The sequence below is a fragment of the Xenopus laevis genome, chromosome 1S (assembly GCF_017654675.1).
Source record: "Xenopus laevis strain J_2021 chromosome 1S, Xenopus_laevis_v10.1, whole genome shotgun sequence".
In the NCBI taxonomy this organism is placed as follows: domain Eukaryota; kingdom Metazoa; phylum Chordata; class Amphibia; order Anura; family Pipidae; genus Xenopus; species Xenopus laevis.
In genome coordinates, this window is record NC_054372.1 from 61075853 (window position 1) to 61213344 (window position 137492).

General features: G+C 38.7%; 2 protein-coding genes and 1 pseudogene across 5 annotated transcripts; 1 reads left to right on the plus strand and 2 right to left on the minus strand.

Annotated features, from left to right (window-relative positions):
- Nucleotides 1-38366: 38366 nt before the first annotated feature.
- LOC108704445 lies at nt 38367-49436 on the minus strand (annotated as a pseudogene).
- Nucleotides 49437-54396: 4960 nt separating this feature from the next.
- Nucleotides 54397-67924, plus strand: ints12.S (integrator complex subunit 12 S homeolog). Of its 4 annotated transcripts, none has more exons than XM_018237205.2 (8): nt 54397-54708; nt 54946-55121; nt 58491-58655; nt 59157-59300; nt 64141-64328; nt 64870-65029; nt 65834-65989; nt 67179-67924. In XM_018237205.2, exons 3-8 carry the CDS (start codon nt 58500-58502, stop codon nt 67767-67769), a joined length of 1395 nt encoding a protein of 464 aa, XP_018092694.1. In that variant the 5' UTR covers nt 54397-54708; nt 54946-55121; nt 58491-58499; the 3' UTR covers nt 67770-67924. The 4 variants fall into 4 exon arrangements, with proteins under 4 accessions (XP_018092694.1, XP_018092689.1, NP_001086353.1 ...); XM_018237200.2 differs by having other exon boundaries at nt 54409-54708; nt 54943-55047; NM_001092884.1 differs by having other exon boundaries at nt 54553-54708; nt 54946-55047.
- A 6449-nt stretch (nt 67925-74373) lies between these two features.
- arhgef38.S (Rho guanine nucleotide exchange factor 38 S homeolog) lies at nt 74374-118235 on the minus strand. The gene is made up of 14 exons (XM_018243384.2): nt 117554-118235; nt 102335-102522; nt 98837-98960; nt 97851-97998; nt 95269-95286; nt 91286-91485; nt 89606-89736; nt 87650-87754; nt 87081-87203; nt 83322-83642; nt 79915-80052; nt 77660-77858; nt 75835-76091; nt 74374-75423 (listed from the first exon to the last, which is right to left on the minus strand). Exons 1-14 carry the CDS (start codon nt 117759-117761, stop codon nt 75238-75240), a joined length of 2346 nt encoding a protein of 781 aa, XP_018098873.1. The 5' UTR covers nt 117762-118235; the 3' UTR covers nt 74374-75237.
- Nucleotides 118236-137492: the final 19257 nt, after the last annotated feature.

A 137492-nucleotide genomic window follows, 5' to 3' on the forward strand; every position in this document is an offset into this window, starting at 1 on the left:
TATGCAGTCTGCATTATAGAATGCTTATTAAAATGTCATAACCCTTTATGTTAAAGGGGTTATTCACCTTAAATTAACTTTTAGTATGATATAGTGAGTACTATTCTGAGACACTTTGCAGTTGGTCTTAATTTTTTATTACTTGTGGTCTATGAACCATTTAGTTGTTGTTCTACAGCTCTCCAGTTTGTAATTTTAGCAGCCATAATAATGACTAACAATAACAATAAAATTGTAGCCTCACAAAGCAATTGTTTTGGCTGCTGGGGTCAGTGACCTGACCCCCATTTAAAAACTGGAAAGAATCAGAAAAGGAGGCAAGTAATTAAAAAAACTATAAAAAATGAAGACTAAACTGAAAAGTTGAGATGACCTGGCCCTTTAAGTTAAAAAAATATAACAAAGACAGGGTTGCAAAGACCTTTCTTAAAGGTGTTGGTAATCCTAACATGAGTTTGTAAATTTAGCCCTTAACTAGAAGTTTTTACAGGGGACCCAAAAATTTGTTTAGAACCAGTTATGCACATTATTATAAATAGAAGTTTCTACAGTATATAAAAATGTCTGCCATGACCTTGTAGTTGTTACTTAAAAACACCCCAGGTACCAGTGTGTCCCAGGCCTCTGTGCTCAGCACCTTGCATCAGATAAAATATCCAACACTGGTGGGTGCAGGCGGAAATTACTTGGCTCCTCGGCACCCTGTGCCACCTGGAACTGACATATACAGTATGTGCAGCAATTATGGGGCAGCATGGGGGGATCCCTACATGCCTCAATAACCCTCATGAATACAGTGCTGCCAAACATCAATAATACTGTCAGGGTTAGACTGGGCTAGCTGGACACCGGGAGAAAACCCGGTGGGCCCCAGCCCTCATGGGCCCTGCCGACCCAGACCCGATCCCGACAGCCAGCAGCTCCTGTGCTTCCTGATCTCCCTCGCAGGTGATCCCATGAAAAAAAACGATTTGTAGGTTCGCGTTGGACTTGATAAATGCATGGCAGGGTACAGACATTGAAAAAAAAACAAAAAACCCATATCTTTCGCCCTGCTAACTCTATAACCATCTGAACTACCCTGTAGTGTTCTACTTCCCTTGCACTTAGCACAGCAATACCAAGGAATTGTTTTTGCAATAAATTTATGTCCCCTAAGCTCAGTTCTCCTTTATGCACCACCATGGTAGCCTTATTCTAATTTGCAAGATCCAGTAAGGTCAATCCTTCCCTTGTCTTGTTTTATATCTCTGAGAAATTCCCTGGAACATCTGATTCCTGCTAACCTAGCTTTTCACCTATACACGTCGATTTAATTGTGGGTTTGCCAGATTATCCTTGCTTTTAATTGTGGCCCTGACTTCACCAGATGAACATAACTGACACTGTGATGAACAAAAATACATCCAGAGACTTATATAGCCCTACACTGTGTTCTTGACAGGGGGCCTTAAAATAAACCAGCATAAAAATAAATTCATGCATCCAAATATCTTCCTTCAATCCACTAGAAACAGATCATAGCACTGGTTATGTTCATGTGTGCAGCATGTCGCTTTTTAACCTATGACAGTTCATTATTTCTTCTTATTGCTTATCTTTATTTTTAGGCCCTCTCCTATTGAACTACCATTCTGATTTCCAAACGGCTGCCTAATACCAAAAGTTGATTTCAAGGTAAAAGTATTTTTTCTCTGCGACCTGAATTTGTCCCATTGGGTTATGAGGCCTAGAGCAGTGTAAAATAATGACATACTTTTTAGTTAAAAAAAATAAATAAAATAGATTAGCCTATTGTAAGAAACTATATGCATGAGCAATGTTTCTACAACTTGCTGTTCATACCAACTTTTACAAATATGTATTCGTGACTGTCGGGACACTGAAGAATGCAGGGGAATTTGGTGTTATCTGAATGGCTTATAGTCGCCCACATGCCTTGTTTTTTATCCTTTCATAACATTCCCTCACATGTTTGGCCATACATGTTTAAATAGTTCTGTGCAATTTTCTGTTAATCTTTATAGACTTTATGTTTTCGAGGATGTGGAGGGGAGGGCATAGCTTTCCATTTCTGGTGGCAATGTGCTAGAATGCAGAGATTCTGGACTAGAGTCTATGAAATAGTATTCTCAGCAACTGGGATAAAGGCGCTAGAGCATACAATTCAAAATAAAATATATATGTAAGAATACTTATCACCCAAATCTTTATCGTGGCTAAATTAACCATAACTAGGGTTGCCAAAGGGTCAGTATTTTACCAGCCCAACTGGTAAAACACCAGCCAAGGCCGGGGCTGGTATCACAAACTTACCAGCAATATAGGTAACTGGTAAATTTATAACATCTTTTCCTTTCTTCTATGGTCTGCCCCAATTTCTGTCTACCTTGCCTTTTTTTGCCCTTCCGATTGGCCCTTCACTGATCACCTGATCCTCCACACTGTGTGGTTAATTTGCCACCATACATCATTGCTCTGCCTTCTTACATCAAGGGCACACCCCCTCCATGTCATCATCCCCACCCCCTTTGAATCATTGAAATGTCCTGGCCGGTATTTTACTTTAGAAAAGGTGCCAACCCTAACCATAGCTCGGTCTTGGAAATCCCCATAGCTGACTATACACCAAGTCAAAAACAAAATGAGCTCAATCTTGGTCAGCAAGAAACTAACTAGTCCAGAAGAATTAAGAACCTGGCCAACTTCTCCATCCCTTTCCAACTCATCTCTTCAATAATGAGACACAGGACAGCATTTTTTTTTTTTAAAAAAAACACATCTGTTTATTTAATGATGATATAATATATAATCCCCTCAAATTCTATAGTTTTGGTTATATGCACAATGTTGGGCAGGGTATGCTGAATGAGCAGATGAGGAAGTAAAGAGGAGCTGAATCATATTATGAACAGTGTATGGAAAAAAATGGGCCTGAACACATAATTATTGTAGCCCCAGTTTACTTGTTGGCCCACTATCCAGGTTTCCTAGCCAACCTGAGGGCTTACAATTAGAGCCCCCTGAGGGAAGAGCCCTGCTAACTTAGTAGTATGGGACTCCATGATTACTGATGGTGGTCCCAAGTGGCCAAGGGCAAATGCCTTCTCTGCCTTACCCTGTAACCAGTCCTGTAGATATCCACAAATGACCTCAGTCAATAGTGACCAGCTGTGTCTCACACAAAAAACCTCATCTCATCAGCTCTGATAAAACACAAACAGAATAGACTGAGCGTTTATGTTACTAACAGGGGTGAGTGTAGCCAAAGTCTTAGCTTTGAATGGGAAACTTTCTGGACAATGTTGGAGGTGAGAATACATTTTTAACAAGGAAATAAATGCAGTTATAAACATGAACCTGACCCTTTATATTAATAATGTAAACCTTTTAGTATAAGGAATGCAGAAACTTACATGATGGGTATAACTCCCTAAAAACGCAAGACAGGCTGAGGGGATTGTGACCATACCCCATACTAGATCTGGAATTCGATGCATCCATAAATATACAGTGTCAGACTGGTATGCCAGGGGCCCACCAGAAAACCTTAGGCTGTGGGCCCACTTTCCAAACTGTTATTCCTCCTCTCCTCACTCATCCTCTTTAATCTCCTAGTCTTTATATTGACTTAGTCTATTCTTCCATTATTACATTTTTCCCATAAAGAAATAAGGAATGACCATGAAATTGGCCACATAATTAGAAGCAAAAGGGCCCACTGACACCTGGGCCCACCGGGAGTTTTCCTGGTATCCCGGTGGGCCAGTCCAACACTGGAAATATAATTCCCATTTATTTAGACTCTGGTGATGTAACTTCTAACCTTGTAGAACAGTGATCCCCAACCAGTGGCTCATGAGCAACGTTACTCACCAATCCCTTTGGATATTGCTCCCAGTGGCCTGTACAGTACTTCGATTTTCGAAAGTCGAGGTTTTTCACTTTGAATCAAAGTCGAATTTGGCCTATTCGATGGTCGAAGTATCCAAAAATTACTTTGAAATTCAAAGTTTTTGAAATTTGAAAATTCACTTCGACCCTTAGTAAATGTGCCCCATACTGTATGTTAGTTTTGTGATGCAAGTTACTTTATAAAGTCATTTATCCAAGAAGCTAACAGTGACAAAGTAGGGGGTTGTGAAACGCCACTTTTATTCTCCATGGAAAGGTAACACAACTACAATAGAGATAACACAACTTGTACATGTTGTGGCAAAGTCAATTCATAACAGGAAGCCAGCATTTGCAGTTAAACACCCAATAGATTCATCAGGGGATATATATAGCTTGAGCTCGGTCACCTACAAGGCTTCTCAATGGGTACAACCTATTTATCATACTTATGATGTAGTCAGAGAATGTAATTGGATTTATATAATGTGCCTTAGTATGTATATGTTTAAATAAAAATGCTTCAGAGTATATAAGTGACATTCAGCTGATGCATATATCAGTAAATGGTTAGGATCATTGGAATAAAGCAATTTCCAAGGCAAAAAACCTTGTCATGTGCCTTTAGGGTCTGGCCACACGAGCAGATTCGGGGAGATTAGTCACCCAGCGACAAATCTCCTCTTCTTCGGGGCGACAATCTCCCTGAACTGCCTTCCTCCTGCCCTCCGCTGACTTAAATGAAAATCGTCTGGGGGAATGCACATGCGGCACTTAGTTTTCTGAAGTCGCACGAAGTTGGCTTCGGGCAACTTCGGAAAACGAAGTGCCGCGTGTGCATTCCCCCAGGCGACTAATCGCTGGTGCAACTAATCTCCCCGAATCTGCTTGTGTGGCCAGACCCTTAACTGTTACACCTGCAGAATGAGTGACAAATTGATTGTGGTTGCTTGTAGTCCAGGGTATTGTATTTGTTCTTTAACTGGTGAACTTCCTTGGTAGAATCTGAGTTGAAAATAGACTTTTATAGACAATAAAGGCAAATATGAAGTCAAACTTAAACTAGTAATAGTACAGTATGGTAATTTGTTCAAAACAAACAATGGTCTCATTTACTAATATACTGTAGGTTAACTTGCATTAGTGCAGTAGCAATTACAAGTTAGAAAACAAAAGCAGAGATCTGATTCGTTGCTGAGGGTAATTGTACTGGTGCAATTTAAAATTAGACAATTTACAAATTTTAACAAATGTCCCTACTATATTTGTACCAATTTAAAGAGAACTAAAGTTTAAATCACACTAACATTGTGCCCCCCCAGTGATTAAAATCACTTACCTGATACCCTGGGCTGGTGGCCCTGATTGCTATAAACTGCACTAACCCAGGCTATTTCTGCAGGAGACCTAGTAGTCATCTTCTTCAAATTCTTGTTTTTATTCTGAGTTAGGCAGGTGCATGAGCATTAGAGTGAAAACCAAACTTAGAAACGAAAATCCAGCATTTTCATGCTAGTGTACATACATATGCCTGGAGAGAAGGGGAAAACTTACAAAATACCCCTAGAGAAATAACCAGAGCCAGTGCAGTTTCTTCTAACCTGACCAGAGTATCAGGTAAGCTATTACATCACTGAGGGGGAGAGTTGCCTAATATTTGGCTCCTACCAGTGATCGAGACATTAATTCACCTTAATGGTTGGTTTTATATTAGAACTTGCTTTAATAGAGCAGTCTTGAATAGCTAAAGGCACCTGTGTTTAACAACAAAGATTTTATTTCACAAATATCTGTACAGGTAAGGTATGGGTATCCAGAAACCCAGTATCAAGAAAGCCCTAACTTACAGAAAGGCCATCTCCCATAGACTCCATTTTATCCAAATAATCCAAATTTTTAGAAATGATTTCCCTTTTCTCTGTAATAATTAAACAGTACCTTGTACTTGATCCAAACCGAGATATAATTAATCCCTATAGGAAGTATACCCAGCCTGTTGGGATTATTTAATGTTGGCATGATTTTCTTGGTGACTTATTGTATGAAAATCTAAATTATGGAAAGGTCCATTATTGCGAAAAATCCCAAGTCCTGAGCATTCTGGACAACAGTAATTTTCACTTCAGTATCAGCACAGGCCCCATTATAAAAACACGGCTTTAAGGGTTCTCAAAGAAAGACATTGTTGAAATAAACAGATCCAAACTCATAAAAACAAGTTAAATTATCAGTGGTCACATTTGCCAAGCTGTACAAGTTCACATTAGACCTGGTGAACAAAGCTGCATAACTCATACAGAAAATCTTGTGCTTTCCAGAATGTATGTTCTGAATAAGAAAACACTGCATACACTTCTATACATATATGGAAATTATAAAAAATAAACAAACTTACTGGCAAGGACTTGGCAAGCACCTCACTTCTTACATGATTTCTATATACAAACCACCCTGCTAGCAAGCTGGAATATTTACATTCACTTGAGGAAAGTTTTGAAGTCAGGAGGAATATTTCATGTCCTTTCAGTTTACATCAGGTTCAGTTTACATATTTCACAATAGATTTAGATAACGGGGGTTTATATTGGAGATCCCACAATCATGGTATTGTTTGGTGAGAAGCTTTCAGGTTCCATAGTGATAACTTGCACTTTGTATCCACTCTGCTCGGCTGCCCATGTATGATCTACAGTAGATCGTACATGGGCATTGTATCACATGCCTGTGATACAAGGCAAGACTGCTGAGTGAATTCCAAAGACATTTGGCTATCATAGGATTCCAGTGGAGAGTCAACCCCCATAAAGAAAGAACTCACTGCTGGAGAACTATAGGTTTCCCTAGGCCAGGGGCCCCCAACCCCTTTTATCTGTGAGCCACATTCAAAAATAAAAAGAGCTGGGGAGCAACACAGGCATACAAAAACATCCTGGGGTGCTATCTGGTGGCCCCTATATGGACTAGCAGAATACAGGAGGCTCTATTTGACAGTACACCTGTTTTTTATGAAACTAAAACTTGCCTCGAAGTCTTTAGTTAAAAAATAAGCACCTGCTTTAAGGCCACTGGGAGCAACATACAAGGGGTTGGTGAGCAACATATTGCTTGCGAGCTGCTGGTTGGGGATCGCTGCCCTAGGCCATCCATCAGTTTGGTTGGGGATCACTGCCCTAGGCCATCCATAAGTTTTTGTTGAATGTAACACCTTTCTATCCAAACTTCACTGCTGATCTGCAGTTCTGGTATGATAGAATTGCTTACAACTTGGTGTTTTGGCTCTAAAATTAAATTTACTGCTATTTATCATTCTCTTAATATTTGTTTTGCAAAACATGAATTTGGCTGGTCATGCATCCTTTATATAGTTACACTCCCACAGTTCAGGCCAGTAACAGTTTTGGTGAGAAAAATGTCCAGGGCCCAGTCAGCAGTCTGTTACTGAGACAAGTAGTATGTTGCAATAGAATTATGTACTACAGCCAATTCACTTGACAAATTTCAAATTAATATTGCAAAATCAAATTCAGGGTGGGATTGTGCTTGAGAAGGCAAATGATTTGTGCACCATGAAGCTGAACTAATGAATGCAAGAAACACATACCTATTTGTCTCCGCTTGGTGGCAGCTGCACAGCGGTCTGATCAGCAAATCTGCACAGAACCACATGCTCCTGAAACAGCAAAATTAAAACATGAATGGGCAACTATGATATAATATCAGCACTCAATTATAGCACAGAACAAAAACCAATTAAACATTTTTCATATATCCAGGCTGTCTCCAATTTAAAAATAACAACTGTCCTCCTTTCTGATCCTGTAAGATGATCGTGATGGCATTAGTGACTCTCCATATGCTGAGCCATTAAACGTTTAACACTGGAACCAAAGTGCTAGCCTATTTTGTCACTGGCTAGCGATTTACTGTATAAATGCCTGCCAAACAGCTTCATACATTTCTCTGAATGAAAAGATGAGGTCTTGCATTTAATAACTGATAAAATAAATTGGTAATATGTAAAGGGATGATAATTATTATAGCACCGTTTTGTCCATAAACCTTTTACCTATATCAGTTATCAGAACAGGTGTTTTCGCTTGCAGGCGACTGTAGAAATATCACTACATTTAAATGGTCTATGGATCTGACAGGTAGAAAATGCTACTTGACTTGTCACATATCACACATACATTGAGGGGCTGATTTATTAAGGGTCGATTTGAAAATTTGAATTCAAATTTTTTTATGGTCAAAACTGGCAAATTTGACTCTGGCCCTTTAAGAATTTGAATTTGACTATTCACCACCTAAAACTTTTCAAATTACTATTTAAGTCAATGAGAGAGGTCCAGGGATCAATTTGGAAATGTTTGCAGCTTTCCTGAAATTCAAGATTTTTCTCCAAGTTTTTGGGTCACTATAAATTCGTCCGAGTTTGGAAAATTCTATTTTATTAATAAATTTCCCCAAGTTGAATTTCAAATTCATTTAAATTTTAGTGAGTTTAAAAAAACATGAATTCATAATTCGACCCTTGATAAATGTGCCTCCCCATGTTCTTTCTATAACTTCTTGCTCCTGTGTGACCCGCCTCTCCATCCACTCCTGATTAAGCCAAGTGAATCCAGCGATACAAGTGGAGTGAGTGGCCATCTTTCTCTTCCATCCCCCCCTCTAGATTCAGAGAAAGGCACATGCATACAATAAGCCCTTATGTACATAGCCAGCAACGGCTAATAATAGTAATAATAATGTTAATAATAGCACAAAAAAATTGAGTTAGATCCATGTGGTGCTAGTGTGCTGGTAATGATTGGTCGGAGGGTCAGGAGAATTGAAAATACTGTGCAAGGCTGAAGAAGTGTGATGCTACCCGTTTGCCAGCTCTTTTATACAGGTGTGGAGTACACTAGGAGTAAATCCATCTGCTCCCCAAGTTTTATAATTACTATTTTTAATTTAATATTTTCTGAACACCATCAAATGTATCATGAAATGCAATTCTATAAGAAATAACTAGAATTGTATTAAGGAAAGTACACTATGCCTTTAGTTCTACAGTGTTTAGTCCATTCACCAAATGCCAAGAAAAACATCTATATAATAAAACCCCACCCCACCTCCAATAGCAAGTTGTTTTATTTATATGCTTTTCTTCTAGGATTAATTAAAGAAAATATCCCAGCTTTTTTGCTATTATTTTTGAACATTCTTTCCAGTTCAGCTTTGATGGAAAAAGGGAATAATGAAACACTTCAAACTGTGTACAGTAAGTGAATTAAAGAAGGATTTACCTTAAATAATGAATGGGCAAGAAGACTAAATCTACTTGACCAGCAACAAAGACAATGCCTGGCTAAACCACTGGAAGCTGGGCCTTCTGCCAATTATCCAGACTAAGTCCATAAATAGACCTATTAAAAGTGGATCTCTCTACCTGCTCAACAGTCAGTTACTTTCAGCATTCTTTCCACCCAGCTTATGTAAACCTAAAATGCCCTCCTGACATTTCTACATGGCTCCAACAGACACAATATTCTGCTCTTACAGTGAAAGAGGAATGTGACTAGTTTAAACTATTCCCAAAAAACTAGCCAAGCGCAAGAGCTGCCGAGTAGAGCTGAAGTTTGGCACAAGTTAACAATCTTGCTTATGCTCTAATCGTTTTAAAACAAATATTTGAAATTTGTCCTTATGGTGTGCTTTGAAGTTCATGCTGTTTTTATCTCTGTATTGCTAAGACTCAATCACATTTACATTTTAAGACATGAAGATATACTGCACTCTCTCTTCTGGTGACTTAGGACAGAGACACATGCTCAGATTCAGGGAGATTAGTCACCCAGCGCCAAATCTCCTCTTCTTTGGGGCGACTAATCTCCCAGAACTGCCTCCCGCTGGCTGTCGGTGTGATTTGTTTTCCAAAGTCGCCCGAAGTTGCCTCACGGGGACATCCCGGCGGCGACTTAGATTCTAGCCAGCGGGAGGTGGTTTGGGGAGATTAGTCGCCCCCGAAGAGACGATTTATTGTTAATCATGACCAACCTTATCAGTAGCACAACACAAAGTAGAAAGTTGTAGATTTTGTACTGAAGGGGAAAGTTGTTCCAAAACATAATAGGTCTTATTTAGTGAGTGAGGTTTTTTTGCACATTGCACCCTACCACTCACTTAGTGCCCTAGGGTGCAGGTCTTTATGCCCCAGAATGGAACAGAAAGACCTGCACATCTCCAATGAATACAGTGCTGCCTTGGGTCAGGAGCACTATATTCATGGAGGAACCTGTGCTTTTCCTGTAGGATGGCCCTACCTAGCATATTTAGACATGCAAGCTAAGGAGTGGCAATGGGTAAGACGTTTAAAATAGAGTAATTAAAGCAATATTGACGCGTTCCTATAAAAATCATAGATCCATATCAGAGAGGTTTTAGAGGAAAATATTCGGCGTGCAGCACCTCCTTGATATGGATCTATGATTTTTATAGGAACGTGTAGGTATCACTTTAACACCCTGATACAGGTCCTCATCAAAAGTGATATAAAAAATATTGAGGTATATAGTGGGGTACATACTAAATATATTGGCATATGTTATTCTGCATAGACTGACCTATTGATATCATATTTGTTGAAGTTATCAAATTTTATGCTGTGATAAATACATGATAAATACACAATACATCTTTTGCTGTCTAATATGTAATGGTCCCTCTGTACTATGTATCCTACATATCTATGCATTCTTTAATATATATAGGCTTATAAGAATGGAATAGACTTTATGCTTCATGGGGCTGGGATAGTCTAAGGATGTCAAAACACTATTAACTATGAGAATGTGACCTAGTGACTTCCTGGAACAACAAGTGAAATGCTTAAGCTGGCCAAAGAAGTTCTTTGAATTACTGTTAATTAGCCAGAAGTTTACTGACCCAGTGGAGGATATATTTAATTACACACATCAGGTCCCTGCCATATTGGAGTTGGAAGGTTTTGTCGGATGGTGCCAGATCAACAAAGCGCATCCTACAAGTCAGATGTAGTTGTGTGAGTTAAAATATATTGGGACTGATAATAAATCTGATGTGTAAACTACATGGAAATTTTTCCACCCAAAGCAACACGACCGTTGGATGGGAAAGCGGCATGCTGCATCTTCATTCGAAGAGATAAAATCTGATGGTGTCTGACTGATTTTTTTTCCCATTGAAATACAGTACAATGTCAGATGTAGATGCATGGACATACTTCACCATCCAACGTTATCTGATCTGACTTTACATTCTAGCTACAGTATAGGGGGGTCCAATTTTGTAGCATCCTACAAATCTCGTGCTGTTGTGCGGTGTTGGCAAGATGAGATAAAATCGGACACACAATCTGATCAAGATCTCCCGTGTAGTTTTATCCTAAAAGTCTAATTTATAGCTTACGTATCAGTATGTATTGGACAGTAGGAGACAAAAACTAGAACAACTAGGGTAGAACTCCACAGGTGATTTTAACGCGATCCAATGCGCTGCACAAAAACGCAGGCGTCAAGTCGTTTGCGACGGAAATAAGGTAAGAGATGGAAATGGTGGATGAAGTTGCAGCGTTTATCCGACACAACACGACTGTCAGATGCAGACGCAGTGTGCAGCGTCTGCATCCGACAGTCGTGTCGCGTTGGACGAACGCTGTTACACCATCCAACGTTCCTGTTGCTTACCTTATTTCCGTTGCATCCAACTTGAGGCCTGCGTTTTTGCGCAGCACGTCGGATAGCGCCGAAATCGCCCGTGGAGTTCTACCCTTAAATAAACCAGAGCAAACCCATAAAAGGGTTCTACATAAGTAATGCAGTTAGTGTCCAAATCTGATTTGCACCCAAGATCACAACCATGAAAAGGCAGTAATACCACAAGTGTGATTTCCCACTGCCATATAAATACTGCAATTCTGATTTGAAATACAGATTTGAATACAGCTTGGTGTTTTGGCACTAAAATTCTCTGTGATCGTATAGCCTGGACAAATCAGTTGGAGGGGCCACACATAGAGGATGATAACATTCCTCAAGGAATTGATCTAACTGCATAAAAATATGTATATCCATGTGGACACACATATTTTTGTTTAAATGTATCTATAGAATATTGGGGGAAAATATATTTTCTTTTAATGGTTAAAAATCAATGAAACAAGAAAAATGTCATAGTTAATCAGTGCTGGTATGTTGATATGGTTAAGTAATTAAGCTGTTTCTGGCCCAAAATGAAAAAAAGAAAGAAAGAAATATATGACAACTTCAAAAGAGAGGTCAAAGCCTCCTGGAACCGACAGCTGAAATAAAAGGAAAAATACAAAATATTTTTTTGGAATTCAATGAAAATAAAATCTCTAAATTTGCTAATAACAGGGTTAAAGGTTTATAAAAAGTAATTGGCTGTACAGCAAATATGCATTTTACAAATATCTCATCATAGGCACTCCTGGTTACTGCTCTAGGTCCCCCTGGGAAGAGGGGCAATCCCTCAGTTTAAGAACCACTAGGTTAGAGGGAAAATGACACAAGCTCATTCAGAAAAGGTGCATAAACTATGAAATAAATAAAAATGTATATTTTTACCCAGACATTCCACAGTTCTCAGAAAATCATGATAGTCCATGTGCTCCGTGGGACTAACTCCCTGCCCCCTTAGGCTCACCTTGTTCTTTTGTGAAGTGATGGATTCTGGGATTTGAAGCCCCTCTGCTTTTCATAGTGGGTGGTGGATTTAGGTGTGAGGCACCATGAAGCACTATGATAATTTGTTGTTTGGTATGGTTTTTTTATGCATGTAATAAATGTTTAAATATGTGATACTGCCAAGTTTGTAATTGTTGTCACATTCACTGATCACCTGAGAAGAAATAACCACTGACAATTATAAGTAGAAACTTTTGGGCAGATTTATCACAGGTCAAATTTATGTGAATTTCTTTTACTCTAATAAATTTGAATATACCCAACTCGAATGGAAGGCAATTTAAGAAAAAATTTAATATTCGATCAAATAGTCCTGACCAGAAAATTTGAATCGAATTCGAATCGAGTTTTCCATCTACTGTGCTAACATTTTTTTGTGCTCCTACAGGGGAATTTCTATTTATTCCCATGTATATGTTTTTCATGTGATTCCACTGCTTGCAATTATATTTATTTATTTAATTTTCTCAGTGGGTGGCTCAGTGGGTAGCACTGCTGGGACGATGACTGATTCCAGCCATGACACTGCCACACCGCCAGGGCATCTGTAAGACGTCTGTATGTATAAAGATGTATAAATGTGGAAATGCATCAGTGCTATATAAATACCAGGAAATTATTAAATCCACCATAATAATGCATAGTCAGTAAGTGTTTAAAATTGCTATGCTTTTCTCCCACACTCCAAAAACAAACAGGCGAGTTAATAGGCTCCTGATTAAACTTACCATAGTGTGTGTGTGTATGTGTGACTCAAAAGGCAAAATCTAGTGCTGAAAATAGGAAAGAAAGGGCAATCATGTTTAGTTTTACCTTTGGGAAAAGCTAGTTTTAACAGTATTTTGTATGAATCCTTAACAGCACGGGCTGATGGCAAAAGCTGCTCTAGCCCCACATACTAAAGTCGCCAGAAAAACTGAGCTAGTAATAGCTGGCTAGCATCTACAGAATTCAATGGCTCCAACAATGTTATTTAAAGGAATTGTTCAGTATAAAAATAAAAACTGGGTAAACAGATAGGCTGTGCAAAATAACAAATGTTTCTAATATAGTTAGCCAAAAATATAATGTATAAAAGCTGGAGTGATTGGATGTCTAACATAATAGCCAGAATACTACTTCCTACTTTTCAGCTCTCTTGGTTTACACTGACTGGTTTAAACCCCAAATGTGCTGGCCCCGGGAGTAAGTGGGGTGCCGAGACGGGCACATACCCTTGGTGACTTGCTGTCCCGAGTCTATATAGAGAAAAACAAAAGAAAAATAGTGAGTTTTTGAAATATAATGGATGTTACAGATGTGGGCACAATCGATGCATTACATGCAACTATGTAAAGGTCACTCAAGAATTTAGCTCCACAGTGACCAACAAAATATATAAAATTAAACAATACATTAATGCTATTTGTTGTAGCAAATGGATAATCGATCTGATAACGTGTACCAAATGCAATAAACAATATGTGGGTTTCACTACTAGATCTTTAAAAGAACGTGCTAGGGAGCACATTAACCAGGTTAGTAATATCCAATACAGCAGCAAAACCAATGTCACTAGACATTTCATGGAGTGCAATAACAGTAACCTAAAATACTTTTCCATACAAGGAATAGAACAGATTAAGACAAGTGTTAGGGGAGGTGATTTTCTGACTAAATTGCAAAAAAGAGAAGTGTATTGGATTTTTTATTTGCAAACTAGGCTGCCACTTGGATTACATTTTACTTTTGATGTGACTTGCTTTATATAATATTTTTTAACTATTTGTACTTTGATACTTATATTGTAAACATTTTTACCCCTCAATATGGAATATAAAATAGAGTGTTTCTAAATTATTGAGTTGACAGCTCTTGATCTAAATGACAATATATACAACATATGTGGGAACGTGTGACTGGTTTTAATCTTGGGTGGGTCTATAGGAATTAGTATTTAAGTACGGCTAACATTGGAGCACATCAGAGATTGCCAATGACTAAGTGCTAGGTAAGCATGAAACGCGTTAGGCTCCATGAGGGGTTTTGTTGACATTTTATAATATGTAATAAATGTTGTACTTTTTAACTTTAAAGCATGTTTTTGGAGGTTTTTTTGTATTGTACACTGACTGGTTACCCTGGTTACCAGACAGTAACCAATTAGAGACTTGAGGGGGGGGGGCACATGGGTCTTATCTGTTGCTTTCGAATCTGAGCTGAATGCTGAGGAAACTCACTGAACAGTTATGTCCCATGTGGCCCCCCTTTAAGTCGCTCACTAACTCAGAGTTAGAGAGCTGAAAAACAGGAAGTAGTGTTCTGGCTATTATATTAGACATCCAGTCACTCCAGCCTTTATACATTACATTTTTGGCTAACTAACTGTATTAGAAACATTTTTTATTTTGCACAGCCTGTCTATTTACCCAGTTTTTATTTTCACACTGAACTGTCCCTTTAAAGTGGTTGTTTGCCTTTGAGTTAACTTTTAGTATATTATAGTATGTCATATTCTTAGCAACTTTTCAATTGGACTTAAATTTTTGACTTTTCCACCTGTCAGATGCGGGTCACTGACTCCAGCAGCCAAAAGATTACTGCTCTGTGAGGCTACAATGTAGTTGTTTTTATTACGTATCTATCTATTAAGACTTTCCTATTTATCTTCTACTCTCTCATATTAAACCCCTGCCTGGTTGCTAGGGTAAACTAGACCATACAAACAGATACCTGCTGAAATTTGATACAGGAAAACTGCTGAACTAAAACCTAAATAATTAAAGGAATTAATTATTGAAAGTATGTATGTATGTATGTATGTATATTTTTATTTGTATAGCGCTCCTTGAGGGCTAAGCACTGTACAGCAAAACAATAAATTAGAAGTAACAAACAAGGAGTCATTGAAATAAAAAGTAACAATAAGTGCGTCATTAAAAATACGATTCATGTAATTTTAAAATATAACTACAATACAGATTGTGCTCAGTGTCAGAGCTTACAGTCTAAATAAGTAAGTAGTCTTAGAATATGAATGTACACATCATACTAATAGTTAAGTAAAAATTGAACCACCAAATTTTTTTTTTTGGCAGTTTAAGACGTTAAAACATTCAAGTTTTTCAGCTACATTGAACAATGTGATTCTCTCAGGCATGTTGGATTTTCCATTAAAAAAATGTGACCTGAAATATTCTGTTGCATTTTTTAAATTAAATACGGTAGTGCTCAAGGGAAAAAATGCAAGTTTTGTGCGTTCACATTTCCCACCCCGCCCCCAAACCTCAAAAATTAGGAAATTAGGCCTTTAGGTTTTTTGACAGATATTGGAAATTGCTGAATATAACCAGGAAACAACTGACAGCATTTTGAAATCTGTTTCTAAGTAGCGGAGACTTGGTCATACTGCATAGCAGCACAACAGGAAAGAAGTTTGCTTAATGGGAATCTATCACGAAAACGAAAATTCAATATAAGCTTCATCTTGCTGAAATAAGAAACTTTATAAATATAATCAATTAAAAATTCTGTACCATTTATGAAATAATAAAGTTAATCTTCACTCTGCCCCTCTGAGCATTCTGTCTCACTTCATTCTGTCTTCATGCAGTAGGTGGAGCCAATTTTTGATTGACAGTTAGATCTAATTCATCCTTTGGGGGGTGGGGGGTTGCACCCTTAACCTAGGTGATCACTCTTTAAAAATAACCAGTTCTGATGGAAATGATGCAGGGTGTTTGCCAAAGTCTGTTGTTTTGTTACCTTTTGTTTGTGCTGGAGTTGGTTATTTGAATTATTCTGCAAAGAAAGGGAGCCTCCCTTAGGGCAGAGACAGACGCTCAGATTTGGGGAGATTAGTCGCCCAGCGACAAATCTCCTCTTCTTCGGGCGCCTAAAAGATTAGACTAAATCTCCCCGAATCTGAGCATGTGTCTCTGCCCTAAAAGACGTATTAGACATACCCAGTGGAGTAACTAGATGCTACTGGGCCCCACAGCAATTAATTTTAGGGCCCCCAACATTTCCAGAGGTTGTCCTGTTTTACCAATATATATGGACATTTCTCATTAATTAGGGCCTCATAGGCCCCCTATACCTCCTGGGCCCCCCTGCAGCCGCAGGGTCTGCTTCCTCTGTAGTTACGCCCCTGGACCTACCTGTCAATCAAAATCTGACCCAGACCTCAGCATGAAGAATGACAGGTTGTGGAGAGTGAAATACTGAAAAGTAACGTGTTTATTATTTCTTACATTTAATTGATTGTATTTATAAAGTGTCTTATGATGGAGCTTATATTAAATGTTTATTTTCGCGATAGATTCCCTTTAAGGTCTATTAACCCATAGCACCCAATGAGACGTTTAATTACAAATAACAGATCAGTATATGTTACCTGCTGATTATGGCAATTACAACTAGAACAAACTGTGCATATGTTAGCAAAATGTAAGGAGTGAATGAGACTGGATGCTACCAGGATTGCAGCTAATCAGGCAATTTCTTGAACCTTCTGATGGATGGATTATGTCAGCATCTTGTATGATAATGGTGAGTGATGGTGCAGGGTTCAGTGATTATTTGCTATGTCATAGCATTCTTCTAAAGAGAACTATAAATATTGAGAACTCATAAACCCCCAGCCAGAACTCTCACACTCTCGCTTATGTGGGAGAGCACAATATGACATGGTGTTTTCATTGCTAGTCTAAAAATATTACAGGTCAACATTCCTTCAACATCTCTATTAGACTTGCTCATCTGGTGCCATATTTACCCAAGTTGTGCCTGGAAAAATGAGAATTCCACAGTGGCAGGACCTAACAAGATTCTTCATTTGCAAAACCATTTGTTGCTTAGTTATTTAACATGAAGCAGTTCCTTTAATATGAGCACTTCCTAAATAGGTTTGTTTAGCACTGACACCATTGGTAGGTTGGCTATAGACTACAGGCTATAGACATATGCTTTAAGCATATTAACAATGGAATTCCTAGGCAATCTGACATCTTTCTATTTTTAAATGTCTGTAGAATTTAAAATTTCATATGGTTGGAGGATCGTTAGATGAGGCTCGAAGTATCAGATAAATAATGATATCGATAATATCTCAGAATGGATTTGCTTTCTTGTTGTCGAATATCACTGACCCCAGCTACCACACTGCCATTTAAATTTCTTAATCTCAGGTCTCAAGATGTTGCTGAACTAAAACTCCCAGCATTCTTAAATATATAATGCAAGGTCAATTAATTCTATCATTGTAGTTCTACAACATCTGGAGACTTACTAATTAAGAGACGAGGCAAACAGAAAGGCAATTCAATAAAAAAAAAAAAATAGAAAAATTAGACCAACTACAACTTTTGTCATAATACGGTAGCAATATTTGTATCCAAAGGCTTTTCCAAAAAGGTTCACCATATAGGTAAGTAATATATTGGAGGTGATGAACCCATAACTGGTATATACAAAATAAATCTTTGCAATTTGACGCTTAAAACATGATTTTAAAAATTCTGTTTTCGCCTTGAAGGCGAGTAAATCTGTCCTGGATACACAATTGGACAATCAAGTGGGGGACAACAAATAGTTGATCCTTTGGAACAATGAATGGTGCATACACAGGTCCTCTATCAAGCAATCACCACATTAATGGCCACATGCAGTCCACCATATTTATAAAATTATTGCACCTATACACCTTACACTTGAGGCTATAAAACCTGTGTTTCTCTGTAGTATGTGTGTTTTCATAAAACCCCCACAATCCCAATGGAAGTACATTAAACTAATAACTCACAGAAGTTCACCTTGAAAATGTTTAGTATGGGTTTTGTTTTGCAGCAATTTAAGACAATTTGTAACCTGCCTTTATTGTTAATGTAATTTAAATGACTGAAAAGACTACCTAGAAATAAATTGGCTAGAGTCACCTACCCCTCAATACCCAATTATTGCTTGTTTTTACTAAATTTATACTGGGCGTTTATATTTCAATTAAAAAACAGTGTTTGACCTGAAGCAATAAATAGCTACATTAAGGAAAGAGCACTGTTTAAGCAGCAGAAATAAATCTGCTACTTATCATCATATTGGCTCCTAAATCAGGATATTTGGGGTGGTGGAAAGAGGAGATCAGGAGAAAGGGTGGAAGCAGATATGTAGTTAGAATCAGTGGCGTAACTACATATTACTGGGCCCCACAGCAAATTATTTTTCAGGCCCCCAAAATGTTTAGAGGTTGACTTGTTTCTCCAATATTTATTGAAATTGTATATGAATTAGGGCCTCGTGGGGCCCCTATACCTCCTGGGCCCCCCTGCAGCCGCAGGGTCTGCTTCCTCTATAGTTACGCCCCTGGTTAGAATGACAAATACTTGCACAAATTGTACTTCAAACATTCAAAAATGTTTTTTTGGGAAAGGGTCTAAACACTGTAGAGACTATATTTGTACTGTGTCGTATAACGACATGCAGGTTTTTCTGCAACAGATATTTACCCCAATAGTAAAACTCCCAGTAAAGTAATCAAGGTTCGCTTGAATGAACCAGATGTTAGTCAGTCCGAGTTCATCGCATCTCTCTTTTGCACGTAACAGAGATTCTTCTTTATTCAGAATAAATAGCTACATTAAGGAAAGAGCACTGTTTAAGCAGCAGAAATAAATCTGCTACTTATCATCACATTGGCTCCTAAATCAGGATATTTGGGGTGGTGGAAAGAGGAGATCAGGAGAAAGGGTGGAAGCAGATATGTAGTTAGAATGACAAATACTTGCACAAATTGTACTTCAAACATTCAAAAATGTTTTTTGGCAAAGGGTCTAAACACTGTAGAGACTATATTTGTACTGTGTCGTATAACGACAGATATTTACCCCAATAGTAAAACTCCCAGTAAAGTAATCAAGGTTCGCTTGAATGAACCAGATGTTAGTCAGTTCGAATTCATCGCATCTCTCTTTTGCACATAACAGAGATTCTTCTTTATTCTCTATAAGAATCATCTGTGTTTAAGACATTCAGGGGCCCATTTACTTAGCTCGAGTGAAGGAATAGAAGAGAAAATACTTAGAATTTCGAATGGTCGAATATGGCTGCTTCGTCCTTCGACTACTACTATGACTTTGAATCAAACAATTCGAACTAAAAATCGTTTGACTATTCGACCATTCAATAGTCGAAGTACTGTCTCTTTAAAAAATTCTACGACCCCCTAGTTCTCCACCTAAAACTTACCGAGGCCAATGTTAGCCTATGGGGAAGGTCGATTCAAAGGATTAAATCGTTCGATTATTCCTTCGATCTTTTGATCGTTGGAATAGCGCTAAATCCTTCGACTTTGATATTCAAAGTCGAAGGATTTCAATTCGGCAGTCGAATATCGAGGGTTAATTAACCCTCGATATTCGACCCTAGGTAAATCTGCCCCTAAGAGACAAGTTTTATGAAAACAACTAACAATTATATTTATATAGTTGTTAGATAATCTTGTGTTGTCAGCTGCATTTATTTATTCTTTCAAGCTTAATATGATCTGCTACATTGTAAATCTTTTATGCTTTGTAAAACCCAATAAAAATGTTAAAGAACAAAAAACAACTAACAAAATAAACCAACTGACTACATAATGTCCATAGGGGTGCAAATATGTTTATAATCACAGTAAAGGGATATTTTCTGCATGTGTTATGTGCACGGAAAGAAAATTACAACTTGAAAAAAATTATGCAATTTGGTATGGTTTTTTTTTTCAATAATTCAGCATTTACCCCAGAATTCCAGCATCACTGTGCCACCTGCAAGTTGCTGCAAAATGCTGTCCCTGCCACTATGCACAAGTGATGGGCAAATACATTTACACACGCACAATTTAATTTATGCACAAGGTGCATCTGTGTAATTATGGGTATTGATGCTAGATTTTATAGCAGTGATTGTCGAACTTTAGGTCCAAATGTATTCATTGGCCCCCCTTAGCTCATAATAATATTACAGATATAGAAAAACTTCAGGGATATCAATCATTCAGCCACAGTTCCAGGAATGTCTATGGCAGCAAAAGGGGTTTTTACCCCAAGTCTTACCTTCATTATCTTTCATATTTTTCTAGGAAAGCAAATAGGTGTTTCTCCCAAATCATACCTAATTGCCATTCAGACTTAGTCCCCTTGCAACTGATCCAAGCCCCACCAGGGAGGTCAGCCCACAGTTTGGGAACCACTGCTCTGCAGTGACAAGGACTTTGTTATCCATGGAGTTGAGTGTTCTCATTATGCTATTTACAAAACACTGTAGACAGAACCTTCCAGGCTGTTTAATTAAAAAGGAAATCTTTGTGTTCCGTTGCCACTAGCCATATTTATCTTCCCCATGACTTCCCCCTGTCTTTTCTTAGTAAAATGTATAAATAAATCCCTTTAAATGAACAATTAAATGATGTGTCCCACAGTCCCAATCAGTAGAGTGTAGAATAAAATGGAAAAATAATATGGCTTTACAACTTATTTTAATTAGAATTAAAAATTGCTAGAATTTTTTTTAATGCTTGTATACCAAAACATACTACAGGGATAGTAGAGAAATTCCTTAAGAATCTGGTGAGGACAGTATTTTCTGTCTTGTAAAACTTGACAAGAGATATGATGCAGAATGCTGGAAGGGGAAAATATTCCCTCTGGTAGGACACAGGCATTACTTGCTACAGTAGTCATCTTTTTCCAGTCTTAGATGAGAAAAGAAGTACTGTGAAGGTTAGTGCAGAGAATAGATCAGGCAGCACTCTCAGCGTAAAATGAAATCCCTAAAGAATTCAGCCAAGTTTTATATCCCATATTCCCTTGTGATGATGTCTCAGAATATCTCTAGTGAGACACCAACAAAACAAAACTGTAATCACACAAAAAAACTGCAGAAATGTGTTCATACTTTCATAACCTGACAAATTTTGAAAAATTAACATGGTAATTAGAGAGTGTGGCCACAAAATTGGTGTGGCCGAAAAAAAACGCCATGCAGAGCACAGCAAAGCTTTTTGTCCCTCTTTCTATTTCCAAAATGTTGGGAGATCTGTATTAACCAGAGCAAAATGTAGGGGTGATATCTTTATTGGCAACCAATAATGATAGCCATAGCTAGCATTATGAATATTCCAATTCCTTTCTCAAGCTAATATAACTACTACATCATTTGTATTTGCATATTATTGGAAGGCAGTTAAAACTACAATGACAAGGAAAAGTGTAACATGATATACCTCCTTATGAAAGGAATGACAAAAACCTACTGCACCACTCTCCTTTTGCTTCAAGGCTAATCTTTACCAGAAGCATTTTCTTCACAGAAGGTGATGTACGCACTCTTTCACTCTGTAAACCTACCCACTTGTCCCAGGCTGGAGTATAGCCAAAAGCTCAAGCCCCAGTGCTTGACATGCACTCTCTTTAGTATATTTGCTTGGGTTCTTAGATGATACACAGGTCATGTGAAATATCAGTGTCATGGCTGACCTTCCAAGTCCACCCCAAACCTGAAAATTGCTGCAATTCCAATAGGAATCGAACCCTAGCATTTTTCGGTGAAGCAAAATTCCTAAACCTTTTATTGCCCTTTAACCTTACCTTAGTGGGCTGGGAAGTCCGTGGAAGGAGCAATACTGCATATATTTTTAGATTTATCTTCTAGGCCAGTGATCCCCCACAGTGGCTTATGAGTAAAATATTGCTCACGAATACCTTGGATGTGGCTCCCAGTGTCCGCAAAAGCAGGTGCTTATTTTTGAATGCCTGCTTGGGAGGCAAGTTTTGGTTGCATAAAACCAAGGAGTACTGCCAAACAGAGCCTCCCGTAGGCTTCCAGTTCAAATGGCCAATCATGCACTTATTTTATTAAATCTAAATGTGGCTTATGGCTAAAATGGCTGTTCTAGACATCAATGGTGTAACTACTGGGGGAGCAATGGGTGCAATTGCACCAGGGCTAACTGCCCCTCAGGGCCGTCTGAGATTGCGCCGCATAGTGGTGATAAGTAAACCACGCGTCTAAAAGGGTGGGGGGGGCCCAGGCGTACAGCCTGCACCGGGACCCTGAAGACTTTAGTTACGTTACTGGCAGACATAATGGACCAGAAGCAATCCAAGATGGCTGCCACAAGGGAAAAAGAAAAGCACATAAATATATAGGTTGGTATTGATTTAATTTAATGATTTAAAAAAATATATGGAGTGCGTTAGTAGGCCAATCAACGCCCATTTTACTTGTGAATTAAATGGCATTCTCCTTTAATTGCAGATGCAAATGAAAGTCCTGACTACCAGGGACAGCTCATCCTTTCTGCTATCTATTATCCTGTGCAATTTTAGCTCACTGTATACAAGCATCAGCAGACATATTGTCACTAAGGATTTTGCTATTAAAAAAAATGTGGTTAATAATTTCTGCTCCGGATCCATGAACAGGGAACATGCGTAACAAAACTTTTTTGGAAAGCAAGTTCCCCTCTTACTTGTGATAGTTTTTGAATCATTATATAGCCACCATATAGAGTGACTGGCACTTGAAGCACAGCATAATCATTAATAAGTAGATATGCTAACAGGTGCCAGGAAAGATGCTTACATTTCACATTTATGACAAAAATAAGAGAAATCATCATAATTAATATACATAATGCATATAGTAATCTGTCACTTGTAGGGTGACTTCATCCGGATTTCCTATACACTTTCCAACTTGCTTCTTACTTCTTACTTCTTTTCTCCACACAAAAATGACTGGAGTGATTAAAGATTTGTTTTCACTATCGAGAACAGATATTCCTTTCTGCCTCATACTGGAAATGAAAACAAATAAATCTGGCACTTCTTACAATATCTCCTTAATGGCTTTTTTTTAAAGGGAAAGTAAGTGAGTCCATAAAAAATACTGTAAATAATGCCTAAGGTATAAAAATATAATTAAAATAAAGCTTAAATAATGATTCAGAGTTATAATGAGACATAATGTCACTGTACATTGGAATCCCGATAATGGCATCAGATGACACCAGCACAGTTCAAGTCTTGCAGATACAAAAATATAGCAACACAACTGCATATGTCATAAAAAACAGTAGTGCTGCTATGTGTGTATCCACAAAACGTTACCACTGATTTTACCTGAGAGCAATGGGAGGAACCAATAAAATGGATTCCATGCTGTGTTATGCAATATATATTTGTGGGACTACAAAAATGGTGGACTTGCAGCCTACAGGAGACTGTATTTGACATAATGAATGTTTTTATGCAACCAAAACATACCTCCAAGCCCAGAATTCAAATATAAGCAACTGCTTTATGCTCATCAGAAAGTTTTCAGAGTTCTAGCTTCCAAGATGATAAACAGAGGTTTTTACTATAAAATTATAGGTTATTTATTAATAAGGCTAGACTATTGTAAAGGGTATTTAAAAAGTCAAAAACGAGTAACCCCATCTCCTGTCAGCAGCTTTGGTGAGTGATATAGGGCAATCTCTGCTTAACATATGCTGATTCCACAGAAACAATTTAAATCAGTCAGCTCTGGTTAAAAAATACAACTATAAAAATATATATAAAACCTGTTACAGTCTAGAGCCCATTCTTAGACACTTAGCTTATCTGGCAGAGTTATAAATTAAGGCAAAGTTGTTTTGCTATATGGTGCTTAGTACAGGGAGAAACATATGCTAGAAACTGTTATAGCATTTCTCTCTACAGGATTGGAATGAATAAACCTTGCACAAAATATTGCTCATATAGTTAAGTTGGGTTAAAATAAAGTTCATCCCCTCCAAATGAACCCCAAAGCACATATATACACACACTCATACCAAACTATCTATACACTCACATATATAAACTACATATACAAATATCTATACTTATTGTAGATTTAAAAATGATAATGAATATTATGCTTGTTCAACAAATTATCCAAGCCCCTCTCAATGGTGGTAATAGAATCAGCCATCACCACATTAACCGGCAGTGAATTCCACAACCTCACTGTCTTCACTGTCCTCACTGTGAAGAACCACCTACGTTGCTTCAAATTAGGAGTGGCTTCTGTTGTGTTAATTGCTTTTATGGGAAAAAAAGATCCCCCGATATCTGCCTATAATGTCCTCTAATGTACTTGTAAAGAAGAATCATGTCCCCTCATAAGCATTTTTTTTCCAGAGAAAACAGCCTCAACCTTGATAGTATACCCTCATTGTTTAAATCTTCCATCTCTTTTACCAGTTTAGTCGCACATCTCTATACTAGCTACAGGTCTGGATTCCGGGCTGAGTCGCCCCCTAGGCCGCTGGATCCTAGAGCCCCCTCTTTCCGTTCACGTGCACATGCATTGTTGGAGCACTGGGGATTGCAGAAGTGCACATCCCTGGCACTCTGCAGGTTGTGGCTGGGTGGCATGCTGCCCCTAAAATCTTGCAGTCCTTGGCCTTTGTGGCATAGCCACAAATCGGGGCCTGACTATCTTTATCACCACAAATCCGGGCCTGACTATATATATCCTTTCTTAAGGACTGGTGCCCCAAAATTATGCTTTCATCCCAGGAGTTATTATGTTTATTTGCTGTAGTAGCCACTGAATAATTTTGTTGTCAGGAGGAGAAGGTTATAGATCTTGTTCCAAACTAAAGAAGTCACAATTTCTCCTTCATTTTTCTAAATCTTGGTACATTGTCCTTATAGGAATATAACAATAAGGAAAGCCCATGTAGGGAAATTTCAAAATGTCTTGCTTCCTTCTGTAAGAAAGGGCTTAGCTAGGAAAACAAAATGCAATTCCAAATCAGCTAGTAAAAGTGTGCTAGTGGGGGGAAAAAACAAGTCTTCCTCAAAATCCCTGTTGATTGATAAATATTAGTGTAAAAAATGCATGAAATCACAAAGCAGTCAGAGAATTTACTCTACCATGCCGTCCCTCCCTACCTAGAAATTCCTAAGGCGATGGAATGACAGATTTACAGTTACGGCCTTTGTTTTTACCTGTCAAGTAATGGACCATGATAATCTACTCCGTCTGATAATAACGTCAGTGGCTCCTGCCATACAAGTCATCTTCCTCTACACCTTTGCATACATCTGACTGCAGGTGTATCTTGAGTTAAATAAACACAGACATAAACCCAAATATATATGCACAGATAGCCTACGGCTGCTAATATCTTTTCGTAAGCACAGAACAATGAAAATTACTAGAGACAGTCTACAATCCAATCATGACAGACTTAAGCTTCTATTCTCTTTTTGCCACTTAAGGGATCTACAGTTTATGGCTGATAAGGCTGATAAGCTTGAACCAATCTACTAAGGCATATAGGCGGCAGAGAAAAATCATGTTATTAAACAGCACTAATGTACTTAAGCCTTGTAAGTGCAGTTAGACAATAAACACAATATCCTGGCCATGACTGAAGGATGTTTGGGTGTAAAGTAAATAAATCATAGATATATGCCCATTTTCCGCTATATATATATATATATATATATATATATATATATATATATATATATATATATATATATATATATATACAGTATACACACACACACACATACACCACACATATACACACACATACATACATATTATTATAGATACATATATACATATTATCATTACCAAACCTTTCTACAACAACATGTATAATTTAACTACAGGGTTTCTAACTGTATTCTATTGTGTGAATGTATAATACTGTATGTTTTGCAGTCACGGATTTAATAAAAGATATTTACATTTTTGTTAAATTTGAAAATTTTTGGGGATATGTAATAAAAAGACACTAAGGGGCACATTTACTATGGGTCGAATATCGAGAGTTAATTACGTTTTTTTTATTCTAATCCTTCACTCGAATTTAGTAAATGTGCCCCCAAGTTTTGCCAGGAGCAGTAACCCATAGCAACCAATCAGCAGGTAGCATTTACTGGTCACCTGTTTAAAAGCAAACATCTTATTGGTTGTTATTGGTTACTTCTCCTGGCCAACTTAGTGCCTTTCATTACATATGGGGATTAGTGTTATTAAATAATAGATAAACAGGTATGGGACCTGTTATCCAGAATGCTCGGGACCTGGGGTTTTCCGGATAACGGATCTTTCCCTAATTTGGGTCTTCATGCCTTAAGTCTACTAGAAATTCATTTAAACATTAAATAAACCCAATAGGCTGGTTTTGCTTCCAATAAGGATTAATCATATCTTAGTTGGGACAAGCTACTGTTTTATTACAGAGAAAAGGGAAATCATTTTTAAAAATTTGGATTATTTGGATAAAATGGAGTCTATGGGAGCCATTCCGTAATTCGGAACTTTCTGGATATCGGGTTTCCGGATAAGGGATCCTATACCTGTATATAGCATTGTGGCGAACATTTGTGAGCTGGGACAACTTTACAAATATGCTGCAAGAAATGCACATGTAAACCTGAGCCGTAGGTAATGAGTTATGTGATGGAGTGAAGGTGGATCTGCATTTTAGACAAATGCCTCAGTTACCCTTCACTTGTCACAACAGTTACTATATCAATCACAACAGACAGAGAATATCTATTCCCTTATCTTTGAGCACCTCATTTGTTTTGTCTTTATAACATCTCTGTTTTCAGCTTAATCCACTTAATTTGATGTCGAGAAATTTAGGGACTCTTCTTTTTCCTAGTTAACCACAGTCTAGGAATCTTTATAAAATAACTCACTTGCAAATTCCAAGTCATGCCATGCCTAGAATAAACGATCTGTGTCATTGTATGATTACAACATATTCCAGTGGGAAAGCACCAGACAGGAGGAGAGAGAAAAAATATGTTACCTAGATGTGAGGCAAAATGGAGAGATACATTAAATACTATTGAACCATTCAGTGTGATTTATTATTAGAATACATTTATTGTGGAACAAGCACATTTATGTTTTACTTTATAGATGGCTAAAATATAGAATTTTAAAACAAAATCAACTAGAGGTATAGGATCTATTATCCAAAATGCTTGGGAGCTGGGGTTTTCTGGATAAGGTTTTTTTTTTTGGTAATTTGGATCACCATACCTTAAGTCTGCTGAAAATCATATAAACATCAAATAAAGCCAATAGGGTTGTTTTGCCACCAATATGGGTCCAAGCAGCTTAGTTACTCTCAGGTACTCTTTAAGTATTATAGAGAAAAATGAAATAATTTTATAAAACAGAATTACTTGCTTAAAACTGACTTTATAGTAGATGGCCTTCCCATAATTTGGAGATCTCTGGATAATGGGATTCCAGATAAGGGAGCCATACCCAATTGATAGTAGATGGATACCTGCAATTGTGTTAAGTTAAAACATTCAATTGGAGGAAATATGTGCTATACTTTTAGATGAAAAAAACAAGGCTTAATTAAACCAATTAATCTATTTATATATGGTCATTAATTAATTTTACTAATCACAACTACAATCAATTGGGAGATTTAATCTTACTCATAATTTATTAGCACTGCGCTTTATTAACTTATAATTATTTAGAAGTCGTTGGATCAGTTGTAATCCAAATGCTCAAGCACTTTTATAAAATTACTACCCTTGGGAGAATCTATCAATTTATTTATTGGCACTGCACTTTAAAATATACCACTGATCAATTAACTATTCATATCAGCACTTTATATAGCTATCAATTAATTTGTATATAAAGTTACTCAAAGGCACTAACTAATTGAAATCTAAGAAGAAATGTAATGAATTGACTCAATAGCACAGGCACTTTAATTGAATTAATTGATTGTAGGTTGATTATAGATTAGTGGTATTTTATGGTTGATAATTCATTCGTTTTAACTCCGGTGGCTGTTGTTTTTTGAAGTATAAAGAGAATTGACTCTGGAAGACCATTTGTTGTACTTGATAGAAGAGGGGTTTAAGTTCTACTGATCAAATCAGACCTCGGTTCTAAATTAAGGATGGAAAAGTGAATAAATTAAGGGTATCATCCATTAACTATATATATGTGGCACTGTCCTAATATAGAAAATATAGTTAAGGAGCTAGAGCGTGTGCGTATCCAAAAATAAAATTGGTATAAGATTGTTCACTAAAAGTTGCAGGTCTGTTCTGTTTTTTGGGAAAACAAACCTGTCATAATTATGAGTAAAAAAAATTCCAAGTCCTGTCAAACATACAAAAGACACTAACTGACATGTAAAGATTGTCTAGGAATGTTCCTATTTAACATATCATTAATCAAACAAGGATGTCATAGGAAAGTTCATCAACCCTCTCAGCACAAATAATTTTCCCCCTGCAGTAACAAACATTGTAGAGGCAGCTCAAGAAATATCAACCTCTGATGGACAGAATGTAAACATTTTCCTTTAACTGTAAATGCCATGCTGTAAATATTCTCAAACTTAAAAGACAAGCTTTCATATTTCCACTATATAATGGCCGTACAACTTGAGGTCAGCAGCTCAGTGGAACCATATATGAGCTTGTATATGAGGCCATGTACTACTCCATGCATGCCATGCCACTAACTGCAAACATCCCACTTAGACTTTCTGTTATTCAAAATTGTAGCTTGTGGGTACAAGTGGAAAATAGCAACTGTATGGATTGGCTTGAGAATGATATTCTGGCATGCATGCCCAAGTCAAGGACAAAGCTAATTTATCCCCATTTATAGAAGTAATGTTTTATGGAGGGATTAACACAAAATGCCAAGAGAAAATTATGTCATGGAGTGCACTAAAATTGAAACATAGAAAAAATGACTATAAATATCAATATAGGGTTGCCGCCTTTGTGCGGCTCACAATCCAGGCAGGAGCCATGACATCATGTGGACAAGGCTATGATGTGGCGATCAGCGACTGGCTGATCATCATGTCAATCACGGGAGATCCTGCACGGTTTTCCTTATTTGGAAAACCAGCCAGACTTTCTTGACCCGGGCAGCCCTTCTGAAAACCAGGCTGTCCTGGTCAAATCCGGACAGGTGGCAACCCTATTTAATGTAAGGTCGTCTTTTCAGCTTTTTTTGGAGAAATGCATATTAATGCAGTCACAGGGGAAAACATATCACTAGTGTAACATGTTTTAGACATCAAAAGGTAGCCTTTTTTTGTCAAGCAAAGGGGCATGCCGCGAGGCGTTGCACTTCCACATTAAAAATATTTGCATGGGTTAACCTGCAACAACGGCCTTGTGTGCCAGTGTGCTTTATTTCTACAAATCTGGCCAGAAACAGATAGCAAACAATCTGTAATTCCATTGCATTGCTAACCAGCTAAAATTATTTCAATAGAGATGAACATCTTGCAAACAGTTAATGGAGAGGCTTATGGTTTCTTTTCAGCTAATTGCAAAACTATGTGCAAAGCTACCATGGTCCAAACATATGCTACTGCCACCTAGTGCTTTGCAACTAGTAACAAAAAATTCAAGAATTCCTACAGACAATTATCTCATAGAAATCCCAAAATACTGATAATTTATCTCCTTTGTAATAATAATTATTCATTTTGATAGAACAAAAATCCAAACTGATGGAAAGAGTCAATTAACTCTTAACAACCAAACTATTCTACAAAGTTAAAAAGGATTTAGCAGATTTAAAAGTCATATTGGTCTTGGCATGGCAGTGTCAAATCCATCAATAAATGTGAAAGTGGGAGGAAATGAGTGGTCCCAGATCATGTAACCCATAGCAACCATAGCTAAAGTTATTACTGATTTTGTTACCATATATTATTGGACAAAGGTGAACATCTGACTATTTAACCTAAGTATATATAGAATTTAGCACAAATATAATGTTCGACTTATGAGAAAATGCTAGGTAGAGCACAAAAAACCTAAGGGTTGGCCGTTATGTGTTATGTACAATAAACCTTCATTTATATGACAAGCCTGGTCTGGGGAGGTTCTACTTCTTAGGGTATAATCTGGTTCATCTGCTCCTCTTACTGAAGGCTCTGGTTACTTTACCTGAGCCACCAAATATATTGGTCTTTTTATTTATAACAATATTCCCTTAAAATCCCTTGATGTTTACAGATAGCACCATATTATAGATACAGAATGCTTCAGGTTAGAACATTTTGGGCATGCCCTCTAGTATGACACTTTGCACGAACAATCGTAAAAACAAAAAAGTGGTCATACAGTGCGTGGCCTTAGTACTCTATATGTCTGTTCAAGATTTGGACTAATTATTCAGGGAATGTAGAAGACCAGCCAGGCCACCTTTAAGCTGGCCATATATTTCAGAATTTTGTCTAGCAGTTTGGCTGGTTTTGACCTTCCTGTCTGACCATGTGGGCACGTTTGGTAAGTCAAGGGACCTTTTTGAGATATAATACAGTGATCCTGGTGGATTGATGATTATAAGACTCAAATCAGAAACACAGCCGCAATTTTGGTTGCAAGTGGTCGTGCTATTTTTACACACAATGCAGCGTTTCCCCCACAACTCCAGCATAATTGAGGGTGCTTGCATATTTGCTCCCACCATAGCTGCAAACAGCTTCCTAAATTGTGTGCAGCTGTGCCTAAAAATGAGGGAATTGCATAATTTCTATCTCTCAAATATAACCATGCAGTCATAACTCTGGAATTACTGCCACGTACGGGATGGCAGTAGTTCCAGTGTCCCCAACACAATAATTGCAAATATCCTTAATAATAATATTTTCAACTTTTTCAGTTCTGTTGGTTTCAGATAGTTCACCAGAAATAAAGACTTTTTCCAATTGCTTTCTATTTTCTGTGTGTGACTGTTTTTCTAATATTGAAGTCTAAAGTTCCATTTTTCACCTTCAAAAGCTACTCGGGGGGGGGGGGAGTCATCGACCCTGTAAACTATTCGAAATTTATACATTTAGTTGATACATTTATCTTTGTCCCTTCTGAGCAGAATCCCTGAGTTTCATTAAAGGGGAACTCCACAAAAACATAACTTAAGCTTTTTTAAAAGTAAACACAATTTCAAGCAACTTTGAAATATCCATCAATTAAAAAATATGTAGACTTTTCATGATTTGTAATGGTTTGGAACAGTTCCCTAAGCCTAGCCCCCTGCTCTCTTTCTGACTACTTTGCTGAGCTGGCTGACTACTGTTACTTTGTATCTGTCCTTAGCCTGCATCCTCCAACCCCACAATTCCCTGCACACATGATTTCAATAAGGAACAGACCATCATAGTGCAATGCATTGTGGGTTATGTAGTTCCTGCATGCTGTCTGTAAGCTGTGGAGGAGTTGTTACAATTTTTAACATCAGTGTTTAGTCCCTCCTTCCCTGCCAGGATTTCAAACGATGCAGAAAGAGAAGAAATGTTAAACAGCTGGATTTCAGCATAGAAAGTGGCATTTATTCATACTTTTTGAAGAAACCAATAACGTTGATGGGTATATTAGGTATGTTATGTGGGCCTCTTTATCAAATTTTGGTTTTGAAGCCGGAGTTTCCCTTTAAAAGCAGCTGTTAGAATTCATACAATAGTTGTTAATACTCCACAGATGCCGCTAGAAAATCTGCTAAAATTGTTGCAAAATTGTAACAGTTTAGAATCGGCACCAATTTACTGAGCTGCCAGACTGAAACACCAGAGACAGGGACATTTATTTTTAAACTTTGAAAAAATTGTAAAAAAATGGAAAGTAATTCATATAAGTCTTAATTTCTGAAAACAACTGAACTGGAAAAGTATTTGGAAGGCGAACAACCCCTTTAAGGAAAAGAAAATATTAAAAATAAAGTACATACCAGATAAGATTAGAGAAAATGAAGATTTGCCTTTAGCGACAAGAACAATGATTAATGTTAAATGCAATAAAAAATATAAAATTAGAAGTGGTGTGATTGAGTGATACCATTAGGGAGTCTGTTCACAGTACAAGGGAAAAATACCTGAAATATAAACAGTGGGAAAAACTTGCTATTTGGCATCTGGAAGAATTATTTGCACAAAAAAGAAAAAAATGAAAATACCTTCAAATGTACTTTTGTTCGTTTTCAATAAATCAATAAAAGACTGGAATTCTGTTTTTATACTTGTCTCTGGATCCTCATGCTGGTATAGATTTGCCTGATTGGTAAAACTAATTATATGCCTTTTGCTAACCAACTCACTCAACATTCATTCATTCCTTTTGTCAGTATAAGTGTCACACTGACAAAAGATAATTCAGCTACTTGTGCGGAGTGATGTGCAAGATTATCTTAGCATTTACATTTGGTCCAAAACCTTAAAGAACACAACACTTTAAGTAATCATGCTTTTCCTCATCGCCATGCTATTTTTCTTATATTTTCTTCCCACAGCAATGATTAAATGTCTGAGCTTAAGAAGAAACCTTTGTGCCAACAGAAAGGAAATCCATCTGCCAAGCAGGGTTCATTAGGGTACAGCCTACCCCAATAATCACTCAGTAACCCAGTCAGTAACCTGTGAACATACAGCTTTTAATTAGATTAATACTTTCCTTTTTGCAAAGACCATAAGTATGTCACCACCCCCTCTTTTAAAAGGAAGCTTTTAACTCACTCACTTGTCTTTGTTAGGTAACATATGCAGAAAAAAGTCTGAAACTAGAGATTTGTATTTTTTTTTTGTATTTTTTTTTAGATTTGTGTTTTTGTAAGTGTAAGATTTAAAGGACCAGCAACTTCAAAAATAAAAATGATCAATTTGACGTGATTTTTGTATTATGTACAAAATCTTTAGGTAATAGTATAGGTCCAGTTTTTAATTGAGCATGTTTATGAGCTTTGCCATGTTCAGCCATATTCCATGCCTATAGCTACCATTCATTAAAAAAATGTAATAAAAATCCTATTTTATCACATTAGTTTGGGGGGCTCCTGTTCTGTGTGCTGGCGCCTGTTGCGCTCAACTTGCACTGTGCACACGCCACAGGCACGGCTCACGTGACATCACACGCTCAGTAAGAGTCGCAGCTCCCCCTCCCTACTCCTCCTATCCTATTCCGTCTGAGAGTGGTGCTACGCCTGCGCCGAGAGACGATTGCGCAATCACGTGATGGGGTGACGTCACCATGCACAGCGTGCGTGCATACTGAGCCGGAAGAGATCCCCACTGACACACAGGACAGGCGCACAGGCACAGCAATGTGGGGGCCGGGGGTGGGTGGTTCGGACTGTTTTGGAATTGGGATTGACCAGCGGTCCGTAACTGTTTTACAATTACTGTGGGTTATAGAGAATGTTAGGGGGCCCTGCTTGCCGCCCCTAACATCTTGCCGCCCTAGCTGAGTGGGAAACTAATCAAGCTGGGATTGAGCACCTCTTTGTGCAAGTGGATCTTGGACTTTCTGTCAGAGAGGCCTCAGTCTGTTTGTATCAGCGACAACATTTCCAGCACCATCAGATTGAGCACAGGAGCTACTCAAGCATGTGTTCTTAGCACGTTGTTGTACATATTGCTGACACATGACTGCATAACTAGATACAGTTCAAACCACATGATCAAGTTCGCCAATGACACTACTTTGGTGGGGCTCATCAGCCACAATGATGAGTTGGCGTACAGAGATGAGGTTCAGCAGCTGGCGGTCTGGTGCAGTGAGAACAACATGTCACTGAATGTGGATAAAACAAAACAGATGATCACCAACTTCAGGAGAACTTGCCCTGCTCACACACCACTCAACATTAACGGCTCCACGGTAGAGACAGTAAAGAACACCAAATTCCTGGGAGTCCACATCTCTGATGACCTCACCTGGACCACCAACACCGCCTCCATCACCAAAAAGGCTCAGAAGCGTCTTCACTTCCTAAGATGATTAAAACGGGCCAGCCTTCTGCCACCTTCACAGTGTTCTACAGGGGCACCATACAGAGTCTCCTGATGAGCTGCATCTCCATCTGGTACAGTAGTGCCAATACTGCTGACCAGAAAAAGCCTACAACAAACTACATCATTGGACCGGCTCTTCCATCACTGTAGGACATCTTACACAAGCGCTGTGCAAGAAAGGCCTCCTACATTGCACTGGACTCCACACACCCCTCACATGGACTGATCACGCTACCCCTTTCGTAGCATTAAAGCCGGAACAACCAGGCTGCGCGAAAGCTTTTTTCCACAAGCTATCAGACTCCTCAACTTGCTGCCTACATTCCAGACACACCTGAACTGTGAACTTAACTTTGTGAACTGTTAATTTATTTGCACAATTCTAAAGATTTACACATGTATATATCCAATTTCTACCAATATATTGCACATTTCAAATGTTTACATATTTATTGCGTATTCTAAGTGCCTTTTTGTGATATGTACTAGCTGGAGCCACATCGTCTCGTCTCACTTTGTATTTGTATACTGCTGAGATGACAATAAAGTTTACTTTGACTTTGCAAGTAGGGAGGCAGAGCATGGAGCACACACGCAATATTGGGCAGCAAGAGTAGAGAGGGATGAACAGATGAACAACACAATAAACAATTCAGTATGAGGTGTGAAAAAATTGTGGTTTTACAGGTGGGATTACAGATGTGAACAATACAGCATTTTACAGTGTGAGTCTGGGGTATGAATAATGCAGGGGCTAGTTAAATGCTTACACAAAAATTGAGTGTAGGACTGGCCATACCAAGGATGACTTTGATGTAGTTGGCCATCTTAAATATATTGCAATATGTGGACAAACAATCTCTGTTTTGTTTAAAGGGTAAGGCATTTTTGGTAGCTTAAGGTAGCTCATATGTCTCAATGCCTTAAATATATTGATAATGGGTTGAGTGCAGAGGACTTCTTGTATTTGTCTGTATGAATTTTGTGGTCTCATTGCACCTCCACTTAATGTTTTAAAAATGAGTGGTGAGCACAACTTTCTCTTGTTTGTTATAATTTACACAAGGTAAACAGTAACAGCAGCCAGGCTTTGATGTGGGAGGCCGCACAATGAAGGGCAGCCATTTCTTGGCCATCCAAGTGTGAAGCAGTCCATTTCTTCTCATACAGGAAAAGATAATTGAATGTACTTATGTCATGAAGGTGTGTATTTTGCCTTTAAATTATATAAGGGCACTTTGAAGAAGTCTCTGTTAACCAAACCCACTGAGAACATTCATTTGCAATATGGCAGAGGCTAAATGCCAACAATGATTAATAAACTGGATATATGTAAATCAATCTTGTTATTTCTGTATTGAAGGTAACAATGTAATTGAAGCAGTCCTTACTTTCTAGGTAGGCAAAGTTGGTAGGTAACAAAGGTTGATTATGGTTGAAACAGTGTATACATGCTGCAGCTTAACTCTGCACACAATATATGCTGCCAAAACTATAATTGATATATGACTGTATAGGGAGAAGGATCGAAGTCAAGGAATGGGAGGCTATCTGGGATAACACCAAATGAGGGATCACCTGTGTCAGAAAACAGGATTAATATTTAATGTTTTGGTATCACATGCCAGTTAAGCTCCATAGGTTATTCCCGGAACCTCCCTCTAATTGCTGGAGAGAATGCGGGCATAAAGGGGACTTACCCCACATATTCTGGTTCTGTCCCCAAATACTAACATTCTGGGACAAAATCATAAACCTGCTAAATCAGGTGACCCATCAAACTGTAGATAAATGCATTCTACACATACTCCTGGGGAAACCATACAACTTCACAAGCACATGCAAAAACTGGCCAACCAGATACTTTCAGCTGCCCGCATCTCAATTGCGGCCAAGTGGAAGACCTCCTCTATCCCCTCCCTGCAAGAAGTGAAACAAAGGGTTAATGGTATCAAACAATATGAATACAATTTGGCAAGAATGCAAAATAAAGTCCCCTTATATCTCAAGATCTGGTCTCCATGGGACTACTTTCGAACTCAACCCAGCTCTGAACTTTGATCACAAACAGTTTAGTAATAAAAATTACATTCAGCGAACTAGGACCCCCTCCCCTACTGGTCCCAACATGTTATAACATGTATAACATGGATTATGAGCATAAGCACTGGGCATTAATATGTAACTGAGACCTCATATTGCTCCTTAAGATCCATATGTAATGACTGTATCAAACATGTTAATGCTTTATTTTTTCTTTGATGAAAAATAAAATATAAGTTACAAAAAAAACTATAATTGATATAAGGGGAACCCGTCCCGCTGGGCAAATGCCCCTAACTTGTTACTTACCCTTCTGCGCAGGTCCAGTCCACGGAGTTCACAGACGACATCTTCTTCCACGCGATCTTCTTCCTGCTTTGAACGGCGTTTTGGTGCATGCGCAGTAGGAGCATTTCGCTGGTATGGCTCTACTGCGCATGCGCCAAAAGTCACAAAGTTTTTCGTGAATTTTGGCACATGCGCAGTAGATCGTACCGGCGAAATGCTCCTACTGCACATGCGCCGGTCAAAGCAGGAAGAAGATCGCTTGGAAGATGGCGACGGTGAACTCCGTAGACTGGACCTGCGCAGAAGGGTAAGTAACAAGTTAGGGGCATTTGCCCAGCGGGACGGGTAGGCCAGGGGGGAGGAGGGAGGGTGGGCAACAAACGGGAGGGGGGGAGGGTTTTTGCGCCGACTAGGTTTCCTTCTCCTTTATGCATAAATGACGTCAGAAAAGAGCATGGAATGATCACAGTGCTTTTATTAACAGCTGGTTGATAGCTAGAGAAGTATTCTTTAAAAAAATTGATTGAAATAGAAAATCATGAAAAATGACCTCACTGAGGGTAAAATCATAATAACGTTGCTTAACACATCAATATAAAGTTTGGATGGATAGAGCAGAATTACCTAGTGAGCCAAAACACAGGCACCATTACCTTTTAACCTTTGAGAGGTTGATGTAGACAACAAATGTAGATGTGCACTCAGCTCTTACAGCCAGATTAATTTGTCAGTACACAAGAGATTGTGTTTATTAAAACAAATGCATTTGTGATCGTCCCCCACATTTGCCTTGACTTAAGATTCCATTATGCTGCCAGGTAGTTTATCTCACTCAAGATTCCATACTGGGACGGCAGCTCTGTCTTAAAGGTTGTCATTTCTAGTAAGTAATGTTACTTTCTAAAATACTGTAAAATTTGGTATATAATATTTGCAGTTCCGAGGCTATCTACCCCACTCCTGAGGCAGAAATGTACAAGCAAAGTGATATCTTTGTAACAATATAAACCGTACACTTCTAGAAAAATTCATGATAACTGATGGAGAAATCTAAAAAAACAATGTGTTGATCCATCTACAGTTATGCTGAAATGAGGGTAATTGGCATTGCTGGTGATTTACAAGGACTGGTTAATAACTCAGTCTCTAAAACACAGATATTCAGTGTTCATAGGCCCCTCCCATATGGTCCAATGTTTGGTCAGAGTCTCTTACCAGACACCTAAAATTAGGGTTCTATAAGCTATACCACTAGAATGCCATTAACACCTAGGAAAATAAGAGCTGATCTCAAATCTGTCCTTAAAGGGGCGGTATGGTGTTAAAATGTATGCTGCCTATTCTTCGAGTTTAAAAATGCGTAATAATTAATGTTTTGCTATTACGAATCGACAATGGAAAATGGTTTAGTTTTTTGTGTTTAGTTCAAGAAATAACAAAACAGATAATTCTTAATTAAAACAATAAACACAAAGTAAGTGGTGTATCTAGATGTTTGCAAATTGACATATTCTACCAATATATATTGAATTTGCTCATTAATTAGGGCCTTACTGGGCCCTCTACTCTTTCACCTACCTGCAACTGCAGGGTCTGCTTCCTCTGTAGTTTTGACCCTGCACAAAGTATGTTCAGCATAGCCCTTACTCAGAGCTCATGTTGAGCAAAACAATAGCAAATAGCTTACCTTCAATTTTGTCATTGTTGGCCTTGGTCCACCTACAAAGCTACTGTCCTGTATTGTCTTTTCTTCTGTTTTAGGATCGAATTTTAAAGTCAGTTTTTGTGGTTTTGCATTCTCACACAGAATATCTAGAAATGGTATGTTACGCATGCTTTCAGTGCAACTCACACCAGGTACCTGCTGTACCCTTTTTATAACAACCAGCAATAAGGGGAAGCTCAGTGTATTTCTCTTCTGCAACGTTACTAAGAGCAACCTTTAAAAAACAAAAACAACCACTGGATTAACAGAAAGTATAAAGCATGTATAAACTTTTATGAAATGTTGTCATTATGTCACTGTCCTAACTATGGACATTAAAGTAAAAAAAACATTTTAATACTGTACTAGTTGATTCAATATAAAAGCTTAATTTGTCTTTCTGAAAACACAAAACTATGCATTTTTGGAGCCTTTATTAAAAGCTAAATAGAGTTATTTTATATGGAAAATACAACTATAATGACCCTTTAAAGAATTTACAGTATGTTCATTAGCTTTAAATATCTAGGTTTAACTGAAGAAGTCCCTATAAGGAAATCTTACAAACTTAGCAAAACATAAACATTGGTGTAATACAGAATCTGATTTATTTGAAAAAAAGATTGTGTCCAATGATACTGCTGTCAAGGTAGAAAAAAAGAACTTTTAATTAAAAACAACTTAATACTGGACTACCTGCAGAATATTAACATGGATTAAGGCACAGGCTGTTTAAATGGCAAATGACAATTCCACTAATTAATAAGTAAGTAGTCAGAAAATAATGGGGCAAAAGCCATCTCCCATAGACTCAATTTTGGTCAAACAGTTAAAATTTTTAATAATGACTTTTTTTTCTGTAATAATAAAACAGTAGTACAGGTATGGGACCTGTTATCCAGAATGCTCGGGACCTGGCGTTTTCCGGATAACTGATCTTTCCGTAATTTGGGTCTTCATGCCTTATGTCTATTAGAAAATCATGTAAACATTAAATAAACCCAATGGGTTTTGCTTCCAATACGGATTAATTATATCTTAGTTGGGATCAAGTACAAGCTACTGTTTTATTATTACAGAGAAAAAGGAAATCATTTTAAAAAATTTGGATTATTTGGATAAAATGGAGTCTATGGGAGACAGCCATTCCGTAATTCGGAGCTTTCTGGATATCGGGTTTCCGGATAAGGGATCCTATACCTGTATGTACTTGATGGTAACTAAGCTGCATGAATCCATACTGGTGCCAAATCAATCCTACTGGATTTATTAAATGTTTAAATGTTTTTTAAACACACTTATGGCAAGTAAAGTGTGCATAAGCATACTGCAGTAAATTACCTGAGAAATAGTTTAACTCGTTGTTTTAGGCAATGGCAAAAAGGTAAATGCAGGGTTATTTGGTACATTTTGGTTATTAAAAATGTGGTGGGACAAAATGCCCTTGTGTGGCACTGCCATATGACTAAGCTGGCCATAGATGCAAAGTTAAATTCATATGAATCAAAGTTTCATACGATTTTTGGACCGTGTGGATCATCCAGAATCTTTCCTACCATGCCGTTCGGTCGTTTAGTCTCTGACGATATCAATGGGTGACTGTCACTACTATTTGTTGGACATAACTTTCCTACGATTAATATCACTATCATGTCAGAACATCATCTGATTTGTACTTTTATTTAATCTGAATGGTTAGTGGCAAATGAGCCGATCATTTGTAAAATACAAGGGTAAAATCTGCACGTCTATGGCCAGCTTCAATCCAATCTGTTTTGAATAAATCCCAAAATCACAAGCCTTTCCACTGATAAGCTAATATGTCCTTCCACTTGAACTTTTGATATCAGAAGTCAGTAATTATTAGAAAAGAAAAACCGACAGATTCAGGTGTAAGTTCGGAGTCTCATTGTCCGCACCAGCAGCATAATGCAATTAGAGACATGTCAGTCCATGTCCCGGTGATATAAACTGCAAGGATTGATAAGATATGTCACAAGTATCCTGTAAAATGATACTTGTAGAAACCATATAACCACATGATATGATTAAGTTGGTATGACACCTCAACAGACAGAACACAGCCACGGCTTTCCGTCGCATATATTTACATGAGATTTTATCTCAACAACTGACCTGAATGTAACAAAACTCTCCACTTTATCCAAAACAGAAACGGTCTCTCACATCCTTTCTCTCTCAGCCTTCTAAACTGAGCAAGGACAAACCACAACACATTCATGTTATTTCTCAAAAATATATTTTGTCTTCTTTAAAGACATACTGACATCAGAAATGAAACTTTTTTTTTAAACAGCTATCAAACAACTTTCCTTTGAAAATCATGGGCAACACATCCTCCTGGCTAAAAAGTATTAAGACCATCCAGCCTTGTTATACAGAGAATGCCATTTTCAGAGAAGGCCTAGTTTATTCTAGCAAGACAGTGCCAAACCGCATTATGCATGGCTCTGTAGTAAAAAAAAATCTGGGTGTTAAACTGGCCCCATGCCTGCATTCCAACAGTGACAACGCTATAGGAAACATGCCACTGTCCCAACTTTTATGAAACATGTTGTTGCTGGCATCAAATTCAAAATGATCATACTGTATATTTTTAGAAAACAAGAACATTTTCTCAGTTTTCAACATTTTATATGCTGTCGTTAAACTAGTCACTGTTTTAAAGTGGGCTCGCCCAGAAGCACTTGTAGCTGGAGGGTCACATCCATGCACACTCTGCGCCCTAGCGGTTAAAGAGAATAGGTAAATATAAGTTAAAACCATTAACTTTAGGATAGTGATCAAGAGAATATAGAGGGATATGGTCATGGGAAAAAAATGTTTCAAGTTTATAGTGCTGCTCCAGCAGAATTCTGCACTGAAATCCGTTTCTCAAAAGAGCAAACCAATTTTTTAATATTACATTTTGAATTCTGACATGGGGCTAGACATATTATTAGTTTCCCAACTGCCCCCAGTCATGTGACTTGTGCTCTGATAAACTTCAGTCACTTGGTACTGTTGTACTGCAAGTTGGAGTTATATCACCCCCTCCCTTTCCCCTCCAGCAGCCTAACAACAAAACAATGGGAAGGTAATCAGATAGCAGTTCCCTCACACAAGATAACAGCTGCCTGGTAGATATAAGAACAACACTCAATATAAAATCCAGGTCCTACTGCGACACATTCAGTTAAATTGAGTTGGAGAAACAACAGCCTGCCAGAAAACAGTTCCATCCTAAAGTGCTAGCTCTTTCTGAAAGCAAATGACCAGGCAATATGACCTGATATGGCTGCCTATGCACCAATATTACAGCTAAAAAAAATACACTTGCTGGTTCAGGAATTAAGTTATACATGGTAAAGTGAATTATTTGCAGTGTAAACAGTGTAATTTAGAAATAAAAACAACATCATAAAAATCATGACAGAATCCCTTTAAAGAGATACTGACACCTGAAATTAAACTGCTTTTAAATATATCAGAACATTGTCTCTGCATGAGATTTATAATTTTTCCATAAAAGTAAATCTATATACTACATATTATCTTCTATGAGGTGGTTGCCATATTTGTGCAGCAGTAGTCAATTAGGCTGAGAATGGACAGTCAGGCTGACAAAACAGTCAGTATTAGGAACTTCAGATAATAATTACTTTACAAAATTACAAAAGCAAACTTAAAGTGATACTGACACTAAAAAAATATTTTCAAAATATTAATCTACATTAAAAGTTACCCATAGGTCATACTGATCATTTTTCAATGATCGTTCTGCTTTTGTAAGTAATTATTACTTGAAGTTCCTAAACCTGACTGTTTTGCCAACCTGACTGTCCATTCTCAACCTGTCAGTTAGAGTTTCTAATGCTAACAGACTACTGCTGCACAAATATGGCAGCCCCCTCATAGAGGAACATGGGGGTAAGAACGGTAATTTAAAAGCATCAGGTAAATACTTTTATGGCAAAATTATAAATAGCATTCAAAGGCAATATTATATATAAAAAAAAAAGATTATTTTCTGGTGTCAGTAACTCTTTAACGGTAAAAACATTACAGACATGACCTATAGGGGACTTTTTATGCACATTAATATTGCGAATAGTAGTTTTTTTGTGTCAGTATCACTTTACAAGAGAGGGTTTTCTCTTTATTCACAAAGTTAGGGATGCGCAAGATATTTCATTGTCATTGTCAGTGGGGAGGTGGAAGGCACTGAGGCAAGCTCAGAGTAAAAATGAACTAATTCATAGCACTAGACTAGCTCAACCAAGAATGACACATTGACAGCTGAAGGTGACAGAATGATCTGCAGGGCTGCCATAAAATAAAAGTATACCTTGCATATCTTAGTGTGTATTTTTCACTGGAACAATTGTCTTATAGAACGTACCAACATGAATTGCTTACCAAGAAAGCATGAATGCATGGCAGCAGGACAACATCTGTCAGAGTAAAGTAGGGGCCCTCGGCAAATACATGTTCAAGAGGAGGGAGATCAGAGTTCTTGGCTTTTCTGATGTGAGAGGGGGCTCCCTTGTGGCATGAGACAATGCTTCTTGCACAGTTAGTTTAGACAGGGCAGCTCCCAGTTCCAAACTAGTTTGATTAGTGAGGTTACCAAAACATGGCATGGTCTCTGCTTACTATTACCGTCTACTGCTTCATTTCTATTAGCTGTCATTTGCTGCTGCAATTTTTGCCTTCAGATTTTATCATCATTATGTACTTTGACGGGCTCTCCCAGCTTCTTTTCAAATTGCAGCACTTCTTTTGGGATGGTGGCTGACGGTTTCTTTAGAAAACTCTCAATTGCCCTGGGAATGGTGATTTCACAAAGCCTCGTCCACTGATTTACCTAGCAAACAAAATAATGGCAAGCATTATACTCTCTTACACTGGGCTTTCTTTATGTATGGATTCCAGCCTCAAATGAAAGAAACCGGTTCAAGTCAGGGCATGCATGTAGCCTGTCCAGGAAAGCACAACATTAAAAAAACAGGTACTTATATTTTTATAATACACAAAAGCCATGAATATCCTTTAAATTATATCCTTATAATACACAAAAGCCATGAATATCCTGTAAATTATATCCTTATAAACGGTGAGTTCTGATGTCATCAGTTATAAACGGTGAGTTCTGATGTCATTTCTGTCACATGACTCATTGAAATTTGTGTATTATAATAAATAAAGTATCCCCAGTTGCAAAATATGAGGATATTAGAAGTTACCTCGGAGTTCCATGACCTGTATAAAAACACTCGGCCTTCGGCCTCGTGTTTTTATATGGTCATGAAACTCCTCGGTAACTTATAATATCCTTATATTTTACAAGAGGGGGTACTTTATTCACTATATAAACGGTGAGTTCTGATGTCATCAGTTATAAACAGTGAGTTCTGATGTCATTTCTGTCACATGACTCATTGAAATTTGTGTATTATAATAAATAAAGTACCCCCAGTTGTAAAATATGAGGATATTAGAAGTTACCTCGGAGTTCCATGACCTGTATAAAAACACTTGGCCTTCGGCCTCGTGTTTTTATGTGGTCATGAAACTCCTCTGTAACTTATAATATCCCTATATTTTACAAAAGGGGGTACTTTATTCACTATATTATAAACAAATAATTTTACACAAAATGGAAACCATTCCTGAGAACTGACAAAGTTTCTGAGGCGACTAGAGCCCCACAAGAAAGACATAATATGATAGAAGTGCTGAGATAATTACTTAGAGGTTGATTAAGTTAGTGTACTCACAGCAGTGTACTCACAGCAGTGATTAAACGTGCAGCAACATGCCTGATTTCTACCAAATCTAAAAAATGAGTAATGAGCTCAATATACCAGCAAAGCAAACCACAAATCATCTGACAATGACAAATATATGTAGAAATTACTTTCTTCAAACCATACTTCCTGGCATGACCAATATATAGTTTGGCTAGGAAGATGTGTTATGTCCAATTAAAGTTCCTATGGATTAACGCCTTCTGTTTTACATGGTCCATGCCCTGATCCTAATGGCTTACATGAATGAAATTAAGTGAAGGTAATCAATATGCTATATTGCCAGCAGAATCCACAGAGTGCTTTTAGTTACAGAATTAGTCACATTTCCAAAGCGTGACCCAGCCCAGGGGCAATATACTGCTTTTTCAACATTAGATGAAATGAAGTGGGACACTCAATTGACGGGTTATTTGTTTTGAACATGATTTTACAGACAAGTAGAATGTGACTTTACTTTTAATTTTGTCCTTTTTAGTTGAAGAAATAACAAAAAAACAAGGTAATCATATTTTGTGAAACATACCATGTAAATGAAAATATAATTAAAGGAATTGTTCAGTTTTATCTAATAAAAACTGGGTAAATACTGTAGATGAACTGTGCAAAATAAAAAAAAAATGTTTTCAATATACTGTAGTCAGCCAAAAATGCAACATATAAAGGCTGGAGTGACTGGATGTCTAACATAATAGCCAGAACACTTCTTCCTGCTTTGCAGCTCTCTTGGTTTTCATTGATTGGTTACCAGGCAGTAACCAATCAGTGACTTCGAGGGGGGGGCACATGGGTCATAACTGTTTGCTTTTGAATCTGAGCTGCATGCTGAGGATCAATTGCAAACTTAATAAACGGTTCTGTCCCATGTGGCCCCCCTTAAAGTTGCTGACTAACTCAGAGTTAGAGAGCTGAAAACAGGAAGTAGTGTTCTGTTATATTAGACTTACTCATTCACACTCACTCCAGCCTTTATAGAAGCCATTTTTGACTAACTAATTATATTAGAAACATTTTTTTTATTTTGCACAGCCTATTTACCAAGTTTTTATATTTACACTGAACTGTTGCTTCTGGACTGAAACCCATATTCAAAATTTTTATATTTAATTTTGAAATCTGACATGGTGCTAGACATATTGTAAGTTTGCCAGGTGCCCCCAGTCATGTGTCATGTGCGCTGATAAACTTCAGTCACTACCATACTGCCACATTATAGCGGATATCATATTTGCTTTTGACAGAAAAAAGCAAATTAAAAGTAAACTTCATACCATTTCAGCTTAACTTACTTCTGCACAAGCCTTTAAACAAGTCTTTTTAAAACCGAGCAGCTCAATGATATCATTCCTAGAAGGTTCAGTGATGTGAGCTTTGTGAATGATATGCTGACGTACCACAGCCAACCCAGCTCTAGAGAATGCCTCCACAACTGCAGGCAAATGGCAGCTCCTAACCAGTGGTGGAAGATCACATTTGTAGATGTTCTCAGCTCGGTTCCTTAGTAACAAGGCATTTTTGGACAGATTTTTTGCATTGCTGTGTTAGCACAAGGAAAATTCTCCATGTTTTGCAGTCACAATAAGACATCAAAAAGAGTGCAATGGAAGTATGAAGAGTTGTTCTTCCATAATTAGTCCTTATGTCTTATGCTCCAATCCTGCAAAATATAAGCCGTACAACATGCATTAAAACAAGGGCTTGGAGATACATGTTGGCACATTCCTATGATTCAGTTGAACTGAGGGGCTGGGGTAGGACTATTCAGAAGGTTATTTAGGGACACATTTGGTAGAATGCTTAATAATATGCTTATGTAACGCCCACTTGGCCAACCCCCCTGGTGCCAAGGTCGTACCTGCTTACCAACTCGAGTCCTGAGTCCCCTTTGCAAGGTGAAAGGGTACTGGGAATGCTTCTCTGGCAGTGCCTCCACTTAATGGGATCCGGGAATACACCTGCGGTGGCCCCATTAGGACAACAAATCAATCACACACTTTATTATATAACAGATATAACTTTTATGCAAATTTAAAGGGGAAGTAAAACTTTACAATCACATTAATAAAAATGCCCACTACCCTAGGAACCTGTAGCAGTCCAGTTCAGGTAATTCCCTGCCAGGAATTATCTGCACTACTCCATTTTGGCAGCCCAAGAGTCTCAATCCCTTGTCCCCAAAAGAGTACTAGTCCTAGGTAGAGCTACCTGCCCAAATACCTTTCCCGCTGGAAAGTACTTGCTCCTACGTGGCAGGCACATAAACAGCCTGTTTCTCCAAACAGGAGATCGCTGGATCCTCATCCTTTCCTACCCCTTTCCTCAGGTAAAAAAGAATTATCATTGGTGTAGGCTATAAACCACCTTGTATAAGTGTTGAGTATGAAGCCCAGCTACTCTTGCAGATACATGCGGCTTCACAGCTGGGTCAAGTTGTTGCTATGGGTGACTTCAATTATCCAGAGATTGACTGGGGTAAAGGGGTTGCTATGACAGAAAAAGCTAGTAGGTTTGTAAATATGCTGAATGACAACTTTTTATTCCAGCTCGTTCAAGAACCTACTAGGAATAACTCTCTTTTGGACCTTGTAATAACTAATAATACTGAACTCATTTCTAACATTTGTGTGGGTGAGCATTTAGGGAATAGTGATCATAACATGGTCTCCTTTGAGATTCTGTTGCAGAAGCAATTCTATAAGGGAGTGCAAACTTTGACAGTATAAGGGCATCTCTGCAACATATTAAGTGGGAAATGCTTTTCACAGGGTTAAACACAGAACAAAAATGGGAAGTCTTTAAAATGCTGCTTAATAAATATACTTGTCGGTATATTCCACTTGTAAGCAAGGAACGTCGTTGCAAAGCAAAACCTTTTTGGTTCAATAGAAGCGTTGGTGTTGAGGTGGGTAAGAAAAGATGTGCTTTTAAGGCTTTCAAGTTTGCTGGGACAGCCGAAACATTTATAAGGTACAAGGAGGCCAATAAATCATGCAAAGAAGCTATAAGGCAAGCTAAAATTGCTATAGAAAAAGATATTGCAGCAAGCAGTAAAAAAAATCAAATTTTTTTTTTTAAATATGTTAATAGTAAAAAAATTAAGCAGGAAGGGGTGGGACCCTTACTATCAGAGGGGGGTCAGCTGGTTGATGAAAACAAAATAAAAGCGCAGATTCTGATCTCGTATTTTTCATCTGTCTTCACAAATGAGGAACCAGTAAGTGAAGGTTTCCTTCTTAATAGTCCCAATTCTAGTAATACAACTAATGATGCATGGTTCACACATGAAGAAATTCAAAAGAGACTAGAACATGTTAAGATTAACAAAGGTCCGGGCCAGATGGTATTCATCCCAGGGTAATTAGCGTGCTTAGCTCTGTGATTGCCAAACCTCTTTACTTAATTTTTCAGGATTCATTGAGATCTGGCATAGTGCCGAGAGACTGGGGATTTGCTAATGTGGTGCCTCTATTCAAAAAAGGATCCCGTTCTCAGCCTCAAAACTATAGGCCAGTTAGTCTGACGTCAGTGGTAGGAAAGCTTTTTGAAAGGTTAATAAAGAATAAGATACTGGACTTCATAGCAAATCATAATACTATGAGTTTGTGCCAGCATGGTTTTATGCGTAATAGATCTTGCTAGACTAACTTAATTTCTTTTTATGAGAAGGTAAGTAGAGACCTCGATTCCGGGATGGCAGTGGATGTGATTTACTTAGACTTTGCTAAAGCATTTGCTACAGTGGGCATTGAAAGTACTGTTTCTATTTTTGCAGATGATACTAAATTGTGCAGAACTATAGGTTCCATGCAGGATGCTGCCACTTTGCAGAGTGATTTGTATAAATTGGAAAACTGGGCAGCAAACTGGAAAATGAGGTTCAATGTTGATAAATGCAAGGTTATGCACTTTGGCAAAAATAATATAAATGCAAGTTATACACTTGGGCAGGGTCATTCTGTGGCTACTAAAGCAAATAAAGTTCTGTCTTGCATAAAAAAGGGCATTAACGCAAGGGATGAAAACATAATTATGTTTCTTTATAGGTCCCTGGTAAGGCCTCATCTGGAGTATGCAGTGCAGTGTTGGACTCCAGTCCTTAAGAGGGATATAAATGAGCTGGAGAGAGTGCAGAGATGTGCAACTAAATTGGTTAGAGGGATGGAAGACAAATTATGAGGGTAGACTGTCAAGGTTGGGGTTGTTTTCTCTGGAAAAAAGGCGCTTGCGAGGGGACATGATTTCACTTTACAAGTACATTAGAGGACATTATAGACAAATATCAGGGGACCTTTTTACCCATAAAGTGGATCACCGTACCAGAGGCCACCCCTTTAGACTAGAAGAAAAGAACTTTCATTTGAAGCAACGTAGGGGGTTCTTCAGTCAGGGCAGTAGTCACACAGACGGGTAGTCTCACACAGAGCTGACAGGCAAACACAGCGATTAAGATTCTTTATAGGCTGCAGACTCTCCCAGTCGAGCACATCACTTGCTTGATCCATTTGCTGAACTATAGCTCCAGGTACTATAGCACGAGCCTTTAAAGTCCTGTGTCTGGCATCAATCTTCCGGAACATCAGGGTCTAGTTATCCCTGAGCCCACACAGGGCATAGCAGCCATAGTGTGTGTCTCTATAGCCTGAGGTCTGCCACTGCAGCACCCCGGCCGACGATCACTCCATCCTGCATCCAAACCAAGATCCAATTCAAGATGTGTGAGCACATGACATTCTCCTATTATATTGGTGCACAGCAACACATTGTGGCTTCCTTTGGGATCAGCCATGCTGCACCAATCCAAGAGCTCTGCCCTTGGAAACTCTAGGAAATCCCACTCTCAGCCATGAGGCTCCGACCGAAGGGGAAATTAACACTTCCCTACATTTATATACTCCTGGATGCCAATCTTGAATGTCAGTTAAATCAAGAATTTGTGTGAACACCTATATGGAACTGAGGCTGATACAGAAATATTTCCATATGATTGTGACCTTATTGCCAGCTAAGGGGGTCCTCACTAAATGCTGAACTCCAAAAAAAGTTCTTGAACTAAAAAAAAGAACAAAAACATTTTTATGCTTGATAGGAACCTGTCTGACTAGAAAACAACACTATTTTTTTTTCTTCTTTTCTTAAACTCACCCCATGTCTAGGGGAATATACAGCTCCACAGTGGCGGAACTACCGGGGGAGCAGGGGGTGCGAGCGGGCCAGGGCCCGCACCCCCTCAGGGCCCCCCGGCAGCGCTGCAAACCACTGAAATCCCCAGCAAAATCGGCTGTACGGAGGGGGCGGGGCCCGGCTGCGCGTCACGCACCAGGGCCCGCCCCCCTCTAGGAATGCTACTGCAGCTCCACATAATCTGAAATCTGTAAAGTGAAACAGCAAGGGCGGGGCCAGACAAATCTAGCTCTCAAATTTTAGATATTACTGTTTATGAGTATCACTCAGCTAGGGATCAGCTTATAGAAGGATTTAAAAATTGTTCTTGTGGTTTTCGGATACTGGCCATATTGCAATAACAGCAGTATGTCACTTGTCACTTTAAAATCACAAGAAGAAAATGTTAAATAACAAGGGCAGTTGAGTTGAGTCGCACAGTCATGAATTTCTTAGAACATCAATGCCTTTTTCAAAAGCCATGTTAAAATATGTTCGCTACCTTTCTTACCAAAGAAAAACAGCTTTAACTTTCCCATTGCCGAAATTACAAAACCATACAAAAACAACACTAGATGGCACCCTTTATCAATCTATGCAATGATGCACGATGCTCTGGCTATATTTTACATTGATGGATACTCAGCACATACATTAACTTAACTAACAGATCAGTAATTACTGTGTTTTATGCATTTAACAGCCCTCAACACACACATGAAAATTCATGTGATAAGAAGAAATGTTTTATTTTATGTTATGAAGTAACAAAATGTATAAATAATAGTTAATAATCAGTTCTTTTTAAATTCTCAACTCCCCAGACTTGTATTCAGCAGTACCCAGCTTTTACTTTTCCCAGTATTAAGATATTTTTAGGGTAGAGCATTTGCGATTGTGATTCATTCCTAAGTGATTTGTTTACAAGTGATTTAGAAGAGTTTAACAAGGTGAAAGACAAGGAGAGAGAGACACTACAGGGAGCCCTGGATTCTGTATGTCTGTCTACTACTGGAATGAATGGATTATTTAACATTTTAAAAGATATACTTCTGATAAATTAAGCCATCTGTTCCCGCAATACTTCAATTATATAGTACCACTACAATTTCCCTGCTCTAAAACTGCAGTTATGATTACTTATGTTTGTACTACTGGTATGCACAGGGCTCCCTGAGGTAAAGACTTGTCACTGGTTTTGTTTGAACATACTCCATAAATGGCAGCAACATTTACAGTTTAGCAGAGTACAGTAGGTGTTACAAATGCTTCCTCTAGATTCATATGTGAGTTTATTCTTAGGTATTACTGAATTTACTATATTTATCCAGGAGTCCTGTGTGGGAGGGGTGGGCCCCGTCCAGCGCATTATTTAAATTTTTTTAGCATTAAACCTTAAAGTATGAAACCTCAACCTTGCATGGGCGGTGGGCACTAAGTAGCCCACTACACCCAAGAGACACCCCTTGGGAGAAAGTGCTTGTGGGAAATCTAGAGTAGCCACTAAGGAGGCCATGATTTGAGACCAAAAAGCAGCTATTGCTGGGCATTTAAACTGTTATACATGGTGTCTATAGCCTTGTCCCAGTCATCCTTAATAAGGTCTGGGATATTTGCTTGCCATCGCACCTGTCATGTAAGAAATGGGGGGGGGGCAGTGACAGAAGGTTACGACAGAGCCTGGATACCAGTTTCCCAGGTGTTCAACAGAAAGAGTTTCTCCCACTGCTAGTGTAGTTAAGGCAGGGGAGAGTGTCCTCCTCTAGCATTGCCAGGCACAGAATACTCGTTTTCTCATTAAAAATTTCCTCCTGTCTCTGCCATGTCAAAGGCCAAGCAAGATAACTACAGTACCCTAATAAACAATAACAAACTGAATGTACAACACCTTTTTTCTATGTATCCTATAACTTTTTATAACCCTAACCAACAGATTAACTCACTGTTTTACACTCTCCTTGCTACTTGGCTGATTTATTAAAAAACAAAGTCCATAAACAAGAAGAACAACACCTCCACTAACACAAACTATCTCCTCCTTCCTAAGCCACTTTCTTCCAGCCTTAAAGGGGCTGTTCACCTTCAAAACACATTGTTTTCAGATTGTTCATCAGAAATAAGGGCTTTTTCAGTTGCTTTTCATATATTATTTTTGACCATTTTTACAAAATTTTATTTTAACATTTACTATTCTTGTTTCTCTGGTTTTTCAGTCTGGCAGCTCAGTAATCCAGGTGTAGACTCTGAACTTTTACAATTTTCTCTCAGCAGCATCTGTGAAATATTAGCAACTATTGTATAAATTCTAACAGCTGCCTTTAATGAAATTTAAAGCAGAATAAACCATAAAAATAAATATGGTTAAAAATGCCATATTTTATATAGTTAACTTATTGCACCAGCCTAACGTTTCAGCATCTTAATAGCAGGAATGATTAAGGACTTCAGACTTGTCACAGGAGGCCACCATCTTGGGAAGTGTCTGTGACTGTAACATGCTCAATGTGCTCTGAGCAGCTGTTGAGAAGCTAGTTAGAACAGTTTACATAGCTGAAAGTGGGAAGTTGAACAATCCCTTTAATTCTGTGATCCTGTACCTGACTCTGAAGTCTCCTGAGTTCTCTTGCCATCCCCACTCACCACTTGTGCTCATCACCAAATGCCGCTGAGGTTAAGCCAAAGCCACACTGACTTTTATAACTTTCAACTGAAGATCTAAAGCGCAATTTAATACCCCATCTGCCAACAAAAAACACCCAGTTTACTCTTTTAAGGTTGCCATCACAGACATATAATAGCCCCAAGCACTACTGAGAGCAGAACTATGTAGTTTGTGCCATTACACAGAATAAGTTAACAGTGAATTTTGTATCTTAGACGCATATCACATGTGGATCAGAAAATGGCATACACAAACAAGAACTCCCTCAAAGCAATCAACAATTTGCAAAATATAACACGGGTCAAAACATACTCCATAACAATATAATGGCAATAAGCAGAATCTATCATCCTCATTACTATTTAAAACCAGACAGTAAAAACTAGAAATCATCTGTTCAGATTTTATATAACAGCATATGTGATCAGGACTTTTCAGCATCCCATCACTCCACCTAAATCAGGGAGTGAGGAGACCTGTGTGAAAGGATTTTAAAATGGTTGTTTGCCTTTTGATTAACTTTTAGTATGATGTTGAGAGTGATATTTTGAGGCTATAAGTTTGAGTCCAAATTACCCTAGCAACCATGCAGTTGTTTCAATGAGAGATTCAACAAGAATTTTGACTAGGAAAGAACCTGAATAGAAAGACAAGTAAAAAAATAAACATAATCATTTTGTAGCCTTACAAAGTAATATTTTATGGGCTCCTTGGGTCAGTGACCTCTATTTGAAAGCAGAAAAGTCAGAAGATGGTAAATAATTCAATAACTATAAAAATGAAACCCAGTTGAAATGTTGAAAACAATTGCCTGTTTTATAACATGCTAAATGTTAACCTGAAGGGGAACTACACCTCTAGTCACAAAAGTGACTAGAAGAATAATTGGTGAAAGGCACTAAAAGAATAACCTTGATGGGGATTTTGAGCGTTGCGTAATCTCAAGGGCCGAACTTTGTTTTCAATTTAAGCTATTATGTGTGAGATGGAGAGGTATACAAATATTTTAATGCTCAATAAAGTATTATTGTTATGAATCTTAGCTTTTATGCAATTGATATGTGCTGTAATACTGTAAGACTATACACAGGCCTCCAGCTAAATAGATTATTTTATCAAAAAAAAATAGAATTTTATTGTTTGTATATCACTTCCCATAAAGCTTCTTATGTTTTGGTTCAGTTTACCGATTGATTGGCAGCTCTGACCAAAGATTTGCAAATCTTTCCCTGCCCTGCTTTTAAAAATAAGTCTCTCAATATAAAGCATTTAGTCATCATCAAACTGCATGTAAAGTTGTACCGTGTTAGCCAGTTAAAATGTTACAGGGCGATCCTTTAGAAATAAAAAAAAATAAAAGTAGAAAAAAAAAGGTGATACCTTTATTGGCTATGATAATGATATGAAAATCATATGATAAGGTATCAACTTTATACCACTTTTTCTAAACGTTTTCACACAACCCATGTGGACTTTTTGAAAAGTGAACTTTATTATTTACAGAGGGGTAGTCTCATAGTTGTGGATTATTATAGAGATCTGTATGTAGCATAGGGTTGCCACCTCATCACTTTAAAACCAAACACACATGGAATACAAAGCCAGCATTAGCAATTAATTTAGATTCATGCTGCAGACTGAACTGATTTAGGGCTCTTAAACACGGCTGTTTTTTTCTGTCCCCCCCCCTGTGTTGCACTTTCTACCGTTCAGCCGCAGGAGAGCACAGGAGTAGACGCACTCAATTCTTGTGAAGGGGGCTGTACACACAGACGCATGTATGCTCTGAACGCAAGTGAAATGTAACATGCTGCGTCCGCCGCTTAAATGTGTCTGTGTAAGTACAGCCCCCTTAACAATAATGGAGTGCATCTACTCCTGCGCTTCTCTGCGGCTGAACGGAAGAAAGTGCAACGCAGGGGAGCGCAGGAAAAAACAGTCGTGTATAAGAGCCCTTATGTGCAGCCATGCATCTAAATGAATTGCTAATTAGCCATGCAGGCTGTGGTTTACATATGTGTTGAGTTTTAAAGGGCTCTTACACATGGACGTTTTTTGCTGCCCTTCCCTGCGTTCCGCTTTCTTGCGTTCAGCCGCAGAGGAGCGCAGGAGTAAACACACTCTATTCTTGTCAATGGGGCTGTACTCACACAGACGCATGTAAGCACAAAAATGCAGGTGGGATGCAGCATTTTGCATTTCACCTGCATTCGGTGCTTTCATGTGGAACGCAGGGGATTGCAGCAAAAAAAAAAAATGCCTGTGCGTAAGAAAGATCCCTAAAGGGGTGCGGTGGCAACCCTAAATTTGTAGCACCAAACTCATTATATAGTACACCTCCTATCACAGTACACTGAGATGGGTTGCTGGGAGTTGTAGGCACCACCACACACTTATGTTATAATTACTGGTGACAGGGGAAAAGTCACCAGGACAGGCATCTGATGATCTCCATTGGTTCCACAACTGTACTCCACTACTCCCCGACCCCTTTTGGCTGGGCTAAAAAAGCGCTATATGCCCAGTTAGACGCTCATAGCTCCCACGACGTGGGTGGACCAAGGAAAGGTCTAGCTGCAATCCTCCAGATCCGGGTGGTAGGTATCTTTATTCACGCCACGAGATGTTCGCCCGAGCGGCCGAGCCACTGTAATATTTTCAAGTACAGAGCAGTAAGGTTACAATCCCAAAGTTCAGTGAATAGTGGCCCCGAGACACAGCCAGTATATGAATATAATTATTCATATATTTAATGAATATAATTATTCATATATTTAATGAATATAATTATTCATATATTTAATGAATATAATTAATTGTTCTATTACAAGCAGACGCAGTACCGGAACCCTTGAACACTGTCTGCGGGGAGCCGTATTACTGAAGGACCACGCTCCTCCCACACCCGGAAGCGGCGGCACAGTGCAGCTAGAACCGTAAGACAAAGCTTGGAAGCATTGAATATTTATATTGTATGGTGAAATAGTTGTAGCAAGGTTTGTCCGCTAAAGTAAGTAATGACTAGACAGCATACGACAGGGGCGCCCAAACGGTGAACATGTCACTTCTCAGTTATAATTGTTAGACTTGTAAGAACTGTAATGAAGCAGGTTGAGCATCGTTGGCGACAAGGGTGTGTGTGTTGTCTCTTACTGACTTGGCCTCTCACTCTAATATAGGGGGAATGTAATAATGGTGCAACAGTTGCTCCTGGTCTAGTAACCCAAAGTATGTGTCAGTGTATAGAGTATTATGTTGTACATTCTACTGTGAAAAACATGAAATGTTACAGGCTCTAGAAGGTATGGGGAGGTATCTCTACTGGCCTCAGACTGGTAAGCAGCTTTGCAAAAAAAACAAACAAAAAACACGTATTTCCTAAATTTAGAGGGACCTTGTCTTTTGAAGCAAAAACATCAGTTTTAACAGTGCAACAAAAAAGTGCATTATATTTTCATTACTATAAAAAACTTTCATTTTTTGTTTTATTGTTCCTTTAATTATGTCAGTGGGTCCAATGGCAGTCATTTAAGGGGGAAGGTTACCTTTTCTTAAAATATTACGTGATTTTACTCTTTAATTTTTTTTTGTTAGCTTTACATTTGAAAAAGACCATAAGGTACAAGTATAGTGAGCCAAGAATTCATATATTTGTAAAGAGACATTATATGCTAGGCATGCCAAAGTCCGGCCTGTTTTCAAATTCACACCGGGCCGCAGCCTCCATCATGAAATGAATAATAATGTGGCCCGCCAGCACAGTGCAATCTGGAATCGCGTAGCAGTAGCATAAATATTTGGCCACATTAGTGAAAAAAGCTGCCACTTGGTCTACACTGCTGCATGTGTGCTGAAGGTGTTAGCAATAGACACGTTCTGGCCTAATATTGCAGTCACCATAGAAACTGAAGCCACTTTCAGTTTTGCTGTTTGCCCTATTTAATCTGATGTTGAATAAGGGGCAGCCTTACTTTAAGCCACCCCCAGCCCTTACCTTTCCTGGTCTGGGGGGGGGGGTGGCGCGTTACTAGTGCAACTGTGCACTGGAGGAGCCAAATTCCCAGTTTAAAACTCAAAAAATTGTCTTTTAAAGGGGTTGTTCACCTTCCAAACACTTTTTTTCCAGTTCAGTTGTTTTCAGATTGTTCCCCAGAAATAAAGACTTTTTTCAATTACTTTCTATTATTTATTTTTTTTTACTGTTTTTACCAAAATCTAAGTTTAAAGTTGAATGTTCGTGTCTCTGGCGTTTCAGTCTGGCAGCTCAGTAATTCAGGCACAGACTTTAAACTGTTTAATCTTTGCAACATTTAGTTGATCCATTTCTCAGCAGCATCTCTGGAGTATTAGCAACTATTGTATCAATTCTAACAGCTGCCTGTAATGAAACCCAGAGATTCTGCTCAGTAGGGACAAAGATAAGAGATGTATCAATTTAGAACACTTTACAGGGTTGGCAACCCCCCCCTCCCATATAGAAGGTGAAAAATGACACTTCACACTTCAATACTAGAAAAACGTTAACTCATAGAAAATAGAAAGTAATTGGAAAAAGTTGTCATTTCTGGTGATCTATCTGAAAACAACTAGTTGTTTGAAGGTGAACAACCCCAGGAGCTGATTTTTGCAACCCCTGGTAACATGTTTGGCGTTGCCACCTGAGGCAAGCTTATCAACTTGCCACATTAGCGCATTGCCCCTAACAAGAGGGTACTACCCCTATGCCCACTTTTCAACATTCGTTCAATTAATAGGTTTTGTACTGAACATTCTTTTTTCCTGATATTGAAATTAAAAAATATCTATCTTTTTTTGTTCTTCACTAAACAAGTTAAACTAGCTAACTTCCATAGCTTTTGGTTTGCATTTCACTTACCTAAATTAAGTTAATAATCTCTAGTATTATTTAGCGCCATGTTTAAGGTTTAAATGTGCTACTTTCTGTACTTCGCATCTCAGATTAAATTAATCTGAGCATTCTTTGTTTTTCCAGGTATGTGTATTGGTGTTCTAATATTAGTGTATCAGATGCACATGGACTTAGCCATGTCAAGATTATTGAAGTGTATTGAAAGTAGTAAAAATGTACACCAATAAACGTACATGTAAAAGCAGAGTACTCAAATTATCCATTTAATCAGACATACAAAGTTCAGTCAGTAGCACAATTTTCTTAATTTAGGTAAGGGAAATGCAAGATAAAATATTTATAATAGTTACTTAATTTTTATTGAACGTAATACAATTGTGGAATACTCCACACTTCAGTGTCATCTTTATTTGTTTACCTCTCAGTGTTAAAATTGCCATGCAGATAAAGATGTGTCTTTTTTGCAAGGTCACCAGATAAGTGGATATTTGCCTGATTTTGCCTCTAAAGTGTTAGGCCAATTTGGGCAAATCAGTATTCAGATCGCATGGTGGAGGTTGGTGCAAAGTATACAATTTAAATGGGTTGATCACCTTTAAAATAACTTTTAGTATGAAGTGGAGAGTGATAATTTGACAACTTGCAATTGGTTTTTCTTTTTTACTATTTGTGTTTTTTTGTTATTCCGTTTTTTATTCGTTATTTCCAGTTTGCAGTTTTTTTGCAATATGGTTGTCGGGGTCCAAATTATCTTAGAAACCATGCACTGATTTGAATAAGACACTGTAATATGAATAGGATTAGAAAGATGAATAATAAAAAAATAGCAATAACAATGTGTAGCCTTACAGAGCATTTATTTTTTAGATGGGTTAAGTGACCCCCATTTGAATGCTGGAATGAGTCAGAAGAAGAAAAGCTATTAAAAAAGAAGAAAAAATGAAGACCAATTGAAGTTGTTTAGAATTAGCCATTCTATGACATACTCAAAATAAACATGAAGGTGAACGACCCATTTAAGTCTTAAGGGTAAGGCCACACGAGGAGATTCGGGGAGATTTTGTCGCCTGGCGACTAATCGCCTTGTTTTTTGAGCGACTATCTCCACGATAAAACGATGAGGCAGTTCGGGGAGATAAGTCGCTCAAAAGACGAGGCGATTAGTCGCCAGGCGACAAAATCTACCCGAATTTCCTCGTGTGGACTAGCCCTTAAAGGAACAGTAACACCAAAAAATGAAAGTGTTTTGAAGTAATGGGAATATCATGTAGTGTTGCCCTTATCTGCTATCTGCTGTGTAACTTGAGCCTTTTCTCATTTGAATGACTGCCCATGGCTACACAGCAGCTTATTTATATAAAAAATAGTTTTTCTGAAGCAAACACAGCAGTTTTACTAGTGCTTTAAAGCAATTAAATTTTTTGATGTTACTGGTACTTTAGACTTTTACCACTTGAAACAACTGGTAAAACTTTGTTTTATATAACCATAGCCTTGTTTTCATTTCAGGTGATAACCATGGCAGTCACTATAAATACTGAGCTGGACCCTGTATTTTTGAAGGCACTTGGATACCTCCACTCAAAGAGCAAGGACTCTGCTGAAAAACTGAAGGCGTTGCTTGATGAGTCACTATGCAAGGGCAACGACTCTGTCTACCGACCTCAACCCAAGGTACTTTAAAATGTACCATTTTGAGAAAATAATACATTTGCTCATATTTTATTTACTTTTCTAAACGTTGCAAGCTAAATTCACTTGAAAGGAGAATAAATTCAACACTCCACCTTCAATAAGTGTATTTATTGGGGGAATTGAATAATTTGCTCATTTGCAAATGGCTTCATCTTGTGAAAAGACCATGGAGTACTTTGTAGCTTGCATAGCAAATAAGATATGTGTTGAATTGTTTTGTAATAACTAATCTCCTTTAGAAGCTGAGTATGGCTTTAGTAGCCCAAGCCTGCACCTGTATTTAGAGAAACATATAAACAAAGGGGCAGCTTCACACCATTGACGTAATTCATACCAAAATGCCAGAGCTTGCCATCTGTGTTTCTGACTTAGCTGATCGAGTTATATAGATTATTGTTCCACCCTTAATGTCTATCTGAAATAAAGAGATGTATTTGAATTTTATACTGCTTGTCTTAAATAAATATGCTCTTATTTAAGGAAGTGGAGCAGCCCAAAGCAATGTTGTCTAAAGTTAAGCCTGAAACAAAGGCCTCTAGCAGTACTCCATCCAGCAGTATCCTAAGCAAACCACTGGCTTCAGAGAAAGTGAAGAAGGAAGCTGAGAAGAGAACTGCTGATAAGGTAAAAAGTCTGTCAAAAAAGCTTTGTCAGAGTGTTCTTCAGTATAAAAGGCATTTTTCTGTTTTGATTTAGTACTGTCTGATCTGTCAAAATTTCATTACAGTTGTGTTTTATGCATGAATACGCATATTACTGGTTTGTGAGGCCCTATCACTGTCTTTGGCAGACCAAGCACTTACCATAGCACAGTCAGAATTGTGAACAGTTAGAAGAAGAAGGATAAATATGTACAAGTATATAGTTCTTCCAGTGTCTCCTGCAATTTATGTTTGGTGCAGCGAAATGGAGCACTTGGGGCTGTTGCCAGGAGCCAATTAATTTGAATGTAATCTGTGAATACTAGTGAGAAGGTCTAAAACTGCTCTGTAAAGACCTCCTTTAATTGAAAGTATGTATGTAACTGCAGATTGCAAAGCTTTAGAGCTGCTTAGGGTGCAATGGTATCATTAAAACATCCATCTTTTTTTAAATTCCCCTGGTGGCCCCGAAGGGCAATAAAGTGAATTAGATTACAGTTTTTCGAGAGTGGAGTTTTTCGAGAGTGGAAGGTTTGTTGTTCAAGTCCTGAGAGTTGAGATAAATTAAGGAGGCAGTGTAGGGAGCTTTCTGCTTGTTTTTACTATTTTTAAACAGTTTTCTATTGGGTATTTACAATATACTGTACAAACTGGGTCATAGGGCCCCTGCAATGTTTGATAAGGTTATAAACACAAAATATCATTCTGCCTGTGTTTTAGTGAGCCTAGAAATGAGACCTGCAGTTGCATATTCTGGTTTTCAGTGTACATATGTGATTGTGCCGCCAAATAGGAAGCCTCTAAGTTTTGCACTGCCAAACCCCCTCTATCAAGTGGGTACAGTGTCTCTTTAGCTGTTCTAACAATTTTGTTACAGATAAATGTAGTGAGCATTTTCTGGAAGTATTGATTAAGGGTTCATTGTGTGGCTTTACATTACCCTATACAGGAAGCAATTCCCCTTGTTTTTCTGCCATTGTGTCATTGGCAAGCAAATAAATTTTTTTGTGCCAAGGTGACTAATTTCTTATATACAGCTCTTTTTTCTCCCCAAAGTTTATGCTGTATCCAGTACATTGTTCACTCATATGTGGTTGTCATAGTTACATAGGACAGAGTTTCCTTTTGAAATCTAATATGTGTGAAGGAGGCATTCTAGTCAAAAAGCATTAAAGGTGTTCTATGTAGTCATCAGAGTAATACTGCAGCATCCACAAGCTGTACTTGTATTGTACTTAGTGTACTCAACAGTCCTGGTTGGAGAGGTCTTTTATTATTAGATATTTTCTTTTCTACCTCTTGTACTTCTTTTTCTTCTTGCTCTTATCCAAGTCATTTGTGCCTTCTCCAGTACAGTGAGCTCTGCAAATGCTTTCTCTCCAAACATTCTGTACCTAATGTGGGAGTTTTATAAAAGGCATGTTTTCCACAGACATACTTTTTTATAGAAATTTAGTGGGGTATTCTTATTTATACAACCAGAATCTGCTGAAAAGGAAGAAATTCAAATACTTCCAAAAAAAAAAAAAAAAAAAAAGAAACTACCGTATATACTCGCGTATAAGCCGAGTTTTTCAGCACCCAAAATAAGCTGAAAAATGCTGCCTCGGCTTATACGCGGGTCAGTAAAAAAATTACCTATTTGGCTGATGCGGTTGATGCGGGTTCTGATGGCTGCGCTTCCGATGGCTGTCCTGGATGGCTGTCCTGGATTGCATGACACAGTCCCGGCTCGTCTCTGCAGGCAGGGGCGCTTCTACGTCCTGCTGCAGTACGCTAAGGTAAATTTACCGTAAATATGCGCAGCTGCGCGCAATGCGCCTGCGCCTCTCGCTTCTACGTCCAGTACGTCCAGTACGCTAAGGAAATGTAAATATGCGCAGCTGCGCGCAATGCGCATGCGCCTCTTGCTGACTGCTGCCTGTGATGTGCGGAGTGCGTATAACGCGCTGTGATTCGCTGCTCCCTGCTGTGGTCAAAATTGGTACGGTAATGTGAGAAATGTTGGGTTGTCTTTTTTTTCAGTTGTCACTTGAATTGAGCCCTGATAAAAACTGTAAATGATCTTGAGATGATATAAGGTTCTGTCTCATTTAAGCACCTATTTGGAAATTCGACACATGCCAAAATTTAACAAACTTTATGCAGTTGGCTTCAAAAAGTAACAGAAGCAATTGATTCACAGAAAATGTATTTCATGACACTGTATGATGGCTCTCTCTCAATACAGGAATTCGTTATTTTCCTGAAGCAAACTTTCCTTTTTCTCTATAATAATATGTTGTCATAATATATCATACTTCTATTCTTCCTTGAGGCCATGATCTGAGTGGGTGGGGGAGAGAGTCTGGGTCTGCAGAGCCCACTACCGTAGGTATTTTCCCTGGGTCCCACCAGCCCAGTCCCACACTGAATACTTGTATTATTAAATGCTGCTGCATTTCTCACCCTCGGCTTATACGCGACTCAATAAGTTTTCCCAGTTTTTGTAGGTAAAATTAGGTACCTCGGCTTATACACGGGTCGGCTTATACACGAGTATATACGGTACCACAAAAAGACCTTCCATATCATAACTCAGTTAATATAGTGAATGGGTGCAAATTTTGTAGCTCTGATGTCACCTCACTACCCAATGACTTGTTAGAAGTCATTGTCACATAATATCATAATCTTATAGTCATATATAGAATTAAATGTCCCATAGTGATTTCTGCAATTTTTGTATGTGTAGTGTCGACCAGGTTGTATAACACACCAATTTGTACTATGGTTTTCAACCTGTTATACATAGTCTTTTACTATATGGGAATGTACAATAACATTTAAGCTTGTTCTACAATATATGGGCTGATTCTATTACAGTGGGTACAGTGTTATTATGCTCCGACAACAATACCACTCTCCTATAACAATGTCATGATCAAATTTCACAAACAAGAAAGTTGTGCTCACCACTAATTTTTAAAACCATTAGGCGGGTGCAATGAGGCTGTGACCACAAAATACAATAGACAAATACAAGAGTCCTCTGCACTCAACCCATTATCAATATATTTAAGACAGAGACATTTTGTGCATACTGCTACTGAAAAATGCCTTACCCTTTAAACAAAACAGGGATTGTTTGTCCATATATTGCAATATATTTAAGCTGGCCAACTACGTCAAAGTCATCCCATATCTGGCCAGTCCTATGCTTAATTTTCATCTGATTCATTAAGAATTCTATTGCTTCATTATACATTTTACAAAGGGACTAAGTTTTACCTGCAACTTACTAGCTGCTTTCAAAGTAAAGCACCCATAATTGGCTGCCCTTTTATTAGACACCAGTGGGATCACCTGACTATAGTTGGGAAGGGTGGGAGCTACAACATGGAGCTGGTCACTGCTCCTGTATAACTATAACAAACAAACGAAAGTTGTGCTCACCACTAATTTTAAAAACCATTAGGCGGGGGTGCAATGAGGCTGTGACCACAAAATACATATAGACACATACAAGAGTCCTCCTTTAATTTGAAAGCAGCTAGTAAGTTGCAGGTAAAACTTAGTCCCTTTGTAAAATGTATAATAAAGCAATAGAATTCTTAATGAATCAGATGAAAATTAAGCGTAGGACTGGCCAGATATGGGATGACTTTGACAGTTGGCCAGCTTAAATATATTGCAATATATGGACAAACAATCCCTGTTTTGTTTAAAGGGTAAGGCATTTTTTAGTAGCAGTATGCACAAAATGTCTCTGTCTTAAATATATTGATAATGGGTTGAGTGCAGAGGACTCTTGTATTTGTCTATAATACACAAAAGCCATGAATATCCTGTAAATTATATCCTTATAAACGGTGAGTTCTGATGTCATCAGTTATAAATGGTGAGTTCTGATGTCATTTCTGTCACATGACTCACTGAAACTTGTGTATTATAATAAATAAAGTACCCCCAGTTGTAAAATATGAGGATATTAGAAGTTACCTCGGAGGTCCATGACCTGTATAAAAACACTCGGCCTTCGGCCTCGTGTTTTTATATGGTCATGAAACTCCTCGGTAACTTATAATATCCTTATATTTTACAAGAGGGGGTACTTTATTCAATATATAATATAGATTCTATATGATCAAATTTCACTACAGGTATGGGGTACGTTATCCGGAAACCCATTATCCAGAAAGATTCAAATTATGGAAAGGCTGTCTTTCATAGACTCAATTTTATCCAAATATGCACATTTTAAAAAAATATTTTTTCCCCCTGTAATAATAAAACAGTACATTGTACTTGATCCAAACTAAGATATAATTAATTCTTATTGGAGGCAAACCCAGCCTATTGGGTTTATTTAATGTTTAAATGATTTTCTAGTACACGTAAGGTATAAAGATCTAAATTATGGAAAGATCCTTTATCCAGAAAGCCTGAGGCCCTGAGCATTCTAGAAAACAGGTCCCATACCTATACTTTTCAGGCTATACCAACAGTTATACAGAAGTATATCTGTGAGATTTTACCACACATGTGTAGATTTATTCTGGTGAAAATTGGACTTGAATTAAGTCCCATTGCTAGGCAACAGTAAGCAATTTCGGTCATTTGAAGTTGTTTTTTCAGTGGGATGGGGGGGGGGCTGCAGCAGGCAAAACTGCTTTTTTGTGTGCGATATGTTTTCGTTCTATATATAGTTTTCTTTTTTTATAATATATAATTATCAAACAAAGAATATGTGGTGATATCCAGTTCAGGCTGGTTGTTCTTGCTAGGCTACTGTAGAATTGTGTTTTGTTGATTAATGTGCATTCAATTCTTTTGGTCGGCAGATGAAAGTGGAAATCAATGACATTATGGATATCCCAAAGAAGCCTCGTATAGAAAAGACAGAAGCTCGCTCTTCCCCTGTCACAGTACAGTTAAGCAAGGATTTGCCTGTGCCAGATCTCTCAAGCTTTGAAGAGACCAGTGCTGATGATTTTGCCATGGAGATGGGGTTGGCTTGTGTTGTTTGTCGGTAAGTGTTTATCGCCTCTCAGGCTTTTGATGCTTTTGAAAGGAATTAATGACTTGAAGGCTTCCTGACAGACTCATACATTGAGCTTTGGTCTGACATTAAGCCAGAATGCCTATATTTTTTCCTATTTGGGCAACCAACCAAAGTCTGCCTCCCTTATAATATTATATGTGCTGCTGCTCAACTCTGTTTAGCACCCCATTGTCTATTACCCCTCAATTTTCTTTTCATTGCCCTCCGGACATTGTACTATATATAGTATATTTATTATATAGATAATGGTGATGACCTGTCACTGCTTGAAAAAGACAATTTCATCATAAGAAGATTTAAACCTAAGATTTAGATTGCTCTTTTTGTTGATATCCAGAGTTTGTTTTGTATGAATACTTACCTTATTGCTGCAGAATATAGTAGACTCTTTGAAAAGATAAAATGATGAAGCAGACATATGAATAAGAAATTATGCCTAAATACCTGGATCTGCTAATATTTGGTATTTTCTAGATTTCTGAGAGAAAATTTTCTCCATTGATTTTAGGCAAATGACAGTGTTCTCAGGCAATCAGCTGGTTGAATGTCAAGAGTGCCACAATCTGTACCATCAGGACTGCCACAGACCACAGGTCACAGATAAAGATGTGAATGACCCACGGTTGGTGTGGTATTGTGCTCGCTGCACAAGGCAAATGAAAAGAATGGTAAGCATTGAGGTTTAGGTAGCAAAAGTACCCAGAAAGTGGAATTGGTTAGCAGGAGGTAGAAATAAACTGCAGTAACAAAGAAATACACAGAGATTAACAAAATGTAATCTGAACAGAGAAGGATTATTATACAACGGTGCTGGAAAATATGTGCTGCCAGTATTTATAGTTATTTGCTATGGTTTTACAGGAGGAACATTTTTTTATTGTTCTTGAAATACATAAAAGGGTTATTTACGACCACAAGTGCAGTGTGCAAAGTGCAATTTCAAATGCATGTTGCCATGTTTTTCCCCACAGCTTTTTTCCCAGAATTTCAGTGCAATTGTGGTTGTGAGGGGATCAGTGCTCCTGACTCCCAGGTCAAAATTAACATACGTTTTTCTTGTACTTTGACACAAATCAGATGCAGTTGCGGTGAAAGTTTTGGATGGGGTCCCCTTTCCATTAAAATGATGCATTAGATGCTAGTGTGCTGCACCAATTGACACAGAACACTGTGGAGCTCCTGCCTGGTTCTGAGGTGGTTGTAAATTCAGAGTTTCCCTGTGACAATATATACTAGCCCTAACAGAAATTAAATTATAATCGGGCATCTGGACAGCCATCAGGAGAGCACTGCATTTACTATCATTTTGGCCCCATACATAGTAGCCAAGTCAGCAGATAATGTTCTTTTTGTGCTGGTTTATGAATGACCACCTTAATACTTCATAATATTGTGTACATAATGTGTAAACAATATATCTAGTTTACATTTGTCACTTCTCTTTCTGATTATGTTGTTCATTCCAACCACAGGCACAAAAGAATCAGAAGCCTTCACAGAAGCCCGCCCCATCAGCTGTATCTGCAGTGACACCTGTAGCAAAGGATCCCTCTGTTAATAAACCTGAGCTGAAATCCAAATCCGATTCTGCAAATACATTCTTAGCCTTTAAAAGAGCAGAAGTTAAGGTATGTTTATAGATTATATTGCTCCTTAGGGTAAGCTCACACCTGGAGATTCGGGGAGATTTTTTGCCTCTTTGGGGCGACTTATCTCCCCGAACTGCTTCCCCATGTGTTCCGCCTGCTTCAATGAAAAAACGCCTGCACCAATGCACTCCTCACTAGTAAACTTCGGGCGACTTCGGAAATCGAAGCGCCACGAGTGCATTGTCGCAGTGTTTTTTTTTATTGAAGCAGGCGGAACACACGGGAAAGCAGTTCTGGGAGAATGCTGTGATTGCATTTTTAGGCTGAGAAACACTTGAGGGCAGATTTATTAAGGGTCGAATTGAAAATTCGAATTCAAATTTTTTATATGGTCAAAACTCAAATTGTGAATAATTAGAGTTTCGAGATTTATCACACTCTGGCCCTTTAAGAACTCGAATTTGACTATTTGACTAGTTTGGGCCTCTGTGTAATTGATGCCAGGGCCTGTTTTGAAGTCCAGTCCAGACTTGCTAGCAAGTGTCCTTCAAAGAACACCACACATAAGGCAATGTTTTGGGTACTTTTTTTCATGTATTGTAGAACTGATATATTGTAGCAACAAACCTCGTAGAACTGAATGAAACCCTTGATATCCAACCTGTGAACTTTAAACTCTGGCTGTATTTCCACTGGATGGAAATCCCTGTGTAAGTGAAATGTATAGCACCAGACTGCTGTGAGTGCCATTGTGAGAGGCAGACAGAGCTGTACGTGTGATTGGATGGCAACAGCTTTACCCTTCTGCATTTCATGACTGTTAAGTAATTAATTTGTTTTAGAGACTTTTATGAAAGGATCATTGTGCCATCTGGCAAGCAATATTTTGTTTAGAGATAATAATGAAGCAAAGTAGATAGTGTGTGCTGAGTAAATATTTTTTTTTTTTTAATTCCATCTCTTTCAGTATGATGTCATTTCACCAAGATACATAGCATTCTCCATATCTTATCCAAAGTATTGTTCCAACCACATGCTGAATGTTAATATTTAAATATCCCAGATGTAACACCAGGTCAGCTATAATAATGTAAAAAGATAGATGTTAATTTTGCAACACTCTTCCTGTTGTTAAAAACAGACTCCCAAGTCCTCACAGTGGAGTTTAAAATAGCAAGATTATCAAATGTAAGATATCTATGCATAATATATTTTATTTATCTTGCAGGCTTCCTCGGCAGTTTCATCAAATCCCTCCAATTCTGGTGTATCATCATCCTCTGCCAGTGGCCTGACAGGTTGGGCTGCATTTGGAGCCAAGACAGCCAGTGCTGTACCAGTGTCGGGCAAACTGGGAACAAACTCCCAGGCAACCAGTGGAAAGCCTCCATCACTTTCCTCAGTGCAGAAAGCTGGAACAGTACCGGGCCTTACTCCATCTAAAGCAGGATCAGTATCTAAAAGCGGGTCTGGCGGAAGCAGCAGCACAATCCCTCTAAAGCCACTGCCACCCCTCATACTGGGGAAAACAGGACTCAGTCGTTCTATGAGCAGTGATAATGTCAGTAAGACAGGACTTCCCAGTCCTAACCCATCATCCTCTGGAAGTGTTAGCAGTCTTAGTAGCCAGCTAGGTAGTAATAATGGAAGCAGTAATACTGCAGGAAGCAATGTGAACTCTAGCAACAAGGTGGCTGTGGATCCCAGCATGCAGCAGTCTGGAGCAAAAGGTCCCACCTCACAGGAATCCCAGCTAAATGCCATGAAACGTCTACAAATGGTTAAAAAGAAAGCAGCACAGAAAAAGCTGAAAAAGTGACATTTCTTTTTGAGCATACTGTACTATGACTTCATGGATTCTTAATCAAATTATCCTTAAAGGATAAAAAGTGAGAGAAAAGTAATATGCCTGGGACATTTGCCTAATCTATGTTTCTATGTAACTAACATGCAAATAAAACCAGTTATGTTGTGGTTGGTGAGGGTGCCCCATATGTCTGAATTGCTCTCAGCATTCTGTTAATATTTTTTTTTTTTTTTTTTAACTTTTTTTAACTTTTTTATTTTTTAAAGAATGATACAGGAACAATGACAATGAGTAATCACAAAAATCCATATACAGGATAATGCATGTAGATAGTAATCAAAATGAAAATGAATTCTGTTAATATTTACTCTATAATCAATGTTTCCAGGTTGCTACAGAGCAAATACAGAGGTCCAAATTGTCCAGAGCGTTTTAAATTATGGCAACTCTAACATCATATTGAAGATAAAGATACACCTAAGGGGCAAGGCAGACAAGGACCACAGAAGTCATATTAATAAATGAACAACACATTTGTGATTATGTAAATATAAACATTTATTATATATTACCATTTGTGTAAATATAATTTAGCATTTCAACATCTATTTGTACATGGCAGCTGCCCGTCTCTTTTAAACAAGATCATATGGACAATATAACCAAACATCATATTTCTTGGTCAGATTCTTATACTATAGATATCAGTTACATAACGTTTCAAAGTACTAGGAAAAGCTGTGTTGTCAGGTAGCAAATCAGAATTTAGGTTTCACTTGGATTTCGGGAAAACCATGTGGCAGCTGTGTTTACCACATGAAAAAGTCCTAGAAGCATATTGAAAATGGGAAAAATTCAGCAACTACAAGGGGACGTAGCTGAAATGGCCTTTGTGTAGGCTGAAGTTATTTGAAAACTCACAAAATATGTCTGGTAGATTTCCAAAATGGCCATCTATATTGTTTACTTTATTCAACAGTAGATATTACTGTCAATCTGAGCAACTCACTAAAGCTCTCTTATCAACACTAGGCAAATTTGTATCTGTGCAGTATTTCCATGGCAACCAATCAAATGTATGTTTCTAATGTTCTACCTGCAGCTGCCCCTGAAAAAGAAAAAAAAATGATTGGTTGCTATGGTCTGCTGGCCAGGTTCACATCCAGTGTCGCCACCTGAGCCCCGTTGATTCTATCCTCTAAAATGGGAAGTATGCCAAGTTGTACTGTGTATTAAATGTAAGAATAGGCTGTTATGTTTGTTATTTTTTCATATTTTTTTGTATTTTTAAAGGTGGCCATAGATAATAACAATTACGATCTTTCTCAGAAAAGATCTTTCCAAGAAAGATTGTTCATTTCAATACACACATGTAGAGCTGAATCATCAGATATACAGGTAGAAACAATAGAATTCTACCTGTATCTGACAATTCAGCACTAAAAATGGCAGATGTTTGGGTCCCTTCAAAGGCACCCAATCAAAATTTTCTGTCCAGCACGATTGACGTGCCGACCGATAGCCAAGTCTTCTGCTGATATCGGTCAGCTCGTTTCCCACCATACACGCACAGAATATCGTACGAAAATTCATTTTGTACGAAATTATCTGTGCTTCTATGGCCACCTGTACTCTAAATATTATTTGTGGGTACAAAGTAACAGCCCTTGGCATTTAAAGAAAATTTTCTTGCTTATAGATAGGGTTTGTTTTAGTTTCATGGGTTTATTTAAAGACATTAAATCCATATTTCATACAGTTGAGCAGTTTCTGACTAAACTGTGTGATACCTTGTACAAATATAAGCTTAGATACATATAATAGTCCTTGCATCTCCATAATAATACAATAAATAGTGGAATAAAACAACCATCAGTTGTAAACAAAGCATGCTAACCAAGCTTTGTTCTGGGCATGATAAAACGTATTCATAGCACTTAATTTGCATTCCTCATCAGTCAAACTTTTAAGCTAGGTGCCCACTGAATGGTCTCTCTGGTTCAAGTGGATATCTGCCTGGAATGCACACACCTAATCCATCAGCATGGGACAAAAACAGGGTTATCAGTGTGAGATTCAGGTTATCACTGGACCTGCGCAGGTCCACATTTATATTTATTGATCAGATCTGTAAGCAAATCTAGTGAAGGCAGTGCAGTTTAGCTATACAGGCATCTTGCCAAATTGCACTTGGCTCATGATCGTATCCATAGACATGACAGTTCTTTTGCTAAATGCAATTCCCAACATGTCCCAGCTCAGCAGGCAACAGAAATCATGTCACTCAAGTGTTGGGCATTTTGTAGGAAAACCTCTAGTATCAAAAATTTGCAGAGGAAGATGTACAATATACACTCTGAAGTTTACTGTCTTACACAGGCACATATTTTATTTACTAATAGGATGTAAGATATTGCACAAAGCATATTATTTATCTTAGTTTTGACTAACTGTAAAATCAGGACCTTTTATTGCTAGTGCTGCCGTTAAATGTTACTGTAGATAACAATATTCAAATATACAGTTTTGAGCTCTAGTACAAAAATATATTCCAACATCTACTTGGTTATGGTTATAGTTTCCTTACAAATGTCAATGGGATAAAAAATATGTAATATTCTAGGTGTAATAGTAAGATATCCACATATGCTGAAACCTTTAGCCAAAAAACACTGATTGGTGCCAGGTAACCTATTTAATGCACTAAATATATGGAAGCAGTTAGTTGTATTAATCCTATGTGAAACCTTCCAGTCATAGGCAAATGAAAATACAGTGCAAAAAGTATATATATATATATATATATATATATATATATATATATATATATATACAGTATATAAAAATTTCTCATTTACCTTCATATACACCAGTGATCCCCAACCAGTAGCTCGTGAGCAACATGTTGCTCTCCAACCCCTTGGATGTTGCTCCCAGTGGCCTCAAAGCAGATGATTATTTTTGAATTCCAGGCTTGGAGGCAAGTTTTGGTTTCATAAAAACCAGGTGCACTGCAAACAGATCCTCAATGTAGGTTGACAATTCGCATAGGGGCTACTAAATGGCCAATCACAGCACTTATTTGGCACCCCAAGAACATTTTTCATGCTTGTGTTGCTCCCCAACTCCTTTTACTTCTAAATGTTGCTCACGGGTTCAAAAGGTTGGGGATCCCTGATATACACCATAAAATCTCATGTGAATAGTAAAATAGTATTTATTTATTTTAAAGTGCAGTGATCCCATTACCTGCTAAAAAGACACAATTCTGATAGTTAACCCCTTAATGAAAGTTTAGAGATGGAAAAGGACCAAGTCTGCAGCTGAAAAGTGTTTGGGAGTAGGACCAAGTCTTCAGCTGAGATGAGTTAGGGAGTAGGACCAAGGCTGCACCTGAGATGAAATTGGGAGTACGACCAAATCTGCAGCTGAGATGAGTTTGGGAGTAGGACCAAGTCTGCAGCTGAGATGAGTTTGGGAGTAGGACCAAGTCTGCAGCTGAGATGAGTTTGGGAGTAGGACCAGGTCTGCAGCTAAGATGAGTTTAGGAGTAGGACCAAGTTTGCAGCTGAGAGGAGTTTGGGAGTAGGACCAAGTCTGCAGCTGAGATGAGTTTGGGAGTAGGGCCAAGTCTGCAGCTGAGATGAGTTTGGGGGTAGGACCAAGTCTGCAGCTGAGATGAGTTTGGGAGTAGGACCAAGTCTGCAGCTGAGATGAGTTTAGGAGTAGGACCAAGTTTGCAGCTGAGATGAGTTTGGGGGTAGGACCAAGTCTGCAGCTGAGATGAGTTTGGGAGTAGGACCAAGTCTGCAGCTGAGATGAGTTTAGGAGTAGGACCAAGTTTGCAGCTGAGATGAGTTTGGGAGTAGGACCAAGTCTGCAGCTGAGATGAGTTTGGGAGTAGGACCAAGTCTGCAGCTGAGATGAGTTTGGGAGTAGGACCAAGTCTGCAGTCGAGAAGAGTTTGGGAGTAGGACCAAGTCTGCAGCTGAGATGAGTTTGGGAGTAGGATCAAGTTTGCAGCTGAGAAGAGTTTGGGAGTAGGACCAAGTCTGCAGTTGAGAAGAGTTTGGAAATATTGATGTACGGTAAAAGCTAAAGTTTGAATAGCTCACCCAACTCATTACCCAACCTCATGCCGCTTGTATTATACACAATATGGCAAATATCCCTCATTGTGTGCAGTAACTGCACTGGTACAGGTTGTTAATGTTTGCTTACTCTGTAGTTTGTCAACCTTTCTCTTCAGCAAGCTGGCAGTGTCACTGGTTAATTTGCTTTTTATTATCCATGTACCATCTGCTAAACCTGTTGTTCATTACCTAATAGAAGGAATGAGAAATGCTAAACTTCACAATATGACACCTGACAGCAGCTCTAATTGGCTGAAACTGCTTGGCATAATACTAGTATTTTGCACAAATCTGCCTCTTCCTCTGTATGTTTGCTGTACAGTGCTGATTTATACTGTCTGTCTGGAGTTCACTTTGCTCTTTGTTCTATAATTCCACTTTAACTAAGGCATTGGAGGCACGTGATTGCTTGTCCTTTCTTCTACCACCTGAGCTGGTGTATTTGCAGGAAAGAGCTCTGGCTCTAAATACATTTCACCTGTCGGTGTCCTGCTACAGTTTTGGCTGACTGTGCCGCTTGGCTGTTAAACAGTGCCATAATATTTTATATGACTGCATAGGTAACAATTACATCACTATTCAATGAAGAATCTAATTGGAAACAATTCCCAGGAGGAGAACTATTATACAGTCATTTTAGAAAAATACAAAGGTAACATACAAAATAACTTGTGTCCCTTTAACTTCCTGGTAATTATAAATATTCCAATTAACTTCCTGTATATTATAAACAGTCACATAAAGCCTTTCTACTAAAGAAAAGATGTGGTGGCTGCGTGAAAAAGCTACTGCTTCACCATAATGACCAATGTTTATAGTTGTTTGTTAGGCCTGAATGTTAATATATGCCCAGAGTGAGGTCAGAATCTATACAGGTAGACATTGAAGGAGAACTAAAGCATAACCAAAGAAGGAGCTAGAAATGTCGTAGATTAGGTTTTGGGCTTCTGTACCAGCCGAAGGCAACCACTGTCCTTTAGCAGTAAAGATCTGTACTTCCAAAGATGCCCCAGTAGCTCCCCATCTTCTTTTCTGCTTATTCACTGCATATGCCCTATGCTGCTGTCACTTACTGAGCTTAGGGACTGACTCAAAATATACAGTACACATAGAATAGAAATGTCCCAATATAAGCCTGATTAGTAATTAATACAGATAATTACTACATGTCCGCACATACACCAGTGCAACTAGCATCAGAATTTTATAGTACAGACAAATCTCATTTTCTGCTGGATAATTTGCAATGACCCCTAAGCTCAGTTTCTCAGCAGCTGCTCAGCCTCAGAGCCCACTGAGCATGTGAGTGTCTCAGACACTTTCCAAGATGGTGACCCCCTGTGACAAGTTTGAAGTCCTGGATCATTGCTGCTATTGAGAAGAGGAAACTTTACGCTAGCGCAATAAGTTTAGTATATAAAATATGGCATTTTTAGACATATTAATTGTTAGAGTTTAGTTTTCCTTTAAGAGACTACATTAAAACTATTGTGATTAAACCCAGAAAGCAGGTTATTAACACAACAGAAATTTCTGATGCAGGGGCAGATTCGCCAGCAGAAGCTGTTTACATTTGCTATTAAAATCTACCTTTTCCCCAAATTTCTCCGATCTTTTCTTATACAGCAGATTTTTTTTTGGGTGCCTTAAAGGGATACTGTCATGGGAAAACATGTTTTTATATTCAATTTTGAAATCTGACATGGGGCTAGACATATTGTCAGTTTCCCAGCTGCCCCAGTCATGTGACTTGTGCCTGCACTTTAGGATGGAACTACTTTCTGGCAGGCTGTTATTTCTCCTACTTAATGAAACTGAATCAGTCTCAGTGGGACTTGGTTTAACTATTGAGTGTTGTTGTTAGATCTACCAGGCAGCTGTTAAGCTGGTCACAAAGATCCGATCGTTCGAATCAAGGTACGATCGGACTTCCCCATCTCCCAACCTGCCACTGACAATTCTGATCAAATAAAGTGCAAAAGAACAGATCAGCCGATGTTCTGCCCCTGACAGCAATCGTACGAAAGTTATGTCCGACCAAAGCTGGTGACAGTCTCCCTCTGAAAATCGTACGATCGGCAATACATGCAGAGATATTATCGGCAGCCGACAGAAATCTTTTAACCTGTCCGATCGACCAAACGACCGATCGCCGCCGCAAGAAAAATGACGGGATTTTCCACACACGGTCCAAAAATCGTAACGAATCCTCGATAAGTACGATCAGATGTTGCTTCTATGGCCAGCTTTATCTTGTGTTAGGGAGCTGCTATCTCGTTACCTTACTATTGATCTTTTGTTAGGCTGCTGGGGGGGGGGAAGGGAGTGGGTTGATATCACTCCAACTTGCAGTACAGCAGTAAAGAGTGACTGAAGTTTAACAGAGCACAAGTCACATGACTGGGGCAGCTGAGAAACTGACAATTTGTCTAGCCCCATGTCAGATTTCAAAATTGAATATAAAAAAAAATCTGTTTGCTCTTTTGAAAAATGGATTCCAGTGCAGAATTCTACTGGAGCAGCACTATTAACTGATGTGTTTTGAAAAAAACATGTTTCCCATGACAGTATCGCTTTAACCTACTGCATGGATTGACATTAAGAAGTTGAAGTCAATAGCAAAGAACAGCCATAATAAAAACACACAGAATGCTCTTTGTACCTTGAAGGAGAATATGATATGTACTGCACAGGTAAACAATATTTCTGAGGTTATTGGTTGCATGTTTAAGTAGTAAGTACTACCCTACCCTTGTCTGTGTGCTTTGCTGTTAACCCTGAACCTGTTTCCATTACTAGAAGCCTAAATAGAAATGTCTGCTAAATTAGAAAGGTGCATTTTATAAAACCTGTGCTTAAATGAAAGTAGGGCAGTCGGTTAAATGTACCAAGTTTTTCAGAACATGATACATGTAGCAGCTTTTCAGAATACTAACGGAGAGCAAAACATGGGTTCTGTATGTAGGTTAGCATGATGCACCTATCAGCGGCATACATGGTGATTCACATTCATTCTAAAAAAAAAAACAATTAAGTGCATTCAATAAAAATAAATTATACAATGAGCAATCCTGCCGGAATGCGCTAACAAGTTATGGTAAACATGGTCTACGTTTGGGGATTACCCACTTGATTTTGAACAAGTATTCCTAGCATTCCTCAGCAGTAAAAGGGATTATGGGAGCTATGGTCTGAAAACAAGAGGAGGGTCACAAATAGGATATCCCTGACTGTTGGAGACCAGATATGTTGACATACTCATAAAGACCTTCATGTTGTATATGTTCCCCCAGAAAACCAATCATTATCCAAGTGCTTATCTTCCTTGTTTAACACATTTAAAGTTCTTAAGCGTATGTCATCTTGCCTAGGTAGTTAGCTGGCACATAACCTTTCTGGCCTTGTGCTTCTCCAAGCCACCATTCCTTGTTTCCACTCAAGTCTGAGAACTGAAGGATCCTGACTCGCTGATTTTCTTGAAGGCTGAGCTCCTGTTGACTTCGAGCTTCAAAAGCATAAACGGCATAGAAAATCTAAAAAAGTACAAGCACAGTAAGGTCACACCCAACTACCAAACTGCTAGATGCATAATATAGAGCACATGACTTCCAGCTCTGTCAGCTGACTTGCATGGAATTCCATGACCTGTATAAAAGCACTCAGTGTTTAGCCTCATGCCTTTATATGGTCACAGCACTCCTCATGATATAATGCACACAGAATATATCTAAATGTGCTCAAATGAATAAGGCCTTCTTGTATATTACTGCATATGTATAAAACAACACATGAGCATGAGAATTCCTATTGTTTACTTCTGCCATGACACTGCCCATCATTTTTGTAGAGTGTGGATTCACAAACCACGGTCACTCATTAATGCTCTTCCCTTAGATTTGGGAGGTTCACAATGCCCCCTTGCCTTTCCTCCTAGTAATACTTACTTTGTTATCATCTCCATTGAAACAACTGTCCCCATCACATTCATGAAGCCTGTCATCATCCCCATTAATGGAGGGACTACTTTCACTTGTACTCCCCACAGAAGCTCGGCTATTTCTGTCCCGGGCTGGCCGCGGTGAGACAAAAAGGCTGAAGTTATCAAAATCATCATCACAGAAGGCGCTGTCGGGTGAGTCCTTTTGCATTTTTCCTGGATTATAAGGTTTCAGAAAGGAGGAATAGACATATCCTTGTACAACTGTCAAATGGGGAAAAATATTGGAGAGTTGATGAGATTTACAGCCAAGTGTGAAACTTAATCACTCTAACCCAGTGTCCATATACTGTAAATATGAATGTTAGTTTATAATATCATTATATGTAGAATAATACAAAATTAAATATGGTGAATAAAATCACGTTGACCTATCTTTGGCCAATTTTGGTCTCAATGCTTGACTATAAAAGAGTTGATTTGTATATTAACAGCAGTTCTTAGATATCAGTGGGATCTGAAAGTTCTCAGTAGCTACCAGGTGAGCATAAGCATGAAAAAGGCTATAGCCTGCATGAGTTTTGAGGAGTTCTCTTATTCCAAAATAAGAATTGCATCACTCTGGTTGTACAACTGTCTTAAATTATTCAACAGTTAATTCATTGTGCAAAGCCAGGTACCATTTATCAACAGCCATCCCTGTCTTTATACATAGATTGGCCTGTCACTTCTTCCCAGAGAGCTGCATGGCAAATGCTTTTGGCACGCTATGCAGGGTCCCCTAGACCCGAGACGTTGATCTGTGTGGTTGCACTAGCATAATAAATGGGGTAAGCTTCCCACCAAACTACCTTCAGTGAAGGTCTCTATTTCTAAATGCTGTTGGCTGACTTAGCGGATATTGCCAGATGGTGACAGGGTATACAACCCAATGTCTACTGGGAAACTGACTAGTTTAAGCTACTAGTTTAACCAGCTATTCTGAAAAAAATATTGGGTGGTAGATTTTGTCACATTTTTCACAAATCGCAGCAAACTCCCACCTCAAAAATGAATTCATTTCCTCCTAGGTCTGGATTGGAATTCAAAATAGGCCTTGGCATTTTAAGTAAACATAACAGGGCCAGAACTAGGGGTAGGCAGTAGAAGCCCCTGCCTAGGGTGCAACTATGTGGGGGAGCTGGGCAGGTGCCTGTTCAAGGGTCTTCTGCCTACTTCTAGTTTGGATTCACTCCCCTCTGCTTCCCTCCTCTGTCTCTCTACCCTTCCTAGCTCCCTCCCCTCTCTGACACTCGCCGCTACCTCCCTCCCCTGCCCTTCTTTCCTCCCTTTCATTGTCCTCCCCCTCAGTTATGGCGTGTCTGCACGCGGGGGGTGGAGGGGTGGGGGGGGGTTAGCTAACCGTTTGCTTAGGGTGCCCGGTCAGCATCTTACAGCAGCCCCTCTGGCATTTGCCATAATCCGTAGTCTGAGCCTGTTTGCCCTCAAAATAGGCAGTTGAACAGCTAGTAGGTCACAAGTTAGTAGAGAAAACAACAAAGAGTGAGTGAGAAATATTTTCTGCAAATAGTAATATAGAGTGTCATAATATTTACTTCTGTTTTTTTTATCCTGTAAATTCTAAATATGGGTCTATTATAGAGACTACCTAGAAAGAGCTTCAAGTTCACCTCTGCTAAGAGGCCTTCACTTTTTACAGATCACCTGGTGGTTAATGCTGTGCAATTACTTAGGTTTCTTAGTTAGAAGCAAGCCACAGTGCTCAGAAAATGGAACCAGCAGATAGTCACACAAAGGAAAGTCAATATTTGTCTGAGTGTTTGGTTACTTACTTCCCGTGTCCACAAGCCACCTGCTGGTACTTCCAAAGGGATCCTTGTCCTCAACAACAGCCACCAGTTCTCCCTCATAGAGATCTATATCAAGCTCCTGGGAAGCGTTACACTTGCGCTTTGCCTGATAAAGTTTCTCCGCTCCATAAGTAGACAATAGCTTGCTCCTGTGGCTTTCAGACTGCCGAGGGAGTTCAGGCTTCATGGAGAACAAAAGGGGTATATTATTGATTCTCATTTTTACTTTCTTTTATAAATGCTTGTCTTCATTTGGATACTAAAGAATAAAAAGCATTTCACAGTAGGAAAGGGAGACAAGTATTTTCAGTAACGTGTGCTAACCCTTTTGGCACTAGAACAAATTTCTCCTTGTTTCCATCACTGCCAGGATAAATAACAGCAGCATGACATGTTGATATCTACAGTACTAAGAAGATAGCTTGGCTTGCCAGGAGGGTTTTGTGCCAACAGCAAGCTATCATCCTTGTCTGTATACCCACCAGGGGGTAAATGGTTCAATGCAATAGCACACAAGGAGAAATCAATTTGAAATAAATTAAGTCACAAGCGAGTTGAAGACGCACTCGGGGGCAAATTCATTAAAGCGCAAAGCGCCTAACGCTAGCACAAATTCGCCAGCGTGACGTCATTTCATTACTTCGCCGATTTACTAACGGGTGCTGGCGTAAATTCGCTAGTGAAGTGGACCTACTCTATCTCTACTTCACACTCCTTACGCCAGGCGAACTTGCGCTATGGTGAAGGGTCAACGTAACTACGCTAATTCACTAACTAGCGCATTTTCCTGAACGTTACCTCTTGCGCCAGACTTGCCTTCGCCACCTTAGAGCAGGCGAAGTGCAATAGAGTAGATAGGATTGCTTCAAAAAACGTTGAAATTGTTTCTCAGTCCCAAAAAACGCTGGTGTCTTTTCCTTTTTTTAAGGGTGATAGGCTGAAAAGATCATACATTTTTTTGGGGGAACCCTCCTTCCCCCCTACATTTCCTAACATATGGCACCTAAACTATACAGTGGGCACATGTATAGGGCAAAATAACAACTCTATTTTATTTAATGAAGCTTTCCCAGCCTTGTGTAGTGTAATGTATTTGCTGCAACATATACGTCCATTGTACTTTAAGTTGGCGCCGTATGCAAATTAGGCATCGCTAGTGTAACTTCGCTTTGCTTGATGAATTAATGCTAGCGCAACTCACCGTTCGGCTCCCTGAGCGCAACTTCGGATTTTAGTGAATTAGCGCCGCCCTGCCGAAGTGCGGAGAAACCTGCACTAGCGCAACTCTGCCAGTTAGTGAATTTGTTCCTAGGAGAGGACACAGCCAACTACATCATGCACAGTAGGCTGGTAGCTATTAGCGAATATGGGAATCAATATTAACTCCTGCCATGAGTGGTGATGTCACTTTCCCACCTCAAGTTTTTTATTAGGGTAAAGGAAAAGGTTAGGGTTATGCTGCCAGCCCTCCCCACTTTCCCACTATTTTATATAAAAGATAAAAATACATTGTATTCCTAGCCCTTCCCAAGGAAAGCCACTGCCTTACTTTGTCAGGGAGGGTGCCTTTGTACAGGTATGGTACCTGTTATCCAGAATACTTGGGACCTGGGGCTTTCTGGATAACGGCTATTTCCATAATAGGGATCATCATACCTTAGATCTACTAGAAAATCAGATAAACGTTATATAAACCAAATAGGCTGCTTATTCTTCCAATAAGGATTAATTGTATCTTAGTTGGGATCATGTACAAGGTAATGTGTTATTATTACAGAGAAAATAGAAGTGATTTTAAAAAATATGGATTATTTGGATAAAATAGAGTCTATGTGAGATGGTCCTTCTGTAATTCAGAGCTTTCTGGATAATGAATTTCCTGATAATGGATCCCATACCTGTATAGGGTTCTGCCCTATGACTCATCACCTCAACATTTCAATGGGTGTAGGTTAGAGTTCAGGGTCCATTATTGTGCCCACATAGGAGCACTTCTTGTGTAGAAAACCAAAGCCCTTCATCTTGTCTTTCTCCTAAAAACAATATCCATAGCCATAGAGCTGTGTTATTCAAATGCTACTTTTCTATTTTGGGCTGAAAGCTTACTGGCTTACTGGGACAAAGCCTGCATTCTGATGATTCAGTAGATATATCTATTCTTCAGTAGAACTTAATGTGCCAAATAGTATAAATGACCGACTGCACCATCAGATGTTTTGTTATAGGGTCACACTTACCAAAGGGGAAAGAGTTTTCTTCCTCTCAAAGCTCAGTTTTCTCTCAATAAATGTGGCAGTGCTGTTTTCCTTAAAAAAGTTGAGATTCTGCAGTTCTTCGATGATGTGTTGCTGGACATGATTCACATTTCCGCAGATCTGCAACCAACAATACAGGACAAATCATGTTTTAAGGTAACTTATTGGGTTAACTGAATAAATTTAGGCAATGTTAGAAAAATTCTCTTGCTGGCGTAAAGCAAATATAACCAGCATTGGCTGTAATATTTATATATTAACTATTCATATTCAATAACAAGAATTGCATCAAAAGGGGAAATTATGCACTGTTTATAAATAATGCTTTTCCTTGTGGTGCTGCCCTCTTTTTACATAGCAAACGGCTGCACGATGGATTATATTCAAATGATGATATCACACAATGAAGTCTGTGGAGCAGGTTGGAATACACTCAGTGCTTAAACACAGCTACACAGCAGCGTGTTTATGTAAATTATAGTTGTGTTTCTGAAACAAGCACATCAGTTTTACCAGTGCAAGGCAAGGCAACAGTACATTATATTGTCATTCCTTAAAATTCTAATTTTTTTTTGGTGTTATTGTTCCTTTAAGTCCTTGATAGTTGTAACTGAAAGCTGCCAGTTTGTTAGAGTCATCTTCCACTGTCCATGTAGTGATCTAAGATGCAGTACATTTAAGGGATTATGCTATACGGCCAAAAGTACCCCGCCACCTGCCTGTCCAACATCTTATTCTCAAAGGATGTTAGTGTGAACCTGATCCTCCCTTTGCTGCATTAGTAGCATCTAATCTGCTGGGGAGGTATTGCACTAGATTTTGGAACATTGTTGGTGGGATTTGCTTGCATTTAGCCATGGACATAACGAGGTTGGGCACTGATGCTGGAGGCAGCATCAGACTGGGGCACTAAAGGCCCAAGGCTGCAACACCAAGGGCCCTCTATGTGATGTCCACCCTCCCTTTCCACATGCAGCATTGCATCAGGTACCTTTCTTTAAAACCTTTAGGGAGGCAGCTGATGGAGGCAGACCTGGGCTGCAAGGGCCCATTGGGTTTTCTCTGGTATTCAAGTCTGACACTGGCTGGAGGTCTAATTCATTGCACAGATTTTCAGCTGGGCTGAGCTCAGGAACCTATGCCAACCAAGTCCTTCCACCCCATATCAGTGAACCCATTCTGTACAGACCTTGACATGTGCATGGGGGCATTATTCCCTAAATTGTTGCCACAAGTACGAAGCACAGACAAGGATGTCACTGTATGCCATAGTCTTAAGCTTTGTTGAAACTAGGGATACTTGCCAAAACTATTGAAAACATTAATCCTCTTCCACCAAACTTCATTTTATGTATAGGCAGGTAGCATTCTCATAGCATTTGCCAACCCCAGACCTTACCTGACAGACTACCAGATGGTAAACTGCTATTTATTACTCCCGAGGACATGTTTCCACTGCTCCAGAGTACAATGGTAGTGACATTCACAGCGCTGCAGTTGACACTTGGTATTGCATTTGGTCTATTTGCTTTATAATCACCCAATCACTCTCCTTACAAATAGTAATTGTTCTGACATTGCTTCTAGAGTTTGGAATTCAGAACTGGGTTTTCCAACTGAGGCCATGGCCTCTTAGACAGAACAGGTACTTTCGGTCAAATAGTGTATGTCTAGCTCACCGTGTTGGCTGGCTTGAGAAAAATAGTGTGGATATAAAAAGTATTAAACTCTACCTGATAAAAACGCTAAGGGTCAGGTCACACGCTCAGATTCGGGGAGATTATTCACCTGGCGACAAATCTCCTCTTCTGCGAACTGCCTCCCACCGGCTAGAATGTAAATCGCCGGCGGGATGGCACTCGGAGCGATTTGTTTTCCCAAGCCGCCCGAAGTTTCATCGTGAGGCAACTTATTATACAATTGTATACAATTGCGGAGATTTCACTTGAACAATGGCCCTGCCCTTTATTTTACATTTATATGAAAATAATCTATATAAATGTTTGTTAGGATCAACAGTTTAATATTCCTCATCCAAATTGCAGATTCTCCTGAAGGTAGCGCCATAGTTTATTTATATTTTTTGCTCTGGAAGGCTGCGTTCGCCAGCAATGTGCTATGAATAGATGTCAAGAAAAATGAAGGGAATCCAGTGATATAGAAAGGAAACATATGAGCAAGGTGATTGGTTGAGTCACGATGGATACCGAGCCGTTTGGAATTCAGCTCAGCTCTGTGGGGGATTGAGCAGGATATAAACTGGAGCTGATAAGCCTCAGGCAACATAGATAAGCTCCTTCCTTTTTGTTGCTTATCACTATACTAAAACCCATGTGACTGCTGATACCCCTTGCATCCTATTGTTTATCTCCCCTGCTAATACAATGCAGCAGAAGGCACTGTTGTGCTAATTATGATGCACTGTCAGGGTCTTCAAGGAGGTAAGGAGTTAATCTAAGCCTATCACCCAGCCAATGAAAATATAGTGAAATATATTTGAGACACAGCCAGCGCATAGGAGATTAAAAGCACACACACACTGCTTTTCAGTAAAAAAGATTTCTACCCACATTCGCTTCCCCCAGTGGCACACAAGCCGACCAGTATAGCGTGTATATTCCCATCTGTGTGCTACCGATTATGGCATCTATTAGAGTTGCAAATCTAGTGAGAGAAGTTGACTACAAAATAATAGTGAACTGCAGGAGCAGAGGCTAAATCACCCAAGTTAAAGCAGAGAGGGGATGGACAGATGGGAGAGCGACGGGGGTAGGCGAGAACTGCAGACAGGAGTCAATCTGAACTAGTGGTAGACAGAAGAATATTGAACAGGCACCTACCAGCACCCCCACATCTGCCTACTACTAATTCCAGCCCTGACTCCTATGTATAAATATATAAGGGGATCATATAATAATCTCTCTAATGCTTTATTTACCAGTAGGCCTTTCCAGCTGATGCAAGGTCACCCATTCTGAAGAAAAGAGGTTCCGCCTGAATATTCGGAAGAGTTTTTTTACAGTGAGAGCTGTGGAATTCTCTCCCTGAATCAGTTGTACAGGCTGATACATTAGATACCAGCAGGACTAACTTTACTGAACTTTTTCTTCTGAAGTATATGCAACATTATTATAACAAAAGGTTAGGTAGATCTTGTATATTAATTTCATCTTATTTTTACGCCGCTATATTGTTTGCAAATTAAATTAGCCTTGAAGAAATTGGTATGTTGTGCATTACTAGCAGTTTTTTTAAACTTAAATCGCTGCGAAATATGCTGGCGCTATATAAATAAATGTTAATAATAATAATAACCTAACTTACTGTTACTATGTATTATTGCTGAAGTATATTTTAAAACCATCTACAAAATCATTTTTTTCCCTTACCATGAAATCGTCGGCAATGTTGGAAGTCGACTCCAGTGCAGCAGACAAAAGTTCCCTCATAAGAGTAATAAAGAAGTACAAACAATTGGAGAGGATTTTACGGGCGGCCTTGTTAAAGGTTTGCAGTTCTTCTACCAGCTGAGCGTTTAGAGCCTCATAGTCTTTCCGTGCCTGATCCAACACACCATCAGGTGGCTTTTGTAGACAACTGTGATAGTCTAAAAGTTTATCATAGCGCTTCTGAATTAGCTTCTGGGGCATAGGAAACATAGCATGAAGTGTGCTCAGTGGTGTATAGACAAGTTGTTCTAGTCTGTTAACCTGCAGTCAAAAGAAGAAAAAAAAAGGAGAAGAGAAGAAACACCACGTTAAATATCTACCTATAAATATGTTTTTCATGTACACACTCACTTGGGTAACATGTGCCATTGCTGTAATAATCCAGTAATCCAGAAACATATTCCTGGATTAGTTTAAAAATACACTTACTGTATACTTTTAATTATTTGGTAAACTCAGTTCTAGGCCATCCTACTTGATACACTGTAGGTATAGGGCATTTGAATTTGCCTAGGTATAACCAGTTATGATTTAACAAAAAGAGATCTGCTTAATTTATGTCTGATTTGGCCATCCAAATTGTGGGATAAATTAGGGTGATAATGATTGAATTATAATAGGGGCTTGTGCAAGCCAATGTGGTATTTGCCCAGTGAGATTTTTAAAGGGATACTGTGAAATTTTTTTCCCCCCAAAATGAATCGGTTAATAGTGCTGCTCCAGCAGAATTCTGCACTGAAATCCATTTCTCAAAAGAGCAAACTGAATTTTTTATATTCAATTTTGAAATCTGACATGGGGCTAGACATATTGTCAATTTCCCAGCTGGCCCAAGTCATGTGACTTGTGTTCTGATAAACTTCAATCACTCTTTACTGCTGTACTGCAAGTTGGAGTGATATCAACCCTCCCTTCCCCCCCCAGCAGCCAGACAAAAGAACAATGGGAAGGTAACCAGATAGCAGCTCCCTAACACAAGATAACAGCTGCCTGGTAGATCTAAGAACAGCACTCAATAATAAAAACCCATGTCTCACTGAGACACATTCAGTTACATTAAGAAGGAAAAACAGCAGCCTGACAGAAAGCATTTCTCTCCTAAAGTGCAGGCACAAGTCACATGACCAGGGGCAGCTGGGAAATTGACAATATGTCTAGCCCCATGTCAGATTTCAAATGTGAATATAAAAAAATCTGTTTGCTCTCTTGAGAAATGGATTTCAGTGCACAATTCTGCTGAAGTAGCACTATTAACTGATGCGTTTTGAAAAAAACATGTTCCCTTTTAAACTTGAAAGATGGATATCTGGTGGTTTTGGATTTTAGGCGGGTTTCAGTCCCACCCCATTATGACCTGACCGTGTCATGTTTTTCTGCCCAACACTTTCTGCATTCGTTCTACAACGGGGAATTGTAGCATACCAACTCCCAACATTTGAGGGACAAAAATATCTGCTGAAAAAGTTTGACCTAGCCCATTTTATGGCCAAACCCCCTAATGACCATGTCCATTTTGCAACATTTGGCAGGTTATGAAACTTTGAACACATTTCTGGGATTTTTAGATCCATGTTTTATGTGTTATAACAGTTTTGCTAAGGAATTAAGGAAAACTGAGTCTCAGTTTCCCCAAGAGACTTGTTTAACTAATTTGTATCTTTGCATAAATTTTTACAGCTGTATTGAAGTGCAAGTGCAGTGTGTTCTGGGCCCTCTGCCAAAAAGCCTCTTGAATTTCAGAAACTTTGTATCTTTTTCTGGCATCAGTGCAGGAGAACAAATAGAAACTCTGGACTTTTTAATAAAAATTAGGGACTGTGGGTCAAAATCAAGACTGTCCTGCAGAAAAAGGGAAAATTTGGGAGGTATGCAAATTACAGGTAAAGAGTGATAAGAGGGTGGCTCCCAACAAATATTTTCATGCCTGTCAAATAAGTTGACGTTGAATGTCCAATTTGAGATTGTGGCATAACAGCAGGCCTTCTCATTCCTTAAAGTCAGTAAAAGTGGTTAATTCACATAACATTCTTCTCTGTTTTATTCTGTTTACTGCAGGATTTTTTTCTCCTGTTATTCCTCATTAAAATGTAAATACTCTTGTAAATCTCACGGTCTGTATAGGTCAGTTTTAATCCCATTAATCTGGAATTTCATTCTGCCTGTATTCTTCTGCTTTCCCTGTATAATTACTCTAATTAATTCAAATGGACACCTATATGGAAATCCATCTTACCTTTTAATTAAGCCACCATTATTATTTCTTTAAAGGCAAGCACTTTAAGGGGGAATGAAACTATTTGGATTTTCTTTTTACTGAAAGTTTGTCAGAAATTAGTGCTTAAAGGTTGTTAGAAATGATTGCCATTGTGTTGTATACTATTCCTAAAGTGACAGACCTGATTTTTAATTTTGGTGCCATTGGTGAACAAAATGAATAAGTCACCACAAATGGGTCAGTGCTCATTTTGCGGCAGGGTCCTGTAGATGTTGAACTGCATGCATTAACTGAGTGTTCCTATGAAGCAGGGGGAACCAGATTTGAGACTATGGGGAAAATTTACTAACCTCCGAAAATTCACCAGCGACGGCTTCGCTCACAGTGCAACACTTCTCCAGGTGTAGATTAGTCAGGACAACGCTAATTTACTAAAATCCGAAGTTGTGTCCAGGGCAGTGAACGCTGGTGAGGTTGCGCTAGAGTTGGCTAATTTGCATACGGTGGTAAGTTGCAGTACAATGGACGTATATGTTGCAGCAAATACATTACACTACACAAGCCCAGGGAAGCTTCATAAAATAAAATAGAGTTGCTATATTGCCCTAAACATGTGCCCAGTGTATAGTTTATGTGCCATATGTTAGGAAATGTAGGGGGAAAGCAGTTACCCCAAAAAAAATTTACGCTCTTTTGCAGCCTATCATCCTGAAAAAACGAAAATACGCCACCGTTGAAAATTTTTCAACTATTTTTTGAGGAAATCCTATCTACTCTATTGCACTTTGCCTGGTCTGAGGTGGCGAAGGCAAGTCTGGCGCAAGAGGTAACATTCAGTAAAATCCGCATCTTAATTACGTCTAGAGTGCAAATTTGCCTTGCGTTAGGGAGCGAAGTCCCGCTAGAGTCTCCTTCGCTAGTGAAGTTACGCTAGCAACCGTTAGTAAATTTTCGCCAACATTAGTCACTTCGACCTTTAGTTAATTTGCCCCCATGTCTCTCCTGGACAACAAAGCACTGGAAAATACCTTCCATTAGGAAGGGTGACAGTCCCGCCAACAAAGTTCCCTTAGTGCCAATACCCTAAGGGGGTTATTTACTAAACTCCGAATGCCAAAAACCCGAGTTAATTATTTATTAAACCCAGAGGATGGAAAAGTCAGAATCTGAAAATCCAGCATCTCAGACCTGTCGAGGTTGCATATAAGTCAATGGGAGAAGTCCCAATGATTTTTTGATGTGCACTGGGTTTCATGCAATACCCTGAAGTTTTCTGAGTTTTCAGGCAAAAAAAACACAAGAATTCGGAGTTTTCGGGTGAAAAATCCAAAAAAATCTTGAAAATCTGATTTTTTTTCCAGCAAAGCAAATTTTCAGGAAACTGTGGTAATAAATAAGCGTGTTTTGTGTTTGCTATTACAAAATTACAATCAAACAAAATAAGTTGGCTAAACAGATATTCAAACTTATTGAATGCAACGTACAAAATTCCTATGCTGTTCTCCAATTTTGTTGTGGTTATTCAGGTCTTGGTTGCTGTTGTAGTTATCATCATGCAGAATGTGATCAATCTCCAAAACACCTTGGGCAGCCAGGGGCATTGCGTCCTAATAGAAAAAAAGAGTTAATTGTAAAAGTAATATTAAGCAAAGTTTTGCCTTTTTTAGGGGAGTTCACATTGAGATTTTAGAATGCTGTAGACAGTGGAATTCTCAAACAGTTTGCAGTTGGTCATCATTTTTAAATTTCCGTGGATTTTGAATCATTAAAATAATTAAACTGTGAAAGAAAATTGGAATATATTTTCCCTAAACTCTGCTTGAAGCAATGCTTATTTCCCTTTGCGTTTACAGACAATATCATAGTCTTTGTCTGGCACATTAATCATATTTTTTCTTAGGTTCCACATATTGATGTCATCTATAGCTGTTATAATGTGTATTTCCATACTTACAGGATATTAGCAATGGATAATGGTCTGAAAAAACCATATTTTCACTTAACAAACACCAAGGAGTTAACTTACAGAGACACGTATCCTTAATAGACTCACCTGCATATGTTGAATGGTAAATGAAATGTTCTTTACACACAGTCTCACAGTCTTTTCCAAACTTCTGAATATTTTTTCTTCCTTGTTAAATATTTGGTCTTTCACCTAGAATATGTTGCCATATAAAATCCTTAATGTGGGCTGGTGGTACATTCAAATGCATATTCTTATGATAGGCCTGAATAGAAGTGCGGATGGCTGGAATATATCCATCTAATTTACATCTGATTTACCGTATATACTCGAGTATAAGCCGTCCCGAGTATAAGCCGAGGTACCTAATTTTACCTCCAAAAACTGGGAAAGCTTATTGACTCGAGTATAAGCCGAGGTTGAGAAATGCAGCAGCTTCTGGTAAGTTTCAATCTCATTTTTGGATGACTATTCTTAGGCGCCGGCTACTATACTAAGGTGCCGGCGAATATTCTTAGGCGCCGGCTACTATTCTAAGGCACCGTCGAATATTCTTAGGCGCCGGCTACTATTCTAAGGAGCCGGCGAATATTCTTAGGCGCCGGCGACCGTTTTTGCACTTGACCCGAGTATAAGCCAAGGTAGAGTTTTTCAGCATATTTTGGGGGCTGAAAAACTCGGCTTATACTCGAGTATATACGGTACATTCCACATAAGGCTATTATAACATAATTTTCATCTAAATAGCATACAGTAAAACTACAAACATGGGATGCACTGAATCAGTCCTGGCCTGGGATATAAAATAAGTCTTGACATTTCAAGTACAAAAGGCCCAAAGAGTCCCCACCAGCCACTAATTAGTGACTGTCTATATGGCATCTTACAGCAGCTCTTCTGGCATTTGCCAGAATCCACAGATTATATGGGCCTGCACTAAATCCAAGATTCTGCCAAATCCTAATACTTTTTGCAGGATTCACGTTCAGCCAAATCATAAGTATTTATCCAAACTAAATACAAAACCTTAAAGGGGCTGATTTATCAAGGGTCAAATCGAAAATTGTAATTTTCGACTTTCTTTATGGTCAAAACTGTCAAATTTGACTAGGGGGTTATTCAAATTCGATTAGAGTTTTTTTAAAAATTTGAATTAGATTTTCGAGATTTATCATACTGTGGCCCTTTAAGGGTAAGGTCACACCTGGAGATTTGGGGAGATTTAGTCGCCCGATGACTAATTGCCTCTTCTTTGGGGTGACTAATCTCCCCGTATCTCCTCTGTCTTTCACCTGCTAGAATGAGAAATCGTCTGCGGCATGGCACTCGCGGCAATTCGTTTTCCGAAGTCGCTAGAAGATTCCTTGTGAGGCAACTTCGGAAAACAAACCTCCGCGAGTGCCATGCTGCAGATGGAAAACGAAGCGCCACGAGTGCCATGCCGCAGGGGAAGCCTTTCGGGGAGATTAGTCACCCAAAGAAGAGGAGATTAATCGCCGGGCAACTAAATCTCCCCAAATCTCCGGGTGTGACCTTACGTTTAGAACTTGAATTCGATTTGCCACCTAAAACCTCCAGAATTGCTGTTTAAGTCAATGGGAGAGGTCCAGGGATCAATTTTGAGTTGTTTGCAGACTTTCTGACGTTTGATTTTTTTTTTCGGAGAATAAACTTGAATCAAGTTTTTAACATTCTAATCGATTCCGAGTTTAAATTTTCTTTTTCCGTAATAAATTTTGGTTGTATTTCAAATTTATGGGAGTTTTTAAAAACTCACATGAATTCGAAATTTGATCTTTGATAAATGTGCCTCTAAATGTGACAATTTTTTGGTTTGTCATTTTTGTAATTATTTGATTTTCATATGCAAACATGCAAATTTAAGTTCAGATTCAGTTAGGAGTCTTAGGAGTCTTTTATTGAGGATTTGGTATTCACCAAAATCCATGTATTTCACTATAATGTGGGTTCTTAAATATAAATACCATTTAGTTGCATTCTGTGCTAAAGAAACATTTAGGACAGCTGAGAATTATTATGTACCTGTTCTCTGCCAGACAAAATCTTAAGATGGCTGGTTACTCTTTTGGATTTTTTAGTTATCGAGTGGATACTGAGCTTGGAAAGCTTGTCTTTCAGAGATTCTTCTTCATCTGCTCTCCTGTATTTCTGCACTAAAAAACATAGGAATCAACTGCACAGTTGAGATTTTATAGATAACAATTGTATGGCATTTGAAGTTTAAATGAAAATGACAAATAATACAATGCTATATCAATAAAGTTGTCAATCATATGAAGTATAGCTTCAGAGGTACTTTTTTTTTTTTTGCTAAAGCCAAAAAACAATAACAATAGATTTGTAGGTTTACAGAGCAATAACTTTGTGGCTGCTGGGGCCAGTAACCTCCATTTAAAAGCAGAAGAGGAAAGCAAATAATGAAAAAAAAACACCAACTTAAAAGTTGCTAGAAGAGTTGCTAAGGGCAGAGATACACGTGGAGATTCGTGGGAGATTAGTCACCCGGCGACAAATTGCCTCTTCTTTGGGCGACTAATCTCCCCGAACTGCCTTCCTGCCAGATAGACTTGAAATCACCGGCGGGATGGTACTCGGATCGCTTCGTTCTCCAAAGTTGCCTCACAAGGAAACTTCAGTCGACTTCGGAAAACAAAGCGTTCTGAGTGCCATCCCACTGGCGATTTACATTCTAGCCAGTGGGAAGGCAGTTCGGGGAGATTAGTCGCCCAAAGAAGAGGCAATTTGTCACTGGGCGACTAATCTCCCAGAATCTCCATGTGTGTAGCCCTTTAAGAAAAACATGAGCTTGGTGATGAATGCGTTCCAAACTCGTTTTACTCCACTTTAACTCCAATTTAGGGTTATCTATTGTGTATATTACCTATGTGTCTACAACTAATTGTCTCTACACACACACACACAGCAGATTTTCATGGTGTAAACACTCTACTTAAAAAACCCTGCAATTATACAAGTTGTGAGCGACTTTATGAGCTTTGCCAATTAACTGATTTCCCACAAGCTTGGCAGTTATTATATACAGGCTTAGCCTTAGAATAACAGGTTGTTTTTGCTTGATGACTTTACACCCTTGAAAAGATTTTCCGCAGAAACCAATGCCTGCATGTTTAGGCTTCCAATACAATCACTTTAGTCAGGGCTTCCTTATATGGTGCAGCAGGTGTATTGGCCCTTAATGAAAGTTTTATTTCCTGGTTCATTGTCAGCAGTAACGCATCTAGCGGGGGGGGGGGGCGGTGCGGGACGTGCAGCCAGGCCCCCCCACCTCACTCTGTACGCAATTTTCCTGTCACTTTCAGAGGTGTGCGAGCTACCGGGGGGGCCTGCGGCAAATCGATCCACCCTATTTCCGCCACTGAGTGTCAGCAATGAAACCCATAAGCTCTCATTTATCTTCACTTACTCACTTATGCACTTATGTCTCCTTCTAATCCTTTCCCCCATTTTTTTAATCAAATTTTAAAACAAAACAAGCGCTCCGTGGTGCTCGCTGGAATAACCCCGGGCCTGTGCAGTTTTCTGCTGATAGGAGCACCGGCCCGGAGTTTCAGGTAAGTAAATACATTCACTTGGGGGTGCCTAACATTTGGCACCCTCAAGTGGTAAACGACTTACCTTCTCCTTTAAGCAGTCATTACTTTAGTGCAATTATTACAATTAGTACTTTGTACTTTGTGTTACCTAGATCTTTCCTTCTTTTCAGTTCATTGATGTTCATATTAGTGGTTCTGACTGCAATAAATGCATCTTGAAGTGGTTTATAGTCCGGGTGACACTGAGGTGTTGAGTTCAGCAGTTCACATAACAAGAGCGGGTATTTCAACACACGCTGAATCGGCTTAATCATGAGAGATCCCATGTCCAACAAGTTTGGTTTGCCCCTGAAATATTAAGTGATACACATGCTCATTATGGGCAATACAGACACCCCAATACAGGCACCAGTTTTTCATGAAACCTACCCCCTCCAAGCTTATGATATGACCCCTGACCCCAAACCCTGCTACAATTGCCCATGGGAATAACATTAGGAACAAAGTTTACAATAAGTTAGACAGACAGACCAATTTCTTTTTATTTTACCATTTCTTAATGAAGGTCAGTCTGTCACTCCCACATCTGCTTTGGGCTTCATATTTCCCATGGATGAGGCTCAATTTATGCCACCTGATTCATGTGAAAGGCCACCTTAAGATTGTTACATTTGTTTGGTCCCTCTGCGTCCTTATTGCCAAGCAATGGATTGGATTATGTGTGCTTAGGGTTGCCACATTTTCTTGAACAAAATAACGGCCTTCCTATATATTTATCTTTTTTCCCTATTAATAACATTGGGATCAACCATCATTTTTAACGACCAGGCCGGTAAAATACCGGCCGGGTGGCGACCCTATGTGCGCTTGATCCACCACTGGACCACCAGGGTTATCACTAGGGCTACATGACTGGCCACACATACCCAGCTGGCCATTCAGTATGACCGACCAGATCTGGGCATTTAGAGTAACTTAAAACTCTTCTGTACATAACAGACTGGGATTTGTTTAATTAACAGATAACATAACTGAACACAGAGCTGATAATAAAAACACTGCAATAAAATCAAGACTTCTGCTTTAAAGAAAAGAAAATTATTGGTTGCTATTTACTCTAAGTTAATATACATGCATTTTGCTATATTTTATAAGGCCTAAGTTAAAGCTCAAAAGAAAGATTACATGGGAATCATCCTTTGGAACTCCAGTACATAAGACAGGTATCATGGGGTTTTAACACTTATGAGTTGCTTCTAAGTGAAGGTGAGTGAGTGATAAGCATGGAAGTGCCTTTGTAGCCCCATGGTGTCCCCTGAGGCTGTACTATAAGTCTGCTGTGCGAGAAAAGTAAAGAGAATGTCTCTCTATAACAGAGCATCCATCACTCATTGTCCTGCCGTGCTTTGTCTTCTCCATTCCGTAAAAGTGAATGTCAGTCTGTGATTGGCAGTTGCATGTAAAGGGTGTGCTAAAGTTAACCCATGCAAAAATAATGATTGGCTGATTTGTTTTATCCATAATGTACTAGAATAAACTCTACAAGGGAATAACTTTCATGTGCAGAAATTGTTAATAATCTGTATATGAGGATATACTTTAGGTGCGAATCTAGCCAGGGCAATATCTGCCGAGCATCTATATGTATATGCAGTATAATATATACAGGTATGGGACCTGTTATCCAGAATGCTTGGGACTTGGGGTCTTCCGGAAAACGGATCTTTCGGTAATTTGTGTCTTCATGCCTTAAGTCTACTAGAAATTCATTTAAACATTAAATAAACCCAATAGCCTGGTTGTGCTTCCAATAAGGATTAATCATATCTTAGTTTGGATCAAGTACAAGCTACTGTTTTATTATTACAACGAAAAAGGAAATCATTTTTAAAAATTTGGATTATTTGGATGAAAATGGAGTCTATGGGAGACAGACATTCCGTAATTCGGAGCATTCTGGATATCGGGTTTCCGGATAAGGGATCCTATACCTATAAATATATAGAGAGAGAGAGAGAGAGAGAGAGAGAGAGAGAGAGAGAGAGAGAGAGAGAGAGAGAGAGAGAGAGAGAGAGCACATAAGGATAAAAATTAGAGTCTCTGCTATGACAACTGGTGACAGGTGGCACATTGACAACAGGAGCAGTCAGCAACAGTATGGCAACACCAATATATATATTATGCAATAATGCAAACACAGCACTAAGTCGTTGTTTGTGCAAACAAATCCTTCCGGATGATTCCTTAAAGAAAGGCAAACTCTCATAGTTTCCATTTAATCTGTGGAATAAAGTATGTCTATGTTAAAAAAAGAACAGATTTATATTTATTTTTGGATGCACAGATTATGTTTATACACCAGTTTTTATATTACTAGCAATGAATTTGCTCACATAAAAAATGTGACTATATTTTCCCTTTGATATGAAGGTAATATCAACCAGTAATTGTCTCTAGTCACTGTACATAAGATTTAAATTGTTGCCATTCACCACCACTGGGTGTCCCCAGACACTACTGATTGATACCTAATGTTCTGTTAAGGTGGATCAAATAAGGATATTGAGCAAATAAGGATATTTCCTGAACAGTTTGCTTTTGTGCAAGGCAAATAAACAGAACAAACATACATTTTAATTGATCTGAAAAGAACTCCAAATCAAGGAAAAGTGCAACAGCAGATAAATGGTGGAGCAAATTAGATGCACAGTATCTCTTTGCATCTTTTGCATCATTTTCTGTTTCTTTTTATTCACTTTTTCTCTGTTTATTTCTGTTTTTGCACATTTAATTTGAGATATAATGTTTTTAATTACTTGAAGGTAGAGCAAGAAAATGCTTCTTTGCTTCTAATGCACAATGAACCTTACCCACCTGATACTGTTACTGTGCTCTTTTTTGCACCATTGTATGATAATTACCGTATTCTTTAATTCTCAAAGAGACTGAGATGGTGTTATTGGCTCAGCTTAAAAGTTTTAGCTTTGCCTAAGCTTCCATTATTTTTCTGGCAGGTTGACTGCAAGCTTTCTCATCACCTGCCTAAGGCATACATTGTGTTATAATACAAGAAGTCAGAAGGGAGGATGGCCTATCAGTTCAGGGGTATGTCATGATACTGTTATGGTGTGGCCAGCCAACTACTTTAAAGTAAATAAGTAAATATGCCTTAAATAGGGCTCAGTAGGGCAGTCATTGCTGAAACTTTCTTTATGGCAGCAGTGTTGGACTGGCCCACAGGGATACCAGGAAAAGTCCCGGTGGGCCAAGGTGTCAGTGGGCCCTCATGCTGCTAAACATTTGGCCTATTTCATGGCCATTCCCTATTTCTATGAAAACAAAGTGGCTAAATAGACGGTATAATAGATTATAGTATGTAAAGAAAAGGAGAATAGATGAGTGAGGAAAGGAAGAATAATAGTAATAAGAGTGGGCCCCTGGTGTAAGATTAATTGGTAGGCCCCTAGTCAAAGGTTTTTGGGTGGGCCCCTGGTATCCCAGTCCGTCACTGTATGGCAGGGCAGCTCCCTGCGGTTTCTTAATCAATTGGCAGAGAGAGAGAGATACCATAAATATATATAAATATATAACCTAGGTTTACCCCATGGTAACTACAATCCCCTTTGAAGGAAAAGTAGTCATTTAACATGCATACTAATATAAAATAATAATTACTGTATGTTCTTCCCATGCATTTACTGAATTAGTGATAACAGTTATAATTCTGTACAAAGGTAGTATAAAGAATAATATGTTTAGCTTGTATGAAATAGGGATGCACCAAATCCACTATTTTGGATTCGGCCGAACCCCCGAATCCTTTGCAAAATATTTGGCCGAATACCGAACCGAATCAGAATCCTAATTAGCAGATGTAAATAAGGGTGGGACTGGGAAAACATTTTTTACTTTCTTGTTTTGTGATAAAAAGTCACGCGATTTCCCTCCCTGCCCCTAATTTGCATATGCAAATTAGGATTCGGTTCGGCTGGGCAAAAGGATTCGGCCGAATCTGAATCCTGCTGAAAAAGGCCGAATCCTGAACCGAATCTTGAATTCGGTGCATCCCTAGTATGAACTCAGTATTTCATGGCAACAAAAACAGGAAAAGAAAACATATCTTGTACTTACTCATCTTCATAAATCTTTCTGTGGAATAAAAGAAAACAGATAAATGAGTAAAGTGTGCTTCACTTATTCATTTCATAAAAAACAAATACAGACTGTAGGTCTACCAACAGAATGTGGATTATTTGTGGTTAGTAAAGAAAAGACGTCAACCCTTAGAATGACTTAAAAATAGCATGGATTGCTGATCAGCCAACCAAACAGTTTACAGTACATTATGTAAATGAAATTCTCTTATAAACCCATGTATATGATGCTTGCATGTGTCTAAATCGAAGTGACTAAAATGAAATTTGCCAGCGTGACGTCATTTCAGCACTTTGCCGATTTACTAATGGCATAATTACGCTAGCGAAGGAGATAGACTTAAGCGCAACTTCGCACTCTAATGCCAGGCATATTTAGCCATTATGCCAGACGAATTATCTAAGTATCTAACGCTAGCGCAACTTCGCTATGCCTGCCGTAGTAATGCTGGCGCAACGTCGCAAGTGTTCGGCGCCGGTGACAAAACTTCGCAATTTAGTGAATTGGCGTTGTCTGTGCGAAGTTGCACCTGGTGAAGTGTGGCGAAGGCAGCGAAGCTGTCACTGGCGAATTTTCCCCCATTAGTGAATTTTCCCCATAGCCTTACTTTCACCTTACTCTTTAGCTGCCTGAGGGCCACATTGAAGTTTCCCATAGCGAAAGCTCATGCCTTATTCGTATAGTGTGACATAAGCAGGCAGTAAATATTGTGCTTTCTCTAAAATGAGCCCTACTGAGTTTTTCAGTGTACGTGGTGTTCTGTTCCATGCTGCCCTGTTTTTCAGCATATATAGCTGCCCAGACACCAAAGCCTTGACCTTTTGCCATTATCAGGCTTATAGTATCAATACAGTAGCATTCATACAAATTAAGCAGACCCCCTGGCCATAGAGAAAGAATTTTGCTGGGGGCCAGACCCACATAGTCATGCCACTGTATTTATGGTAAGTATATTGGTTTTTAGCAGCTATTCTGTGAGCTAGCCATCTACCCTTACACTGAAACGCTCTATAATCGTTTTAATTATTTTTATTGTGGACACAATAAAAGGCAACCACGTTCTCGCATGATGTGAAATAAAGGCTAGGGAGGAATGCTCTTTTATGACTGTTGTTTAAACAAGCAGGTTATTTGCATAAGGAAATTTACACATGAAGACAAACCAATGTGTTTGTGTGTGTATTTGGGATGACATCAGAGTAGTCTCCAGTGAGCAGTGGGATGGTGCCAGGCCCGGACTGGCAATCTGCGGGTTCTGGCAAATGCCAGAGGGGCTGCTATTAGGTCCCATAGAAAGTCAGTATTTAATTGGCTGGTGGGGGCTGTTTGGGCCTCTATGTGGGCTGATTAGGCCTCTGTGTACCTGAAATGCCAGGGCCTATTTTAATTCTCAGTCTGGACCTGGATGGTGCTTTGAATCGGTTCTGCAAACTATGTGACTGCTGAGAAATGGACAGAAGCTGGGGCAAGTGAGGCATTGTGGGGTTTTATTATAACTGTGATAAGCTGCTTGGCTAGGAGTGGGTTACATGATTCTGCTGTGTTAGTTTAGGTGAAGCAGTCATACATGCACAGGAACTTTTGCTAAATTTATTACAACATGGTAAGACAGCTCTGCAGGAACAGGAAATTAATCCTAAGGAAAAGGCAAAATGCCCTTAACCAAAATGTCCACAAAAGCTGGTTACTACATTAACACTACTCTTAGTACTTTGTTTATGAATCAATTCATTTTTTGTATTAACATTGCTAGATTTGCGTCTATCCTTATAGCCTGTGGATGCAAGCATGCAACTGCATCTGAACTGAATTGGACCACATTCACAGCCATATGTAGAGTGATCCAAGTCATTCACATCCATTTAGTGTTTAGGGTGTAACTTCATCTGATTTGACTTTCAGTGCCAGTTGCAGTGTGCGGCCTGACCCCTCTGAGGGGTCTGAGGCCTATGATTAAGTGTTTGTAACACGAAAGCGTAAGGCAGAGGACACAATAAATCTTTTCTACTTTTCTACAATTTGATGGAAGATTGCCTTTATTTGAGTGCCTGCTCCAGATTCTTTTACGGTTGACCCCTCTGATTCCCATAGATTGAATATGACTAGCTAGAATTGATTTACTTGGTGCAAATGGATTTTTCGAAGTGTCACTCAATATTTCCTTCCTACTGGATGCTTCATATTCGACTCACGTTACTGCACAGCAGCTGGTGAGCCGGCCTCTTTCTTTATCTGCTTCAAATGGCTTGTTTTTTTGCACTGGATTTTCAGTTATGCGGTCTATTTATAGTGTTGCTAATGGAAGGCAAAGTTTTCTATGAACTATTTTCAGGATCATCACAAAGGAACCCAATTGCGAACACAAGCAGCGTGCCAGCTTTCCGAAGGTTTTGTAAGAAGCAGTGGGAGATATACTGTATAGTATTTATGAGACTCAGTTTAAAATGGGCTTTTTTTACATGCATCTGTCTCTAGTTGGCCCAGGGCTAAATTCAATAAAATCAATAAATTCAATAAACTAATTGAATACATTTTTTTTTTTTAAAACAAAATCTTACTTCAAGGCCTGTGTGCAATTTTTTAAATGCTCCTTTATTTCAGGATCCTTTTCATAAGACTCCAGCACAGTGTGAGCTTCATCATTTTGGTAACAGTAGATTTTATATACATCTTCCATTGGGCACTTAATCTCCAAGAACACTTCCCCTGCAAATAGAAATAAAAAACACTTTTGTGAAGACAATAGTTTTTACTGCTGCTGTTTTTGCTGTTTAGCCCTTACATCTAGTTACTACCAGAGCTGGTTTATGCATAAAGCTCCCTAGGAGAGACCCATTCCTAGCAACATAAAAGCATTGTTGACTATATTCTTTGCTTTACTGCAGTGCTGTTGGTGGTACCACAAGGCTAAAATGTATGTGTTGCTAGGAGAGATTAAGGAGTGTTTGGAACTAGACTTCACTCAAAACAGGCAGACCTTTTTGCTTGATCAAATGCTTTAAATATATGCTTCAAACATAGCTTTTCCAATAGATTATTATGGTAAAAGGTGACAGGTAGAGGAGGACATTTTGACTGCCACTTTTTTCAACTAATGTGTTAAACAAACCCTGTGACCTGTGTGACCTCTATCATAAGATAATATTCAGAGCTAGATATCATTTTAAAGTCCCTACACGCATCTTTTAAATCCAGAGATTAAAAACAAATATACCTAAATAAGTCCAGAACATTATTATAACAGTAACCTAACACAAGTTCTTTTGATTAAGACACCAGCCTCCAGCAATCTCATCCCTAATAGTGATGGGCGAATTTGGGGCATTTCGCTTCGCCAAAAAATTTGCAAATTTCCCACGAAATGGCGCTGGCATCTCGTTTTTGATGCCGGCGTCCATTTTTTGGACGCCGGCGCACATTCGCTGTTTTTTGACACCGCTGGCGAATAAATTTGTGAAACCGTTGCGCATTCACGCCTGGTGAATAAATTTGCCCATCACTAATCCCTACATAAAAAAAGGAAACTCAATAACCCACTTTGTACCTATCACTTGAAGTTCAGGTTCCACGTTTGTTGTGGCTTCATCAAGAAGTGATACCAGCTTAGCTGAGATCTGGCAAACAGATTCAATGTTGCTGAACAAGGCATCCACATCTATCTGCTCCCACTGGTGAGACAAAAGAAGACTATGTGAATCATTTACTTTTGAACTTAGGAGCAGGATATAGGTTTAGATAGTTGCAAACAGAAATTAATACTAGATATAACAAAACTACCTCCACATTTAGTTTTTCCAATGAAGGCACTCCTGTATTGCACAGTTTGTAGTTATAAATAATCAGATCACTCAACCTTAATTTGAAATAGCACTCTCCATACTTAAACCAACTTCTACAATCTATAAACTCCTACTTCAAACTCCTCCCTTTGCCTTTCAGACGGGATATAGAAAATGGCTAACTAGTTCACCACACGTACTGAGGATGAGTGGGATAAGGTTAAGGAGGGGGCCTATTACTAATTACAAAAATAAACGATGTAGTTAAGTATTTACATCAGTTCTACCGCTGGTATGAATGAGGTCCATGGGATGCAGGCCTGAGACAAAATGCCATAGATGTGGCACTGAAGGAGCTATGTCCTCTATTTTGCCTAGTTCTGTCCCCAGGTGGTCGAGTCTTGGTCAGAGGTTACTGCTCTCCTGGCAGAGATACTAGCCTACCCAAATGCACTAACAATCCAGTTATGTATACTCAAGGTTGTAGATGAACTAACCCCTTCAAACAATGCAAGGGTTTGATACAGAACACTGTTATACTATGCCAAGTAAACAATGGATGGGTGCCTACAGTACCAAACTGGATTATATTGGCTAACACTCTCACTTTCTTTATGTTATGTTTTTTATTTGATTTTTGTTTGTCTTATGAAAACAATAAAAGATTACCTTTAAAAAAAAAGATATGACAAAGGTACACTGTAGGTACCAACCTACACATTTACATTCTGTTGCAATAGTTGCTATGTGCCACATCCAGTGCATCTTCCATTTAAGGTCGACTTGTCACCCTAAGAAATCATTCCAAATTCTTTATTATCATGTTAGCTGAGCAAAATAATCTTTACTTACATTATATGTATTGTTTAAATTTTGTTTCCTTTATTCTTAGAATTACACTATGACAGCAAGCAGGCAGGAGCCATTTCGTTATTAAGATACAGTATATTTTGGATCACCTCAAAATCTTGTATATGCACCTGATTGGGGAACGTAATGCCCATGCGCAGTGCACTACATAATTATAGAGCCTGAGGAGGGAAGGGGCAATGTGAAAAGTGCAGTGATATGTAGGAAGTGCTGAATTGAAAGTGAAAGTAATTGACTGCCCCACCTCTATGCCTCGCGCATAGAGGCGGGGCATATACTATTTGATTTTAAATACCTTTATAACCGGTTTGGATGTTTAAATGAAAAAAATAAATTGTGTTTCATGTTTAATTTGCAAAGGACTTTCATTGTGCAGCTTTTTATGTGTAGGTGACAGGTCCACTTTAAGAGTAATGAGAAACATCAGCCTAGATTCTAGATGTTCTGATGCAATTTCTCCTGTAATTAAACTGCTCTGGGTGCCATAGCCTGATTTGATATTATCTGCAGTGTATACAGTATACCTCAACCATAGGGTTGCAGCAAGACTTAAGTATAGAAGCCAGTAAACTTGTGGTTTGCCAACCTTGCCCACTTAACCAATATGCTCACCAGTATTTGTTCACCTGTATTTACTCACCATTGATGTCAGCAGCCACAAAGTGGGAGTGAGTCAAATGGTAGAAGTACACAGAGATACATATGACATATTTAACAAAGTAATAGGGCAACCATTTTGAAATAAAAAAATAACAAAAGTGGTATAAAGGTGATACCTTTATTGGCTAACTAATATAATCATAGCAAGCTTTCAGAACATTTTAGTTCCTTTTTCATGCTGATTACAATAAAGCTGTGGTGTTCACTGGTATATATATCCAACATTCAGCTCACAGGTCGAATGACCAACAAAAGGAATATTTCTGCGAGTAAGATGTTAAAGTCATTTACGAGGGGATCTGCAAGAGCCAAGCAGATAAGGTACAAGATAATGTGGGTCAAAAGGCTGAGTATAAATTAGGACTGAATTATTGGAGTGTAGAATAAAAGGAATTCCATATGATCTCTTAGTCCAGATACAGACATGTTGGTATTTCTGACCTGGCGCAGTCCTTTCTTAGTCCACACAATTGCCCATGAATCCAAGGCCCAGGTTTAGTCCCTTCTTCAGAGAATTGAAAGTTTCCATTAATTTGTATCCCCACACTTTTCTTTCATTATCTGTTTTAAAATCGCCCTTAAGAACCAAAATTCTTAAATACTTTAAGGAGTGATGAGGGCCATTGAAATGATTTCCTATTGGTGTGTCCAGTTTTTTATTTTTGATATTCCTTTTTGTTGGGTCATTTGACCTATGAGCTGAATATTGTATATATAACAGAGAACTATGATTATATTAAAGGGATACTGTCATGGGAAAAAAAAAATTTTCAAAATGAATCAGTTAATAGTGCTGCTCCAGCAGAATTCTGCACTGAAATCCATTTCTCAAAAGAGCAAACAGATTTTTTTATATTCAATTTTGAAATCTGACATGGGGCTAGACATTTTGTCAATTTCCCAGCTGCCCCATGTCACGTGACTTGTGCTCTGATAAACTTCAATCACTCTTTACTGCTGTACTGCAAGTTGGAGTGATATCACCCCCTCCCTTTTCCCCCCCAGCAGCCAAACAAAAGAACAATGGGAAGGTAACCAGATAACAGCTCCCTAACACAAGATAACAGCTGCCTGGTAGATCTAAGAACAACACTCAATCGTAAAAACCCATGTCCCACTGAGACTCCTTCAGTTACATTGAGAAGGAGAAACAGCAGCCTGCCAAAAAGCATTACTCTCCTGAAGTGCAGGCACAAGTCACATGACATGGGGCAGCTGGGAAATTGACAAAATGTCTAGCCCCGTGTCAGATTTCAAAATTGAATATAAAAAAATCTGTTTGTTTTTTTGAGAAATGGATTTCAGTGCAGAATTCTGCTGGAGCAGCACTATTAACTGATTCATTTTGAAAAAAAAATTTTTTCCCATGACAGTATCCCTTTAAGTACTTTTGTTATTTTTTATTTTAAAAGGGTTGCCCTTTAACATTTTTACTGGCTAACATGGTACAGCAACTTTACCTGCAATTACATCCAATGTACCAATTCATAACAAAATATATGGGTAGCAAGGGTCTTTGCAGGGGTGTAGGGGCCACTACAGGTGTCCTATTCTGTTAAGTTACTTGCTAGAGCATTTTCTTACTGTTACAGAGAATTAAATTCTCTATTGCCTGCAATGGATCTGATGACCTCTGCCGCTTGGTGAGATGTTCCTAAAGTAACTTTTTAAAACATTTTTCGGATAGTTTTTAGATATTTTGGTAAAGAAGATTTTATTACTTTATTACTTACATGATTGCTTCTAAGAGGCTTTACTACTTCTCTGATACAAAGCTCCAAGTCATTCAGATAGTCCTTCTCCGTCTGGATCAGCTCACCTATAATCTTAGTCCTTTTAATGATCTTGGTCTGTTGCAGGTCTTCTGAAGATTGCGTTGGGGATACTGGGGCAGATGATGAAACATTTGGGGCCATTTTGTCTGTTAAATGGTAAAGAACAAATATATGGCAAGATGTTCCACATTTCCCATAGATGCCCAGTAAATTAGAATTATACTTAAAACGAGGAATGAGAACTGTATATAATACTGTATGTCACCAGTAAAACATGAGTGTAGTATCTGCCTGTATATACTGTATAAACTTTAGACATAGGTGGCCGTTAAGACTGTAGTTGCCTTTGGTCCCTATAGTATAACGGTTTTCTTTTTTTTGTTAAAATTCCATGTACAGGACTTCACTACTGTCCTTTCACTACATCACTTGGTTATTCTGGTTGAGTTGCTTGTTCTACTTAAGCACCTGCCAACTAAAGTAGAGGGCAGCCAGACCCTGGACACAAGTGCTTTTTAAATTAGCAATTGCACCCCTTAGACTTAGAGCATTTGCACTTATGTCTGGGATGTCTGTAAACGACTCCCACTAGTAGACAGCACATACAGTAGAATACACAGAATAACTAAAATGGGAAAAAAGAAAAACACACAGTATAGTCAAATTAGAGTGCTTAAAAAAATGCATTGGTTGTCCTAATGGTGTGTTTTCACTAAACTTCAGCACTTTGCATCCAGCACATTCAAGCCAGCCACTTGTATTTCTATCCCTAATGCATCACAGCACTGATTTGTGTCTGTACCCTTCTGGTGAAGATGAAGCCCTGCTTTTATGAATTGCTACAGTCTGTGGGCATTAAATGAAAGTAAAGGCTAATTGCCCGTGGGCGCATAGCCACAAGAACACTAGCAGTGTCAGACTGGGATGCCAGGGGCCCACCAGAAAACCTTAGACCATGGGTCCACCTTAAAGGTTAGATCATGGCTCCACTTTCTAAACTATTATTCATCCTCTCCTCACTCATTATTCTCCTAGTCTTTTATATTTATATACTATATTTTTCCATTATTAAGCATTGTTTCCCCATAAAGAAATAGGGAATGACCATGAAATAGCCTAAATGGTCAGAGGGCCCACTGACACCTGAGCCCACTGGGAGATTTCCTGGTATCCCAGTGGGCCACTAGTGGTCCCCAGCCAGATCTCACCTAATTTCATTAATGATAGTGCATTGACTGTTAATATTTAAAGGAGGTATATTGGCTCATATTGTTTTTATCACTTCAACGTTTTAATGTAAGAAAATAAATGCTGACTGGTGCCTTACACACAGGACTGGGAAGAAACATAGTTCAATTATTTTTCTGTATTGGTTCTAGCAAGCAAAAACAATAAAACAAGATCTACCTTGCATTTGGTGTAGACTACAAATTAACTTTAACGCAGCCCCAGGGTATTGCATGCTACCCAGCACAGTTTATATTTTCACAATTTTTGCCAATTACTATACATCAGGTCTGTAAAGCTATGGGTGAGCAATATATTCTGCAGCCACCATCAGTTAAGGCAAACTCAATGATCCATTCTCCCAAATTGATTCATACAGCCAAAGCCTTTTATTTATATCAGCTATGTATGAACTATAACCACATTCACGTCAGCATCCTTATCTAGCTGCCATAAATCATAAAAAATATAATTCTGGTTCTGATTTCTCTGTTTTACTAAATACAGACTGATCTGTCACTAACAGATAAGTGTTGATTTATAATTCAAACAGTTTTTTTGGTCATGGATATTAGCAAATATACTGTATCTCTGCTGACCATCCACGTATTGATATGGATCATTTGGCGAGTGGATCTTTGGCCACACTCTGGGCCAAGTTGAGATATGGAGAGCCATCAAGTAAGACATGCTAATGCAATCCTCAACCAAAGGGATTTTGAAACTTGCCCAACAGTCCTGGATGATTTTCAGATTTTGGTTGGCCAGGATGCTCCAATATTTTCATGCATAGGCCGCCTGGAGGAGTCAATGTGGCAGCTTTTGTCAGTCCACATACTGGCGGTTTAAGGTACAGTTTTCCAAGCTGAGGAGCTGGACCCTCAAAGGCTGCCAAAGCATTGTATGGGGAGGGCACAGCCTAAAGAACAATTAAGGGTGCTCCAAACAAAAGTCATAGGGGCAAATACACTAAAGGATGAATTTTCACATCAAAAGGCATCAACAAACTTTGCGCAACTTCATCTGGCACAAATTCTCTACCACTACGCTAATTCACTAAAATGCAAAGTTGCGTCTCGGCAGCCGAACGCTGGTGCAGTTTTGGTAACGTAAATTTGTCAGCACAAGCATTTCATAGAAAACGTTTATTTCTGCCTAGCGAAACTTCATAATACACTTACGCTTGGGTCAGTCTGAATAGGACGGGTACATATAGGTCATATATATGTCTTTATTAGTGATGTTGGTGAAATTGCTTGAAGTGTCCACTTATTATTATTAAAAATGTCCAAGGATGCAAAATAAAGACAAAAGAGATCCTCTAATGCCCTAGACATGATCCCACCCTAAAACAAATGTGGCATGCCCCTCAAATCGTTAAAAAACATGTTAAAACAAAAATATTTAAACAGCTACAACTTTTAAACTCAATTCCATTTTAAAATATGAAAAAACACTGTTTTGTCTTTTTTAATGACTTTTCGGCATGCAGGATATGATGTCACTGACATAAGATTGAGGAGGATGTAGCTTCATCTTATCAGTCCACCAGGTCTCACGAAAGGGGTAATGTAATGGAAAATTCTCACTTTAATGAATTTGCAGAGTAACGCTCGTTCGCCTGAGCGAAAACTTCATTAGCGATGTTCTCTTTCGCTAGCGAATTGTCCTCTATGTCTGTTAATTGTCGATGTCCCCTCGGATTGTATTTCTGATGAATTTTCGCTAGAGACGGCCAATTCGCCTTTTAGTGAATTTGCCCCAAAGTTAAAACCATGCCCCAAGCAGTATTTTTTAAGGGGTAACACAAATGTCTCCCCTGGTTAAATTACGAGCAGAATGCTGTTTTTACCAGAAATTCTGCTGTATAAGAAAGCACAAGTGCCCCCTCTACATTAGGGAACCTGCCTGCCCAGGTCTGAGTGCAGAAGTGCTTACGGTATTTGTTATTTCAAATGTGTTTTAAACTATATAGCAGAATGACTGAAATAACAATATTTATCTTTGATTATAACATGAGGTAATTGGGGGCTACTTCCTAAATTTTTATCCACAAAGGGGATGTTGAACCAAAAATATCAGAAAACTATTGGTTTAACTAGAGTACTTATATGTCTCAAATTGTTAAATCTGTGGCACCAGCTGTCATGTACCTGACTCCCATATAGCTTTGATTTAATGATAATCAATTGCTACCCTAAATCTTATGTTAACAGACTTGAGGGCTAAACCCCTCTGCCACTGGTCCAAGTCTCTTAAAAGAACAGTTCAGTGTAAAAATAAAAACTGGGTAAATAGGTGTGCAAAATAAAAAATGTTTCTAATATAGTTAGCTGGCCAAAAATTGAATGTATAAAGGCTGGAGTGACTAGATGTCTAACATAACAGCCAGAACACTACTTCCTGCTTTTCGGCTCTCTAACTCTGAGTTACTCGACTTGAAGGGAGGCCACATGGGACATAACAGTTCGGTGAGTTTGTAATTGATCCTAAGCATTCAGCTCAGATTCAAAAGTAGGGATGCACCATATCCACTATTTTGGATTCGGCTTAACCCCCGAATCCTTCGCATAAGATTTGGTCAAATACCGAACCAAATCCAAATCCTAATTTGCATAAGCAAATTAGGGGTGGGAAGAGAAAAACATTTTTTACTTCCTTGTTTTGTGACCAAAAGTCACACGATTTCCCTCCCGCCCCTAATTTGCATATGCTAATAAGGACTTGGATTCAGTTCTGCCGGGCAGAAGGATTCCAGCGAGTCCGAATCCTGCTGAAAAAGGCAGAATCCTGCCCGGAATCCCAAACTGAATCCTAGATTCAGTGCATCCCTATTCAAAAGCAACAGTTATGACCCATGTGCCCCCCTCAAGTCACTGTAACCAGTCAGTGGAAACCAAGAGAGCTGAAAAGCAGGAAGTAGTCAGGCCCGGATTTGTGGCGAGTCCACAAAGGCCCGGACCTAGGGCGGCAGAATATTAGGGGCGGTAGCTCCTGGGTAGCACAGCTACTCAGCCTCCGGTGCAGGCGCGCATACGCGTTCGCACCCGAGGGGGTAAGCGGGTGGACGTGCGGCCGGGCCTCGGGGCGTCCGCTCACGAAATCCGGCGCTGAAAGTAGTGTTGTGTTTTGTTAGACATCCAGTCGCTCTAGCCTTTCTACATTACATTTTTGCCTAGTTATATTAGAACATTTTTTTATTTTGCACAGTCTATCCATTCCAGTCTATCCAGTTTGTATTTTTATGCTGAACAATTTCTTTAAGGATCCAGTGTGTCCTATTGGGAACCACTGTTCTACCACACATAATGTTCTCTGCCAAAAACAGCAGCATGTGAGTCTTTGGTAAACTTCAATACATTACAAGAGGTACTAGATTTTCATTGACATGAATTGGTAGTTGTTTAAATGGCAACTAAAGTCTAAAATAGAATAAGGCTAGAAATGCTGTATTTTGTATACTAAACATAAACATGAACTTACTGCACCACAAGCCTATTCAAACAAATGATTTATGCTTTCAAAGTTGGCCACAGGGGGCCACAATCTTGTAACTTTGTCAAACATCTTTGCAAGACCAAGACTAATCACATGCTCAGTGTGGTCTGGGTTGCTTAGGGATCGTCATAAATTAGCAAAACAGCACAAGTCAAAAAATATCTGCCAGAAGCCGATACAGCAAGATTAGTAATCAGAATAGGCAGACTGCACTGGGTCCTGTGTTGTCATGTAATCTAATGTGGTTTTATAGATTTTGAATGGTGTCATACAAACTTTTTCCAAGCCTGCAGAACCAGTGGCTGCAGCAAAATAATTCTCATATAGAAGCCCGGTTTATCAGTTTAAATCTGGCTCCATGATCTTTGTCCCTGCAGCTGGAGTTGGAAACAGTAAATGGGATGTAAAGGAAGAAATAAAATCCAATATAAATATCTACACAGTTGCCGACTGCTCTACAGGGAAACAAACAAAGCTGCTTGAGTTCTGCATGGCTGGGAAGTAAGGCGGGGGCTCTGCCTACTGTTCATAAGTATGATTGTTTCCCTGCTCAACAGTTAGGGACGTCTGACAATTCCTATCCACAGCAGTAAATGAAGGGAGAATTTCACTGTATACAGTCAGGTTTCTTATAAAAACGGTACACATTTTTTAATTAAAGTATATTGGAGATAGGTTTCTTTTTCATTAAAGAAAGTAAAAATGGGATTTTATTTTTTTGCCTTTACATGCCCTTTAACGGCAATGACATTTTCCTTGAAAAGGTTGTGGTAATAAGAAGCTTAAAGCATTGCAATAGTTTAACAGAAGAGTCTATTGTGTGCTGTAAGCCATCCCGTCAATGCTGCTGCTAAACACTATGTGAAAAGTTGCCAGAACTTTTCACATATAGAATGAATGTCAGTGCCAGGCCTCCTTTACCTATTTACCAGTCCCATTGTTTCTTCCATCTCTTGTCCCTTCCATTTGGTTGCTGTAGGCAGTGACAGAACTATAGAGGATGCAGACCCCACGTCTGTAGGGGGAAATAGGGGGCTCACAAGAAAAGATGATTCCTCTAATATGGGTGGCCAAAGCTGGAAATGATATGCTCATTTGGTGACATTGCAAAACAAATGGATCTATTTATGTATGCCCAGATTACTTGTAGGGAACATTTACACTGTGAATCAGATAATGACACATTATAGCTTTATTTTACTTAGCTACCCTGCATATGTTAATATGACATTGTTGTGTTTGGTTTTCTCTGCTCAGCAGGAAAGGGGAACATTCACAGCAAACAGACATAAACCATCCAGCTGTAGAGAGAGGCCTGTTTGTGAGCTGTGGTGGGAAAACTGGTATAGCATGCAGTGCAGGTATGAGAAGAGAATATTTCAGTAAGGCCAATTGCAACACAATAATGAATATATAGTACTGTGTTCTTAGCAGTTTCAAAAAAGTTGTCATCTTAAAAATGATTTAGGGTCAGGCCACACAGAGCGTTTGAGGCAACTTCAGAAAATGAACCGCCGCGTGTGATTAACACTGGCGTTTTTTAATTTTAGTCCGTGCAGAGTCAAGGAAAGCGTTTGGGGAGATTGGTCGCCGCAAAAACTAGGCGATTAGTCGCTCAAAAACGCCCTATGTGGCCTGACCCTTAGCGACAGGTAGGAATTTAGCTAGCCACTTACAACTTGAATTGTATTATAAATGCATTTTTATACAAGCAGTAGATCTTGCTTTGAACAGATTATAGACTAAAGGCTGGACAAATATTCTACTTAAAGTAAACAAGGGCTGCTGCTGCTATTAGACATTCTTGTTTATCTTTATAGATCAAATCATTCTGAAGGAAGGAAGAATATATGTAAATCAATAATATAGGCTGCTTTTTAAAAGTATACTGTCAGTCAAAAAAATGCTTTTTAAAAACAGAGGCAATTTGCATCTGAAAACTGTGTTTTGCAAAAAAAAAAAAAAAAAAAATTGTGCTCGGCTTTGAAAATATTATTTGCTCTGCTGTGCATTTATTTCCTGTATTTATGTGGCAGTCTCTGGCGCCTTAATGGAAAAAGAAGTCCTCTTTTGCTTTATAACTTCAGCTCGACAATGAAAGGAATGGTTTTAAAAGTCTCCTGCGTGATCAATGCTTCTATATCTGCATGGCTTGTTTCCCTTTAGAGTGCTGGTCTGGACTGTAATAGATTACAATGGGAATTACAACCCTTAAACATTCACTTTATGTACTCTGTATTACTTTTTGCCATCCCAGTTTTATTATCAATATTTTTTTTCATGAATAATTAATAATTTGATGACAAAACTCTAAGGGGCAGATTTATCAAGGGTCGAAGTGAATTTGAGGGAATTTTCAAAGTAAAAAAATTCGAAATTCGAAGTAATTTTTTGGATTCTTCAACCATCGAATAGGATACTACGACTTTGAATTTACTTCAACTTCGATTCGAAGTAAAAATCGTTCGAATATTCGACCATTTGATAATCAAAGTACTGTTTCTTTAAAAAAACTTCGACGTCAATACTTATTATTATACCTGCCGAAATGCTATGTTAGCCTATGGGGACCTTCTACAACCATTTTCTAAGTCTTCACACATCGAAGTAAACTCGTTAGATCGTACGCTAAAATCGTTCGAATCGTTCGATCGAACGATTTTACTTTGATCGTACTATTGCCAAATTCGGTGAAAAATACTTCCATATTCAAAGTCGAAGTATTTCAATTCGATGGTCAAATTTCGAAGTATATTTTACTTCGAAATTCGACCCTTGATAAATCTGCCCTTTAGTGGCAGATTTATCAAAGTTCGAAGTGGATTTTCGAATTAAAAAAATTATAATTTCAAAGTAATTTTTGGGTACTTCGACCATCGAATAGGCCAAATTCGACTTTGATTCGAATTGAAAAACCTTCGAAAATTCGACCACTCGAAAATCGAAGTACTGTCTCTTTAAAAAACTTCACCACTTCGCCACCTTAAACCTGCCGAATTGCTGTTTAGCTTATGGGGGACCTCCAAGATCTGAGGCTTTTGGGCAAGTCAAAGGTTTGTTTTTGAAAAATTATTCGATCGTACTTCGATCGAATACGGCCGTTTTCGCTGGAAAAAATATTTCGACTATCGAAGTACTCAAATTCGATGGAAGATTTTCGAAGTTTTTTTTACTTCGAAATTCGATCCTTGATAAATATGCCCCTAAGGTCAGACCAATATTTTGTATATGAGCAGACACTGAATCCAGGTCAACAAATTTTGTGAAAACCTAACTGAATCCAAAGCCCTATTTTAAAAATTAACATTTTCAGCAAAAAATCATCCTTTGTCATAAATGAATTATAGCATTCCATTGTTATGTCCAGTCACATGAATTTACAAGTTCAGATTCTGCTGAACACTAAGGGGCACATTTACTATGGGTCAAATAACGAGGGTTAATTAACCCTCGATATTGAACCATCGAAGTAAAATGCTTCGACTTCGAATATCGAAGTCGAAGGATTTACCACAATTCGTTCGATAGAACGATCAAAGGAAAAATCCTTCGAATCAAAAATTCGAAGGATTTTAATCCATCAATCGAACGATTTTCCTTCGATCAGAAATTGCTAGGAAAGCCTATAGGCTAACATTGGTGCTCGGTAGGTTTTAGCTGGCGAAGTAGGTGGTTGAAGTTTTTTTTTAAAGAGACAGTACTTCGACTATCGAATGGTCGAATAGTCGAACGATTTTTAGTTCGTCTCGACCACTTCGACCAATTCGATGGTCGAAGTCGCCAAAAAAATACTTCGAAATTTGAAGTATTTTTCATTCTAATCCTTCACTCGAGCTAAGTAAATGTGCCCCCATGGATTTGTCCAAACCTGAACTGAATCCTGGATTTGGTTCTTTCCTACAGAACTCAGATGTTGTGGACACCAGTTTATCATTAGAATGAATGTAGATAGAACAATGAAAGATTAATAACCTCTCTTGTATGCCATACTTAATTATGCTTAACTCATACTTACTTATAATTACTTATATTTAATTATTATGGGATGGAAGTCCTTATTTAGTAAAGTGTAGATTTTACCAAACAAAATCCACTAAGATATAAAGTAGATAAAATCGCTTGAACATCAAGCTCATCTGCAATTTATTATGCAGTTCTGTCCAGCCTGATCATCAGTATTTCAAGGGTGCTCACATCCAGTCACATTCCTGTGACCCTAGGAATAGATTTAGCAAACGGGCAGGGGCGACCCTGGCCCCTCCGCCGCCTGAGGCAGCAGCCCCCCCGAGCGCTTACCTTTTTGCACCTGAGGGGGTCCAGGAGGGCATCAGAGAGGGCCAGTACGCTAGCGCAGAGAACCTAACTGCGCTCTTTGTGCTAGAAGAGCTGAATTTCCGGTTTGAGAACTGGAAAAACTGGCGACAGCCTCAACTCGCCTAATTGGCAAAGTGCCCCTGCACACAGGGGTAGTGTAATAAAAAGTGCTCTCCTGTAGGTGCACCTACCCATTGGTAAATAAGCCTTTATCTGTCCATGATTGTAAAGTCTTCCTACATTTGTGAGGTTTTTGCATAAAGAAATGCTTTTGTGACCACATAGTAGGTGCACTGGTTGGGTGTGCAGAGCTGATACATTTGGTCGTATATGTAAAAAGAAACTACCAAAATTGACACAAAAAAATGTGGGGGCAGAAAAAAAAAATACATGCCACTCTGCAAGGATCCTTTCACAGTGAAGAACATGACACATCATAAATAACACTACTTTACTCTTATATTTGGCTTTAAAACAAAATATCAGTAAGGGCCCAGATTCAGGGTTTTTACATCTTATTCTGGCCTATATTTTGTTTTCTCCCATTGTTAGAAGGACTAGGCTACAGGTATAGATGTTTAGCTATGAATGGAATTGTCTCCTTGCAAAGTCAATAGGAAACATATTGCCACGGAGACTACCCTTAGGGCACTGTCAAACAGGTCAACATTCCCCAGATACCAAGAATACCCCTTTCAATGAATGAAATCAGTATGCAAATAGAAAACACACAAAAGTGGGACACACAGAAAGACACTACATTGTACCAAGATATCACTAGTGGCTTTTTGTGGCACTTCCTCCACACTACGGTTCATCCACTGTATACTACTTATAGACAAAGGGGCAAATTTACTAAAGTGCGAAGTGACTAACGCTGGCGAAAATTCGCCAGTGTGACGTCATTTCGGCACCTCACCGATTTACAAATGGAATTACGCCAGAGAAGGAGATAGACTCTAGCGCAACTTCACACTCTAAGGCCAGGTCTATTTTCGCTCTGGCAAAAGACTGTTACTATGCAAATTCACTAAGTTTTTGTTTTTACTGAACGTTACCTCTATCGCCAGACTTGCCTTCACCACCTCAGACCAGGCGAAGTGCAATAGAGTAGATAGGACTTGGTCCAAGTCCCAAAAAACGCTGGCGTCTTTTCCTTTTTACAGGGTGATAGACTGATATAGATCGAAACAATTTTTGGGGTACCCTTCTTCCCCCCTACATTTGCTAACATATGGCACCTAAACTATACTGTGGGCACATGTGTAGGGCTGTAATAACAACTCTATATCATTTTATTAAGGTTCCCTGGCCTTGTGTAGTGTAATGTATTTGCTGCAGCATATACGCCCATTGTACTTTAACTGCACGCAGTATGCTAATTATCCAACGCTGTTTTATTCACTGTCAAATTAAAACACCAGTGAAGAACATGCCAATACCAATCCAAAGTACCTTTGTAGTCAGTTATTGATGATAAATGCCATTGTCTCTGCACATATGAAATGGATTTTGGCCTAAAAAAATTAAAGCTTTGGTATTTTTGGGGCAAAGTTTCTTCAGTCACATAGTGGCAGGTGGTTAAAAAGTCAATAGATGCCTGCATGGGCAGCATGGAGCTATTTGCCTCCAGCATAAAAACACACTATGTTACGCTACTGAACTGAATCTGGCCTAATTTATCTCCCAACTTCAAAACACTAGGCCTGTTGCCTTGTGCCTTTAGTTTGTCACTGAACTCCTTGGGGGAATTAAATGTTATATTTAACAGTAGGACTACACCATCCCATATACACTTACATATTCTCTGACACTACCGAACAATTCTGAAACAAATCGTTCTCCATATTTAATACTATACAGGGAGTCCTCGAGTTACATACACCGACTTACATACAACTCGTTTTTACAAACAGAGGCTATTACAGTACTGTGGTTGTCTACATAAATACTATGTTAAGACAAACATACAGTATGTCTAAGTTGTATTTAATAAGTAAATGTATATGTTTCAACTTACATACAAATTCAACTTAAGAACAAACCTGTAGACACTATTTCGTACGTAACTCAGGGACTGTCTGTATTACGTTCCACAGTAATCACTTCTCCCTACTTAGGATAAGTTTTGGGGAGATTTGGTTGCTGGAAGGCGTTTGGGGAGATTGGTCGCCGCAAAGACGAGGCGATTAGTCGCCAGGGACCAAATCTCCCCAAAACGCCCAGTGTGGCCTTACCCTTAGGCTATGGGCACACAAGCTGTTGCCTTGGGCTGTTGTCAGCCTGCACATTATTATGTACTGACAGAAGCAGATCTTGTCAGCCTGCGGATCTGCTCAGTACCCCTACTCCATTGATTTGAATTTGATCTGCCTGTGTGCAGTCACACACAAATTGAGGTCATCCCAAATACTGACCTCAGCTTCAGCTCCACTGTGTGTGACCGCACACAGGCTAATCAGATTTAAATTAATGGAGCAGGGGCACTGAGCAGATCCGCAGGATGACAATAGGCAATTGGCACAAAACGCGTTAGGCCATGTCCTAATAAACTTTTTGTATTTTTTTACTTGCTGCTTGATCAATTCTTGGAGGAACTCACATTCTTGGCTTTGTTGTTATGTGTATGCATCCTTGGACTGGAGTGAACTGTGAGTATGTCCTCCCAATTTATATTCTATTTTTGAAATTGCATTTAATTTAGTAGTGCTCATATAGGTTGGATGCACCATTTCCTTTTGTACTGACAATAGCCAGAGCCAACAGCCTGTATGCTCATAGCCTAATGCTCCATAGTCACTAGCACTGCGCTATGAATTAAGAAGACATTAAAAGAAAGGTGATGTGGGCATTTTGCATAAATGAACATCTGCAGATATAGAAAGTATTTCTTTCTCCTTATGGCAGGACAGATACAGACACAGACACCAGCACTAAATATCTAAGCTGTTCCTCAATGGAACTTCAGGCATTGAAAAGGCCTATTAATGACATCATGTTTCTTGGTAAACTGCCTGGGAAGTGAAAGTAGCAAGTGTGCAGAGGTAGTGTTTCTGTTTTACATATCACCGGCAAACACCTCACTTGTTCTGCTGATAATAGTGAATATAGTAAAGCGAAGGTATAGACATTCACAGGCAACCCCCATCTACTTTTGTACATGTAAAAGCAACACAGAAACAGAATACTGTCCAAATACTATTTACAATTATTTACATTTGTTTCCCATGAATTTTTAACATCCATCCACCAACCTCTCGGTGTAGTATTTCTTACTTTGTTCCCCTTAGGGTAACGGTACATTGAGCGGTGGCTCTGCTGTTCTCAGGCTGCTTTCTCAGGCTGTTCTCTTTTGCATCTCCATTTATCTGCACTGAAAAGTACAGCTTTCACCTGAGTGCAGATATATGGAGCAGAGGTTGGGGCCAAAAAACGAGAAAGTGGCATTTTCAGGATCTTTCGTGTACCTGCAGTCAGGCAGAAGCTGTACTTTTAAGTGCAGATACATGGAGATATGGATGATAGTGATCTCTCTGCCTGCAGAAAAAATGCCCAATTTTGTGTTTTTCTGGCTAATCTGCACTACAATCCATTTGCCTGCACTAGGGTGAAAGCTCTACTTTCATGCAGATAAAAAGAGATGCAAAAGAGAGTGGAACCCTCTTCTCCATCTGCAAAAAAAGCAGACTGAGAGCAGTAAAGCCAAAGCTCCAAGTGCCCTTACCCCAAGGGGAACAACGTAAATAATACTACACAGAGAGGCTGGTGGATGCACAGAATTACTGCACAACATAGGGTTGAAACAAATCATGAGTTATAATTCATGGGAAACATAAATGTAGGTTTTGTTAAGGGGTAATGATTATATATAGTATTTAACAGAGATAGGGAGGAGAGTGGAACCCTTCTCTCCATCTGCAGAAAAAAGCAGACTGAGAGCAGTAAAACCAAAGCTACATGTGCCCTTACCCCAAGGGAACAACACAAATAATACTACACAGAGAGGTTGGTGGATGCACGGAATTACTGCACAACATAAGGTCAAAACAAATCATGAGTTATAATTCATGGGAAACATAAATGTAGGTTGTTCACCTTTTGAGATAACTGTTAATATGATAGTAGAGAGTGATATTCTGAGACAATTTGCTATTGGGTTTCATTTTTTTATTATTTATGGTTTTTGATTTATTTAGCTTTTTATTCAACTGCTCTCCAGTTTACTGTTTCAGCAATCTGGTTGCTAGGGTCCAAATTACCCTAACAACCATGCACTGATTTGAATGAGAGACTGGAATATGAATAGGAGAGGCCTGAATAGAAAGATGAGTAATAAAAATTAGCAATAACAATACATTGTAGCCTTACGGAGCATTTGTTTTTAGATGGGGTCAGTGACCACCATTTCAAAGCTGGAAAGAATCAGAAGATAAAGGCAAATCATTCAAAAACTATAGAAGAAATATAATGAAGACTTACAAGTTGCTTACAATTAGCCATTCTAGAACATATTAAAAGTTTACTTAAAGGTGAACCACCCACTTTAAGGGATAATGATTATATATAGTATTTGACAGAGTTGTTGACAGAGATGGGAAAGAGAGTGGATCCCTTCTCTCCACCTGTAGATCAAATGCAGGCTGAGCGCAGCAGAGCCATGACTCCATGTGCCCTTGCCTTAAAACCTGAATAGTGCTACAGTTATTGTCTGAGTGTGACGGATTAATACATTGTAACTGGGTGGTTGCCAGGAACAGTACTTAAAGATAAGTGTAATGGCAAAAGATCTAAAGCTGCAGATGTAAAATTGGCACACCCGTCTGCTGGTAACCACATCCCCCAAGGATTCTCCGTCATCTAGGTAGATGCTGCGAGGTGAAGTTAAATGGCTGCAGAGTTTCATATACAGAATGATCAGAACCTGGGGTTTTCCGGATAAGCGATCTTTCTGTCATTTGGATCTCAATACCTTAAGTCTACTAAAAAACACTGAAACATTAAATAAACCCAATAGGATTGTTTTGCTTCCAATAAGGATTAATTATATCTTAGTTAAGATCAAGGTACAGGTAATCATGTTTAAAAATGTGGATTATTTGATTAAAATGAAGTCTATGGGAAATGGGATTCCTGTAATTTGGAGCTTTCTGGATAACGAATTTTCTAAATAATGGATCTTATATTGGTACAAAAAACGGGGAAGCCTGATAGTTTGGTGCTGCCTTGCATAGCTGGCATTCTTGGTGCCATTCCCACCAGGGGAAGAACACACGACACAACATTGGTGATGCTAGCAGGAAAATCCTTGCTCAATTATTGCGGATGCAACGTTTCGGGGAGTAACCCCTTTGTCAAGCCCCAAAACATTGCATCCGCAATAAACAAGCAAGGATTTTCTTGCTAGCATTGCCCATGTTGTGCTGGTGTGTTCTTCTCCCACGTTGTATTTGAGGCTGCCAATTCCTCTAACGCCGAGCACCTGGGAATCACGTTTATCTGGACGGCCAGGGTGTGCGAGGGTAATCTTTTCCTTCTCCATTCTCACCAGGGCACTGCCTACCTAGAGTTTGCATATTCTCCCCATATCTACATGATTTTGCTGTGATTACTTTGGTTTCTTATGACACTCCATAGAAATATAGTCCATATACAAATTATATCCTGATAAATTGAACCATATTGTGTGTGAATGTAAAAGGGACCATAGCTTGGAAGTTCCACTAGGGATGTAACTGATGTGAATTCTATATAATATCTTTATAGTACCAATGTACTATATACATAAAGGATAATAATAGAGATTGATAATCATTTTTATATTAAAACAGAACACACAGGATCTAATATACTGGGAAAAAAAGATAAAAGTGCAGTTAATGAACAAGTATATTTGCTCATTAAATACAAATATTACATGCTAAAGGTGAAAATGTGCAAAGGATCCAGTGTAATTGTGTATAATACACATTTCTAGGCCTGTTTGGCCTCGCATATCCATCCAAACGTTGTGAAAGTTCTTGAGATGCTTAATAATATAAAAGTGCTGCAAATATGGTGGCAATGAAATATAACGAAGGTCTCATTTCTCACTCCATGCAAATGACCAACAGATGGTTGCCTGAGGCTATTTCCACTTACCTTTTAGCTTCTGATTATACTCTGTTCTGTCAGACTGGCTCCTGCGCAAGGTGCCTGAGTTCCCACAATCCACATTATTACTGGGCTCCACAATGGTGTCAGTTTTCCTTCTCTCTGACATGTACAATCTACTTTTCAGGAACGTGAGATTCCTTTTCTTCGGCAATGCTGTAGATATATCCTTCCCATTGCCTTCCTTGGCTTCCATTGCAAGTCATTGGATTTATTTTACTTGTTTGCCCCAGTTTTATTGTGCCAGACCCTAGATCCAGCAATGGAATGAGTCAGCTCTCCCTGGAACGGATCAGCTGTGTCTATACTAGTAACCTAGCTAAGGCAGACACCTGTACAGCCCGTTGCTCCACCCCTATGAAGTCATAGTACAGTGTACCTGAGGGCTTGTCACCTGAGAGTCTCCCAGCACGAGCAGGCACACCAGCATTGGCTGCCACAAGCCCAGAGCTAAAGTTTACCTCCCAAGGCAGAGGTGTGTGCTCCCTTCCCTTTACTCCTTCAATAAAGAGAAGCCAGCAATGCCTACACATTCCTTATCCCTTCATGCCTAAGGGGGGATGCAGCTTCAAAATGCTGTCTCTTTGTTACCATGTCCCTATTGTTCAGTACAAATACCCAAGCTCATTTGTAGCGCTCACATGCAGGCTTATCCTTTACTCTAAAGTGCTAAAAGTGTAAGAGAGACTTGTGAAACTTTTGGGGACTCTAATACATGAAATGGCAATTGTTCTCAAGGTGCTTTGTATGTAGATGAAGGTGACTTATTTTCTGCCACGTTGATAGTGTAATGTAATCTTTTAGACCAATTTCCTTCCTTTACTAAGAAGTTAAGCTAACAAGCCAAGCCCTCTCACAGCCCCCACAGTATTGTTGTCCTGTTGGTAAATGAATGAAAGAACAGGACTTGGTGGTGAAAAGAAAACTGGTGTCACTGCACTTTTTTTGCAGCCTGCCATGCACTGCTTGCTTCTTTCATTCATTCAAACAGCAACCATTTTTATTGTTTAACATCTGTGTGTTGGATGGTTTGATTGCTTTATAGTTGGCATACTTTTATTTCAGGTAAAATAGGGTGGACCAGTCGCAAAAGCTGGCATTAGAGAAATCTAGAAGCAAGTTAAAACAAAACACTCACAACTAAGTAGCCCAGAGGATATGTGTGTGCCGCTGCCTCCAGTTCTGTTGTTCTTACACCTTGTCGTTGTCTCATTAAAATGCAGCACTGTATGTATGGCTGTCTTACTTTGAGATGTACTCTAAACAAAGAAAATGCACTTCTGCATGTGCCAGTTTGCACAAAATGAGGGGAATTAGGAAAAGTAATAAAAACAAAAATCAGCGCCTCTCTGGTAGAGAGGCAAAGACACAAAATTAACACCTGAATAGAAGTTGTAGAAAATCTGCAGACAGCTTGCTGCTAGTTTCTTGGTGATTAGTGTATTGACATATCACTAAAGGTGGCTAGGGCCCGATATCGCCCACCCCAAATGGCCCATGTATGGCCACCTTTATACACAATGCAAACAGCATCATGGTGTGAGTGTGAATACTCTGCTGAATTTCAAGCAAGTCTATAGATGGGAGCACTTTGTGAACATGCGAGCACTTATCTGCAAGCAGTCACATCAAGTACAATTGTCTATAACAGGCAAGTGAATGAAGCCTAAGTTAAACTAAGCATATCTTCAATTACAATGATTGTAGAAAGGCACAATTTAACCTAGTGTTATGTAAGTATTCTGCTAACACCGGGCGCATGCTAATTCTGAATTTGACGCTTCACTGCTATGGACTTCTATCCAGAATAACCCCAAATCAATGTTGTGTTATTATAAAGAAAAAAAGCAGATTAATCTGGGAAATATGGGAACCTGCACTATCATATTTTCTGGATAATAGATCACACACCTGTATGAACAGAGAGGCAAACTGACAAGCAAGTTATTTTTTTATGGACTGATTACTGATTTTTTTAATCAGGGCTCCCAACTTTTTTTTATCCATGAGCCACATTCAATTGTAAAAAGAGTTAGGCTGTGATTGGTTACCAAGTGAAGAATTCAAAATTAACCCTGATCTGCGAAAAAACTGAAGAAAGAAAAAATGTTTCTGCATTTTTTTACTTTTTGAACCATACAAGTTTTCAGAAAAATAATACCTGAATGAAAAATATGTCTAATTTGCAATATATTTAAGCTGGCCAACTACGTCAAAGTCATCCCATATCTGGCCAGTCCTATGCTCAATTTTCATCTGATTCATTAAGAATTCAATTGCTTAATTATACATTTTACAAAGGGACTAAGTTTTACCTGCAACTTACTTGCTGCTTTCAAAGTAAAACTCCCAAACTTGGCTGCCCTTTTATTAGACACCAGTGGGATCACCTGACTATAGTTGGGAAGGGTGGGAGCTACAACATGGAGCTGGTCACTGCTCCTGTTTAATTATAGCAAACAAGGGAAAGTTGTGGTCATCACTAATTTTTAAAAAACATTAGGTGGGGGTGCAATGAGGCTGTCATGGGATGATGTGGTTGGCCAGCAATATTGCAAAATATGGACAAACAATCCCTGTGTTGTTTAAAGGGTAAGGCATTTTTCAGTAGCAGTATGCACAAAATGTCTCTGTCTTAAATATATTGATAATGGGTTGAGTGCAGAGGACTCTTGTATTTGTCTATATGTATTTTGTGGTCACAGCCTCATTGCACCCCGCCTAATGGTTTTAAAAATTAGTGGTGAGCACAACTTTCCCTTGTTTTATATATATATATATATATATATATATATATATATATATATATTTATATATATGTATATATATATATATATATATATATATATATATATATATATATATATATATATATATATATATATATATATATATATATATATGCGCACCGTGTTCCAGCAAAGATGTATAAAATAGCAAGAAAGGTTGCGTCACTCACAGGGTTTGTGTAGCAAAGTAGCAAAGAAAACAAACATTTATTGAACTCAACGTTTCAATCCCTCACAGGGAACTTTATCAGGAGTGTACAGGCAAAAAAACTTGTTTTGTTTGCCTGTACACTCCATGTTTTGTTTGTATAAATATATATATGTATATATGTATATATATATATATATATATATATATATATATATATATATATATATATATATATATATATATATATATATATATATATAAAATTTAGTTTCATGCTGCAGTCCATGGTGCAGATATGGGATACCTTATTCAGAAAACTGTTATCTAGAAAGCTACAAATTACAGCAGGCCATCTCCTACAGAGTCCATTTTAGGGTTAGTTCACACGAGGAGATTCGTGGAGATTTTGTTGCCTGGCGACTAATCGCCTCAACGTCTGGGCAACAATCTCCCCGAACTGCCTCCTTGTGTCTTCCCATCCTCTATAATGAAAAGTCGCCAGCGCTAAAGCACGCGCGGCACAGCATTTTCCAAAGTCGCCTGAAGTTGCCTCACGCGGAAACTTTGGGTGACTTTGGAAAACCCCGCGCCGCGTGTGCTTTAGCGCAGGCGAATTTTCAAATTTCCCCAAATCTCCTCGTGTGAACTTACCCTTAAGCAAATTTTTCTAATTTTTAAGAATGGTTTCCTTTTTCTCTGTAATAATAAAACAGTACCTTGCACTTGATGGTAAGTAAGCTGCATGAATCCATATCAGTGATAGTGGGTCTATTTAAATGTTTTTTTTACCTGACAATGTTTGGACATCCAAATCATGGAGAGATTCCTTATCCAGAAATCTCAGGTCCATTTGGATAATAGATTCTATAACTGTATACGTTTCAGTTTGGTTGTACCTATTTCTGTCCAAAAAAACTTTACTACTCAACTGCTGCAGTCTATATAGGCCTGTCAAAAAGGGCCAAGTACTGGAATATAGCCCCCAACTCCAAAGGGCACTCAATTCAAAAATTCAAAAATATATTTCCAGTCAATTCTCAAAGTTAGAAAATCACTTTTTATTCATCATAAATATTAAAAAAGTAGGCATACAGACCAATTCATACTCCGCCTTACGCGTTTCGCACCCACAGGCACTTATTCATAGGCATTACTGTTGTTACATTTGGTCACAAGATTTATACCCCAGGAAATCCCTCCCCAAACATTAAAACCAATCACGTGTTGCCACCTCACGTCTCTTTTCTTAAAGCAACATACATATCAAATTGGTCCTATTAGCAATGTTTTTCTGCCTATACTCTGTTTCATCTCACAAATATTTTATTAGGATACCCACACTTAAACAAGTATTTAGATGGCAATTACTGCCCCATTACATTGTATTTTCACTCCTAATATTATCAGTATATATCACATTCTCTTATCTGCCCCATACAATTCTATACATCCACCTCATTATAGACATAGCTGGCCACATTATAATTTACGTAAAGCATGTTACATCAAACTCGTAGTTCAACCCAAGTGGTAACCGAGTGTGCAAGTAAAAAATCCAAAAAAGTTCCCTTTTTGCTAACAGCCCCGCCAGATTACCCCCTCTATTACCCAATCTTACTTTTTCTATTCCCTGTACAGAAAAGTATGCTAAATCACTCCCATTGCATCTAGAGAAGTGTCTCGTTATATTACTCTTTTCAACTGTTTTGAAAGCTCTTATTACTTTGGTCCCCCCTATTCGTTTCACTGTACATACTTGGTCCCTCAATGTATGAGACCGCCTTGGTATGCTATTAACTCCTCCTTTTAGTATTTTATGAAAATCATCATCTGCATATAGAATCGGGATGTATTTCTTAACTATATCTAATACCATATAGAACTGTTTACTATACCTAGTTACAAATGGGACCTTTTCTGATAGCCCCTGCTTTGCTTTTTTCTTTTTTCCACCCATTGGATTCACACTCAATAAATTCCTCCTTTCTGTTTGTCTCGCTCTCTGATAGGCCCTATCCACAACTTTTCGCCCATAACCTCGATCTAGAAATCTCTCCTTCATATCCTCTGCTTGTTCCTGGAATGTCATGTCTGTGGAGCAGTTCCTCCGAAGCCGGAGGAACTGGCCCACAGGTATCCCACCCACCAAATTTTTCGGGTGGCAGGAAGTAGCATGCAGAAGTGTATTACCACTACATGGCTTTCTAAAGATAGTGGTCTGTATTTCTTTATCCACCACCATTAGTTTTACATCCAGAAATTCAATTGTTTTTGGCTTATATTCACGTGTAAACTTCAGATTTAATTCATTCTGATTTAACTTATGTACAAAGGTTATGAAACTCCTTTCACCCCCTTTCCACATGCATAGTAAATCATCTATATAGCGCGTATATAATCTCAAAGATTTTCTCATATCTGCAGAGATGTGGGTCTCCTCCCACCATCCCATATATAGGTTGGCGTAGGAGGGAGCAAATTTCGCCCCCATTGCTGTCCCACATCTCTGCAGGTAATATGTCGAGTCAAATGTAAAATAATTGTGCTCCAACAAAAATCTAATGGATACCAACAGGAAACCCTTGAGTTCAACTGAATAACCACTATACCTATCCAGATGATAATTTATTGCCTTTATACCATATTCATGTGGGATCGAGGAATATAGTGAGGCAACATCTAATGTCCCCCAACCACATCCCTCCTCCCACCTGAATTGGTCCAACTTGTTAAGTACATGTGTGGTATCCCTGGTGTAACTATCCAAGCGCTTGACAAGCGACTGCAGGTGGGCATCCACCCATTCAGATAAGTGCTCATTGAGCGACCCTATCCCTGAAATTATTGGTCTCCCCCGTGGTGGTCTCTCCTCTTTATGGACCTTTGGAAGGTGGTAAAAAGTAGGTATTGTCACCGTTTTTGGGACTAAATAGTCTCTCACCACCGAGTCAATCAAACCAGCCTCCAAAGCTCCATCCACGAGATCCACCAGCCTCTCCATAAAGATCTTTGTTGGATCACTCCTCAACACTACATAAGATTCTTTATCATTAAGCTGCCTCAAGGCTTCCTCTTTGTATGGTACTGCATCCTGCACTACAACCATACCTCCCTTATCTGCATTCTTAATCACCAGACTTTTATCTTTCTTTAAATTCCATAACTCCTGTTTCTCTTCACTGCTTAAGTTATCAAATTTATTTTTCCCAGTTGTTATTTTCTCTTTCAAAGCCCATAAATCTGCTTCCACCCTCCTTTGGAACTGCTCCACTAGAGGGCCTCTAACTTGAACTGGGTAAAAATTACTCTTATTTTTAAATATGCTTACCTCCACAGGGTTTACTACATCAACCATATCATTAACATCATTACCTACCAGGGACTCCTCCCGTGCCACCTGCAAAAAATATTTCTTAAGTACTATCCTTCGTACAAGGTGATTAACATCAATTACTGTTTCTAGAATATCAAAGTCCCTGTCCGGGGAAAAAGAAAGTCCCTTGCTTAGCAATAGAATCTGTCCAGATGTTAATTCCTTGGACGATAGATTTAAGACTTTTTCGGATACCGGTTCCGTAGACTGTATCCGTCCCTTTCCTCTTTTCTGGCTTGCTCCTTCCCTTGTTTTTTCCAATAGGATTTGTTTGTTTTCTTCCGGTCCCAGTTCTTGTCCTCCATTGGTTTGTCCCGTAAAAAAGGCTGATCATTCACAAAGACCTCTTTAATTTTCTCACCCCGGTTACTCTGTGAAGAAATAGGAGAAGAGCCAGACAGGGAACTATCCAAAAAGTCTTGGTCAGCACTTGAAAAACTCACTTTCTTAGGTGTACTTGTATCCTTCAAGATGGATCTATGTGTTGACCCTTTTCTATTGCTATTCTTCCACTCACGTTTATTCTGTGCCCAATTATATACCTGATCTTTCATATAGTCCAAACTGTCCCTATTAAATTTGTTCCTCTTATTTTCCATAATTTCTTCCTCAATCTTTTTCACTTTCCTCTTTATAGAATCATATAAATTCTCGAATCTAGTTAGATCCTTAAATTGTTCTACTTCCTTTTCAGCCTGTCTTAAATCAGCTTTGACCTCCAGATGTACTTTGGTCTTTTGTTCGATCATCAGTTCCATAAGTCTGATGGAACAATCAGTTAGAATTTTGTTCCAACTACTCATAAATGTTTCATTTTTATCTAGGAAAGATGGAAACTTTTTTATTCGCAAACCTCTAGGTATCATTTGTGAAGTAACATATTTCTCCAGTGAAGCTATATCCCACCACATGTGTAGCTCCTTAATTAAATTCCGTTCAAAGTCTCTAAACGCTTTAAATACATGTGTCTGATCTTGTGTTGTGTCCATACTTGTGCCAAATACCAAGTTGGCCTTAGACAACCTAGCATTGCTATCCCAAAGTGTCTCCATTTTTTGGAGAAAAAATTGTGTTTAAATAAAAACCAATATATATATATATATATATATATATATTTTTTTTTATAACGTGAAAAAAAGAGATATACAAGTGCTACTCCAAAAAATTGTAATTACCCTAATGTGAAATTAATCCTCCCTCACACTGGGAATCACCCAAACAGTGATCCCATACACTCTTAATTAGCGTGTAACACACACCAAGTTAAATCATTTCAAATCTCTCAAAAGCTGATGTAGACAGACTAATTATTTGGTCCTGATTACTATAAGAGTTAATTAGCATTCACTTAATGATATATCTCACATACATCCATATGGTCAAGCACAAATGCTAATTAAAAAGCTCCTAATATTTTAGAGTCAATCGAAAAAGAGAAAAAATCCCACAAATGGTTATAACAAGCAAACTATTATGTTATCCACCGCCATTCCAGAAGAATGGCGTAACACACTAATTAGAGAAACAACAAATCATTAATCTTGTAATGGCGCTCACCAAATGCCCCAGGCGCCCGGGTGCAACTTGCCCCAGACGTTTCGCTTAGATGTCCTCACTAGGACGTTTGTATAACGATTAACAGTTAACAGTTCTCACCCAGATTGATGTGGCGTCTGGGTGCACTGGGCCCCAGACGTTTCGCTTAAGGATGGCAATGTAGTTCACAATGTCAGAAAGGTTGCTGTTTAAACCAGGGCAAAAGAAAATTGGATAAGGAAAAGGTATCTCACCAGTTTCTTGGGGCGCCCAGGTGCACCATGCCCCAGGCGTATCGCTTATGGAGGGAATCTGTATCCAGCTCTCCTGCTTACACGGCTAGTCTCCCCTCCGTTCGCTCCCCTCTGGTCTTGTGGCGCAGCTCGCACGCTTCCCTTTACCGCGTGGACCCAGGCACATACGGATGACGTCACCTTATACGCGACGTTTCCTTGATCCGCACTCCTTGCGTTCCACTGTGGTTCCGTGTATCACCACGTGCAGTCAGTCTATCGCGTTCCCAAATATACTGCTATAGGGCGTCCGTCCACGCTCTCACAGGGCAAATATTATATAAGAGGCATAGATTAAATCTGGAGCATTTATGTATATAAATATTATTCCTCAGGCTCAAGTGGAATACAGCCCAGACATCAGTTAATACAACATAGAAAAAGAGCAGCACCCAAACATGAGTTGTACACACAGTCCAAAAAAACTTTACTACTCAACTGCTGCAGTCTATATAGGCCTGTCAAAAAGGGCCAAGTACTGGAATATAGCCCCCAACTCCAAAGGGCACTCAATTCAAAAATTCAAAAATATATTTCCAGTCAATTCTCAAAGTTAGAAAATCACTTTTTATTCATCATAAATATTAAAAAAAGTAGGCATACAGACCAATTCATACTCCGCCTTACGCGTTTCGCACCCACAGGCACTTATTCATAGGCATTACTGTTGTTACATTTGGTCACAAGATTTATACCCCAGGAAATCCCTCCCCAAACATTAAAACCAATCACGTGTTGCCACCTCACGTCTCTTTTCTTAAAGCAACATACATATCAAATTGGTCCTATTAGCAATGTTTTTCTGCCTATACTCTGTTTCATCTCACAAACATTTTATTAGGATACCCACACTTAAACAAGTATTTAGATGGCAATTACTGCCCCATTACATTGTATTTTCACTCCTAATATTATTATCAGTATATATCACATTCTCTTATCTGCCCCATACAATTCTATACATCCACCTCATTATAGACATAGCTGGCCACATTATAATTTACGTAAAGCATGTTACATCAAACTCGTAGTTCAACCCAAGTGGTAACCGAGTGTGCAAGTAAAAAATCCAAAAAAGTTCCCTTTTTGCTAACAGCCCCGCCAGATTACCCCCTCTATTACCCAATCTTACTTTTTCTATTCCCTGTACATGTGGGAATGAAAGATGATTAGCCAATTAAAGGGTAAAGGATAGATAGCACTGCAATGAATTTAAATGCAATTAGCTCGTGCCCAGTGTTGGAAATACACAATGGGAACCCAGTAAAGCAGTTAGGGTGTCTAGAGCATGCAAAATATAGTATAATATACATTTTTCATTTACTTTTCCCTGAAATAATGTCAGCCACAGCTGTTCCCAGTGAAAAGGAAGAAAGTTAATCCAACTGTCACATCACACATAGATCGCACAATAGGGTCACCATGGTCCGCAGTCTGACGATTAATGCCATTTGTAGGTAGGATCCGTAAAAGAGAAGAATGCATTGTGTTTATTGGTGTGAAATTCCACAAAGCTCCTGCAGCCAGACAATCTCAATGCTGATTATTTTAATTAAGATAAATTAGAACCATGGTAAACCAAAAAGGTACATCTGGCTGCTGACACTTTCAAATGAAAGTTAGATTTGAACAGCTTTGTAAAATAAAACTTTAGAACTGAGTTTGTTTGCAAATACATGCTGAATATGAGAAATGATGAACGTTATAGATTAACTGAAGTTATCAGAATCCGTATTTGATACAATTTGCAGTCTAGCTACAGTTTGTGATTTTCGTCAGCTTCCAGCAACTGGTTCTAGGTGGTAGTTTGAAGGTAAGGGCCAATTAGTAAATGTACCACATGACATCCCTGTTTATGTCTTTTGCAGGCTCGTTAGAACAGGTAATTATGGCAGTGCAATCTTTGTCTTTCCAGGTGACATTCATCATTGACCACAGGCCCCGCTACTGTGACGGGTTCACATTGCACTTTGTGATCCTTTGCACTGAGCATCAGTGGCCAGTTGCAGCTGTAGGGCTAATGTACTGTACCAAACGGGGAATGTAATAAAAGTCCGTAACGGAATAAATATTCGCAATGCGAAAAGATATGTAAGGAAAATAACTTGCAAACATGTTAGTAATGCAAATATACAATTTATAATGAAAATGCTTGTAAGATGTTCACTTGATGAAGGGACCAAGTGCCTGCACTGAAAAGTAGTTTCTTCTGATCTACTAAACACTATTGTCAGACGCTCATAATAATGCTTTTGTTTCCAAAGTTATAGGGGTCCAAAAATGGTGTTGCTTTGGGGCTTAGAAACTAGTTGCTAGTTATACCACGGGGTGCATTATTTCAGACAAAATAAAAAACTTAAAAAAGTAAAACTCCAGAAGGTATATTGACCCTTTAAGGGCAAATGGGGGTGATTCCAAGCACATGGGGTGATTCCTAGTATGCAATTTTTTCTAAAGATCAAGCATGTAATGGCAAAAGGCTCTTCTTTGTCCTTGACGATTGCCTTGTCAGACGTTGGAGGGCACTGTAAGGTGATTCTTGCATGAAAACAAAGCTGACAAATGCTGATAGCTCCTAAATGACAACTCGAGTAGCCAACAAAGTCTACACGATTCTTGCCTGGAAAGTGTTTGATCTTGTACTTTAAACTGATTGGCATAGAGGGCACTTTCAGCTAAAAAAATGTGGTGGGCAAAGTGCCAAAAATAACCCCATGTGCCATTGCCAAGGGATTTGCAAAGAGAATAAAATCTCTACTTTGTTTCCTATAACCTATGGCTACTTGCAGTCACAGTTAGACCTGGCTCCTGAATTTTATCTTTGTTGTATTTAACCTTTGTCCTATCACATGCATTTATCACTTGCCTCTCTTTTAAAATATCCATTTCCTAATAAAAGTGGTTTTATCTTGACAACCCTTCCATAAGGGTAGGGACACACTGGGCGATTTGGAGAGTTTTAGTCGCCTGGCGACTAATCGCCGCGACTTTTCTCCCCGAATGCCTCCCCTCGCTCTGCGCCTGGCTAAAATGAAAAATCGCCTGCGCTAATTACACGCGGCGATTCGTTTTCCGAAATCGCCCGAAGTTGCCTCACGAGGAAACTTCGGGCGACTTCGGAAAACGAATCGCCGCGTGTGATTAGCGCAGGCGATTTTTAATTTTAGCCAGGCGCAGAGCGAGGGGAGGCATTCGGGGAGAAAAGTCGCGGCGATTAGTCGCCAGGCGACTAAAACTCCCCAAATCGCCCAGTGTGTCCCTACCCTAAAACATTAGCAGTAAACTGGGAACAAAATCAAAGACAATTAAGATAAGTTAAGGTGTAGAGATTGTTCAATTGTTCAAATGACCTGGTTTTTACAATAAATTGTGATGCTTGATGATTTTATTTTCAGAGACATTGGATTCTAAATTTCCCCTTACATGTCCATTGTTTCCCTGTCCTGTAATCTTATCTCCATGAGAGCAGAACAAGGTAATATAGCAGTGGCAGAGCCTTATTAATACAACAATAGAGTTATAGCAGTTGTGCTAAACAACCCCAGCCCCATGAAGCACCTTGCCTAACATACCATGCTTTTTCCATGAAGAACAAGAATAAGGCAAGAAATTATTCATGTTGATAAGGCCTATGCCACATATTAGGGGTTATTTGTTAAAGGATTAGTAAGACCAGCAAATAAAAAAGCCCTAAAAGTTTTAGTCAAGCATTAATTCCCTGGAAAATAAGTAAATAGGGGCACTTTTGACTGGCATGTTTTTGTGCTACTTAAAGTGCATGAAAGTACCTGGTGTGCTATTTCCCTTTCCAAATAAATTAACACTATTTCTAGAAAGCATAATATTTTTAATGAATAGGGGTTTTGAGTCCCAGATTTGATCAGGCAGTTTTTTCATTTTCAAACATACTAAAAACTAACTAGGGGTGGGTGTTGACAGATCATGCTGGATCATAGATCTGCCTGACACTGCATTATGTTGACGGGTGCATAGTGCATCCGCAAATGAGGAAGCAATAGCTCATCTTGTCTTCCTGCAGTTATGGAACAAAAGAAGTTGGCCGTGCACACATAAGGTAACTTCTGCATGGGATTGATAGGTCATATGTTGCCTATTTCTAAAATAACCAGACTGACACTCGAATATGGAGGTGCAAGGCCACAATTTGTATTAGTCAATGTACAAAGTACAAGAAACAACAATAATCTTATTATTACTAATTAATATCCATTAGTAACCTTACCAGCCAGCCCTTGATCACTCCACCAGGCCGCCTTTACACTGCACATCTTAAGGATAGGGCCACACCATATGGATTTCTCTGCAGGTCAAGAATCCACCTTCCATTCTTCTGTTGCGTTGTCTGCACCTGTAAAACATTACCTCCGCTCAGGTTTCCAATAGCAGGCAGTACAGCAGATGAGGAGCAGTGGGTGAGCAGATTCTCAGCCTGTGTTTTGGCCTTTCTTTGGTTTCTATAAATGTCCTAAGAAATGTGAAGGACAAAGCAGCAAAGGGATTGGTATCACCCAGCCACAACTGAATAACAGATTTCCCTTATTGTTAATGTTAATTACCCCTGTCATTATCAAATACAAAAGCAAGGTGCTTTCCAGTGTTGTCTGCATAATTATTTAAATTTTCTGGGGATCTGGCAGCACATAACAATACTAAAGAAAATGTATTGGGAGGAGGTATGAAAAAAATATCTTTTTTCAAATAGTAAAACATACATCAAAAAATGGCCATTCAGTATAATACATGTACAACAGTATCGGCAAAGATATACATACCACCTAACAATATATTTCAAGGCATTTTTGGGACTTTTTTTGAAGCAAGCCCTATCTACTCTATTGCACTTCGTCTGGTCTGAGGTGGCGAAGGCAAGTCTGGCGCAAGAGGTAACGTTTAGTAAAATGCGCAAGTTAGTGAATTAGCGTAGTTACATCCTTTCGCAACTTCTCCTGGCATAAGGGTGCGAAGAAGCGCTAGAGTAGGTCTACTTCGCTAGCGAATTTACACTAGAGTTAGCCACTTCGCCCTTTAGTAAATTTGCCCTAGAGTTGGTTTTGCTCTAGGTTATTAAAATTAATACAGGCTTTTCAGAAAAACACATTACTATTACAACCACTGTTTACATACATAATAGGCTGATGTGTACAATAGTTAATGGTGCATAAAGGGGTACTGGGATTGGCAATGGAAACAAAAATCTAGATAACCGGGTGAAAACCCAAACAACTTTGTGTATGTACCTACATATTATCAAGTTATTAAGGTGCTATGTTTCCAAAAACCATTAAAGATTCAGTCAGTGAGGATTCTTTTTCTAAAGCCTAAGTCAGTCCAAGTCTGAAAAGGAAAGAAAAGTGAAAAATTTAGAGGTAACGGTCAGTAAAATCAAAAACGTAGTGAATTTGCGTAGTAACGCATTTTCACCAGAGCGAAAATTCACCTGGCATTAGAGTGCGAAGTCCTATCTACTCCATTGCGCTTCGCCTGGTCTGAGGTGGCGAAGGCAAGTCTGGCGATAGAGGTAACGGTCAGTAAAATCAAAAACGTAATGAAATGCGTAGAGCGAAAATTCACCTGGCGTTAGAGTGCGAACTTACGCCAGCGAGGTACGTTAGTAAATTGGTGAAGTGCCGAAATGACGTCACGCTGGCTTCATAAAATAAAATAGAGTTGTTATTTTGCCCTATACGTGTGCCCACTGTATAGTTTAGGTGCCATATGTTAGGAAATGTAGGGGGAAAGGGGGGTACCCCCACAAAAAATCTTTTTCAGCCTATCACCGTTTAAAAGTAAAAGACGGCAGCGTTTTTTGGGACTTTATTTGAAGCAAGCCCTATCTACTCTATTACAGTTTGCCTGTTAGCAAGAGGTAACGTTCAGTAAAATGCGCAAGTTTGTGAATTAGCGTAGTTATGTCCCTTCGCCATAGCCCAACTTCGCCTGGCGTAAGGGTGCGAAGTAGCGCTAGAGTAGGACCACTTCGCTAGCGAATTTACGCCAGCACCCAATAGTAAATCGGCGAAGTAATGAAATGACATCACGCTGGCGAATTTTCACCAGCGTTAGCCACTTCAACCTTTAGTAAATTTCCGCCCAAGTCTACTAAAAAATTATTTAAACATTAAATAAACTCATTATGGTAAGTTTACTTTGCATCTAATGATGATTAATTATGTCTCAGTTAGGATCAAATACAAGGTACTGTTTTATTATTATAGAGAAAAAGGAAATTATTTTTAAAGATTTTAATTATTATGTGATTAAAATGGAATCTATCAGAGATGGCCTTCCTGGATAATAGGTTTCTGAATTATGGATGCCACACTTGTACAGTATTTTTGATATTTCCCAAAAAACAGTATTTTGTAGATAATAAAAAGCTAAATTACTGTATTTTCTCCTTTCATATGCTTGATGGAAGGGGAAGATTACAAACACAACTATGTGTATTATAACAATTAAAAGGACAAGAAGATGCTGCAGGCAGGTGAACTGTTTTCATCACAGGGGTTGTTAATGAGAGCACTGAGATATTTAAAATATCTAAAGTACCTTTGGCTTTTACCTTTCTATATGTATTAGTGCAGAGTATATGATCCCTGCTCTCTTCTCAAGCAGATGCTCAGTGATCAGGACAATGGAATGGGATCTGAGCTGGCTTCTTTACAATGTATAAAGTATCGCTTTAAAAAGTAAAAGGCACTTTTCTTTCTCTGTCCTTGTTATGGTAAACCAAGGGATAGCCACTCTCGTTCAGAATCACGTGAATACATTCAGTTGGGCTTATGTAAAATGGTGCATAAACACTATCTGAACTTACAGAAATAAATCTAAATTATTTTTCTTTACAATTCTCATTCTACATTTTGAAAGGAAACCGTGAACTATTTGCCAACATCATTTGTGAAGTGTAGGATTCTGGAACTTAAAGTCCTTCTGCTTTCCACACAGTAGTGCCTGATCCTTTGGATATTTAGTGGATTCCAAGTCCCAAAAATCCAATATTTCAAAGTGATGGAGGGGTTGTTTTAAGCAGTAAGCTGCAAGGGTGGGTGAACTGGTTCTTGGCGAACACTGACTATCATGGTTTCCTTTCAATCTGTGTGGAATCAGGTATATCTGTGAGAAATAAATTCATATCTATCTATATCTGATATATTGTTTATGCAACCCTTTTACATAACACTGAAATAGCTCAAAATAAAATGTAGTATATTTAAATCACAGTGCACATTGGGAGATTTCTAGTGTTACATTGTCACAGTGTGTTCTTGCTCTGTTGGAGGAAAAGAAAACACTAAAACTCATCATCACTTAGGAATAGGAATTGCCGTTCTGCACTGGTCCTTTAAAGTAAAATGAGCTTATCTCCAAATTTAGCATTGGGCCAGACAGGCCTGGACTGGGATTCAAAACAGGCTCCCATACCCCCTACATGGGTCCAGCCACCAGCCCTACCCTGTCCCCGAGCTTGCATACATTACTTCAGGGTGTCAGGGGAGGGAAATCAGCGGCCAGGTGGAGCGCGGTGGGGATCGAGTCTTGGCCCGCGGGACAACAGAAAAAACAAGATGAGCCCTGCCCAACAACACCTTGTACATTACTCCATGTGGCCTAGGTAGGGGCTTATTTTTTAATTCCTGGCATGGAGGCAAGCTTTACTTGCATAAAAATCAGGTGTAATACCAAACTGAGCCTCTTTTAGACTGCCAGTCCACATAGAGGCTACCAAATAGCCCTTATTTCATACCCCAGGAACGGTTTTCATGCTGGTGTTGCTCCCCAACTCTTTTTACAATTCATTGTGGCTCACGGGTAAAAAAGGTAGCGGACCCCTGATCCAATCCATGAACATACAATATACAGCCAAAAATATGTGGGCACCTGCCTGTTCCTCTCATTTTAAAACCAAGGGTATTATTATGAAGTTGGTCCTCTCTTAGGTGCAAAGACAGGCTGTGCCCTTTCTGGAAAGGCTCTTCCATTGTTGGTGGGATATATGTTTCCATTTATAAGTAAGAGTTTGACATTGACGTTGGGCAATCAGGCCTGGCTTGAATCAGTGTTCAATTACTACCACTCCTATCTTAGTAAATCAATTCTATATGGACCTTACTTTGTTCATGGGGTTTATCTCCTGATGAAATAGGCAAGGGCCTTCTCTACACTGTTAGCAAGGAATTGTCTAACATGTCATTGTATGATGTAGTGGCAGCTAGTAATAGGTGTGGTTTAAATAGCCAATTGCAGTCATTAAAAGGGGGGTCTACATACTTTTGGCCTTACAGTGTATAGTATAATAAATAATTAGACTATTACTAAAGGACAGCACTGAGATACAGAATTATCATTGATCGTATAAATCTTGTGAGACACTTTTCCGCTTATGATAATATAATAAAGTCACAGTAGCAATAGTTAATGCACACTCCAACACAAGCATAAAACACATTTATAATTTGCCATAACTAATGTATGTACACAACTGTATACAACCTTACATGTTACCTTCAGGAACAAATAAAGCCCTTTTTATTTTGAAGATAGTATCTTTTTAAATTGACACTTGTTTTGTGATTGCTTTAGTTGTTTAGCAACACAATTCTCTGGCTGCAATAAAAGTCTCTCCTGCTGAGGGCTGTATACACAGTGGATAGTTCCTGAAGGAGTTGCCAAAGTAACCCATTACATTAGAAATCTTTCTAAGCTTCTCTATGTGCGCTCTAGAGCCAGTAACACCACAGTCAGAGGTACACATGGGAGCCATTCAAATTATGTGTGTGTGTGTGTCAAGGGAAAGAAAAATCTCTTGTCAATAGGGAAAATCTGCTTTGCACATTTTATGGACTTGAAACATGAAAACAATCTTCCCTGGGCTTTGCAACACATTAAAGTCTGTGCTATGCAGCTAATGAAGGGATATAATTTTGCATTATTTTCTACCCAATATACAAAACATTTTCTGGTATGCAAAGAATAAACACACCATTACCACTGAAGATACCATAACTCAGTTGTACAGGTATGGGACCTCTTATCCAGAATGCTCAGGACCTGGGGTTTTCCAGATAATGGATCTTTCTGTAATTTGGATCGTCATTCCTTAAGTCTACTAGGAAATTATGTGAACTTTAAATAAACCCAATCAGCAATGATTAATTATATCTTAGTTAGGATAAAAAAAAAGGTACTGTTTTATTATTATAGAGAAAAATGAAATCATTTTAAGAAATTTGGATTATTTGGATAAAATGGAGTCAATGGGAGATTCCTTTTCAGTAATTTAGAGCTTTCTGAAAAATGGGTTTCCGGATAACGAATCCCATACTTGTACATGCATTTCTACACTTTCCATTACATGAAACATCGGGGTAACAAATAAAGCAGTAAATAAAATGGACTTTAAATATAGACTTAAAAGCAGCCATAGTTTTCTTATTAAATTGGCTTTCCTCCCAGTACCATCTGATACTACTCCAATTTTTGGCACTCCACCTGTTTCTGAACTACAACTTTTACCATCCTCCACCAGTTGAGAAAAGAATAGCAGCAGAAAAAAGATAGACACCAAAGGGAGACCTGGCAGGTATGTGCATTTAGGATAGCTGCACAGTAGCTCTATGCAAAGATTTTAATCAGTTTGGGTATTGTCAGTTTATATTCCTACAAATATATTCGAAATATAAGAGGGGTCAGAGAAGTAAAGTGCAAAAAATGGGTGCAGTCTGAAAAGTCTTTTGCACTTTGAGCCCTGCCATGCACATAAACTGCACGCCAATTTGCAGCACAAATACATGTATGACCCATACATTTGTAGACTATTTGCTTTTACAAATAGTTTTGCTATGTTTAATAAAGATCATTTTTAAACATTCCCTGAAGTTCAATGGATGTTTACAATAGTAACGGTTTATTTCATTCTTTCCTTACATGGTATTTTTGGGTTTATTCACCCATCATCTAAATGTACAGCAAAAGGGAGAGGTGAGGACACTTTTGAATAGAGTCTACATGTCCTGCGCTTGGTGGGATTGGCACCCTCAGTGTGCCTTCAAAATATATTAATATATTATGGTGGTAGCAAAGTGGCCTTTCTGCCTTTTCCATATTTTTATGCAAGGGATCAGCTGTTTACATCATATTCCCATGTGTGTCTATATATTAGCTACATATTCTTGGTCACTGGGAGCATTCATATGTCCTTGAGCTTATCATTCTCCATTGATTTACTGTTGATACCAGATTAAAAATGTTGTCAGTAATGTTTCTGAACAGTTATATTTATTTATGTGGCCTTTTGTTGTTGTTGCTTTGCTTTAATGTAATTGGTTTTATTATTAAATTCATATATTAGTTTTATAAATTTATAAATGATATATTAGTTGCATATTGCTTTCCATTGGGGGGCATTCATATGTCCTTGAGCTTATCATTTTCCATTTATTTACTTTTAAGAAGCTAGCATACAGAAAGTGGAATGTAAAGCCTATTTTTTCTTAAATCTAAAACAGCTCCTGAAAAATAAAATAAATTAAAAATAAAATGCGTGAATCCAGAACTTTCTCTGTGCTCCACAACTTACAGGGAATACTGGAGAAACTTGTTTGCAACTTTTTTTCTCTGTGGGATAATGCTGCTTTGCAGACAGTGTGTGATATAAAAAATAATATGAATGGTTGTTTTATTTAATATAATAATAAATGTTCTACAGCCTTATTTAAACTATAAATGATAAAGTGTATTTATCCTCACAGAAAGCAAATGTACTATTATTTGTCTTTTTGTTCTTTTGTCAGTCACAGCTGCTTCCCTATACATTGGAGACACTGGAAGAGTTTGATACAATGTGTGCTCAGACACCAGCAGAACCTTATACAAAAGCACATATTTATCACCAGAGAGAAACATTACTGATGTAGTTGCCCATAGCACAGCTGTCAACTCCTTGTTTACCTTTACATTAACTTTAGTATGATGCAATTGGTTTTCATTTTTTGTGGTTCTTTAGTTATTTAGCTTTTTATTCAGCAACTCTCCAGTTTACAATGTCAGCATTCTGGTTTCTATGTTCCAAATTAGCCTAGCAACCATGCACTGATTTGAATAAGAGACTGAAATATGAATATTGGAGGGCCTGCATAGAAAGATGAGCAATAAAAAGTAGCAATAACAATATATTTGTAGCTTTCCAGAGCTTTTTTTTTTTTAGATGTGGTCAGTGACCCCCATTTGAAAGCTGGAAAGAGTCAGAAGATGGCAAATAATTAAAAAGACCAATTGGAAAAAATGAAGACCAATTGAAAAGTTGCTTAGAATTAGCCATTCTATAACATACTAAAAGGTATACATACATTGGTGTATGCTTACTGCGCATGAGCAGAGGGAATAAAAAGTGAACTTTTCAAAGAAATTGGGAGAATGCCTAGAAATTGTGAGAATGATGGGAAACCAGGGGGAGGGCACCAAAAACAGGTAAATCCCATAAAAATTGGAATTGGGGGGGGGCTTTTAGGTGATGTTTTTACTCCAGTGTTAATAAATACAGACCAAACTGTGATATCCTAATGAACTGTACTTTCAGTTGTTTATATTTGTTGCATGTTTCAGTTTTATGCAGTGCTACTAGGGTTGCCACCTGGCCGGTAAAAATGTTATCAATATGGAAAAAGGATAAATATATAGGAAGGCCGGTGTTTTTTCCAGAAAAGGTGGCAACCATGAGTGGTACCCACATTTTAGTGATGGGGAGGGTATGTGTTTTCAGTGA

Coding starts and splice junctions, on each gene's coding strand:
- ints12.S (XM_041575449.1), top strand. Junction 65,030..65,833: donor CAAGGCAAATGAAAAGAATG/GTAAGCATTGAG, acceptor TTCCAACCACAG/GCACAAAAGAATCAGAAGCC. Junction 65,990..67,178: donor TTAAAAGAGCAGAAGTTAAG/GTATGTTTATAG, acceptor TTTATCTTGCAG/GCTTCCTCGGCAGTTTCATC.
- arhgef38.S (XM_018243384.2), bottom strand. CDS start 117,761: ATGGAAGCCAAGGAAGGCAATGGGAAGGATATATCTACAGCATTGCCG. Junction 87,755..89,605: donor TTTTGTCTGGCAGAGAACAG/GTACATAATAAT, acceptor AACATATTCTAG/GTGAAAGACCAAATATTTAA. Junction 77,859..79,914: donor AGAAAACTCTTTCCCCTTTG/GTAAGTGTGACC, acceptor TTCTCCATGAAG/CCTGAACTCCCTCGGCAGTC.